At 41.8% G+C, this 118,969-nt stretch overlaps 2 protein-coding genes and 1 pseudogene across 2 annotated transcripts; 2 read left to right on the top strand and 1 right to left on the bottom strand.

Moving 5' to 3' along the window:
* The first annotated feature begins 10,955 nt into the window (after positions 1 to 10,955).
* On the top strand, positions 10,956 to 78,278 carry ZNF10 (zinc finger protein 10). Its single transcript, XM_047101047.1, has 11 exons — positions 10,956 to 12,392; positions 14,118 to 14,213; positions 27,184 to 28,341; positions 48,571 to 48,762; positions 49,810 to 50,160; positions 55,362 to 56,025; positions 59,668 to 59,743; positions 66,995 to 67,117; positions 68,866 to 68,992; positions 69,402 to 69,497; positions 73,824 to 78,278. The coding sequence occupies exons 1-11, from the start codon at positions 12,185 to 12,187 to the stop codon at positions 75,287 to 75,289; spliced, it is 4,557 nt and encodes a 1,518-aa protein (XP_046957003.1). The 5' UTR covers positions 10,956 to 12,184; the 3' UTR covers positions 75,290 to 78,278.
* Positions 16,413 to 16,522, bottom strand: LOC124527826 (uncharacterized; annotated as a pseudogene).
* Positions 78,279 to 83,632: 5,354 nt separating the features above from the next.
* ZNF268 (zinc finger protein 268) lies at positions 83,633 to 115,418 on the top strand. The gene is made up of 6 exons (XM_047101061.1): positions 83,633 to 83,825; positions 84,121 to 84,202; positions 104,071 to 104,244; positions 107,222 to 107,348; positions 107,636 to 107,731; positions 112,020 to 115,418. The coding sequence occupies exons 2-6, from the start codon at positions 84,170 to 84,172 to the stop codon at positions 114,455 to 114,457; spliced, it is 2,868 nt and encodes a 955-aa protein (XP_046957017.1). The 5' UTR covers positions 83,633 to 83,825; positions 84,121 to 84,169; the 3' UTR covers positions 114,458 to 115,418.
* The last annotated feature ends 3,551 nt before the right edge of the window (positions 115,419 to 118,969 follow it).

Here is a 118,969-nt window from a genome sequence, read left to right as displayed (position 1 = left end):
ACTTAACTGCCTGAGCCACCTAGGTGCTCCAGTGTTATATTTTTGTTTCAACTATCAAACTCATGAGAAGGACAGTCCATTACATTTATCCCTATTTTTACCCACGCCACTGTCTTTATAAGTTCTAACCCTTGTTATAATTTATTTTACAGTTGGAGAACTCCCTCTAGCCAGCCTCTAAGTTAAGGGCAGCTGGTAACAGATTATTAACTTTCCTTCACCTTCATCACATGGAGGTCTTTATTTCCCCTTCATCTGAAGAGTATTTTTGCTAGATACAGAATTAAGGGTTTACAATTATTATTTTTTCCCTAGCATGTGAAAAATATGCCACCTCCTTCTGGCCTCCACTTCTCAGATGAGAACTCCCCTGTCACTCACTTTTTCCTCTGTAGGTAGTGCTTTATTTATTTTATTTATTTAATACACTTATATTTTTAAATGTTTATTTATGAGAGAGACAGAGTGAGTGGTGGAGGGGCAGAGAGAGAGGGAGACACAGAATCTGAAGCAGGATCTAGGCTCTGAGTTGTCAGCACAGAGCCCAACACGGGGCTCAAACTCACAAACCACGAGATCGTGACCTGAGCTGAAGTTGGATGCTTAATCAACTAAGCCACCCAAGTGCCCCTACAATATATTTTAAAACTTAGAATGTACACATCCTTTCTAAACAAGAGAAATTCAATAGCCAAAAAGGAAATGAATAGATTTTACTGCATAAAAACTTCAAAGTACAGCATGCACGCAAACACACACATTACACACAAAGGGAAATGAGAAGTAATGGCTTGTAAGAATATGCTTTATCTGTAACATACATATAAAGGCATAAAATCGCAAAGGGCTCTTATAAATCAATGATAAAAGCAGAGATTCTAATAGGAAAATGGACAAAAGATATGAATAAGTATTTCACAGAAGGTAAATAAGAACTAGCCAATAAACAGAGTTGCTTATTCTCACAAAAAGCAAATTTACAATAAGATATCTTAAGTCACTATATGACAAAAATTAAATTTGGTTATAGCCACTTGTCATTCATTCAGTCAATAAATACACATTGGGCCCTCACTCTGTGCCAGCAATATGGTATAGAGATAATAATAAGCAAAATAGTCTCTAGATTCATACTAGTGAGGTTGACAATTATTAACAAAGTACACACATAAATACATATATTTATAAACAAGCAAATTAGGCAAATGCTAGAGAGAGTAAGTATAGAATTCAGTGAGTTTTCTGGGGACAAGCTGGCACCTGACCATTGCCCAGTGAGACCCTCCCTCAGAGGGTCAGAGCAGGTCCAAGTGGCAGGCCCTCAGAAGAGAGGGGTTTGGAAACAGAGCCCCATCTGAGATAAAACTCAGGAGGGCAGTGCTGCTGGTAGGCTGATGGCTTGGACATGGACAGTGTAGAAGTGGAGACTGGACAGAAACCAGAAACAAAGAAGGGGTGTCTGATGGCTGGTGGGTGAGTGCAGAGTTCCTGTGCCAGAGATTGGGAAGCTAGGTGACACCATTTTCACCTCTACCATGCATGTGCATAGACACCCACGTGCCCCACACAGTTCCACCCCAGTAAGCTAAGCAGCACCATGTAGTGGAGAACAGAGCCTTTTGCCAAGGCCCATCCAACTGTACCAACCAAGCCCTAGAGAATCACCACAAGTCTCTCTGCCTGCTTAATGTATGGACTATAGAGTGCATCATAGTTTGATTTCTAGGAAACTGGATGTAGTTACATTCGGATTTCATTTGGTTTGCTGCTCCATCTATTTGGGTTTTTAGGTGTTTTTTTTTTTTTTTTTCATTTTTTTTCTTTTCTTGGATTCAGAAAAAAAAATTTATTTTCCGTTTAAAAAAATATTTTTAACATTTATTTAAGAGACGGAGTCAGAGAACGAGCAGGAGAGGGCAGAGAGAGTGGGAGACACAGAATCTGAAGCAGGCTCCAGGCTCTGAGCTATCAGCACAGAGCCCAACAGGAAGCTTGAATTCATGAGCTGTGAGATCATGACCTGAGCTGAAATTGGTCACTTTAACCAACAGAGCCACCCAGGTGCCCCTATTTCCCGTTTTTATAAAAAATTTTAAAAAAATTAATTTTTACTGTATTTTTTATTTTTTGTAAATTTTTAAATTCTATTATACTTCATTTTATTCTATTTTATTGTATACTTTATTTTAATTTTTAAACATTTTCTTTTTACTTTCCCTTTTTTCCTTTATTCTATCAAGCTTCTTTTCAACAACCAGACCAAAACACACCTAGGACCTAGCTTCCTTTAATTGATTTTTTGTGTTGGTTTTTATTTTTTAATTTGTATTTTATTAATTCTTTTTCATCCTCCAAAATGACAAAACAAAGGTATTCACGCCAAAAGAACAGGAAGAAATGAAAGGCAGGGACTTAATCAACACATATATAAACAGGATGTCTGAACTAGACTTTAGAATCACGATAATAAGAATAGGGTTGAGGGGCGCCTGGGTGGCGCAGTCGGTTAAGCGTCCGACTTCAGCCAGGTCACGATCTCGCGGTCCGTGAGTTCGAGCCCCGCGTCAGGCTCGGGGCTGATGGCTCAGAGCCTGGAGCCTGTTTCCGATTCTGTCTCTCTCTCTCTCTCTGCTCCTCCCCTGTTCATGCTCTGTCTCTCTCTGTCCCCAAAATAAATAAACGTTGAAAAAAAAATTAAAAAAAAAAAGAATAGGGTTGAAAAAAGAATAGAATCCCTTCCTGTGGAGATAAAAGAAGTAAAATCTAGTCAGGACTAAATTAAAAATGCCATAACTGAGATGCAATCTCAAATGTATACCATGGCGGCAAGTATGGATGAAGCAGAGCAGTGGATTAGCGATACAGAAGACTAAATTATGCAGAATGTGAAGCAGAAAAGAGGGAAAATTAGGCAAAAGAGCACTATATAAGAATCAGACAACTCAGTGACTCATTAAAAATGAGTAACATCTGAATTATAGGAGTCCCAGAAGATGAAGAGAGAGAAAAAGGGGTAGAAGGTTTATGTGAGCAAATCATAGAAGAAAACATTCCCAACCTGGGGAAAGACACAGACATCAAAATCCAAGGAGCACAGAGAACTCCCTTTAGATTCAACAAAAACCAACCATCAACAAGGCATATCATAGTCAAATTCACAAAATACACAGACAAGGGAAGAATTATGAAAGCAGCAAGGGGGAAAAAGTCTGTAACCTACAAAGGAAGACAGTTCAAGTTTGCAGCAGACCTATCCACAGAAACTTGGCAGGCTGGAAAAGAGTGGCAGGATATATTCAATGTGCTGAATCAGAAAAATATGCAGTCAAGAATTCTTTATTCAGCAACTGTGTCACTGAAAATAGAAGGAGAGATAAAGAGTTTCTCAGACAGACAGAAACTAAAGGAGTTTGTGACCACTAAATCAGCCCTGCAAGAGTTTTTAAGGGGGACTCTCTAAGGGAAGAAAAGATGAAACAAAACAAAAAAGACCAAAAGCAACAAAGACTAGAAAGGACCAGGGAACAGCACCAGAAACTCCAACTCTACAGGGAACACAATGACAATAAATTCGTATCTTTCAGTACTCACTCTAAACATCAATGGACTAAATGCTCCAACCAAAAGACATAGGGTAACAGAACAGATAAGAAAACGAAATCCATCTATATACTGTTACAAGAGACCCATTTTAGACCTAAAGACACCTTCAGATTGAAAGTAAGGGGATGGAGAACCATCTATTATGCTAATGGTCACAGAAAGCCGGAGTAGACATACTTATGTCAGACAATCTAGCTTTTAAAATAAAAACTGTAACAAGAGATAAAGAAGGGCATTATATATAATCTTCTCGAGTGCACATGGAACATTCTCCAGAACAGATCACATACTGGTGCACAAATCAGCCCTCAACAAGTACAAAAAGATTGAGAGCATATGTGCGTATTTTCAGACCACAATGCTATGAAACTTCAAATCAGCCACAAAAAAAAAAAAAATTGGAAAGACAACGAATACCTGGAGACTAAAAAACATCCTATTAAAGAATGAATTGGTTAACCAAGAAGTTAAAGAGGGAATTAAAAGGCACATGGAGGCCAACGAAAATGATAACACCACAGCCCAAAACCTCTGGCATACAGCAAAGGTGGTCGTGAGGGAAGTATATAGCAATCCAGGCCTTTCTAAAGAAGAAAGAAAGGTCTCAGATACACAACCTAACCTTATACCTTAAAGAGCTGGAAAAAGAACATCAAACAAAACCCCAGACCCAGTAGAAAGGTGGGAAATAATAAAGATTAGAGCAGAAATCAATGATATTGAAATAAAACAAACAGAACAGATAGATGAACCCAGGAGCTGGTTCTTGGAAAGAATTAACAAAATTGGTAAACTCTTAGCCAGTTTGACAAAACAAAACAAAACAAAACAAAACACAAAAAAAAACCCCAAATAAATAAAATCAAGAATGAAAGAGGATAGATCACAAACAACACTGCAGAAATACAGACAATAATAAGAGAATATTATGAGCAATTATATGCCAAGAAATTAAGCAATATGGAAGAAATGGACAAATTCCTAGAAATATATAAACTACCAAAAGTGAAACAGGAAGAATTGAACAGACTCATAACCAGTAAAGAAACTGAATTCTTAATAAAAAATTTCCCCCAAAATAAGAGTCCAGTGCTGGATGGCTTTTCAGGGGAATACTACCAAAAATTTAAAGAATAGTTAATGTCTATTCTTTTGAAGCTGTTCCAAAAAGTAGAAACGGAAGGAAAACGTCTAAACTCATTTAATGAAGCCAGCATTACCTTGATTCCAAAACCAGACAAAGACCCCACTAAAAAGGAGAAGTATAGACCAATTTCCCTGATGAACATGGATGCATAAATTCTCAACAAGATACTAGCCAACTGGATCTAACAACACATTAAAATAATTCTTCACCATGATCAAGTGGGATTTATATTGGGGATGCAGGGCTGGTTCAATATCAGCAAATCAATCAATGTGATACATCACATTAAAAGAAAGGACAAGAACTACACGATCCTCTCAACAGATGCAGAGAAAGCATTTGACAAAATACAGCATCCTTTCTTGATAAAAACCCTCAAGAAAGTAGGGATAGAAGGATCATAAAATATCTCAGGATCATAAAAGCCCTATATGAAAGACCCACCGCTAATATCATCTTCAATGGGGAAAAACTGAGAGCTTTCCCCCTAAGATCAGGAGCACGTCAGGGATGTCCACTCTCACCACTGTTATTCAACAAAGTATTGGGAATCCTAGCCTCAGCAATCAGACAACATAAGGAAATAAAAAGGCATCCAAATCAGCAAAGAGGAAGCCAAACTTCCACTCTTTGCAGGTGACATAACTCTATATGGAAAACCCAAATGATTTGACCAAAAACTGCTAGAACTGATCCATGAATTCAGCAAAGTTGCAGGATATAAAATCAATGCCCAGAAATCGGTTGCATTTCTATACACCAATAACGAAGCAGCAGAAAGAGAAATAAAGTGACCAATCCCATTTACAGTTGCACCAAAACCCATAAAATACCTAGGAATAAACCTAACCAAAGAGGTAAAAAAAAATCTTTACACTGAAAACTATAGAAAGCTTATGAAAGAAATTGAAGAAGACACAAAAAATGGAAAAATATTCTACGCTTATGGACTGGAAGAACAAATATTGTTAAAATGTCGATACTACCCAAAGCAATCTACATATTCAATGTAATCCCTATCAAAATAACACCAGCAGTCTTCACAGAGCTAGAATAAATAACCCTAAAATTTTTATGGAACCAAAAAAGACCCTAAATTACCAAAGCAATCCCAAAAAAGAAAACCAAAGCTGGAGGTATCACAATTCCAGATTTCAAGATGTATTATAAAGCTGTAATCATTAAGACAGTATGGTACTGGCACAAAAACAGACACTCAGATCAGTGGAGCAGAATAGAGAATCCAGAAATGGACCCATAAATGTGTGGCCAACTAGTCTTTGACAAAGCAGGAAAGAATATCCAGTGGAATAAAGACAGCGTCTTCAGCAAATGGTGTTGGGAAAACTGGACAGCGACATGAAGAATGAACCTGGACCACTTTCTTACACCATACCCCAAAATAAACTCAAAATGGATGAAAGACCTAAACATAAGACAGGAAGCCATCAAAATCCTCAAGGAGAAATCAGGCAAAAACTTCTTTGACCTTGGGCACAACAACTTCTTAACACATCTCCAGAGGCAAGGGAAACAAAAGCAAAAATGAACTATTGGGACCTCATCAAGATAAAAAGCTTCTGCATGGCAAAGGAAACAATCAGGAAAACTAAAAGGCAACCAACGGAATGGGAGAAGATATTTGCATATATCAGATAAAGGGTTAGTAACCAAAATCTATAAAGAACTTATCAAACTCAACACCCCCCAAAAACTAAATAATCCAGCGAAGAAATGGGCAAAAGACATGAATAGACACTTTTCCAAAGAAGACATCCAGATGGCCGACACATGAAAAGACGTTCAACATCACTCATCACCAGGGAAATACAAATCAAAACCACAATGAGATACTACATCACCACTGTCAGAATGGCTAAAAGTAACAACTCAGGCAATGACAGACGTTGGCAAAGATGTGAAGAAAGAGGAGTTCTTTTGCATTCCTGGTGGTAATGCAAACTGGTGCAGCTACTCTGGAAAACAGTATGGAGGCTTTTCAAAAAATTAAAAATGGAACTACCATATGACCCAGCAATTGCACTACTAGGTATTTATCCAAACGATACAGGTGTGTTGTTTTGAATGGGCACATGCACCCCAATGTTTATAGTAGTGCTATCTACAATAGCCAAATTATGGAAAGAGCCCAAATGTCCATTGACAGATGAATGGATAAGGAAGATATGGTATAGATATACATAATGGAGTTATTACTCAGCAACCAAAAAGAATGAAATCTTGCCTTTTGCAACAACATGGATGGAACTAGAGTGTATTATGCTAAGTGAAACTAGTCGAAGACAAATATGACTTCACTCATGTGGAATTTAGAATACAAAATAGATGAATATAAGGGAAGGGATGAATACAAAACAGGGAGAGGGACAAAACACAAGACTCTTAAATATAGAGAACAAACTGAGGGTTGCTAGAGGGGTTGTGGATGGGGGCATGGGCTAAATGGGCAAGGGGCATAAAGGAGAATACTTGTTTGGATGAACACTGGGTGTTATACGTAGAGGCTGAATCGCTGGATTCTACTCCTGAAATCATTGTTATGATATGCTAACTAACTTGGATGTAAATTAAAAAAAGATTTCAGTGAGTTTAGAATCAAAGGGACATTGCTCAGAGATCACAATAGGATCACAGAACACTCCTTTGAGTAAGAGTTGCTTGAGTTGAATTATGAAGGATGAGTTGAAATGAACAAATGAAGTGGCACCTGGGTGGATCAGTCGGTTAAGTGTCTGACTCTTGATTTCAGCTCCGGTCATGATCTCATGGTTAATGTGTTTGAGCCCTGCATCAGGCTCCATTCTGACAATGCAGAGCCTGCTTGGGATTCTTTCTCCCTCCCTCTCTGCCACTCCCCCCCCCCCCCCCCGCCCCAAAATAAATCAACTTAAAAAAAAAGAAAAGAAATAGGAATGAACTAGTGAAGTGATGGTGTGAAAAGATAGGTAGCCTTTTCAGGTGGAGGGAATTAACATGCTCAAAGGTTGTGAGGTACATGGCATTTGGGGAAACAATGCACAGAGAGGAGGAAAGTAATATAAGAGCTTGAAAAGGCAGGGGTGAGATCGTGCACTCTTGTGGACCATGTTAAGGACTTTTGCTTTACCTCAGCGCAATCAAAAAGCATCAAATTATGTTAATCTGGAGAATATGTTTGGAACTGCCTTTTAAATATTAGGCTAACTTTTGTGTGAAGAAGAGATTTGGAGAAATGGATGTGGTTAAGTCAGAGCAAGATTCCAGGTGAAAATCGTTTGGACAAGGTTACTAGATGAGATTAAACAGACACATGTCAATCTCAACGTATCCCCAAGCAAATCCATTTCTTCTAAATTTGTTTCTTTTCCTATTTTCATCATTTTGTGTGAAATAAAATGATTAGCCAAAAGATCTGGGCAAGTCATATAAATGAAATTGAAATCTAAATCATGAGAGTGGGTAACATAGTGGTAGAGGAGGTTTTAATGAATGAACTTCCGGGAACATTTAACCCAAGCAAGAAAGCTATCTCTTCCTTTTCTCCTATCATATCCAATTAATTACCAGGTCCCTTAGATTCTTCCTTTAAATTGTTTCTTGAGGGTGCCTGGCTGGCTCAGTCCATAGAGCATGTGGCTCTCTCATTTCAGGGTTGTGAGTTCAAGCCCCACGTTTGGCGCAAAGCTTACGTAAAGTTTCTTGCATCAGTTTTCTCTAATTCCCATGCACTAGATCAGATCACTATCCCCAGAACACACAAAATTATTGCCTTCGTTGGCCATCCTGGCTCAAATTTTCCTTCCCTTCAATTCACCCTTAACACTAGGCACTAGAGTGCAAATGATGATCATACCATTCCTTAAACTTCTTCAGTGTCTTCTCATTGCAAAATACGCAAGTTCCCCCATAATGACTTGCTTACTTTTTCAGTCTCATTTCTTTTCTTACTACTTCTCTTTTGCCCTCTTTCACCAGGCCAGTGAACTAAAAAATATATATATGTATTTTTTTTTAAAGGAAGGCTTAACGCCCAGCGCGGGGCCCAGTGTGGGGCTTGAACTCACCACCCTGAGATCAAGAATCTCACACTTAACCGACTGGGCCACCCAGGTTTCCCCCATCCCCACAAAATAATTTTTTTTAATTAAAGTATAATTGACAATGTTAGTTTCAAGTGTAGAACACAGTGATTCAACAACTCTATATGTTCAAGTGTAGCTGTCACCATACAACCTTATTAAAGTACCATTGACTATATTTCCTATATTGTACCTTTTATTCCCATGACTTCCTCCATAACTGTAAATCTGTGACTCCCACTTCACCTATTTTGCCCATCCCCCCAACCTCTCCCTCTGTAACCATCAGCCAGTGGAGTTCTTCCTCCTTTTTTTTTTTTTTTAAATAATGGACTTCATTTTTTTCTTGCCTTTAAGTCTTACACAAACTATTCCCTCCACCTGGAACAATGCTCCCGGATTCAATGGGCCGACTCTTTTCAGTGTCTAGTTCCTCCTCCCGCCTCCCTCCCCCTGGGGCCCCGAGCCCTTTAAGGGCAGGGCGGTGTCTGGCTTGCGCCCCAAAACCTTCCCTACGCGGCCACGACAGCATCCTGCACGGCGTAGGGAGGAAAGGAGCCCCTAGGTCGTTCTGGCAGTTCAGCTACTCCAGCTCCTCTTTCCGAAGGGCGTCGGGGCAGGTCAGAACCTGGGAGGAGGAGCCGGGCCACCCCGGGGCTGCGTTCTCCTGTCACGTCCGAAGGATGCAGTGTCCGGGCTCGGCCGACGGGAGCCATCGCTGCCCTGGCGCGAGAGTCTCTTAGAATCTCAGCCCTTCACGCGGGAATTCCGTTTACTACAGCTGCCGACGCTGGTGGTTTGTCGCGGAAGTTCGGGGCCCGCAGTCCGTTTGGGTTTCGTAGCAGGTCTGAGGGTGGAGTCTTGGTGTCAGGCTCGGGACGTGGAGCATTATGGGAGTCGTAGTTGAGGCCACCGGGATTTTGGAATAGTCTCGGGGCATTCTGGGAGTTGTAGTGTGTGGGCCACAGTGTAGTCCTAGGAAGTGTCGTCGTCCCAGGCCCCCTGGCTCTGGCGCTGCGTACGCAGGTGCCTGGCATTCTGGCAGTAGTAGTGCGTGAGGGGAGCGCCTCAGCCCTCGCGGGGGAGGCCGCGGTAGGTCTTCGGCAGTGTAGCCTTCCGAGGCCCGCGGGCTCTGGCGCTGTGTGCGCAGGCGCGGGGCGTTCGGGCATTGGTGGTGGGTGATGGGAGCGCCTCTGCCCTGGCCCCGCGGCCGCGGTGGGTCCTGGGAAGTGTAGTCGTCCGCGGCCCGGCCTGGTCGCGGGGTCTGGTGAGAGAGGCTGTGGCGAGTAGAGTCCCTCCCGGGACGCGGATCCGAAAGTCTGGCTCGCTTGGGCCCAAGATACTTAAAGCAGCCCCCTCTGTCCGAGATCCCCTCCAGGTGGCCCGAGCCGAAGGCCACCTGCAGCTCGAGAACGCCTCGTCCCCCCCTCCCGGCTAAAGGCGCAGAGGAAACGCGCCGTCCTGTGACCCCGTTACAGGAGGCGGTGCCGGGGTGCGGGTCGGGTCTAGGCTCCCCGGATCCCACACCGTGGCTGGGAGTGACTCCCTTTGGCGGCCCCGGTCCTCTGGGTGACGAGGAAGGGTGGGTGGGTGGTTGTGCCGCGGTGGGAGTCCGCAGCCGGTGGGGCCCGGTCGCTCCGGGACGGCCCGCGCGCTCAGGGCTGCCTTTTCTCGCTGCCAGCTGTGCCGTTTCCCCCTGCGCTCCTCGGTCCCGCCGCGAGCCATGTCTCAGGTGAGCTGCTTCCTTTTTTCTTTCCCAGGGCATCTGTGTGCTTCAGGACTGGGGGACAGAGGCTTGCTTTCTCCGGAAGCGCCCTGCTCTGGTCCTCCCCTTCGGGCACCTGGACCTGAGGGGACGTGGGAAGGTTGACGGGAACCCGTTGTCCGGTTGTGGGCGGGTTTCGGAACTGGGGGAAGGTCGGGAGCCGGCGGGGGAGGGGGCGGGTGTGTTAGGTCACTTCTTCCTCCTTTTCCCGGCGTTAGAATGAGGAGTGCTTTACTCTGTCCCTCGCTCCAGCTACCCCTTTCTCAGTCGTACATATTAAAGTTTATTTTTGAGAGAGGGAGAGAGGAAATCCCAAGCAGGCTCCTCGTTGTCAGCGCAGAGTCAGAAGTGGGGCACCATCCCAGGAACCGTGAGATCATGACCTGAGCGCAAATCGGGAGTCAGATCCTTAACCGGCTGAGCCACCCGACTGCCCCAATCATATTCTAATTAAGCATGTACTTTCAGCACCTGTGTCAGTGGTCTCAAAGTGGAATTCCTGGACCAGCAGTATCAGCATCACGTGAGAACTTACTAGAAACGTATAGTCATGAGCTCCCTTCCCATACCTTCTGAACCAGAAACTCTGGGTGTGCAGTTCAACAGTCACTCCCAAGTGACTCTGATGCGTGACCCATCCTGGGTGTGGGGGGTTCAGCTGGGGCAAACAAAACCTCTGGCAGTTGTTTCACAGAGGTGGGGGTAAGAAGGCCAACTGTTTGATTTAGTTCCTGTTTTTAGTTCTACTTCTCTGCCCTACATACATTGTCTCATGCTTGTCTCCAAATCCAGATGCTCTCCCAAATTTGCTGGGGAGTCCAGTTTCCATCTGTGCTGCAGATTCCGTTGTTGAGAAAATAGCTTCCTTTGCTAGTCAGTAACCTTTATCGCTTAAAACTTTTTTTTTTTTTTTAACTGTAAGATACAACTGCCATGCATCTGGAGCTCTTACTAGTTTGACCCCTTTTAAAATTTCTGCTCATGCTTAATGGTTCTGTGGGTTACTGAAGCAGTGCAAAAGCAGGCCGTGAAGTGGGGGCACATTATTGCTGCTAACCCTGAGGGGAAAGCTTTTGGTTCCATTCTGGGACGGGGGACATGTCTTCCTTGGGTAGTCTTTCTTACTGCGTATCCTTGTTCTGTGACACTGCTTACATCCCGGGTAAGTTTCATAGCCCTTTTTTCAGGAATGGCGGTAACCGTGTTGCACTTGAGTGCATGCCCCTTTTTAAAGGTACTGCTGCTGTCTGCTGTAGCCGGTTGTTACCATGAAGATATTCTTGCCGGATCTCATTAAAATAGGCTGCTATCAAGGAAAATAAACACTGCCTACTGAATACAAAGGGACTGTCTTTGTTATTCATTAAGTGTTCTAAGATTCTAAGAACTTGAACAACGAAAGGCAGAAATCCATGTTGTTCATGTGTATAATCCTTTATCTTTCACAAAATGGTAAATTATGTCAGGACAAATTGTATTTATTTTTTTCCTTTTCTCCAATTATGCAATAAAACAAAACAGCTAGGCTCTTACTAGTTAGAATTCTGAAAACCCCCATTTGCTACTCTATGCATACACTGTCTACTCTCCATGGTGAGACTCATTTCACTCCTAATCAGGGCCTTTGGGAGCATGGGTGCTGGTTGTGCAGATATCTGTATATCATTTCAGGGGTCAGTGACATTCAGAGATGTGGCCATAGACTTCTCCCAGGAGGAGTGGGAATGGCTTCAGCCTACTCAAAGAGATTTGTACAGACATGTGATGTTGGAGAACTACAGCCACCTGGTTTCACTGGGTAAGCGTATTCCTTCTTATCTCCTCTAAGTCAGAATTTAAACTTGGGGACGGCTGTTGTAAATCTTGGTTTTCTGACTTAATATTCCCAAGGAAGGTATGTTAGTTTTCTTTTTGTTTGTTTTTTACATTCATTCATTCATTATTTTAGGGAGAGAGAGGGAGAGGGAGTGTGTGAGTGGGGAGGGGCAGAGGGAGAAGGAGGGAGAGAATCCTAAACAGGCTTCACGTTCAGCAAGGAGCCTAATGTGGAGCTTGATCCCACAAGGCTGGGATCTTGACCTGAGCTGAAATCAAGAGTTGGGCGCTCAACTGACTGAGCCACCAGATGGTCCTCTTTTTTAACTTTTTAAGATGGATTATAAGCACTGAATCCTAAGCGTTCATGTTTACATCTGGTAGATATTTCTTTTTCTTTTTTTTTTCTTAATGTTTTTGTTTATTTTTGAGACAGAGAGAGACAGAACATGAGCAGGGAAGGGGCAGAGAGAGAGACACAGAATCGGAAACAGGCTCCAGGCTCTGAGCCGTCAGCACAGAGCCCGTTGCGGGGCTCGAACTCACAGACTGTGAGATCATGACCTGAGCCGAAGTCGGACGCTCAACCGACTGAGCCACCAGGCGCCCCAAGATATTTCTTTTTCGAAAAATTTTATTTATTTATTTTTAACATTTATTTATTTTGAGAGAGAGTAAGTGAGCGGGGGAAGGGCAGAGAGAGAGGGAGAGAGAGAATCCCATGCAATCCATGCTGTTAGCGCAGAGCCTGACACAGACACTTAACTGACTGAGCCACCTAGGTGCCCCTAAAGATTTTATTTTATTTTTATTTTTTATTTTTAATTCTTTTTTAACGTTTGTTTATTTTATTTTATTTTTTTTTTTAATTTTTTTTTTCAACGTTTATTTATTTTTGGGACAGAGAGAGACAGAGCATGAACGGGGGAGGGGCAGAGAGAGAGGGAGACACAGAATCGGAAACAGGCTCCAGGCTCCGAGCCATCAGCCCAGAGCCTGACGCGGGGCTCGAACTCACGGACCGCGAGATCGTGACCTGGCTGAAGTCGGACGCTTAACCGACTGCGCCACCCAGGCGCCCCACGTTTGTTTATTTTTGAGACAGAGAGAGACAGAGCATGAATGGGGGAGGGTCAGAGAGAGGGAGACACAGAATCTGAAACAGGCTCCAGGCTCTGAGCTGTCAGCACAGAGCCCGACGCAGGGCTCAAACTCACGGACCATGAGATCATGACCTGAGCTGAAGTCAGCTGCTCAACCAACTGAACCACCCAGGCGCCCCTAAAGATTTTATTTTTAAGTAATTTCTACATGTAGTGTGGGGCTCAAACTCACAACCCTAAGATCAAGAGTTGCATGCCCTACTAACTGAGCCAGCCAGGTGCTCCTACATCTGGTATTTCTTTAAAAAATTTTTAAAAAAATATTTATTTATTTTTGAGAGAGAGAGTGCGTGTTAGCATGAACAGGCAAGGGGCAGAGAGAGAGAGAGACAAAGAGAGAGAATCCGAAACAGGTTCCAGGCTCCGAGCTGCCAGCACAGAGCCTGACGCTGGGCTCGAACCCATGAACTGTGAGATCATGACCTGAGCTGAAGTCGGATGCTTAACTGACTGAGCTACCCAGGCACCCTTGGCATTTCTTTTAATGGCTCCTCTTCTAGGGACTGAAGGACTGATTTTGAATTTATTTCCTTTTCTGCAAGCAGGTCTTAACATTTCTAAGCCATATGTGGTTTCCTTATTGGAGCAAGGGAAAGAGCCCTGGTTGGAGAAAAGAGGTGTGAGAAGAGATCTGTTTTCAGGTGAGTAAGTTAATAACAACCCAACTAATCAATGAGAATGCAATACTTTTTTGTATGTTGGTTGGAAAGTTTTCCCTTAAAGATAGCAGAGGTATGGAGACTATGAAGTCTTGCCCACACAGCTCCATAAGGAACCGCGTTCACACCCATTTACCAGTCTGCCTTTAGTTCTCATCTTATGCTTTCCCCGCTTTCTTACAAATAGATGTGTGCTTTCTTTCCATCGTTAGCTCTGTCTGGGCTCTGGATTTCAATTCTTTTTGAATTCTTCTCCCTGTCTTTCTTGAAATTGACCTCTGTTTCTGTTGCCTAAGTTAAAAGGTATATATTTTTTCTGTGTACTACTGTTCCAGTTAGCCACCTTGGAAAGACTGATTCGTTGCTTTTTGGTTACCTGATGGCTTTATTCGTTCACTCACACATTCCTTTAATGTTTATTTAAAAGACTTTCTCTCAGGTGCTACAGAGAGTAGAAAATATAAAAAAGTATAATAACCACCAAAGAAATTATAGTCTAGTGAGATATAATAGGTCTGTAAATAATTTCATTAGATGTCCTCAAATTGTCAGTTCAGCAGTGAGGAAAAACGAATTCCTATTTGTTTAGGCCTAGATGATTTGGATAGGGATAGTAGTAATAGAAGCAGAAAAGACAGGAAAGAGATCAGTTTTGGAGAGTAAGTGCTGAATTAGTAAAGAGATGTGCTTGGTGTGAGTAGATGATGGTATTTCCAAGTGAAGAGATGCATAGGCTGTTGGAATAGATCACGGAAAACAGTTCAAGTTGGAGATGTAGATGTGGGAATTTTAACACTCAGAAGCAAAAATTGAAGCCCTGAGATTGAGCAGTGCCTGAAAACCTTCACCTTCAGTTGACAGTAGAATGGCTGGTGAAGCTCTTTAAAAACAAATGGCCGTGCCCTGCCCTGGAAGAGTCTATGGAGAGTAGACTTGAAGATCTGTGGAGCCTAAATTCTTTTTTTTTTTTTTTTTTTTTTTCAACGTTTATTTATTTTTGGGACAGAGAGAGACAGAGCATGAACGGGGGAGGGGCAGAGAGAGAGAGGGAGACACAGAGGGAGACAGGCTCCAGGCTCTGAGCCATCAGCCCAGAGCCTGACGCGGGGCTCGAACTCCCGGACCGCGAGATCGTGACCTGGCTGAAGTCGGACGCTTAACCGACTGCGCCACCCAGGCGCCCCAACTAAATTCTTTATTTACGCAGGGTTCTGTAAGTTCTTTCGTTGATTCTGAAACGAACCTCTCCTGGAGGTACACTGACCTTCCACTGAGATAACCGGAGACAGCCTCCGTGTGCCGGAAGCAGCAGCTTGGAAGGACTGGTGAGGGAGCAGGAGCAGGTGTCAGGAACACTGAGCTCCATCTGTCGGGAGAGCGGTGGTTAATTGCATGTGCTGCAGACTTCCAGGAGGGTGTGGAAGGTACTGATGTGGGCTGAAGTCATGAGTGGAGCAAATGCAGGGAGAGTTCTTCATTTAAGTATGAGCTGAAGAACAGTGTCCTCTTGTACATGTAAAAATAATAAAACCAATAAAACTGTACAGGGGAAGGGAGGGAAAAATTGCCGCTAGTCCCACTACTTCCTCCCTCCCTCGCTTCCACCCATCTCTGTGCCCGGTGTGGGGCTTGAACTCATGATGTCAAGGATCGAGAGTCTAATGCTCTCCCGAGGGGTGAAGTGCCCCTCCGTTACCTTAATACAGCTTGTCCAGTTTTTGTGTGTTCATTCTAGTACCTCTGTCTCCCTTTTTTTTTTTTTTCAAACAGAGTAGGATTTATTGGTGGCACAAAGGTGGGGGGCAGTGGTGCTGAGGTTCTCATGAACACAGGGCTTGCCATGTGTCCAGGGGGCCACGATTAGGGATGTATTTGACCCCATAGTTATTTGGGATGAACTGTTTTTTCAGTCATCATATCTTCAAATTCATGCGCATTAGAGTTAGTGAAGCCCCACTTCTTGGAGATGTGGCTCTTCCGGCAGCAGGGAACTTGAACTTGGCCCTGTGTACGGTGCCAATCACATGCTCCTTATTCTGCAGCTTGGTATGGATGGACATGATTTGGCCTGTGCGGACCCTGGCCATGGTGCCCTAGGGCTTTCCAAAGGTCCCCCCACGTGCCTGTCTGGAGCCCAGATTGGGGATAGCATGAGGTCAGACATGAAGGTCCACTGGAAAGGACTGCCTCCTCTAAGGCAACTCACAGAAGCAACCGGCTGCATATACGACTGAGGAGGCTGCACACCAGGCCCCATGGGGAGACAGCACGGTTGGCTTAATTGGCTGCAGTCCAGTACATTTTTGAAAGGTGAAATATCACACAGAAATAATGCATAAAACATAAATTTGCAGCTTAACCAATTACTAAGACACCCATGTAACCACCAGTCAGGTCAGTAAATAGAACACTGCCAGGTCCCTAAGAACTTTCTGAGTGCTCACTCCTGCCCCCACTCAAAGGCAGCCTTCTCTTTAATGGGAGTAACTTAGTTTTCTTTATAGCTTTGTCATCTGTTTGTGTCTGTAATCACTATAGTTTAGGTTTGTATGTTTGTGAACTTTACATAGAGGGGTTCATAATGTATATGTTGTGATTTGCTTCTGAAAGTACTTTTAAGATTTATGCATTTTGCATATTACCCTAGAGGTCGTTTCATTGTACAGCTAAGCCTTCCCCCGTTTATTCTATTATTGAGGCCTTCTTGGGTTGTTTACGTTTTAGGGCTGTCGCAGGCAGTGTTACTATTGTCCCTGTATCCTGGCACGGGTTTCCTGGGGTGATATTTAGGGCTGGAATTGCTAGGTCAGAGGACAGTGACCCTCCTTCACATTATTAGATAATGCCAAAATGTTTTCCACAGTGCTTTTACTGACTTACGTTCTCACAAACACCGTACGTGGGGTCCTCTTGTTCCCCAAACTCACCAATGCCCAAAAGTTAGGCACCATAATATTCAACTCTCAGAATAGTGTGCAGTGGTAGCTTGTGGCTTAAGCTTGCATTTCTGTGTCCTCCTCGTTAGGATAGTGGTGAGTGTCCCCGCCTGTCATAAACTTGCATTTCTCTGATTACTAATGTGGTTGAGCACCATTCTGTGTGTTTATGGGATATTTAGATACCATCATTTGTGAAGTGCCTCTTGAAGGTTTTTGCTCATGTATTGGATGACTTACCTTTTTCTTACCGATTTGTAGAAGTTACATATCTCAGATTCAGATTCTTTGCTAATTATTGTCACTCACTGCAAATATCTTCTCTCACATGTGACCTACTTTCCCCCTTAATAACTTTTTTTGATGAATGGAAATTCTTTTTTTTTTTTTTTAATTTTTTTTTTTCAACGTTTATTTTTGGGACAGAGAGAGACAGAGCATGAACGGGGGACGGGCAGAGAGAGAGGGAGACACAGAATTGGAAACAGGCTCCAGGCTCTGAGCCATCAGCCCAGAGCTCGACGCCGGCTCGAACTCCCGGACCGCGAGATCGTGACCTGGCTGAAGTTGGACGCTTAACCGACTGCGCCACCCAGGCGCCCCGATGAATGGAAATTCTTAATTTTAGTGTGGTCAGATTTACCAATCTTCCCCTTTATGGTTGGACTGTTTAAGAAACTGTTTCTTACCATGAGGTCATAATGAAGACATCTTCCTGTATTTTCTCTTAAAAAGCCTGGTCTTTATGCCATTCTCATTTAGGTCCATAGCCTATTTTGAGCTTATTCTTGTGCGTCATGTGAGTTACTCGTCAGTTTTGATCCCTTCTGTGAGCAGATCCAGTTCTCATAGCACCATATACTGATGTGTCTGTCCTTTCCTTTTGTTGTCTTCAGTTTGTCATAACTTAAATACCATTTTTTGTGTATGTTTCTGGGTTCTCTGTTCTTTAGTGAATCTCTCTTTTTCTATCCTTGCATACATCTATTCAGTCTTAGTCATGGATTTAATAATGGATAACATTTTACTGTATTTGCCTTACGGCACCCTTTTTTTGCTGAATAATTTAAAAGTAAATTACAGGGGCACTTGGGTGGCTCAGTCAGTTAAGCGTCTGACTCTTGATTTCGGCTCAGGTCATAACCTCATGGTTTGTGGGTTTGAGCCCTGCGTCGGGCTGTGTGCTGTCAGCATGGAGCCTGCTTAGGATTCTCTCTCTGCCCCTTTCCTGCTTATGCTGTCTCTCTCTCTTTCAAAAGAAATTACATTAAAAAAAATTTTTTTTAATAATAAAAAAAGTAAATTATAGACATCTCAACATTTCACTCTACAGTACTTCACTATCGATGAATAAATGGGACATTTCCTACATGAGCAAAATGTCATTTTTCATACCAAAAGAACAGTTTTGCCTAGTATTTTTAAAATTATTTATTCATATAAGTTTTTAAATTTTTGGGGGGGAGAACGTGTGTGAGCGAGCACACACTGCGGGGCAGGGACAGAGAGAGGGAGAGCGGGTGAGTTGCCAGCAGGCTCCAGCCTCCACACTGAGCCCGATGCAGAGCTCGATCCCATGACTGTGAGATCATGACCTGAGCCAAAATCAAGAGGCAGTTGCTTAACTGACTGAGCCAATCCAGGTGCCCCTAGTATTTTTTTTAAGTGCACTGTCCATACATAAATGCGTCACAAGTGCGTGCTGGTTGTCCTGCCCTGCAGGATAATGAAACGTTTCTGTTTCTCTGTATGTCCTGTAACTTTCATTGTAATGTATTCATTTTGATATTTTAAGACTTTGGGTCTTGTTTAAGTCACATTGAGATGTTAATTTTATTTAAGCAAGTTTGAAGCCATCAGTTCTAACCTCTCTCCTATGTATGCGGCTCCGGGACAGCCCTGTCTTTAAAGGCTTTGTGGGTCTGTTGTACTTGTCTTGCATGTGCACCTCCTACTGGCCTTTCCGAACTTGCGTGGTTTGTTCCCCTTTGTTTCCGTTTTCACAGTTTCTAGTATGTGATGCAGGGTCAGATCCATGCACGTGCAACTCAGGGATGAGCCCAGGATTTCATACACAACTTTACGGGAGCACTTTCCTGAGCTACCTCTCCTACACGTTTTGGCTCCCAGGCCCCCCTCTTTCAAGTCTTCTGGGTAGAAAGGCAGACCTTTAGTTTCCCCTCTGCTCTGTATTTCCTGCAACTGTGTCTGCCTCTGCAGCTGAGTAACAAGGAGACAGGGAGAAAAAGAATAAAAATGGGTGGGATCCCTGTGCTCTTGGGAACACGGATTTTTCTGCTGAGAGAGAAAACTCCTTTCGTAGAGTTTTAAGAGCCTGTATGGCCACCACTGCTGCTAGATGCCTTGGGGTTAGGCAGGAATGGGAAATGAACAGACAAAAGATAAGATTTCTCTCTGACTAGTATAGACCCTCTTTCCCATTCCTCAGACCAGAAATAGAGGCTTCTCTGGGAGCTCTTTTTCCTCATACCTACTGCCCAGTTCCTGGTTTCATGCTGCCTTTGGCTTTAAGCCTGGAGAGTTTGGAGGGGGAAAAAAACCTAAGAAACTCACCACCAGTTCACTGTTACTTTAAGGTCTGATTTCCTTCTCTAATCACCTTGCTACCCTTTACTTTTTAGGGCTCTTAGATGTGCATTCTGTGCACAGCGTTTACCTACATGCAGTAGGAGAGACAGGTCAGAGTGCACGAACTCCATCTTTACACGACTGGAACCATTCATCTTGTGTTTTGTAAGTGGAAAAAAAAAGCAAAGCAAAGTTATAGCATGTAGAAAGAGGATACTAATAAAATGAGAATAGGAAGTTCAGTCTAGATTGAACAGGAGTATAAAGTAAAGTAAAAGGAGGAAAATGGTGGGGATTAAGGATGGTTAGGGAAAACATCGGTCAGATCCAGATCGTGCAGGCACTTTACAAGCCATGTTAATGAACCTAGAGCTCCTCCTATTAGGGAGTCATTAAAAGATTTTAGGCAGGCGAGCGTTTTATCTTAGCTAACGTTTGGAAAACAGGTTTGTTGGAAGCAAGACTAGGAAACAGCTCTCATTTAAGAGGTGTTGCCGTGACCTCGGCCAGATGTAATCATCACATGAAGTATGGAGGGGTCCAGGGAATGAGTGGAGGAACGCAGGTTGGTAACAAACTAAGGAAGTGGACTCAAAGGGACCTGGAGAAGCCTGAGGAAACGTAGTTGACAGCACTCTCCATGGCGTTGCTGGGGGGAAAAAAAAAGTGAAGGGGAAGGAAAGACTGTCAATTTGTGACTGAGTTTTGGGGCTTTGTGGGATACTTGAATATATCAGTTCAGTAGGTAACTGGGTATCATTCTGGAGCTTAAAGAGATCACAGTGCTTCTCAAATTTCAGTCATTTTGAGAGTTTTAAAGCACATATTTCAGACCCTACTCTGGAAAAATCTAAGTCATTACTTTTGGTTTAGAACCCAAGAATCTGCATTTTTAATTTTTTTAATTTATTTTGAGAGAGGGAACACGTGAGAGGGCGTGAGTGGGGGAGAGGCTGAGAGAATCCTAAGCAGGCTCCACGAGGACAGTGACACAGGGCTCAATCTCAACGAACCATGAGATCATGACCTGAGCTGAAATCAAGAGTCAGATGCTTAACTAACTGAGTCATGCAGGCGCCCCAAGAATTTGCATTTTTTTAAGTTTATTTATTTTGAGAGAGAGAGAGAGAGAGAGAGCGAGTAGGGGAGGGGTAGAGAGAGAGGGAGAGAGAGAATCCAAGCAGGCTCTGTGCTGCCAGTGCAGAGCCTGATGTGGGGCTCAAACTCACGAAACCGTGAGATCCTGACCTTAACCGAAACCAGGAGTCATACGCTTAACTGGCTTAACCGAGGTGCCCCCCAAATTTGTATTTTTAACAAGCTCCCAGATGCCGATACTGAGCTAAAGTACATATATGGGAGTTATTTTCACAGCTTCTTAAAATTTTGAATCTTCCCTGTAAACTCCCTGCATTCCCTGTGTGTTGTTGAACTTATTCTTAAGCAGCTTTACCTAGTTTCTTTTTTTACAAGTCATATTGCTTTTCTGCAGGAATGCTAGTGAATTTGTATATTTATATCCCTCAGTCTTTATTGTAGCAATAAAAATACCCTAAACCTTTCTTTGCTATAAATACTGTAATGCTTTTTTTTTAATTAATAAACTTCTTAAAAAGTAGTTTTAGGTTCACGTCAAAATTAAGTGGAAGGTACAAAGAGTTCCTATATACTCCACCCCCACCACAACTTCTGACACTGTGGACATCCCATACCACAAACTCATATCACAATAGTACATTTGTTACAACTGATGAACCTAGATTGACACATCATCACACAAAGTCCATAGTTCACATTAGAGTTCATTCGTGGTGGTGTGTGTATTCTGAGGGTTTTGACAAATATATAATGAATGACATGTGTCCACCATTTTAATAGCGTACAGAATACTTTTACTTTCCTAAAAATCCTTCACGATCTGCGTGTTCCTCTCCCCCCACCCTGCCCTGAAACCCCTGGCAAACACTGATCTTTTTATTATCTCCATGGTTTTGCCTTTTCCAGTGTGTCATATGGTTGGAATCATACAGTACTTAGCGTTTTCACATTGGCTTCTTTCACTCAACATTGTGCATGTAAAGTTCCTTTATACCTTTTCATGGTTCAACAGTTTGTGTCTTTTTAGTGCCGAATAACGTTCTATTGTCTGGATGAAGTACAGTTTACTTTTGCATTCTCCTGCTGAAGGATATCTTGGTGGCTTCCAAGTTTTGGCAATTTTAAAGAAAACTGGTATAAACATTCATATGCAGGCTTTTGTGTGAACATAACTTTTGAATTAATTTGGGAAGATACCAAAGAGTGCAATTGTTGAATCATGTGGTGAGAGTATGTTTGGTTAAGAAACTGCCAAACTATTTTCCAAAGTGGTTCTACCATTTTGCATCCCCACCAGCAATGAATGATAGTTCCTGTTGCTTCACATCTTTGCTAGCATTTGATGTTAGTGGATTTTGGCCATTCTAATAAGTGTGTACTGGTATCTCATTTTAACTTAGAATTCCCTCATAACATGATGTCGAATATCTTCCCATATTCTTACTTGCCACCTGTGTATCTTCTTTGGTGCAGTGTCTATTTGGGTCTTTTGTCCAATTTAAAATTGTATCGTTCATTTTCTCATTGAGTTTTAAGAGTTCTTTGTATATTTTGGATGCTAGGTCTAAACATAAAATATGTCTTTTGCACATATTTTATCCCAGTTTGCAGCTTGTCTTCCCATTCTCTTGACGCTGGTTTTTGCAGAGCATAAGTTTCTTATTTTAATGAAGTCCATCCAGCTTATCAATTACTTTCATAGATCATGCTTTTGGTTGTTGTATCTAAAAAGCCATTGCCATATCTAAGGTCATCTAGGTTTCCCCGTGTTATCTTCTAGGAGTTTTATAGTTTTGTGTATTGCATTTAGGTCTATGACCATTTTGAGTTAATTTTGGTCAAGAGTGTAAGGTCTGTGTCTTAATTCATTTTAATGCATATGGATGCATAGTTGTTCCAGGACCCATTGTTGAAAAGATGTCTTTGCTCCTTTGTCAAAGATCAGTTGACTATAATTATTCTGGTCTATTTCTGAGTTCTCTACTCTGTTCCATTGATCTACTTGTCTTTCTCTAGAACCAAACTGTCTTCATTACTATAAGTTTAGAGTAAGTCTTCAGGTTAGGTAGTATCAGTCCTCCGACTTTGTTCTTTCCCTTAAATATTCTAGGTCTTTTGCTTCTCAATATAAACTTTAGAATAAGTTTGTTGAGATCTGTAAAATTGCTTTCTGGGATTTCATTGAGTCTGTAGATCAGGTTGGTAAGTGTTGTAGACCCTAAGTCTAAAGTTCTCTCTTGTCTAGCAAAGGAGCGGGATACAGGATTAAGGCGAGAGATGGCTAATGTCTGGGAATAGACAAGAGCACTGAATAAGGGTCTTTGCCCCGTTTTTATTGGGATCAGAAGGCTAACATGGTGACAGATGTGCACAAAGTGACAATGAATCTGTGAACATTAACTCATGGACGTGGCGGAAAGGGGGTCTTGAAGATATTTGGGGTTAGGTGTTTGGGTTAATACAAAACAAAATCCTGGCGCCGGGCGGCGGGGAGGAAGGTTGTTTACAGTGGACATGGGGCACCACCTCTGTTTATCTCAGCCTAGGGGATGAGACAGGTAGGGCGAGTAACCTCAGGGTTGACAAGGCACCTTTTCTTTTGTTAACCATCTCCGCTCAGGGCGACTTTGCCTGCAGTGCAGAGTAGCGTCTATAGCCCAATTTACCTGTTTATCTAACTTGGTCCTTCCCTCCTTTCTGCTATAGTACTAAATTGGGGGGGGCACTTCTGCCCTGAATGCCTAATCTTGTTTATTTCACATACCTCTGTTCTATATTGGTACCTTTGCACTTCCCTATTCTGGGGCCTTTTCCCCTCCCTCTCTATTCTGGGGGCTCTGCACCCCCTCGCTGTTCTCGGGTGCCTTTGCCCCTCCCTCTCTATTCTGGGGTGCCTTTGCACCTCCCTGTTCTGGGGTTCTGATCTTATTACCCAAACTCGGGTGTGAGCATCTTATGGCTTTGTCCTTCTTTATGCCTTTGTAACCCATTGGTGTAAGCCCAGGGGATTGCTAAGCTTATTTCCCACAGGTAAGAATTGACATCTTGACAATATTGAGGCTTCTTATGAATGTGGAATATTTCTGTCTCTCCTGTTACTTTTTATTTCATATCTTTCATCAGAGTTTTGTAGTTTTCCTCATACAAATCTGGTACATGTTCTATTGGGTTTATACCTAAGTATTTCATTTTTTTTGGTATGCTAATACAAATAGTAATGTCTCAGTTTCATACTGCATTTGTTCATTGCTGGTATATGGGAAAGACTGACTTTTGTACATTGACTTTGTATCCTGCAACCTTGTTATAATTACTTACTCCAGGTTTTTGGTTTTTGGAATCTGCATAGGTAATACTGATATCTGCCAAAAAAAAGTTTTATTTCTTCCTTGCCAATCTGTATACCTTTTATTTACTTTTTATGTCTTTTTTTTTAATGTTTGTTTTTGACAGAGAGAGAGAGAGAGCACGAGTGGGGGAGGAGCAGAGAGAGAGGGAGACACAGAATCTGAAACAGGCTCCACGCTCTGAGCTGTCAGCACAGAGCTCGATGCGGGGCTCGAACTCACAAACCATGAGATCATGACCTGAGCCGAAGTCGGATGCTCAACCGACTGAGCCACCTAGGTTCCCCTTGTTGTTGTTGTTTTTTTTTTTTTTAGTGTTTATTTTAGAGAGAGAGAGAGAGAGAGAGAGAGACCAACAGAGCATGAGCCAGGGAGGGGCAGAGAGAGAGGGAGACACAGCATTGGAAGCAGGCTCCAGGCTCCGAGCTGTCAGCACAGGGCCTGACACGGGGCTTGAACTCATGAACCACGAGATTGTGACCTGAGCTGAAGTCAGACGCCTAACTGACTGATCCACCCAGGCACCCCCTTTTCATGTCTTTTTACATTAACTAAGAATTCCATCATGGCATTGAAAAGCAGTGCTGAGAAGGGACATCCTTCCTGTGTTCACATTTAGCAGGAAAGCTTCAGATTTTTCACCATTAAGTCTGACATTACCTGTAGATTTTTTGGTGTTCTTTATAGCTTGAGGAAATTCCACTCTATTCCTAATTTGTTGATTTTTTTTTTTTTTTTTTAACGAATGGGTGTTGGATCTTGCAAGGCATGTCTCCTGATGGTATGTTTCCTCAGTTTTTGTCTCAGAAAATCTTTATTTCTCCTTCACCTTTGAAGTATAATTTTGTAGGGTACACAATTCTAGGTTGGTGGATTTTTTTTCTGTCAGCATTGTAGTACGTGAAGTACTTCCTCAATGATCTTAAGTAACGTGATAGAGGATTTTTTTTTTTTCATGAGAAGAGAGTCAATGCATCTAAAATTTTTTGCTTTGAGCATATTAGGTTTTGATTTATCATAGGAACCCTTTGTTACATTAAGAATGAATCTTTGTATCTCTTTAGGCTTTTAATAAGTGTAAGTGCTTTGTTATAGCAGATCCATTTGGGAATTACCAAAAACCGTGTGGGCATAGTAGGCGATGGAAGAAGGGGAGGTGATGTTGAGTGAAGGAAGAGGGGGGTGAGGAATATATAATTAGCGTTCTATTTATGTCTTGTACCTAATTTTCTTGGTTGTGCTTTTGACTCTCAATGGTCTGGGAAACCATATGGCAGATAATATACTAACTCTGTGCAGTTAACATCAATGGCTTTTTCTAATATCATGAAATATCTAGGTTCACCTGACTTATATTTCAGTTCCCAACTAATTTCCTGAATGAAGCCTTTGTTTATCTGTTGCAGTGATTTTTATGTGTTGTTTCTGATCTTTTATACAATTTTTATTCTAAATATAATGAATTTACTCCTTTCTTACATTATTAATTGTTTTCTTCTGTGTCTTCTTTATCTCCCTATTTAATTTCTCAGCTCATGAAAAGAATTATTCAGTTTATATCCCCAGGGCTCTTACTGAGGTGCTCAGTAGATATGAGATTGGTTTATAGAGGAGTCAGGAAAGTAATGTGAGATTTTCCCTTTATTGGGGCGCCTGGGTGGCTTAGTTGATTAAGCATCCGACTTCAGCTCAGGACATGATCTCGCAGGTTCAAGCCCTGTGTCAGACTCTGTCTGACAGCTCGGAGCCTGGAGCCTGTTTCGGATTCTCTGTCCCCCTCTCTCTTTGTCCCACGCTGCTTGTGCTCTCTCTCTGTCTCTCAAAAATAAATAAGCATTAAAAAAATTTTTTTTGCTTTATTGAGATCATTTTCTTAACTGTTATTTCACTCTTTCCTGTATCCTAATCTTTCATTTTTACATGCCTACCCTATAAATATAGATCTTGATCCTTTGTTCAGATATGTATTAAAGCAATAGATCTATTTATATTTCCTAGAAGCTTATGGTCAGTGATAATAGAAGATAGCACCCCCTCAAACAAAATAAATGTCACAGTGTGTTTTAGAGGAAAATGAAGTTTTTAATGTGTTTTTGGATATAATTTTAAACTTCCAGAAAGCTTGCAAGAATAGTATAAAGAATAACCACAAGCTTGTTACTGAAATTTACCTACTGTGGACATTTTACCTTGTTTGTTCTATCCTTTGGTATATGCTTTTTTTCTTGAAACATCTGAGAATAAGTTGCATACATCATGGCCTTTTACTCCTACATATTTCCTAAGAATTAGGATATGAGTGAATATATTTTTTAAAAAGTCTTCATATTATTCATATTATAGTTTCTGTTTCCCCCCCAAAATGATAAAGTTAGCCTGGAGAAAATCGGGGCCTATGTTTGTCTATCAAAAGCATCTGATGGAAAGACACTGTTACACCAAAGTAGAGTGTCAGCTGTCAGTTTGGAAAGTAGAGTTAGAGTGAGGGTCATAGACCGTCATTGTCAGAGGTACCTTTTACTTATTTGGTCATTTAGAATAAGTTACTGTAAGGTGTTCCAAAGGCATTAAGTAAACAGAGTGTGATGTCTTTGTGGGACGTGAGGAACATTTGTGGTTTATTAGCAGCATTATGAAATTGTCTTTCTCAAGTCATTTTGGCCTCAGATAAAGTTTAAGTGGAGCTGAGGACTAAAACCCATCCTTCCCAATTATTTATCTTCGTGTTCTGTTTTATCCTCCCTCTTCAGTTACTTCTGCTTAGCTTTTCTTGTTATTTACCTACATCTCCCCTCTGATATGTTCTGAATTTCTGGGCTTACTGTTCTGATTTCAGTCTCCACGAGAACTACAAAAACTGTGAAAGCTATGCACTGCTGAGATGCCTTTTTAAAAAATCTCTCATTAAAAAAGTGAGGAGTGGCTTTATCTTACTCAACACAGAAAAAAAGAGAAACAACTGCTTTGTTTTTTCATTTTCAGAACCAAATCGTGAGGTCAAAGAGTTTTCTCAAAAAAATGTCATTTATGAAGATGACTTACCCCAGTGTTTGGTAGTGGAAAGAATTCTAAGCCACGGCCCTGAATATTCCAGTTTTAAAGGAGGCTGGAAATTCGAGGAAGATACTCAGATGCAAGGAAATCAGGGGTGTATCCGGCAAGGAACAGTGTCTCATCAGGGAGCCCTGTCTCAGCACACGAGTATCAATACCGTGGAGAGGCCCCATGGATGTCATGAATGTGGGAAGACTTTCAGTCGGCGCTTTTCCCTTGTGCTACATCAGAGAACTCATACTGGAGAGAAACCATACGTATGTAAGGAATGTGGAAAAACCTTTAGCCAGATCTCAAACCTTGTGAAACATCAGATGATACATACTGGAAAGAAACCCCATGAGTGTAAGGACTGTAATAAAACGTTCAGTTATCTCTCATTCCTCATTGAACACCAGAGAACACATACTGGGGAGAAACCCTATGAATGTACTGAATGTGGAAAGGCCTTTAGCCGTGCCTCAAACCTCACTCGACATCAGAGAATTCATATAGGAAAGAAACAGTATATATGTAGGAAATGTGGGAAAGCCTTTAGCAGTGGCTCAGAACTCATTCGCCATCAGATTACACATACCGGAGAGAAACCTTATGAATGCATTGAATGTGGGAAGGCATTTCGCCGTTCTTCACACCTTACTCGGCATCAGAGCATCCATACTACCAAAACCCCCTATGAATGTAATGAGTGTAGGAAAGCCTTCCGATGCCACTCATTCCTTATTAAACATCAGAGAATTCATGCTGGAGAAAAGCTCTATGAATGCGATGACTGTGGTAAAGTTTTCACGTGGCATGCATCCCTTATGCAACATATGAAAATTCATACTGGAGAAAAGCCCTATGCGTGTACTGAATGTGATAAAACCTTTAGCCGGAGCTTTTCCCTCATTCTACATCAGATAACTCACACTGGGGAGAAGCCCTATGTATGTAAGTTTTGCAATAAGTCCTTCAGCTGGAGCTCAAACCTTGCCAAACATCAGAGAACACACACTCTAGAGAACCCTTATGAATATGAGAATTCATTTAATTATCACTCGTTCCTTACTGAACACAAAGAAATTCACGCTATAGAGAAAACATAAGAATATGGATTAAGAAAAGCAAACAGTTAATGCCTTAACTTTGACTTCAAAGGATTCTTGGAAAGAAGCCTTATGTGAATATGTTCAATGTGAAGAAAAATGGGTCATACTTGATTGAACATCCTGGAGAAAAAATAACCTAGGAATATGTGGGAAAGCCATTAATAGCTTTGCATTCTTTTTGTAATATCAGAAAATGAAATCAGTCAATACTGAGAAGCCTTCATTTGGTGAGATTCCCTTACTCTACATTTGTAACTTCCTACCAGACAAGGATACGTGGCCAATAGATGTGAGAAAGCTTTTAATTAGAAATTGGCCCTAATTCTGCATCTGTCGGCTCAAACAGGGCAGAATGTGTGGGTAAGATTGCACTTTTTCTTGGACATCAGAAAATTCATAATGAAGCAAAGTCATGCAAACACAATGATTCAGGAGTGTTTTTTGTACCATGCAGTATTTATTAGGTTTTAAAATACTCTTCTAAAGAGAAAACACAACACTATAAATGAACTGAATATAGGGTGACTTTCTGCATTATATCAAACTACAGAATTATACTGGGGGAAAAACTACCATTGTAATGAGTGTGGCAAAATCTTAAGAGTTCTGAGAAGTCATACTGAAGGGAATCTGTGGGAGGTTTGTTTTTTTTTTTCTTCTTTTTTTGGGGGTGAGGTGATTTTTGCTTTAAAGCAAATTCAAAAAGCTATGAATAAATATTTTATTTTCTAGTTAATTAATCTAGTACTTGCAGAGTTTTTTCCACACATTTGTGATTGTGAAAATGCAACTACCACAATATCGATATCACTAACAAGAGTAATGCGCTTTTGTTGAAACATACATGATTACTGAAACCTTTTTAATATATTATGGCTTTAACTGTGAGACAATTTGGATTTAAGGTTATGCTAACTCATGTTTATCCTTGAATATGACTAGACCTGTTTTAGTCTGAAATAAATGTAAATAAGGTGTGTCACAGGAAAATGCCAAGGTACTTTTCCTCTTGTTCCATTTACAGTAGGAACATTTCTTTTGTAAGCACGTATTTGTCAAAATAAATCAGATGATGTTTTCACTCTCCATGTACACCTTGCCCATTTTTTAATGTCCCAGTTAAAGGTGTATCTTTCAAGCATCTGTCTGCCTCCTTTCAAGAACTTACCTTGCATTTAATATAGATAATATGCAACTTAGCACTTGAATAAGTGCCTTATTTAAGTCTGTTTTTTTCATGTATGGGTAAATCTTTCACAAAGTGAGAGGCTGGCATTTTTCTCTCCTACTCCTTGTGACATACATCGCTGCTGCCTGATAATTTTCTCCAAGCCTCAATCTCTACCAGAACAACTCCGTGGTACAAATCCTCCCTTTCCTTTGGTGTGCCTGGCATTATTTTCCTAGCACCATATGGGGGTCTTTGGTGAACAAAAATGTATTTATCATTTTAATTTTTTTTAATGTTTTATTTTATTTTTGAGACCAAGAGACAGAGCATTAGCGGGGAGGGTTAGAGAGAGAGGGAGACACAGAATCCGAAGCAGGCTCCAGGCTCTGAGCTGTCGGCACAGAGCCCGACGCAGGGCTCGAACTCACAGACGGTGAGATCGTGACCTGAGCTGAAGTCGGAAGCTCAACCAACTGAGCCACCCAGGCGCCCCAAATGTATTTATCATTTTAGAGGTTTGTAACATTGAGACGTGGCCATAGACTTGTCTCAGGAGGAAGGGGTTGATTGGACCCTGAGCAGAAGTTATATTGGAACATAATGACTGACAACTATGGGAACCTCATCCAAGGTTACTATTCCTGCAAATTTAGAACCTGAACTTAGGTATCTTTGCTTTCTCTTTAGGAAATAGGGAGTGGGCTTTAAATTGCCCACCTGGATTCCTTCTCCATATTCTTGAGAGAATGAATTAAAATTGGTACAAGTGGGAAGTGGCTTGCTTGTTTCCTTCTGCTTTTGCTTTTCTTGTAATAGCTTTTCTGCCTTTATATTAAGAGATTGGGTCTGGATCTACGAGGAACCATAATATTTTGAAGTATCTATTTTTTCCCTCTTGTAAGCAGGACTCTGTTTCTAAATCAAATGTGACCTCCTTACTGGAGCAAGGGAAAGAATCAAAGAATGATGGAGAAAAAATGATAAGAGGCCTCTGATCAGGTAAGGGTGGGGCAATCAGGCAGGGAGCACCTTTGCAGGTAGTGGCCCAGCTTACCAAATTGCCTGAATCATTCTTTCAAAAATAACAATTTGCCCATAAAATTCCCTTCATGCAACATCATCCTGAACTATGTAACTCATCCTAAAGGTATTCTCAATTTGTGGTTGAGATATTTCAGAAAATAAGAACTATGCCATTATTTTTAATTAAATTTAAATACGTAGTTTCTAGATTATACAATAAGAGATGTCAAGACACTACTAAGTAAGAAAGAAAGTGAATGGTTTGTGGGAATTCTGTTATACAGTATGTTTTGTCATAGCAAGAAGGTGCTGGCAAGGTTCATAGTTGCTTTCTTTCTCAATTTTAGCACACAAATCTGTTACATCTTTCCATATTTAACATAATCACTTTTTGTAAGCTGTAGTGCTTTCCAATGGTAGCGGAAGCCCAAAAAAGAAAGTTGCCTGTTTTTCAAGGAGAAATTCTGCAAAAATAGCCAGACACACTAAGATATAACAGCAAACAGTAGGAGAAAAACGTATGGATGATATTGCACTTTATTTTTTGTAATGTTTCTTTTTGAGAGAGACAGAGCATGAGCGGGGGAGAGGCAGAGAGAGAGGGAGACACAGCATCTGAAGCAGGCTCCAGGCTTTGAGCTGTCTGCACAGGACCCGACGCAGGGCTCGAACCCACAAACTGTAAGATCGTGACCTGAGCTGAAGTCGGACGCTTAACCGACTGAGCCACCCAGACACCCCGATACTGCATTTTAGGTCACTTGTAGAACATAATATTATTTCAGTTCCTATTTGTATGCTTGAGACAGAAACAATGGTGATCTATAGTATGACCATCTCAATACACATGAGGGGGTAAACATCCAGCTTGAACGCTTTTTTTTTTTTTTTTTTTGAGAGAGAGAGAGAGAGAGGGAGAGAGAATGAGCAAGGAAAGGGGAGAGGGAGAGAGAATCCTAAGCAGGCTCTGTGCCCAGTGCAGAGCTCAACACGGGGCTCAATGTGGGGCTCTATCCCATGATCCTGGGATCATGACCGGAGCCAAAATCAGGAGTTGGGTGCTTAACTGACTGAGTCAACCAGGTGATCCCCAGCTAAAGCATTTTGATCTATGTAGTAGTTTGTATTTCAGACACAATTTTCTTAGGATTGCATATTCGAGATGTGTAAAGTTTAGTGAAACATGCTCAGGAATGCAACCATTATTTGAACTGAGACAGACACAGTATTTTCATTATTCTGTTGTCCTTTGTTCAGTTATCCATATAGTATAAAAGCATCATACTCCAAATGAATAGGTCTATCCTTTATAGAAGAGCACATTGGGTAGTCATTCACATAACACATGGTATCTTCTGGAATATGACTCCTGTATAATTACTGTGGGAAATCTTCCTGAGTTGACTTTACCTTCGGAATAATTATATTGTATACTGTCAAGCTAGGTCTACAGCTGAATGACTGTCCACATCTGGCAACTCCTAGATGCAGCTGTCGTGCTGTTGTGAGTGTAGAATGTGTACCAGTTTTTACTGTTCTCTCTTCAAATGAATGTGATGTTACTATCAGGTTGGATTCCACTGCTACTTCTAATGTTTTCAACAAGTCTACTTTCAAATAGGATGAAGTATTGTGGCAACAACCAGATAAAGCAGATAAGATACAAATATATTTTTACTAGTTTTTTTTTTAATGTTTATTTTTGAGAGCGAAAATGCGAGCCGGGGAAGGGCAGAGAGAGAGGGAGAGAATTCCAAGCAGGGTCCACACTGTCAACACAGAGCCCAATGCAGGGCTTGAACCCACAAACCGTGAGATCATGACCTGAGCCAAAGTCGGATGTTTAACCAACTGAGCCCAGGCGCCCCTTTAGTAGTTTTTTGTTGTTTTTTAAATGTGTATTTATTTGAGAGTGTGAACGGAGTAGGGGCAGAAAGAGAGAGAGAATCCCAAGCAGGCTTTGTGCTCCCAACACGGAGCCCGATGTGGAGCTTGATCCCACCAAACATGAGATCATGACCTGTGCTGAAATTAAGAGTCAGGTGCTCAACCGACCGAGCCACCCAGGTGCCCCTCAAAAATCATATTTTTTAAAGGCATATTTGAACTGTGGAAGCAATGATGACTAAATGGACCAAAATTCCAGAGGGAAATCTCAAGTTTTTGTGGTCATTTGAAGGTGACGTGGCAGATTAGCAACTTGAGAAGCTTCAAGTGCACACAGCTGGTTCCCTCTCCTGGGACATTTGCTGAATTTTAGGGCTGTGCAGAACTCTGAGTGGCTAGAATAAAAGCTGAAAGAGTGAAGTATCTGCAGTGTCTGTGGTACTTAGGAATGAGAAGCCCACTAGAGACGGGCGACTGCCCAAAATAAGTAGCCAGTCTTCTCCTCAAGCCATCTGTGAAAATTTGAAGCTGCATGAGGTAGGAGGTTAAGGAGACGAGGACCTACCAAGCCCTCGGATTTAAAAGCTTTAGGAGAGTCCTGCCTAAAATACAAAGGCTAAACAAGGCTAACATGAGGCTTATTAAAAATGCAGTGTAGCTCTGAGCCAGCTCAAACTTATGGGACTGAGGTGATTAGCACCTCAAACAGAGGAAAGGAGAAACTCTCTGGTAGAAGGTAATGTAACCTAGAGCCCCTGTGGTTCTTTTAAACATGATGTCTGGTACACAATTAAAAAACAAATTACTAGGCATGTGAAGGACAGGAATATATATAGATATACTTCATTTTAGTGTGCTTTGCAGATACTTTTTTTTTTTTAAACAAATTGAAGGTTTGTGGCGACCCTGTGTTGAACAATTCTATCTGTGCCATTTTTCCAACAGTATTTGCCCACTGTATGTCTTTGTGTCACATTTTGGTGATTCTCATAATATTTATTTTTCGTTAATATTATATTGAATTGCTGCAATCTCATGATAAAATTTTAACAGATGAGGAGTTTCTTGTTATCAATGAGCAAAGAAGGTGGTTCCTTGAGATGGGATCTAGTCTTGGTGAAGATGCCGTGAAGATTGTTGAAATGACAAAGGATTTAAATTATTACATAAACTTAGTTGACAAAGCAGTGGCAGGATTTGAGAGCGCTGACTCTAATTTTGAAGGAAATTCTACTCTGGGTATAAAGCTATCAAACAGCATCATATGCTATAGAGAAATCATTCTTGAAAGGAAGAGTCAATTGATGGGTCAAACTTCTTTATCTTAAGAAATTGCCACAGCCACCCCAGCCTTCAGCAACAACCACCCTGATCAGTCAGCAGCCATCAACAGCAAGGCAAGATCCAATACCAGCAAAAAGGTTATGAGTCACTGAAGGCCCAAGTGGTGGTTGGCATTTTTTTTTTTTTTAGCAATAAAGTATTTTAAAAACTAAGGTGTGTGGGTTTTTTTTTTAATAGAAATTAACAATATAGCACACTTTATAGACTGAAGAGTAAACATAACATATGCACTGGGAAACAAAAAAAAATCATTTGACTTGCTTTTTTGCGATATTGTGCTTTACTGTAGTGGTCTGGAACTGAATCCACAGTATCTCTGAGGTATGCCTGTAATCAATAAGAGACAAAACAGACGAGAGAAGCAGACATACAGGTGCCTAGATATTGGGGGTTTTAGACAAGGATTTTGATGTATGGTTAATATGTTAAAATACAGGAAAGAATGGAAGAAAAAACAATTTCAACTAGTAAGAAGAATCTATAAAAAAGGCAAGTGGCTATTCTAGAATTGAAAACACCATATCTGAAATTAAGAATTGAATAGATGGACTAAACACAAATTGAATACATAACTAGAGATAGTAAACTGGAAGGTGAATCAATAACAAAAATACTGAAACAGAGACGGGGGAGGGGAGAGAAAGAGAGGAAAAATATGCCATGGTCTGAATGACGACTTTGACTCTTGTTGTTCTATTCAGAAAGCTCTCCTGTTCCCCCCACCCCGCCAAGGAGGACTACTACCTTTCCTTCAGATTCCGGCTGATGGTCACCTGGGGACCTTTCTTGACTGCCTTATCTAACACAGGTGCCCTTATTCTTATCCCACCATTTTACTTGTTTCCCTCTGCTTTGAATTTAGCCTCAAAGTCCACTTAGATGAAGTCTAAAAAGAGCCCACACTCTTAAGCAATACTTTAAAACATGCTTTTTCAAAAGGTTTGCTTTTAAAAAGTTGGGAGATAGTAAAGACAGTTTAAAAATGTAAAAAAAAAATTATCTGATACTTCAAAAATGGATAGAATCGATATCCAATAACAGTCTAAGCAAATCTATGTATGACTTTGAAGACATTATAATCATGCTTTTGGAAATTAGTTCATGATGGAATTGTTCACCTAAAAAGAACAGAAAACTTAGTTCTGTTTACTACATGGACTAGAGAACAGACAAGTAAAATAAAATTATGACTCAGAAATAACCACTAATAAGACAGATCAAGGAATACATGGATCAATGGAACAGTACAGAGAGCCAGAAATAAGCCCTCGCCTATATGGTCAATTAATCTATGACAAAGGAGGGAAGAATATATAATGGAGAAAAGACATCTCAATAAGTGCTGTTGGGAAAATGACCACTTTCTTGCATGATACACAAAAATAAACTCAAAGACTTAAAATGTGAGACCTGAAATCTTAAAACTCTTAAAAGGAAACATAGGCAATAATCTCTTGGCCATTTGCCTTGGCGACATTTGCTAGACATGTCTCCTTAGGAAAGGGAAACAAAAGCAGAAATAGACTATCGGTACTATACCAAAATAAAAAGGTTTTGAACAGCAAAGGAAATCAACAAAATGAAAAGGCGACCTAGTGAATGAAAGAAGATATTTACATTCAGTATGTCCAATAAGGGGTTAATAGCCAAGATATATAAAGAACTTGTTCAACTCAATGCTAAAGAAGTTGAATAATCTAATTTAAAAATGGGCAGAGAACCTGAGTAAACGTTTTTCCAAAGGTATACAGATGGCTAACAGACATATGAAAAGATACTCAACATCACTAATCATCAGGGAAATGCAAGTCAAAACCAAAATGAGATACCACCTTACACCTGTCAAAATAGTACTGAAAAGACAAGAAATAACTAGTGTTGGTGAGGATGTGGAGAAAAGAGAACTTTCATGCACCGATAGTGGTAATGTAAATTGGTGCAACCACTGTGGTAAATAGTGTGGAGGTTCCTCAAGAAAGTAAAAATAGAAATACCACATGATGCAGTAATTCTACTGGGGATCTACCCAAAGAAAAATGAAAACACGAGTTTGAAAAGATATATGCATCTACATGTATATTGCAGCATTTTTTACAATAGCCAAGATATGGAAACCACTCAAGTGTCCATGGACAGGTGAATGGATAAATATGTGCTATATACCTACAATGGAATATTACTCAGAAATGAGATCTTACCATTTGAAACAATATGGATGGACCAAGAGACTATTATGTTAAGTGAAAAAAGTCACAGGTAAATACCATGTTATTTCACTTATATGTGTAATCCAAAAAATATAAGAACTAGAATCATAAATACAGTAAATAAAGTGGTGGTTGCGAGAGAGCAGGGGGTTGAGGAAGTGGGCAAAATAGATGCAAACTTCCAGTTATAAAATAAAAAAGTCCTAGGGATAAGACGTACAGCATGAGAGGTGCTTGGATGGCTCAGTCAGTTGAGTGTGTGACTCTTGATTTTGGCTTGGGTCATGGTCCTGGGGTCATGGGGTCAAGCCCACATTTTCTCTCGCTTCCTCTCCCTCTGTCCCTCTCCCCTGCTCATGCTCTCTCTCTCCCTCTCTCTCTAAAAAAAGTACAGGATGAGGAATATAGTCAATAATACTATAATAATGTATGGTGACGGATGTAACTACATTTATGATGAGCACACAGCATAATATACAGAATGGTTGAATCACTGTGCTGTAGACCTGAAGCTAATATAGCATTGTATGTCAACTATACTTCAATTAAAAAAAAATTGTTACTCAGAAATAACTACTGATATCATTTCAGCGTATGTCTTTCCAGGATATTTTTAATGCACGCACATACATACATACATACTTATATATTTTAACATGATCATATTCTGATATCTGTAATTGTATTTTTGAAAGTCACAATATATTGAATACATCCCCACACCAATAAATATAAAACTACATTTTAATAAGTGCATTTTGTCCCATTTTATGGACATACATGGTGATGTAAAACCCAACTAGATGCTATTAGAAATTTAGGAATTTTGCAGTTTTTCACTAGAGCTTGAAACTGAGATGACAAATGTTACTTATACAAGCTTCAATGAAGAGCTCTTTCATAAAAGCTCAGAAAAAAATTGCTAGGTTAGGAGTTATGAATATTCTTGTTTTGGGCACATATTGCTTATCTGTCCTCCAGAAAAGTTGTATTAATTTATGCTGCCATCAACAACCTGAAGAATACTGCACCCTCAACAATGCTGGGGCATTTCATTCCTTTTAATACACAATGTAGCAGCATACGAACACTGACTGCAAAATAAATTACATGAGTGTGTGACAGAGGAGGCAGGCTGTGAGGTGAAGGAAGAGGGCTGAGGGGCTGGGAGAGGAGAGAATAGGAATACATATCCATTAAACTGAAGTTCTCTTGACATGCCTGTCATGGTGGGATATCTTGCTATGCTGAGTGGGACTCCAGTGCTTAGAAAACAGACATTTTGATACATGCAAATTTTGCCTTATACAATCCCTTAAAACCCAGCCCTTGTTTTAACCTAGGCCTCCACTGAAATACTAAGTAAACAAGAAAAGGCATACAATGCATTGAAAAGTTTTTTTAAAGTCTATTTGAGAGAGCATGAACGGGGGAGGGGCAGAAAGCGAGAATCTCAAGCAGGCTTTGTGCTGTCAGCACAGAGCCAGACATGGGGCTTGATCTCATGAACTGTGAGATAACGACTTGAGCTGATAATGCTTAACTGACTGAGCCATTCAGGTGCCCCTGCACTGAAAAGTTTTAAATGTTTAAATCAATACCTACTATGGGCCAAGTACTAGGAGTAAAACAGTGAAAAACTGAGACAAAGTTCTCCCCTTACCAAAGCTTACGGTTTAGAAGGCAAGATATGTATTTAAACAGGCAACACTGTGTCTGATCAGTGTGTTAAAGCAGACAGAGGGTTCAGAACCAAGGGTGAACAGGCCAGGTTAAGGTCCAGAGAGAGAGTGCAAAGATGGGTGTAGCAAGGAAGGCAGCCCAGAAAGACAGCTAAGAGTTTGAGTGTGGAAGGTCATGTAAAAGGAATTTATCTTAATGGAGGAAAAGCCAGTGGAAGACTTAAAAGTGAAATGTAATACAATGTGATTAGTACTTTGATGGGTCACCCTGGGAACAGTATGAAGAACAGATTAAGGGAAAGCAAGATACATAAACAATATTGTTCATGGCAGTGTTGTTTATTATAAAATATCTGGAGGGGAAATGACTGAATACAGTACATCCATATGGATGTACATATGGATGTACAGATGTATAGGTATATATAAATACTAAGCAGTTGTTAAGAATGAAAAATTACACATACTGGGGTGCCTGACTGTGAGGCCTTCAGCTTTGCTTTTGTTTTTCAAGATTGCTTTGGCTATGTGGGGTACCTGGGTGGCTCAATCAGTTAAGCAAGCATCGGACTTGATTTCGGCTCAGGTCATGATCTCATGGTTCTTGAGATAGAGCCCCGCATCGGGCTCTGTGCTAATGGCGAGGAGCCTGCTTGGGATTCTCTCTCCCTCGCTCGCTGCCTCTCCCCACTCACTCACTCACTCTGTCTCTCAAATAAACTTCAGGAAAAAAAAAAAGATTGCTTTGGCTATGCACGGTTTTTTTGCGGTTCCATACACATTTTAGGATTGTTTGTTCTAGCTCTGTGAAAACTGTTGGTATTTTGATAGGCATTGTGTTAAATATGTAGATTGCTTTGGGTAGTATTGACATTTTAACAATATTTGTTCTTCCTACCCATGAGCCTTTGTGTCATCTTCAATTTCTTTCATTAGTGTTTTATAGTTTTCATAATACATGTCTTTCACCTCTTTGGTTAGGTTTATTCCTATGTATCTTATTGGTTTTGGTGCAATTGTAAATGGGATTCCTTAATTTCTCTCTCTGCCACATCATTATTGGTATATAAATGCAATGGATTTCTGTACACTGATTTTATATCCTGTGACTTTACTGAGATCAGGTATCAGTTCTAGCAGGTTTTTGGTGGAGTCTTTCAGGTTTTCTCTATGGGTTTCAGGTCATCTGCAAAGAGTGAAAGTTTGACTTGTTTCTTGCCTATTTGGATGCCTTTTATTCCTTTTCATTGTCTGATTACTGAGGCTACAAATTCCAGTACTATGTTATGTTACTGTTATTTAACAGTAGTGAGAGTGGACATCCTTGTGTTGTTTCTGATCATAGTGGAAAAGCTCTGCCTTTCCCCATTGAGGATGGTATTGGCTGTGGGTTAATATATGGCCTTTATTATGTTGAGGTATGTTCTTCTAAACCTGCTTCGTTGTTTTTTTTTTTATCATGAATGGATGCTGTACTTTGTCAAATGCTTTTTCTGCATCTATTGAAATGATCATATGGCTCTCATCCTTTTTTTAAATTAATGTGTATCATGTTGATTGACTTGCGAATATTGAACCATGCTTGCAACCCAGGAGTAAATTCCTCTTGATTGTGGTGAGTGATTTTTTAAATATATTGTTGAATTTGACTTGCTAGTATTTTATTGAGAATTTTTGCATCCATATTCATTAAGGATATTGGCTGTAGTTCTTGTTTTTAGTGGAGTCTTTATCTGGTTTTGGGTTTGGGGTAATTCTGGCCTCATAGAATAAATCTGGAAGTTTTCCTTCATTCAGAAAGTAACTCTTAAAAAAACCAAAGAACACTTTACACTTCAGATGCTCTGAGGGCAGCTCCATTAACTTAGCTATAAGTAAATAAGCAGAAATTAAAACCAGCCCACCCACTCCTCCCTTCCTTTGATGGTGGAAGTATCTTCTTCGAGGTAACATTAATACATCTCTCTGTGCTCCAGACACCTGCAACCCCCTCTCAGGAACTTTGTGTGATTGACTATCTCTCTTCTTACATCTGCATATTTAATCTCTCCAAACTGGGTATATTACGTTAGGACTTAAACATGTTCTAGTTTCCCATTACTTTAAAAATCTTTTGCCATGGACGCATGGATGGTTCAGTAGATTAAGCGCCCATCTCTTGATTTTGGCTCATGACCTCCCAGTTTGTGGGTTCAAGCCTCGCGTCAGGCTCCGTAATGACAATGGGGAGCCTGCTTGGGATTCTCGCTCTCTCATCCTCTGCCTCTCCTCCAGTTGTGCACGTGCACTCTCTCAAAATAAATTAAAAAAAAATCTTTTGCCTTGGCCACATCTTTCTGTAATTACTACACTTTGTCCTATTCACACTTGTCTATATTCAGTCTTTACTTATTTGTCCTTTATTGATTACTAAACCTACCCAACCTACCATCCCTCCTTAATGTATTATTTCCAACTAAGGTTAACAGTATTCCTCATGTTGCTCTATGATATGTTCACTTTTTAAGACTTCATCATCTAATCTGACCTCTAAAGAGCATTTAGAAGAACTGACTTTACCTTCCTTCTTGAGACACTGGTTTGTCTTGGTTTGGCAAAACTCCAGTCTTTCTGGTTTTCCTCTTACCTACTAAGACTCCTTTATTCAGCCTACCTTTAAATAGAGCAGGTCTTCATGGTCAGTAGCAGACATTCTCTTCTCACACCATCCACTTTCTCTCTGCAATGTTAGTTGCCTCCACAAGACCTACTGTAGTCTATCTACTGATGTTGCTAAAATTGTATCTTCATCCTGGACACCTCCTCTGGTCCAGAAGTGCAGCCTGTTCATCTGGATGTCTCAAACTCTATAAAGTTAACATGACAAAAACTGCAGCTACTGCCTCTTTCTTCCATCATAGACTCCTCTATATTTTGTTTCTTAATATATTAGAGCCAAGCTAGTCAGTTTTTATAGGACCAACTAGCAAAATCTCATGGGCTTCATTCAGCAATTAAAATTGTAACGTCCCCTTTCTCTGAAAACTTGATTATTAATACTGAAATGTTTGGGATTCCCTGCTTCTCTGATCACTTGGTTCAGTGACCTTGGTTCCATCATCATTTCTAGCCTAAGCACAAGAGTTCTGTAAATATTCTTCTTCTATTCCTCCCTTCCCTATGTTCCTATCCAAACACATGCATCAAACATAAAATATTTAACTCTACATACCTCTGTGACCTTTTTCTTTTTTGTGTGTGGTCTTTTTTCTTTTTAAAAAACAAGGTTACTCTGTTGACTGTATGTGTGTATATATATATATATATATATATATATATATATATATATATATATTTTAATCAATAAGCTTACTTTTCTCATATAAAAATATCCAAATACAAGCAGTATACTGCTGGTACAGCTATTTAAATAGGTCTCTGAGGAACCAGGATCTCCATCTTTTATACCATCCTTAGGCCATGGCTATCATTCTCAAGGCCACAGATGGCTCTTTCAGCTCTAGGAATGGAAAACTCGAAGGGAAAACAATGGAGAAGGTATAAAAGGTGAAGTGCAAAAGGCAAAGAGAAAAAGCTACATAGGTCTGTTTCCAGTGATACTAGTTTTGATTCTCAAGATGAGGAAAATGGCTACACTTGGCTGCAAGGAGACTGCGAGGAGTTTTATAACTGGACATATTGCTAGTGTGAGCCAAAATAGGGTTATCAGTAGGAAAAGATGAGATGGATGTCTGACTGACTAGTAACAGTATCTGCCACAACAGGCCAGAAAGAAAATACCAATAAAGTAGTATCAGATACTCCAGCTACTCTAAATATAATGCAATTAACTTAGAAATCATTAAGAAGATAACTGCAAACTTCAAATCATATTTTAAAAAGCATAATTCTAAACCCATAAAGATTCAAAAAGTTGTGATACATTTATACATTTAGAATTAAACTAACACAGACCAAAATGTATTACATTGCTGAAGAGGTGTTTTAGAGGACTATATAGTTTTACATGCTTATTTTGGATAACAAACACTGTAACAATGAGTTGGAGTTCACTTTAAGACAATGAAAAAAGCAATTCTACATTCATAACATTTATAGAGTCTCTCTCCCAGTATGAATTCTCTTGTGCATAGTAAGTGAACAACTCCAGCTGAAGGCTTTTCCACATTGAATACATTCATAGGGTTTTTCACCAGTGTGAGTTCTCGTGTGTCTCCTAAGGCAAGAGGAAACACTGAAGGTCTTCCCACATTCGTTACATTGATAGGATTTCTCTCCAGTATGAGTTCTCACATGTATCCTAAGGGATAAGAAACCCTAAAAACGTTCCCACAGTCATTGGATTCATAGAGATTCTCTTGAGTGTGTATTTTCTTGTGAACTTTAAGGTGCGAGCTTGTTGTAAAGGCTTTTCCACAGCCACTGCATTCATAGTTTCTCCCTAGTGTGCATTCTCTTGTGCACTATATGATAACTTGTGTCAAAGGATTTTCCACAATGATTACATTCATAAGGTTTCTCTCTGGTGTGAGTTCTCACATGAACCTTAACATATGTTTTCTGACTGAATGCTTTTCCACATTGATTATACTCATACACCCATGTGACTTTTCTTGTGCAAAATAAGATTAGAATTTCTTTTGAATGCTTTCCCACATTGATTACATGATATTTCTTTTCATTAGGAGTTTGCTCTTGTTGCCTAAGGGATGGATAATGACAAAAAGCCTTGCTTTTATTACATTCATAGGGATTAAATTGTTATATATAGGAAGCATATTATTATGTTTGAAGTGTATGCCATACTTGAAACATGCATACTATTTTTGTGCTGTTTGAGTTTTTTCCAAGGTGTCACAGAGCTCTATCATATGTATGACTTTCACAGAGATTCCCAGTTTCTTGTAATTGTTTAAGATTGATTTTTTTAAAAAACATTTATTTATTTTGAGAGACAAAGCATGAGCAGGTGAGGGGCAGAGAGAGAGAGAGACATACAGAATCTGAAACAGGCTCCAGGCTCTGAGCACAGAGCCTGATGCAGGGCTCAAACCCATGAACCATGAAATTATGACCTGAGCCTAAGTCGGACGTTTACCTGACTGAGCCACCCAGGCACCCCAAGATTGAATTACGTTCTTTTTAAAAAATTTTTTTCACATTTATTTTTGAGAGATAGAGACAGAGCACAAGTGGGAGAGGGGCAGAGAGACAATGAGACACAAAATTCGAAGCAGGCTCCAGGCTCCGAGCTGTCAGCACAGAGTCCAATGCGGGGCTTGATCTCACAAACCATGAGATCATGATCTGAGCTGAAGTCAGATGCTTAACTGACTGAGCCACCCAGCCACCCCAGATTGAATTATACTTCAAACACTCAATACTAAGTAGCATTTATGGCAATGTTTAGTGGAGACTCTCTTGAAAAAAACAAGTTTTGATTTAAGTTCAGAGTTTTCCTCTAATTCATGATGGTCATAGAATCTCTCCTGAGATGCTGTTTTCTTTTGGATCACTTGCCTCATATTTCTCCCTGGGATCTTGCACTGTTTTCTGGTCTTATGGAATTCCTGGTCTTCAGTTAATGTGGAAGACCAATCATCCATTATGAATCTTATCATTTTCACTGCACTGGAGGATTTTTCCTTACAAAGTGGAGTCTTTGAGTGGAGTCTTTTAAGTTGAATTTACTAGACTGGATAGGTGCCTTGGAGAATTCGCTTTGTCATAGTTTATATATATATATATATTTTTCTTTTTTTTTTTTGAGACAGAGAGAGACAGAGCACGAGTGGAGGAGGGGTAGAGACAGAGGGAAACACAGAATCCCAAGCAGGCTCCAGGCTCTGAGCTGTCAGCACAGAGTCTGATACGGGGCTCGAACCCACGAGCTGCGAGATCATGACCTGAGCCAAAGTCAGATGCTCAACTGACTGAGCCACCCAGGCGCCCCTCTTTCTCATAGTTCTTATCTCTTCTTTACCCAACAGGGAGATCACAGTAGGCTTCTGTAATTGATATTCCACTGAGATAAGATTTATATAGCTTCCCCACATCACATCTCTGTAAATTCTTCTCTGAGCAGAATCAAGCATCATCCACCCCTGGGTGAACTCCCCAGCCACATCCTTAAAGGTCACTGGTCCCTGTAACCACGTTGTGGGAAATCAAGCCATCATCCTTTCTTCCTCAGTGTTTCTCACATAGAAATAGAGTCCTGTGTCGACAGAGCCCTTATGGAGGACAGGTTAATGGCTGCCATCTTGAGAGTCTAAAAGTGATATCTGCTTGCACAACAGAGCAGAGAGATCAGGATATTTCTTGTTTCTCTGATCCAACCACAGCATGGATACATTTCACTGGGTATCCTCCCTGCAGCCGAAGAGGCAGGTTCAGGTGAAAGAAGAAAGGTGGAAACAGAGCTCCATAGCTGGCAAGGTAAAAAGAAAAATTGTAGACCCCCCTCCACTACCCCAGCAGGGTTTGGCCAGCTTAAAATCTTTTTTTTTTTTAATGTTTTTATTTATTTTTGAGACACAGAGAGATGCTCAACTAACTGGGCCACCCAGGTGCCCTTAAAATCTTTACTAGGATTTGTAGTCACATGCAAAATAGTCATCGTGGTTTCTCTGGTTTCTCCTGGAGTCATCTGGTTTCTCCTGGAGACTATTTGTCAGTAATGGGTGGGAGAAGCATGCATTATTATTATTTTTTAAAGTTTTTCCATTTCTTTCAAGAGAGAGAGAGAAAGAACAGGGGAGGGGCAGAGAGAGGGAAAGAGAATCCCAGGCAGGCTCTGTGCTGTCAGCACAGAGTCTAATAAGGGGCTCGATCCCCCGAGCCACAAGATCATGACTTGAGCCAAAATCAAGAGTCAGACACTCAACTGACTGAGCTACTCAGGTGCCCCAGGAGCATGCATTATTAAAAGAAAAAAGATTAAAACTAAAGAGAACCAGCTAAAAGAAGCATGGTTGTTTAATTTTGTGTGTACTTTTTAGTTACCTTCTGAAATGGAAAAATAATTTTCCTGTTAAACACAACTATTTTAGGTAGGCTTACTTTTCTACATAGCACTTGATGTTTTTAACTGAATAACACACATGATCAACAACACTGATGATGTGGCTGCTACTCTACTCAGGAATTTTATTAAAGTTGTTAAAGGTAGATATGTGACTTTGAAACAAATGTTCATTTGTTTACCTCCAATTCAGTCTCTCTTCCCAAAGTCTGTATTTTCTCATGATAATTTATTCTATCTAGAAATTGAATGGGATCTACAAAGAAGCACAAACCATGATCCAAATGTTGGGAAGAAGGTCATAACAATGTTAATTAGATGGTATAACACTTTCCTAAATAATTTTTACAATAGCTTTAAAATAAATTAAAAAAAAACCAGTGTGTATACAAAAAATTAGTGCTTAGAGAGACTTTAAGGATCACAACAAATCATGCAATAATTTATTAGGTTAATATTTTTACAAGTCTCACTTTTTGAAGATTTGATGATAACCTCCAAGTGAGAGCCCCCATCTCAATACAATAGAGTTAAGTTTTAATGGGAAAAAATACAGAATTGGCATTTATTTTTATTTTTATTTTATTTTGTTTATTTTATTTTTTAAAATTTTCATCCAAAGTAGTTAGCATACAGTGCAACAATGATTTCAGGAGTAGATTCCTTAGTGCCCCTTACCCATTTAGCCCATTCCCCCTCCCACAACCCCTCCAGTAACCCTGTTTATTCTCCATATTTATGAGTCTCTTCTGTTTTGTTCCCCTCCCCGTTTTTATATTATTTTTGTTTCCCTTCCCTTATGTTCACCTGTTTTGTCTCTTCAAGTCCTCATATGAGTGAAGTCATATGATATTTGTCTTTCTCTGACTAATTTCACTTAGCATAATACCCTCCATTTCCATCCACGTAGTTGCAAATGGCAAGATTTTATTCTTTTTGATTGCCGAGTAATTCTCCATTGTGTGTGTGTGTATATATATATATATATATATATATATATATATATACATATATATACACCACATCTTCTTTATACATTCATCCATCGATGGACATTTGGACTCTTTCCATACTTTGGCTATTGTTGATAGTGCTGCTATAAACATTGGGGTACATGTGTCCCTTTGTAACAGCACACCTGTATCCCTTGGATAAATACCTAGTAGTGCAATTGTCATAGGGTAGTTCTATTTTTAGTTTTTTGAGGAACCTCCATACTGTTTTCCAGAGTGGCTGCACCAGATTGCATTTCAAAAGCAGTGCAAAAGAGATCCTCTTTCTTCGCATCCTCGCCAACATCTGTTGTTGCCTGAGTTGTTAACGTTAGCCATTCTGACAGGTGTAAGGTGGTATCTCTTTGTGGTTTTCATTTGTATTTCTCTGATGATGAGTGAAGTTGAGCATTTTTTCATGTGTTGGTTGGCCATCTGGATGTCTTCTCTGGAGAAATGTCTATTCATGTCTTTTGCCCATTTCTTCACTGGATTATTTGTTTTTTGGGTGTTGAGTTTGATAAGTTGGCATTTTTATTTAGACAAATATCTTTGACAGGTAGATTCTATGTCCTTAAAACCAGAAAGGTCTGTCTCTTTGGGGTAAACCATATAGAAATAGATTTCCATCTGATTTGTTGATTCCTGTATTCCGAGTACCTAGAACATTTTCCAGCATATGTCAGACACTCAACAAATATTTATCGAATAAGCTGAATGAGTCCACAGCAATTAAGGTTTTGTGAAGGAGGTCCTCCCACCCCCCCCCATCCCCCATCCATACCCTTCTTTCAGGAGCAAAACAAAATTAGAAAGTTATGTTTCCTGTTCAAAAAAGGAACTTACTTTGCCTTCTGGTTAAAGCTTTTTAAGTTAAGAATTGTACTCTGGACTTGCTCCTTAATTCCCCAAGTTTCATTTCTTTTCTAGTTACAGAACTAATAAGAAAAACTAAATGACTTTAGGGACAAACAGGAAAAAATATTTGAATAAATGGAGACATTCATCATGATCATGGATCCAATATTATATTGGTTTCAATTTTTCTCTGACCAGAATTGAATTGTATTTTCATTAATCTATATATTCAACAGGGACTTCTTGAAATGAACATCTGATTTTTTAAGGTTTTATAGGAAAACAAAGCTACATGAATAACAAGGCAATTATTAAAATAGTGCTTTGCCCCTACTATATTTCAAAATGTGTTATAAATCTCTAGTAACTTAAACATAATAATAAGGAGGCAATAATAAAAAGTAAAACAGTAACTTTAGAAACAGGTTGATGTGTAGCTGGCCGTTTCGTACATGATAAAGGCAGCAGTGTAAATCATGGGGGAAAAGGATGCACTAGTTATCAAAATGCTGTCAAGACAAATGACTATTTTTTGAGAAAAGCGTAAATTCTACTTCACATATTTCCAGAGAGAGGGGGAGAGAGAGGAGACACAGAATCCAAAGCAGGCTCCAGGCTCTGAGCTGTCAGCACAGAGCCCAATGCAGGGCTTGAACCCATGAACTGCAAGATGATGACCTAAGCCAAAGTTGGATGCTTAACCTACTGAGCCACCCAGGTGCCCCAATTGTTTTAACTTTTAAAGGAGTTCTTATTAGAGATAGATTCTGAAATATTTACAATATATCGTGTAAAAGGTCTGCTTCAAAATAGTGATGGATACCAGGGTGTTCATTATCTTTTTTTTTTAAATATTCATTTATTTTGAGAGAGAGACAGGCTGAGGGAGAGACAGAATCACAAGTAGGCTCCACACTGTCAGCATAGACCCAATGTGGGGTTCAATCTCATGAATCTTGAGATCGTGACCTAAGATGAAATCAAGAGTCAGATTCTCAACAGTCTGAGCCACCCAGGTGCCCCATCATTACACTTTTTTTATGTTCTGAAATTTTCATAATATAAATCTAAAAATCATCAGAGAGATTTTACTCATAAAACATTAACAGGATGTATGGGTTATTATTTACATATAAAATCACAAATTAAGAGATCTTAAGAAATTTAAAATTATAACAGAAACCAAAAACAGGTAAAAAGGTTTAAAGATAAAGCTGAGGAATTTTTCCAGCAAGCAGACCTCCCAAAAGAGATAAGCAGTGAGAAAGAAAATGTAAGAAAATGATATGATCAATTTCAAAGGTTCAACACCAGATTATTCAGAGTTCCAGAGAGAAAAAAACAGGAGGAAGAGAGAAACAAATACAGGAGAAATTCCTAAAAACAGTGAAATATCTAAGCACTGACCCATTGAAACGGGCAATTTCTTAAAGACTGGAACTAAACATATCATCATGAAAGCTTTGAATACCAAAAATAAGATGATCTAAAAGTTCCAAGAGATGATAAACAGGTTACATACAAATCAGTAACAGGCATGACTTTTCAATGGTAACACTGTTCATTTTTTTTTTTTAACATTTATTTATTTTTGAGACAGAGGGAGACAGAGCATGAAAGGGGGAGGGTCAGAGAGAGAGGGAGACACAGAATCTGAAACAGGCTCCAGGCTCTGAGCTGTCAGCACAGAGCCCGACGTGGGGCTCAAACTCATGGACTGTGAGATCATGACCTGAGCCGAAGCTGGATGCTCAACCGACTGAGCCACCCAGGCACCCCTGTTCTTTTTTTTTTTTTTTAAGTTTATTCATCCATCCTGAGAATGAGAGAACACAAACGCCCCGTGCAAGTGGGGAAGGAGCAGAGAGAGAGAGGGAGAGAGAGAATCCCAACCTGGCTCCCTACGGTTAGCTCGGAGCCCAATGCAAGGCCTGACCCCACGAACCGTGAGATCATGATGTGAACCAAAACCAGGAGTTGGACATCCAACCGACTGAGTCACCCTGGCACCTCTTTATTGTTCCATTTCTATCTAGCTTTGCCTGCTTTCAAAATCCCGAGGGAAGGCAGGTTCTTACATCGACCACCTAAGACACATGCTGTAAGAAGCAACAGCCCCTCCCTGTCCTCCCCACCACCTGCTCAGCGGCCACATGAATACATCTCCATCCATGTTGGCCAGGCCGGCATCCAGTTGTACTGCCTGGAACAGGGCATCCCGCCCATTGGTCAGAACAATGGGGGAGGGATGTGTCTTCAACACCTTCTTCACTGAGATGGGTGCTGACAAGCATATGCCCAGGGCAGTGTTTGTAGACCAGGGAGCACTGGCACCTACCGCCGGCTCTTCCACCCTGAGCAGCCCATCACAGACAGGGGAAGTGATCCCGATAACTATGCCTGAGGGCACTACACCATCAGCAAGGAGATCACTGACCTTGTCTTGGACTGAATTCAGAAACTGGCTGACTTGTGCACGAGTCTTTGGGGCCTCTTGGTTTTCCACAGCCATGGAGGGGGAACTGGTTCCAGGCTCACCTCCTGCTGACGCAACTCTGTCAAGTCTGACAAGAAGTCCAAGCGGGAATTCTCCATTTACCCAGCCCCCAGGTTTCCACAGCTGTAGTTGAGCCCAACTCCATCCTCACTACCCACACCACCTTGGAGCACTCTGATTGTGTCTTCATGGTAGACAATGAGGCCATCTAGGACATCTGGTGTAGCAACCTCGATATCGAACATCCAACCCACGCTAACCTAAATAGGCTGACGGGTCAAATTGTGTCTTCCATCACTGCTTCCTTCAGATTTGATGGAGCCCTGAATGTTGTTCTGACAGATTCCAGACCAACCTGGGTGCTTTACCCCTGCGTCCACTTCCCTCTGGCCACATACGCTCCTTTCATCTCTGCTGAGAAAGCCTACCACGAACAGCTTTAAAAAAAATTTTTTTTAATGTTTATTTTTGAGAGAGAGAGAGAGAGAGAGAGAGAGAGAGAGACAGAGCTCAAGAGGGGAAGGCCAGAGAGAGAGGGAGACACAGAATCTGAAGCAGGCTCCAGGCTCTGAGCCGTCAGCACAGAGCCCGATGCAGGGCTCGAACTCACAAACCGCAAGATCATGATCTGAGCCGAAGTTGGACACTTACCTGAGCCACCTAGGCGCCCCTACCATGAACAGTTTTGAGCCAGCCAAGCAGACAGTGAAATGTGACCCTTGCCATGGTAAATACATGGCTTGCTGCCTGTTGTACTGTGGCCACGTGGTTCCCAAAGAGGTCAATGCTGCCACTGCCACCAGCAAGACCAAGCATACCGTGCCATTTGTGGACTGGTGCCCTACTGGCTTCAAAGTTGGCATTAATTACCACCCTCCCACTGTGGTATCTGGTAGAGACCTGGCCAAAGTACAGCGAACTGTGTGCACGGTGAGCAACACCACAGCCATTGCTGAGGCCTGGACTCGCCTGGACCACAAGTTTGGCCTGATGTATGCCAAGCGTGCCTTTGTTCACTGGTATGTGGGTGAGGGCATGGAGGGAGGAGAGTGTTCTGAGGCCCACGAAGACATGGCTGTCCTTGAGAGGGATTATGAGGAGGTTGGTGTGGATTCTGTCGAAGGAGAGGGTGAAGAAGAATACTAAAGTTAAAAAAGCCACAAACGTGCTGCTTTTACAGGGAAGCTTATTCTGTTCTACACATTGAAAAGTTGTGCTCTGATCAGTTAATTTCATATACAATTACTGACCTATGCTTTAAAACACAACGAGACCCAAGCTGTCCATTTCTCTGATGGGTTTGAAAAAAGTATTCCCTGTTTTATTTTTTTTATTTTTTTTTTTAACCTTTATTTATTTTTGGGACAGAGAGAGACAGAGCATGAACGGGGGAGGGGCAGAGAGAGAGGGAGACACAGAATCGGAAACAGGCTCCAGGCTCTGAGCCATCAGCCCAGAGCCCGACGCGGGGCTCGAACTCACGGACCACGAGATCGTGACCTGGCTGAAGTCGGACACTTAACCGACTGCGCCACCCAGGCGCCCCAAGTATTCCCTGTTTTAAATGAAAAGAAAAATTCTTGGGGCGCCTGGGTGGCTCAGTCGGTTGGGCATCCGACTTCGGCTCAGGTCATGATCTCGCGGTCCGTGAGTTCGAGCCCCGCGTCGGGCTCCGTGCTGACAGCTCAGAGCCCGGAGCCTGTTTCGGATTCTGTGTCTCCCTCTCTCTCTGCCCCTCCCCCGTTCATGCTCTGTCTCTCCCTGTCTCAAAAATAAATAAACGTTAAAAAAAAAAATTTGAAAAGAAAAATTCTTAAGGAAAATAATTGCCTTTCCAGGACTTATACAGAAGGCCAAAATACCAAACAAATATGAGGACGAGATAAAGTATTTTGTAGTTATAAACAACTTAGCTCATATGGGCTCTTTTTCCAGAAGGTAATAAGATTATAATCTACCAAAAAGGAAAAAAAGCTTCCAGGAAATAAATCCAAAACAGAGATGAGCTGATGGAATACATAAGCGTAAAGGGACGTCTCACAATGCCAGGAGGGTTATATATGCCTGGAGAGTAACGGATCTGTCAGACTTCAGGAGGCTCGAAGGCTCCTCAGAAAAATGGTAAGGCTGTATGACAGGTTTGACCTTGAGGAAAACAGAACTGAGAGGCATTTTACATGGACTTAGTGAAAACAAAGAAAATGAATAAGAAAGGCAATTACTAAAAATAGGAAGAGCAGAATTTGCACAAGAAAGAAACTTATTATGGTTCAGCACTAAACCATATAAATAACTGTATTTATACAGTTATTACAATGAAAGTGCTGCACATGGATAGAACCAAAATTTGTGAGAAAACTACATTATAACACTTGCAATATAATTGCATTATGGTTTAAGAATGTAGGAAGGATGGACATAAGGTTCTCATTTAACGCAGTAAGAAATGGAAAAATGTCTCAAATTGATGAACTTAAAAAATACTGAAGACAGTTTAGGGGCGCCTGGGTGGCTCAGTCGGTTAAGCGTCTGACTCCGGCTCGGGTCATGATCTCGCGGTCCGTGAGTTTGAGCCCCGCATCGGGCTCTGTGCTGACAGCTCAGAGCCTAGAGCCTGTTTCAGATTCTGTGTCTCCCTCTCTCTCTGCCCCTCCCCTGCTTATACTGTGTCTCTGTCTCAAAAATAAATAAACGTTAAAATAAAAAAAAATTAAAAAAATACTGAAGACAGTTTAAATAAGTGCAAACAGCTTAAAAATTTGAAAGTGGTTGCCATTGAGAAGAAGCAGGGACCTCTGTTTTTATTATGAGCCTTTTTAACATATTAGATATCTATTTATTTGTTCATTGCTTTTGAGAGAGAGAGAGAGAGAGCACATGCACACATGATCAGGGAAAGGGGGAGAGGGAGAGGGAGAGAACGTTAAGCAGGCTCCACACTCAGTGGAGAACCCTATGCAGGGCTCCATCCCATGACCCTAGGATCATGACCTGAGCAGAAATCACGAGTGGGATGCTCAACCGACTGAGCCACTCAGGCACCCCAACAGAATAGATTTAAAAAAAAATGTATATATATATTTCTTAAAGTAAATAAATTTCAGAGAAAATACATGAATTAGTCAACCAAATCAAGAAGTAGAAAAACAGCAACAAAGTAAATTTAAAAATACAGAGTAAGTTACTGTACAGAAAACCAAAATACAAAGACATAAAACCAAACACAAAAACTATCAAAATCCACTTCTTTGAAAAGATTAACATAGATATATATAATGCAGGACTAATCCATAAAAAAAGGATGGCCCAGAAAAATATTAAACTCAAAAAGGAAGAAATGGCTACAATTATAGCAATGATTTTTAAGTATCACTAAAAAGCAGTGATTTTTAAAATCTCCAAAAAAATCACTGTAAAATATTAGTATAAACAACTTTATGCCAACAAACTTGAAAATTCAGATGAGATGAACAATTTTCTAGAAAACCTAAGTGTCCAAATTGACTAAGAACTAGAAAACTTAAATCCATCAACTACCATTTAAAAAAAAATTGGGAGTGCCTGGGTGGCTCAGTCAGTTAAGTGTCAGACTCTCGATTTCGGCTCGGGTCATGATCTCACAGTTCCTGAGACTGAGCCCCTTGTCGGGCTCTGTGCTGACAAGATGGAGCCTGTTTGGGATTCTCTTTCTCTCTCTCTGCCCCTCCTGCATATGTGCTCTCTCTCTTTCTCTCTCTAAAAAAAAAAAAAAGAATCAGATGTCAAATATCTACCCCTAAGGATTTTGAGACCAAAACTTACAATGGAAAAACTATCTCACAAAATAGAAAGAAAAAAATCTATACTTCCCAAATTATTCATGAGACTTGTGAAATCTTTCTGGTACAGTACAGGAGACAGTCTAGCAAGGAGACTGTAGAGGCCACATTGAGGCAATCTTGAGAGATGGGACGTAGAAAGGGCCACAGGGACCACCTGGCTGAATACAGACAGACATTTCAGGCCCTAACTGACCAAGGGGCTACTTACAACCAGGCAGTTACCAAAAAGGGAAACTTCCATGCATGGCCATACCTGCCACCTCATCTTCCCCCTTTAAAACAGCTCCCACCCACGGCCCTGTGCAGACGGCCTCCCCTCTGCTGTCCTGCCCTTGACAGGGAGCGCCGCTCCCTTGAGGTGCGCTCAGGCAGTCGATCTCCCTCATTCTGTTTCGGGTGAATTCTTTTCACCCACCGCCACCAGCTTCCGCTTCATGGTGGCCCCACATTTGGGGACCCATCTGGTAGGGTGAGACCCCCACATGTAAACACCACAGATAGAACAAGAAGATTAAAATGCAAGTAAAATATTAACAAATTGAATACAGCTGTTTACTAACGTGATAAAAGAACATTACATTTAATCACTGTTTGCACATTTGCAAGAATTACTGACAAGCAGAAAAACTACGGTTGTTACTATAACAGCTACTGAACACTCTTGTACCCACTGTATCTTGAAGCAGATCTGAGGACGTTATATTATTTTTAAGTATTTCAGAATTTATCGCTGTATATCTGTATAGGGGAGAGAGAGAGAGAGGGAGTGTGTGTGTGTGTGTGTGTGTGTGTGTGTGTGTGTATGTGTTTTAAGAAAGCTCTATGCCCAGGGGTGCCTGGGTAGCTCAGTCGGTTAAGTGTCCAACTCTGGGTTTTGGCTCAGGTCATAATCTCATGAGTTTGAGCTTTCGTGAGTTTGAGCCCCACATCCGGCTCTGCGCTAACAGCGCAGAGCCTATTTGGGATTCTCTTTCTCTCTCTCTTTCTCTCTCTGCTCCTCCCCTACTCACGCTGTCTCTGTCTCTCTCAAAATAGATAAATAAACTTAAAAAAAAAAAAGGGAGAAAGCTCTATGCCCCTCCTGGTGTTTGAATTCACCGCCACATCAAAAGTTGCATACTGGACTGAGCCAGCCAGGGACCCCCGGAATTTATCTCTGAATAAGATGACCAGGATACTGTCACACCCACAAAATTAGCAGTAATTGCTTATTATCAAATATGTAGGCAGTGTTCAAACTTTTCTGTTATCAGGATGTTTTTATTATTTTTTTAAATGTTTCTTCATTTTTTTTTTTTAATTTTTTTTTTTCAACGTTTATTTATTTTTGGGACAGAGAGAGACAGAGCATGAACGGGGGAGGGGCAGAGAGAGAGGGAGACACAGAATCGGAAGCAGGCTCCAGGCTCCGAGCCATCAGCCCAGAGCCCGACGCGGGGCTCGAACTCACGGACCGCGAGATCGTGACCTGGCTGAAGTCGGACGCTTAACCGACTGCGCCACCTAGGCGCCCCGATGTTTCTTCATTTTTGAGAAAGAGAGAGGTGAGCGGGGTAGGGGCAGAGAGGGAGGGAGACACGGAATCTAAAGCAGGTTCCAGGCTCTGAGCTGTCAGCACAATGGGGTTCGAACCCACAAACTGAGATCTGACCTGAGCCGAAGTCAGATGCTCAACCAACTGAGCCTCGCAGGCGTCCCTCTGTTATCAGTTTTTTTATTATTTTCTACTTTTTTCCTTTGTCCAATTATTTATTTATTTAGAATTTTATTTTTTTCATATAATTTATTATCAATTTGGCCAAAATACAGTGTGTAAAGTGTGCTCTTGGTTTTTGGGCTAGATTCCCGTGGTTCATGGCTTACATACAACACCCAGTGCCCATCACCCATTTCCCCCTCTCCCCTACTTGTTACCAGTTTTTAAAGTTATTTCTTTGACTCATGGACCAAATAAAGGTTCATACAATTTCAAATCCTTTTTAAAAAATTTTTTTTAACATTTATTTATTTTTGAGACAGAGAGAGACAGAGCATGAACGGGGGACGGGCAGAGAGAGAGGGAGACACAGAATCAGAAACAGGCTCCAGGCTCTGAGCCATCAGCCCAGAGCCTGACGCGGGGCTCGAACTCACGGACCGCGAGATCGTGACCTGGCTGAAGTTGGACGCTTAACCGACTGAGCCACCCAGGCGCCCCTCAAATCCTTTTTTAAAAAAGGTTATTTATTTTGAGAGAGAGCGCGCGCCCAAATGGAGAAGGGATAGAGAGGGAGGGAGAGAGAATCCCATGGGTGAGCCCGAGACCTGAGCAGAAATCAGGGGTCGCACGCCCAACCCACGGAGCCACCGGGGCGCCCCTCGAGTCCCTTTGAATTTAAGGGTTGCCGGGGAGAACGGAGACATCATTCCTGGGCCGCGACGCACGAGCAGACGAAGGTTAGGGCAGACCCAGGAAGAGCTCGCGGATGAGGTCACCGGTACATCCCAACGCCCACTCCCGAACCGGCAGCCCCCCGCTCCACCGCCGTCCTGGCACCGCGCGCGGCTCCGCGCCCTCCCACCCTCGTTTCCCCGCCCTCCGGCCGGGCGAGGCCTCGGCCGCTCACCGAGCCTGGAAGAGCGCGCGGCGCGGGAGCGGCCCCTCCCCACGTCGCCTCTCACAGGCCGCGCCTCCACACCTCCGCGCGCTCCCACGCGCTCCCCTGTCCTCGCGGTACCTGCTTCTCGGAGTCGGACCCGCCCGGCCGCCGCGAGAAGGGAGCGGAGAGCGCGCGCCGGGCGGACGGCGGCGTCTGGAGAGCAGCGAGCGGAGCTCCGGCGCCCGACCGCCCCAAGAAGCCGAGGGGCCGAGACTACATTTCCCAAGAGCCCCCGCGCCGCGCCGCCCCTCCCTGCCCCGTGGAGGGATTCTGGACTTCTGGTCAAGGCTGCCGCGCGTGCGTGCGTGGACGGGGGCGTGTGTGTGACGCCCGGGGCTGCGGAGTGTGCGTGAAGGGACGGGGGACCCAGGGCGCGGCGAGCCAGGGGCGTGAGCGCGAGCCCGCGGCCGGCAGCGAGGAGCCCCGCGCTGAGAGCCGGCCGCCGCCCGGGCGGCCCGTGCGCGCCTCGCCGCGGTCGCGTCGCCTGCTCGCGGAGGCCTGGCTCGTCATTGATTCGCCGTGGCTGCTGCCATTGTGACGGGATCGCCTCGCCCACCGCGCCTCCCGGTGCTCGCTGCAGGTACACGCGCAGGCGGCGGCGCGTGTGTGTTTGCTTCGCAGTCGGGCCCGTCGTGTTGTTGCTTGTTAACCTCAGCGCTCGGGGTGGCCGGTGATTTCATTGTAAGTTTTCTTCCCAACTGATTTTTACCCCTTGCGTGGATGACTGTTTTCCCCGTTGCGGGTGATTCTTGAATTCACGTCGTAGCATCAATAGCGCACATTGCTGCTTTGCAAGAATGATGACAATACCCCCTAGCGCTTGGTGTTTGTGTTGTGTGGTGCTGGTGGTAGGTTTGAACCACATATTCTCAGTGGTTCAGAATGCGGTGTCTTTTGGTCCTGCTTCTCTTTTTCCAGCTAGGGCTGCAGGTTTAAATTTTGCATTTGGCTTTTTCTAGCATTTGCTGAAAATGATCATGCTGTTTTTGTTAGAGGAGGAGATTTCTTAGCAGTAAGAGCCTCACGTTCCTGGGAGAAATCCAACGTGGTTGTACTGTTTTTAAAACATGTACACTATTGGATTCTATTTGTGGATATTATCAGAGTTATAGGCTACTTGCTTCTTGGAGAAGTAGGTCTGCTTTAATATCCAGTCTGTAGAAAGGGCTGGATAAGTTTCTGTTTCTTGATCTAGTCTAGAAATACTAAGTTAAAAACACGTTTTTACCTCTTACTGCCAGCATTGGCCTGATGCGGGGCTCGGACTCACAAACTGGGAGATCATGACCTGAGCCAAAACCGGGAGTGGGAGTCGGAGGCTTAACTGACTGAGCCACCCAGGCGTCCCTATTTTATTTTTAAGTAGGCTTCACACCCAGTGTGAGGCTTGAACTCAGACCCAGAGGTTAAGAGTTGCACACTCTACCAGCAGAGCCAGCCAGTCGCCCCTAACTTGTGTAGTTTTTTTTTAATCAAGCAGATTAACTGGAGGTGCCTATGTGTTTAACCTAGTTTTAATTATTATTTTATTTTCCCTTGACACTAGAGTTGTTAAGCCAATCAAAATGATGCATATCATCTAACATCTAGTATGATGTCAAAGGTAAGGTTAACATCAACGTTACTTAGATCCCACCCAAAGTCTATGGAGAAGGTGGAGCATTTCAATTCTGGTAATAGCAGAATATACCTTGCTTTTAAAAGTACAAGGGAAGACGAGATGGCATCCAGAATGCTAGCTACAAATGTGTCAGGTTGGCGATGTCGACTGTAGTTAACTGTCTTGACAGTTAAATAGCACAACTCGTCCTCACCCCTTTTAAACTAACTCAGCCCTACACTAACTTTTCTCTGTGACCTAATTTACTTCTCTTCTGTTGCATTAAGATCGTCTTGCAAAGCCTCCTGGAGGGTGAATTTCACACGTTCATGCGTATTCTTGAAAATTGTTCCCTTGTGCTGTCATTCCTTCTCTCAGTACACATTTCTTGAGCTCTGAGCATGTGCCAGTCATAGGGCAGGGATTTGAGATACAGATGAAGAAGGAAGTCTGTTCAGTATTTTATATTAACATTGTCTCAAAATTCTACTTAGGACAATATACAAGGTATATTTTTTGGAAAAGAGATTTCAAAATTATTCTTATTATTTGTCCCCTCCCCCCCCCAGCGTAGAAGAGATTCAGTTAACATCAATGAGTTTTTAGTAAAGTGACTGAAAAGGAAATAGGTAAGTGAATAGATTCTTTACTGTCTTCAGTAACAAGCTAACACATGCGTTTATGAAAGAAAGTCTACTCACAATAGGAATAAAGTATCTAATATTACTTTTAACTAGAAATATACCTCAGCTATGTGAAAAACTTTAACGCCTTACTAGTAGATAGAAAATAAGAATAAAGGATGAATAGAAATGAGAACAGTTCTGTTTTTTTATTAAATTCATTTTTCTAGGAAATAAAACTGGGATTTTTTTTTTCAAGAATCCCTATGCACTTTGTTCTTTATATCATCTTTTTCTTTCAATTTTTAACTAAAAATTTTTTTAAATATAATTTATTGTCAAGTTAGCTAACATACACAGTGTGCTCTTGGTTTCAGGGGTAGATACCCATGATTAATCGCTTACATACAACACCCAGTGCTCATCCCAACAAGTGCCCTCCTCAATGCCCATCACCCACTTTCCCCCTCCCCTGCCACCTGCATCAACCCTCAGTTTGTTCTCTGTATGTAAGAGTCTCTTATGGGTTTGCCTCCCTCTCTGTTTGAAAGTATTTTTTCCCCGGGGCGCCTGGGTGGCTCAGTTGGTTAAGCGTCCGACTTTGGCTCAGGTCATGATCTTGCGTTCGGTGGGTTTGAGCTCCGTGTCGGGCTCTGTGCTGACAGATCAGAGCCTGGAGCCTGCCTCGGATTCTGTGTCTCCCCTCTCTGTCTCTCCCCACTCCCTCTCTCAAAAATAAACAAACATTAAAAAAATTAAAAAAAAAAAAGAAATATTTTTTCCCCTTCGCATCCCCCAATTATGGGGGAATGTTATGGAAGTAGCTCATTTCTTTTCTTTAAAAAAAAAAAATTTTTTTTTTAGTGTTTATTTATTTTTGAGAGACAGAAAGAGCTTGAGCCAGGAGGTGGGGGAGCAGAGAGAGAGGGAGACACAGAGTCTAAAGCAGGCTCCAGGGTCTGGGCTGTCAGCCCAGAGCCCAACATGGGGCCTGAACCCACAAATTGTGAGATCATGACCTGAGCCGAAGTCAGACGCTTAACCGACTGAGCCACCCAGGTGCTCCTTTTTTTTTTAAAGCTCGTTCCTTTTCATAATTTGATGAGAAAATGTTTCTGTTAAAAAGAGATACTCCTAGAAATGGTGGGTTACCTTGGTTTTCATGACATAATTTAAACACTGAAGGCTTAGTAACATAGTTTAAAAAACTTACAGGTTTTAAGAATTTGTATTTTAAGGAAAAAGAAGTTTAATATCGTAGTATGTCTGTTTTGCTTACAATACACTTTGGTCTTCAGTCACCGTATAGGATGTCTCACATCAGACTGAAGTTTCCTATCACATCAGCATATTTTGTATCTTCTGGGAAGGAAGCAAGGTCAGGACTGGGTGTGGCATAGGCTGTATGTGTATCTGGCACAGAACCAACACCAAGAGCATTGTTTTTGCCTCTTTCCCCACAATATCTGTTGTCTCATTCTTACGTTTCTCACATTTCATTATGAAAACTTTTGAACATACAGCTGAATTAGAAGCAGTTTACAGTGAGTACTTGTAACCCCCCCCCGACTCTACCATTAACATTTTATTATTCTTATTTTAACATACATCTGTTTCTTCGTCAGTCCCCATCTTTTTTTTTAATGCATCTCAGTGTAGGTTGCCGACATCAGTATTCTTCCCCTAAATACTTAAGAATGCATGCACGTTATTAACTAGAATTCAGTATTTGTATAGCTTTTTCTTTTGATGTAAAATTTAGGTAAAATGCACAAAATGAAAGTGTACGTTTGCTGAGTTTTCACAGACGCATGGTCCTTGCCATCTTTTCTGGTCCCAGAGCTCTAACCGTGGCTGCTGGGTTCTTTTGCTAATCATTCCTTGCCCTTTGCACGTGCTAAGTCCTGATGTACTTACTCAGAATCTAAAGAGATTCTGTTTGCTTTTGTTCAGAAGCATATACTCCATATGCCCGATTGAAATGCTGTCCCTGTCAACGTCTTGCCTGTCTCTGGGCACTGGCCCTCAGGTACTGGGGCTTAAAATGGAGACTGGAGGGCAGACACCTTGGGAAACAGATGTGTTATCTTTTTTTTTTTTTTCAACATTTATTTATTTTTGGGACAGAGAGAGACAGAGCATGAACGGGGGAGGGGCAGAGAGAGAGGGAGACACAGAATCGGAAACAGGCTCCAGGCTCCGAGCCGTCAGCCCAGAGCCCGACGCGGGGCTCGAACTCACGGACTGCGAGATCGTGACCTGGCTGAAGTTGGACGCTTAACCGACTGCGCCACCCAGGCGCCCCCAGATGTGTTATTTTTGTGGGTGCTTGTTAAGAATTTGACAAACCCCAGTGGAACAAATACGAAGTTCAAGGCACTGTGCCAGTCTCTTTCTGAGATTGTGAATGAGATTATCCCAATTCTGAAGTGGTTCCTTGTCTCCGAAGGGATGTGGACAAGTGAGTAGTGGTAGCTTAAGGCAGAGTGAAGTGCTGGAGTGTTCCATGGTTACTGCTTAGGGAAGTTATTCTTTCTCAGACAACAGAAAGGCTTGTCAGAAAAGGGGGCATTTAAATGACGCTTAGAGAGCGTGGGATGAGTGCAGCAGGAGTTCAAGCCGCAACGTAGTCAGGGCCCGGAATGTAGATGGTTGTGAGTCCCGTATGCTCAGTTGCTTGATCAGAGATGTGCCGCAGAGCCTCTTGTGCCTGGATAGTAGCTTTCATAGCCTCTGGTTCATACTCGGAGCTCCTTGCAGCTGATCTCTGCCCCGGCGGTTGGCAGAAAAATCACTCCCCAAAGAACCAGAACCTTATGGTGGATGTGTTGCCTTATATGGCAGAAGGGAATTTGCAGATGTGACTCAGCTAAGGACCTTAAGATGGGGAGAGTACCCTGGATTGTTCAGGGGGGCCCAGTATAATCACAGAGGTCCGTTGGAATAAGGGGGCAGAAGGCGGGTGTCAGGGAGACGTGACCACAGAAGAAAGGCACAGAGAGAGACGGTGTCGCCAGCTTCCTGGCTGTCGGCCCTGATGCCTCCGTCAGAATTTCTGACTCTGCCCCTTGCCCTCCTCTCTGCTCTGGCTCCAGCCTGCTTCTTTGTCACTTCCTTGCTCTCCGGTCCCCAGCACCTCTTCCAGCTGTGCCTTTTATCTCCTTTCTTCACCTCCAAGCTGTTCATTCCTTTTGTGGAATGTGTCTCTGCCTCCAGCAGTATGTTGAGACCGCTCCCCCAAATCGTTGCTGAACCCTTATCTAACCAATCCAGCACGTTAGAATCCAGGCCTTAGCTTATCTGAACTCTTGTTTTAAGTCTGCCCTCCTTGAAATTCTTCTGGCTTTGGATATGCCTCTCTTCTGGATCTTCTCATTCATTAGTGGGTCTTTCTTTCTCTCCTGTTTGCTTCCTAAATGTTGACTTTTCCCCATAGTCTATCCTGGTTTTACACTTTATCGTACTTCTCGTGTTATCTTTGGTTGACTTTATGTATTGCCATGGTGTCATCTGATAATACCCTGAGCTAGCTTTATTAAGTCTTACTGTTTCTTACTGGGCTTTATAGGAATTATGTCATAGGGTAGTTGATAGGAATGTCTGATCTCTCTCAGACTCCTGTCCATTTGCCTACTTCATCTTTATCTCATAGCAGAAGAACACAGTCACTCTCAGATCTGTGACAAAAGGCCACCCCTCACTCCCCCGAGTCTTGAGAATAGAGCTGATTAGTTTGGATAGATACAGACAGAACAGAAATGTGGAAGGCAGATGATACAGCTGGATAACCCTCATATTTAAATGTATCTTGCTAAATGTTTCTCTGGCCCATTTTCTGTGTTTAAAACCAATGCCATGAGGATGTGAGGGTGATCTGGCTGTGACATTGGTCAGCCCATCGATCGCCAGTGTTGATTCGGCTGATCTGGTTTTCTAGGCGGGTGTCCCCCTCCTCCCCCACTCCATGTGCGTCCCTCCCGAAGCTGTGCACTTGGTCAGAGAGGACGACCTTCCCCAATACAGGAGGACTTTCAGTCAAGGGTATATGAATAGCTGCGCTCGCTGCTAGACCCTCCAAAGGAGCTCTCAGGGACCATTTGTAGGAGAACGTGGGGTAGTTAGCTTCCAGAACTCCAGACACGTCCAGATGAGGCGCTGCACACGGCAGTTTGCCTTTCTTTAAACAGACACACAAATACACACGGTCCCCTCCGTCCTGTAGTGCCTCCTCCTGATACGTTGTTGTTCTGTCAGTCACCCAGGAAACTGGGAGTCTCCTCTAACCCCTAACCTGTCTTCACATCTGTACCCATTTGATTTCCAGGATGTACCAGTCTTTCCAAAATCTGCCTGCTTTGCGTTTCTACCCTCAACAGCCCTAATTTGCGTTCCCATCCTCTGTACTATGATATTAGCCTCCTTCCTGTTTCCTTTGCTGCTGTTACATCTTCCTCCAGTCCGTCACAGAACTATCCCAAATGCAGACGAGGCATTTTTTTTTTTTTAATTTTTTTTTCAACGTTTATTTATTTTTGGGACAGAGAGAGACAGAGCATGAATGGGGGAAGGGCAGAGAGAGAGGGAGACACAGAATCGGAAACAGGCTCCAGGCTCTGAGCCATCAGCCCAGAGCCCGACGCGGGGCTCGAACTCCCGGACCGCGAGATCGTGACCTGGCTGAAGTCGGACACTTAACCGACTGCACCACCCAGGCGCCCCAGACAAGGCATTTTTAAGGTGCAAATCTAGTATCATTTCTGGGCTTAAAACACATAGGAGAGAGTCTGAAAATGGCATTTTTGTCCTTTTGTGACCTAGGTCTGGCCATATGTGTTTCTGGGCTCCTTTCTGGCTCCTCCCTGCCCTTACCAGTGTGCGTTGTCTCAGACTCTGCCTTTGTTCACACAATTCCCCACCCTCCTTTGTCTGCCTGTCTCTCTGACTCAGCCTTGAACCCACCAGGTGGTCCGTGACCCCTTGGCCATGCTGTTATCAGAGCAGTAATCATAGTGAACTCTGGGTGTCCGTTTCAGTTTCTTCTGCTAGACTCAGCTGCTTGATGTCAGGAAGAAATACTTAATTCGTGTTTTTATCCCCTGGGCCTTGTACGGAGCCAGGCACGGAGTAAGTGTTCACTAATGATATATTAAAACGACAGAAGAAGATCCAAATCTGTAACACCAAGATAGTCATCAACTTACCAGCAGTTCCGCTGAACATAAATAAAACTCATCCCAGTATCCCTTTTGGGGATCAGTTTTGGCCAGTTGCATAGAAAGATACTTTGTGTATCTGGTGACTGATTAAAGAATCTGGTTATCCCTAAGAAGTGGTAGGATTTAATTAATTAGCTCAAATAGGTTTGAATTAAGTAGATTAAATAATGGCTCAAATCAGTGGTTCTCAACCTTGGTTGCACATTAGAATCACCAAGGAAATTATTTAAAATAAACAAAACCCTGGCCCCTTTGCAGGCAATTAAGTCAGAATCTCTCAGAGAAGGACGGCATGGGATGCTGGTGTCATAATTTATAAATATACTTGGCAATCCCAGTATTCAGTTAGGGTCGAAAACCACTGGTTTAGACAAAGGTTAGAGTAAGTTATCAGAAGTGGAGGTTAAGGGAAATTAGGATGAAATGAGATTAACTATAAACTTTTTAAATTTTATATAATCATAAAATGGGAGAGTCACTGGAATGGATCTTAGATAGATCTATGTAGAGGCTGTACTGTAGTTGCTTTTTTTTTTTTTAATTAAGATCTGATTGAAAATTTGGTGGCCAGAAATTTCCTGTTTCCTTAGGCAATCTGATCTATTTCCAGGTGTCATATGATTAACAGTGTCTTATTATATTGACTTGTAACTGACTTTTTTGTGACTCTGCACATTATTCCTAATTCTGCCCTCTGGAGCAACTCAAATATCCCTGTTCCACAGAACCTCTAAATATGTGAAAACCATTCTCTTGCTTCCATAAAGTGATTTCTTATGTAGTTTAACATCCCTGGTTATTTCAGCCTTTATTCATCTGACATGAAAAGTAAGCTCCATGAGAGGTTAAGAAGCCACTTAGTAAGTTTTGGAGCACAGTTTGAAATATGCACTTGGGGTTGAGGAACAAGGTTGGGATAGAAGACAGAGTGATCTGTTCATTCTAGCTGAAACACTTAGGTCTGTTGTGTGCCATGCAGTGGGAGAGACAGGATAAAACAAGTAGATATTCTGTGTCCTGATAGTGCCTAGGGCGTCACTGAAAATGGACACCAAGAAAGGCTGAGGACGCAACAAAGGGAAACCTACATTAAAGTTCATCATAATTTTTGAAATCATTAGAGGAGACTAAGAACCAAGATATACAGAGGGAAGCGAGGTGGTGAAGGAGGCAAAGTAAATAAAGAGCTTCAAGAACATTCCAGAGGCCAACGGTGTCCTCTGTAACAGATGTTGTGGGTGAGAACCGTTTTAATGGTATGGCAGGGCAGAAACCATGTTGCTTTTATTCACATAAATTTGCATAGAACTGCGAGGAAATCCTTAAGATCTCCAGAAGACAAAGGGGGAAAACAATAGGAATGAAAAGTTCAAAAGAACTGTAAATACAAACATACGGAAAATAAGCCCAGTATTCAAAAGGTGGAAATTAAAAATACAGTCTAAATTTAAAACAACTTAAACACGCAATGTTTATAGACTTCTGTGTCTGGCCATGCTGGAGTGACGGGGGTGGGGGTGGGGGGTGGGAGTGAGGTAGATTTACGGTCTTGCCCGTACAACAGCAACAACAATAAAGAGACAGACAAAATACACGAAACAGTCGGTCTATCTGGATATCAGATGACAAAGGACACTCATCCCTGGGAGATGGAAAAGCAACGAGGTAAGCCTTCTGATTGCCCAGTTTATTGCCTTTGAGAGGGTTTCCAGTTTCCAGTAGAGGAAGGAGGAGCTGAGGTGGAGTCCAGCAGACTTCCTGAGCCAAGGACGGAGCTGAGAATCTGGGGAGAGCAAAGCAGCTGTAGTTCATAGGACAGACCAGCAGAGAGGAGAGGTCTGCAGAGGGCCTCCCACGAGGACTCAAGAGCACAGAGCAGCACATGTGTGAGGAAACTCCCCAAGGACAGGGAAGGAATCCTCTAAAGGGTTGGAGGGAATAGTCCTGATATTTGCATGGGGAATACTGTTCCTACGGGCTGGGCTGGAAAACTCCTGTAATTCCTGGAGCATTAGGAATGGAGCTATTTATGTAAAGCACTGAAAGGAAAAATAACTCTACTTAGAATTCTGTATTCAGCAAAAATACATTTCAACCACAAAGACAAGACCACCAACAGAATGGGAGAAACTATTTGGAAATTATACATCTGATAAGGGTTTAATATACACAGAATATGTAAACATATTTGTGTATGTATACATGCTCATATGTAGAATGTACAAAGAACTACAACTCACAAACTTAACTAATTTAAAAATGGGCAAAGGACTTGAAAAGACACTTGTCCGATGGCCACTAAGTACGTGAAAATAATGCATATCAAAACTACAATGAAATATCACTTCAACTAGGATTGCTGTAATAATCTAAAAAATGGAATAACAAGTTTTGGCAAGCATGTGGGGAAACTGGAACCTTGGATGTTGCTGGTGTGACTAAAAGGACGCTACTACTGTGGAAAAGTTTTGTGGGTCCTCAGGGAGCTCAGCACACAATTACCATATGACCCAACAATTCTGCTCCTAGGTACAGACCCGAAGGGATTGAAAGCAGGGACTCAAGCAGGTACTTGTACACCAGTGTTCACAGCAGCACCATTCACAAGACCCACTAGATGGAAACAACCCAAGGGTCCATCAACAGACGATGGGGTAAACAACATGGTCTGTCCATACACTGGAATATTACCTGGCCATTATAAGGAGTGAAGGTCTGATTCATGCCACAGCATGGATGAACCTTGAAGACATTATGCTGAGTCAAGTAAGCTAGACACAAAAGGACAGATATTGTATGAATCTATTTATATGATTATCTAGAATTGGTAAATTCAGAGAGACAGTAGGTTATCAGAGTCTGAGGAATAGGGAGTTTGCTTAATGTTTCAGAGTTTCCATTGGGTGATTAGAAAGTTTAGAATTCTTAGTGAGAGTTGTACAATATTGTGAATGTAATTAATGCCACTGAATTGTACACTTAGCAATAATAAGCAAATTTTGTTAATTTTTTTACTAGAATTTTAAAGATGAATAATGTAATTACCAAAAACCATTGTGATTGTGTACTTTGAGTGGATGAATTGTATGGTATGTGAATTATGTCTCAGTAAAGCTGTTTTGAAAAAAAAAAAAAAAAGCAAAATGAAGACATTCTCAGATTTAAAAAGCTGAAAGAATTTATTACCAGCAGACCCACATTGCAGGAAATGTTAAAAGATGTCCTTCAGGGAGAAAGGAAATGAAACCAAATGGAAATCTGGATCTACTGGAAAGAATGAAAAGCACTGGCAATGGTAACTACGTAGGTAAATATATAATATTTTTTCCTTATTGTTCAAGTGACTTTAAAAGATAATTGACCGTGTATTAGATTTCTAGTGCTGTGTAACAGATTATCTCAGACTTGGTAGCTTCAAACAGCACCCATGTACTAGCTCACAGTTCTGTAGGTGGAAGTCTGACACACTCTGGCTGGGTTTTCTGCTCCGGTATCCCAACAGCTGCTGTCAAGGTGTTGGCTGGCCTGGGTTCTCATTTGGAGGCTCTGATTGTCGGCAGAACGCGGTTACTTGTGACTGTACGCTGTCCTAGGACTGGCTGTCAGCTGGGTGCTGCTCGTAGCTCCCCGAGGCCGCCCACACTCCTTGCTGTGTGGCACCCTCCACCTGCAGGCCAGTAGTGGCCCATCCCAGGGTTCTTGTGCTTCCAATCTCTGACTTCCCTCCTGTGATCAGCTGGAGAAAACACTTGTTTTCTTATCTGTAAAGTAAGGATATTAGATCGAGGCGGGTTTTGTTTTTTGGTTTGTTTTTCTCAAAAAAGAGAATTTGTAGCAGTAGAACCATATAAATTGCAAATGAAATTTTGCGTGGAACTCTAGAGACTAAGGGGAAAAACTGCAATCGACATAGCTCTTTTCTTCCTGCTCCTGGGAATTTCAGCACTGTAGATGTGTTTTTGGACTATCTCTGATGTTCCTCTTTGTGTGGTGGGTGTTTGCATTATACTCAGCCAAGTATGAGGGAGTCTAGGTTGATGGTTTATGAAACCTCCCCATGATAGCAAACCTTCCTCATGTTTCTTTCTTTTTTCTACCTTCTCCTCCTCAGGATCTTCATTACTGAAAAAAGCATCATCAAGAACAAGGAGGGCATGGAGACCAAGTTGTTAACGGCCCGGTCCCATGTAAGTTGGGCTGCCTTCTTTGTTTTCCAACTGAGAACCCCTTTCTGCTTGAGTTTTGGAGTCCTTTGACTAGGAACTTGAGAAATTATATCTTGGACACTCTTCTCTGGGAGACTGGCACTATTTTGTTTGCTTGTTTGTAGATGTAGTTTTATTTCCTTCCATGTAAAAGAAATAGAGGCTTAGCAGTGATGTGGGCAGGAGCCAACTGGGTGATATTGAGGATTCTGACAACATGCTTTCATCCACACTGGGGATGAAGGCCACAGCATGCTTCCTCCCCACAAAATGATGTGGGAACTGGGAGTGTTCGTGCCTGGTGGGTCTCTCTGGCCCTGGTTGTCCTAGATGTGGAGCTGGCTACGTGATGCCTCCCTGGGGAGCTCCTGTCGGAAGGAGCTCAGGCACAAGTTACGTACTTATCCAGGGGTGACCACAGCCAGGGCATGAGGAGCTTGGGGGATGGAACCTCTGGGAGCTTCCAGGGTGGGAGACGGGGCCCCTGGTGCCTCATTCAGCTTCCTCCCCTGGAGCGTCCTACACATACTATCTCTGCGTATGTGGAAAATCCCACTGAGGAGTGCTGTGGGTTTTGCTTTCACTGTGCTACATATCTTGAAGGAGTTAGGAAAACTAGTAATATTTACCCAGATGTTTACCGTTTTTGTTCTTCATCCTTCATTCCTGGGATTTAAAGTTTCTCTCTGTCAATATTTCCCTTTTGCTTAAAGAACTACTTTTAGCGTGTCTTTTAGAGCAGCAGGTTTGCTGGGGACAAATTCTTTTACTTCACTTGAGAGTATATTTTGCGTCATTCCCGAAAGGTATTTTCACTGGATATTCTGGCTTGACAGTTCTTGCAGCTTTTAAAAAGCTATTATTCCACGGTCTTCTGACCTTCATGGTTCTTGGGGAGATATCCTCCTTCAAGTAGGTGTTGTTTCTCTGTGTAGTCAGCATTTCTTTTTAATGTAGCTAATAAAGGCCTTGCTTCTGTGTCTATTGTTTCTTTGTCAAATCTTCATTTAAAAAAAATGCCTACCATGGAGGCGCCGGGTGGCTCAGTCGGTTGAGCATCCGACTTCAGCTCAGGTCATGATCTTGCAGTTCGTGAGTTCGAGCCCCACGTTGGGCTCTGTGCTAACAGCATAGAGCCTGGAGCCTGCTTCGAATTCTGTGTCTCCCTCTCTGTCTGCTCCTCCCCAGCTCATGCTCTGTCTCTCTCTCTCTCCTTCAAAAATAAAATAAAAATAAATAAAAAATTAAAAAAAATGCCTACCTCCCAATGTTTAGGAAAAATGTTTTGGATAATTATTTTAGATCAGAAAACATGGTGAGTTTGGTCTCTGAAGCATGAAGTTATACTTGAACTGAAGACTGCTGTGTCCCTCTTTTTTCTGCCCTGAATTGGGTTCTTTATTTCACGTAATATAAATGTAGATTAACTTTTGGTGTCTGATGCTCCTTGCTGTAGGTGTCATAACAGAGTTGATTTAAATACAAGTTCTGACAATTTCTAAACCTAGAGCATAACATGGAACTGGATTTTAGACAGTAGGTATCTAATAGCCATTCCTGTTAGGACTTGATCAGAATCCGAAATAAATACTACTCACTTCTGGAATGAATTCTGGCCCGTTCTCTTTCCCTACCCCAGTGCTGTCTGCCTAAGTCTCTTTCTGTCTGTACTCAGGAAGGAAGGGCGGAAATATACATCTGGCTTGATACAGATTTGTTCCATGTTGTAGGCACTGGTGACCTTCAAGGATGTACTTGTGAACTTCACCAGGGAGGAGTGGAAGCTGCTGGATACTGCCCAGCAGATCATGTACAAAGATGTGATGCTGGAGAACTATAAGAACCTGGTTTCCTTGGGTAAGACTAAGTTGTATTCTCGGAGCTATCCCCCTGTGAGGATTTTGGTTCTTCATTGATCAAAAGGTATGGAGATCGTCAAGCACATATATCAGAGTATGAGCTTGGGGCCAGGGATGTGATTTCCTTGGGGCAGAGAAGAGGGCTTTTGTACTCACTTCTACTTTTGTGTTTGTGTGTGGGATATATATATATATATATATATATATGTATATGTATACGTGTGTGTGTGTGTGTATATATATATATATATATATATATATATATATATATATGTAGCCTCCCCTTGTCTACTTTTGAGAGTCCCCCCGGGACTAAGAAGGGATTGGGGCTGAATCTGGGATGCTCTTTGTGTCCAGGACAGAGCTTCCCAACCCTTGCCCAATTCTTTATCTTTCACCATGCACAGGGCATCAGCTTCCCAAACCAGATGTGATCCTCCAGTTGGAGAAAGGGGAAGAGCCATGGCTGGTGGAGAGAGGGACTCACCGGGAGACCCACCCAGGTGAGGACCAGTCAAGAGGTGTTGCCGGTCATGGCCCGGAGGAGCATGAGGGGCTGGACTCCCTGGGCATAGTGGTCACTGGTTCTCATTTCCGAGGCGAAGACTGAGTTTATTTACCTTCTGTTTCCCCATGACCAGTCTTTCTGTAGTCTTGCCACACGTCATTTGCATCAGAGACAAACGTGTACTCTTCATGAAAATTATCTTTCTGTTCACGTACTTGGTTTCAGCCCTGTTGGTCTTGCTTTCCTGGTTCTTACGCCAATTCTAGTGTCGCCATGCTCTCATTTGTCACACAGTCTCCTCTTTCATCCTCACCTGTCTTTTCCCTTTCCTGTGGCCCCTTCCCATGGCCTCGTGCTGTGGGGCTTGGTCACTGGCCACTCTTCTGAGTGTGCTGAGGGGCTTGCCAGTTCTGCTGGCTGAACTCCTTTTTCTCCAGAACTGCTGCTCCCAAAACACATCTTTCTTACTGTACTCCAGCTCTTTATTTTGTATTTTCTCAATTCTTACTTTTAATTCTTTTAATTAATTTTTTACTTTAAAGATTTTTTTTTTAATTTTTTTTTCAACGTTTATTTATTTTTGGGACAGAGAGAGACAGAGCATGAACGGGGGAGGGGCAGAGAGAGAGGGAGACACAGAATCGAAGCAGGCTCCAGGCTCCGAGCCGTCAGCCCAGAGCCCGACGCGGGGCTCGAACTCACGGACCGCGAGATCGTGACCTGGCTGAAGTCGGACGCTTAACCGACTGCACCACCCAGGCGCCCCTTAAAGATTTTTTTAATGTTTATTCATTTTTGAGAGAGAGACAGAGCGCGCGCACGTGAGCGGGGAGGGTCAGAGAGAGAGGGAGACACAGAATGCGAAGCAGGCTCCAGCCTCTGAGCTGTCAGCACAGAACCTGACGTGGGGCTCGAACCCATAGACTGTGAGATCGTGACCTGAGCTGAAGTTGGACGCTTAACCGACTGAGCCACCTGGCTACCCCTAAGTGTACTTTTAAATACCATAAACTGTTTTTTAGTTTTCTTACATTTGGTCTTGTAGGTGACTGTCTCAAATTTCTGCCTCAAAGGCAAGTCCTTTAATACAGTGTTAGAACTTGATCATGCAGTTGCTTTGGGGCCGTGGGAAGAAAGATTGTCCTCTGTTTTCTTTTCATTTCTCTATTATTTCCTTTATTTTTTTCATCCACGTCTTCATTCATTTATAAGCTTTTCCAGGTGTCTCTTGACTGCTATCTAAAACTAACTGACTAGATCAGCAGTTTAGATTTTTATTGAGAATTTGCTGTCAAAAGAAATACTGAAACTCCATGTGCTTAAACACATGGAATTTAAGGGAATCTACCAGGCTATGTGAGCTTCATAATCAAAGTGGAAAGAAAGTATAATGAGTGGTGGCTTTAAAAATATAAATGATGAGATGATGAATGGATGCTACATATTTTAAATATAACTCACTAGAGTATTGTGTTACGTAATATATGACAAGTTTTAGGATTTTAATGAAGGGAAGAATCACATGTATGTGTTCAAACATGCCACTCACAGCTGTTCCCCATTGGTACCCAGCCCCCAGTCTGCATCACACATGTTCATTTTAGAATTTTCCAGTTGGCATTTGTGGTTTGAAAAACTTCTCTGTGGGATTTTGATGCCCTGGAAGGAGGGGAGGGGAGAATAAGGGTGGTGTGTTTCTTATCAGAAATCATGGCCGCACGCATGCACGTGTGCACACGCGCACACACACACGTGCACACACACACGCACACACACACGTACATAATGGGCTATTTATTCAGCCTTAAAAAGGAAGGAAATTCTGCGAACTACATCATGGATCAGCTTTGAGGATGTTATGTTAAGTGAAGCCAGACACAAAAAGATAAATAATATGATTAGTTTACATGAGGTTACTTAAAGTAGTCGAAATCATAAAGACAGAAAGTGTGATGGTGCCTGCCAGGTGCTGGTGGGATGGGAGAAGGGGCTTCCTGTTTAAGAGGCACTGAGTTTTGATTCCACAGAGGAGATGACACAAGGGGATGTCTGTACAACCATGCAAATGTATGTCATACTTGAGCTGTACCCTTAAAAATGGTTAAGATGGTAAATTTTATGTCATGTGTATTTTACCACAAGAAAAGAAAAGTCAGGGTGAGGGAGAAGCTAGTAACTAACAAAGTAGTGACTGAAAACGGAGACTGGTGGGGGTTCCACAAAGAAGGCGGTTAGGGGCCTGGCACAGGGATTATCAGCAGGCCTGTTAGTTCCTGGCGCTGCGAAGATAAAGTTCCACAAACTGGTAGTTTACACAAGCATGCTTTCTCAGAGCTCAAGGTCAGAAGTCTGAAATCAAGGTGTCAGCAGGGCCACACGCCCTCTGGCGCCTGGAGGACAGGATCCTTCCTTGCCTCGTGAGGCTCTGGTAGTCTCAGGTGTTCCTTGGCTTGTAGACACATCATTCCAATCAGCCTCTGCCTTCATGTCTGTCTTCTCTGTATGTCTGTCTCTGTATCTCCTCTCCTTTTTTTTTTTTTTAAGTGTATTTATTTTGAGAGAGAGGGAGAGCGAGAGAATCTCAAGCAGGCTCTGTGCTATCAGCACAGATCCCAACTGAGCCACCCAGGCCCCCTCTTCTCTCCTTGTAAGGACACCAGTCTCTGGATTAGGGGCACACCCTGCTCCAGTACTACTTCATTTTAACTGCACGTGCAGTGATCCTGTTTCCAAGTCAAGTTGCGTTCTGAGATACGGGCACATATCTTATTTGGGGCACACAGTTCAACCCGTACACCAGATAAGAGTAGAATATTACCTCACTTGTGTAGGGAGAGATGGTACTTTGTAAACAGTGTTTTTGGGTGGGGGGAGCCTCGCTGGCTCAGTCGGTAGAGCATGTGACTGTTGATCTAGAGGTTGTGAGTCTGAGCCCCGTGTTAGGCATAGAGATTACTTAAGGGGCGCCTGGGTGGTTTAGTCAGTTGAGCGTCCAACTTGATTTCGGCTCAGGTCATGATCCCAGGGTCATGGGATCAAGCCCTGTGTTGGGCTCTGTGTCAAATGTGAAGCCTGCTTAATGTTCTCTCTCTCCACCATTTCTTTAATGGTGTTTCTTTTCTAGGTTAAGAACCAACATTTTACCTAAAAGGCATTGAGAAACAGGCTTTTAACTAGGGTAAATAACGTGCAGTAATACAAGTACAAACAAAAGGGCAGAAAAACCCAGGAGAATATGAGTTAGGGGCTAGGTTGTGAGTTAGTGTCCTGTGGTGTGAGTCCTATCAGTTGTTAAGTCTTGATGTCTCCAAACAAAGGAATCAGGATGTAAGACCAGAATAATGTTGTTGTTGTTGTTGTTGTTGTTGTTTTAGTGTTTTTTTTTTATTTTTGACAGAGGGAGAGAGAGAGCATGAGCGGGGAGGGGCAGAGAGAGAGGGAGACACACAGTCTGAAGCAGGCTCCAGGCTCTGAGCTGTCAGCACAGAGCCCGACTCGGGGCTCGAACTCACGAGCCGTGAGATCATGACCTGAGCCGAAGTCGGACGCTCAACCGACTGAGCCACCCAGGCGCCCCCCTTTTTTTTAAGACCAGAATAGTGTAAATAATGATTACTATGGTATTGCTTTGACCACACGTGTGTCAGGGTCTGTGATGAACTCATACTGTACAGTACTTAATGACAATCTTACGCCACAGTTCACTGTTGCTCCTTGGATTACAGATAAGCAAAGTGATGTTTGAAAAGTTTAACAACTTGTCTGAATTCACCACTAGTAGTGTTACAGCTTAGAATCAGAGCCTGTGGCTGGATAATGTGTGTACAGTTGCTTTTCCAGCCTGTTGCTTGGCCTTTCTGAGGTTCTTGGTGCCAGACGTCTGGACATTATCGTGTTGCACTGTGCTGGTGTCAGGAACAGGCACTCCCTGGCATAAGGCTGAACTCGTGGTTTAGGAATGTGAAATTGCAGTGTGAAGAAGGCATGTCAGGGGAAGGGCCTGGCAACAAGTAGACATGTTAGGTTCTTACATCATTAATAGTTTAGATCATGGGAGTGCCATAAGGGATTTCCCTTATTGCCACCCAGCACTGAATATCCTGATCCCGTGTGTCCTGCCCAGTCCTGTGGCTTCCCCTTGGCCTCACTGCTTCTCTTCTGTGCTGCACAGTCCAGCACCCTTCCTGTTTGCTGCTCTCCTCTTTGCTTTCTTACTAGGAAGGCAGCTGTATAAGCAGCTCGTGCAGCCTCCATACTTCACATCCCACTGTTTGGACCTTAATGGTTTTTTAGTTACACGAAGGTTCCTCATTTCTTTCAGATTTGGACACTGCGGTTGAAATTAAATCATCAGTGTCCAGTAAGAGCATTTCTAAAGATAAACAATCCTATGGCATTAAAATGGAAGGAATCCCAAAGAACGATCTCTGGTATTTGTCATTAGAAGAAGTCTGGAAGTGTGAAGACCAGTTGGACAAGTATCAGGAAAATCAGGAGAGACATTTGAGGCAAGTGGCATTCACCCAAAAGAAAGCACTTAATCAGGAGAGAGTCTGTGAAAACAGTAAATATGGGGGAAATTGTCTTCTTCCTGCTCAACTAGTGCTGAGGGAGTATTTCCACAAACATGACTCACATACTAAAAGTTTAAAACATAATTTAGTTTTTAGTGGTCATCAGGAAAGCTATGCAAGTAATAGTAGTGAATGTGGTCAAACCTTCTGTCAAAATATTCATCTTATTCAGTTTGCAAGAACTCAACCAGGAGATAAGTCTTACAAATGCCCCGATACTGTCAACTCTCTTACCGGTGGTACATCCCTTGGTGTATCGAAGGGCATACATAGGGAGAAACCATATGAATGTAAGGAGTGTGGAAAATTCTTTAGCTGGCGTTCTAATCTTACCAGGCACCGGCTTATTCATACTGGAGAAAAACCCTATGAATGTAAAGAGTGTGGAAAGTCTTTCAGCCGGAGTTCTCACCTCATTGGACATCAGAAGACTCACACTGGTGAGGAACCCTATGAATGTAAAGAGTGTGGAAAGTCCTTCAGCTGGTTCTCTCACCTTGTGACCCACCAGAGAACTCACACAGGAGACAAGCTGTACACGTGCAGCCAGTGTGGGAAGTCATTTGTTCACAGCTCCAGGCTCATTAGGCACCAGAGAACTCATACTGGAGAGAAACCTTATGAATGTCCTGAGTGTGGGAAGTCTTTCAGACAGAGCACACATCTCATTCTGCATCAGAGAACTCATGTCAGAGTGAGGCCCTACGAATGTAACGAGTGTGGGAAGTCATATAGCCAGAGGTCTCACCTTGTGGTGCACCACAGGACTCACACAGGACTGAAGCCCTTTGAGTGTAAAGACTGTGGAAAATGCTTCAGTAGAAGCTCTCACCTTTTCTCCCATCAGAGGACGCACACTGGAGAGAAACCATATGAATGCCACGACTGTGGGAAGTCCTTCAGCCAGAGTTCTGCCCTCATCGTGCATCAGAGAATTCATACTGGAGAGAAGCCATATGAATGCTGCCAGTGTGGGAAAGCCTTCATTCGGAAGAACGACCTTATTAAGCATCAGAGGGTTCATGTTGGGGAAGAGACCTATAAATGTAATCAGTGTGGGATTATCTTCAGCCAGAACTCTCCGTTGATAGTACATCAAATAGCCCACACTGGAGAGCAGTTCTTAACTTGTAACCAATGTGGGACAGCGCTTGTTAATAGCCCTAACCTTATTCGATATCAGACAAATCATATTAGAGAGAATACTTATTAATATTACGAATGTGGAAAGTTCTTTACAAAGAGCAATAACTTGGTTTTACATTAGAAACTCCTTCTGGAGGGAAGCAGTGTAGATGTAATCTGTGCAGAAATGCTTTCAATCTTGTCACTACCCTTTTGTGCACTAGAGAATTGGTCCTAGAAGGAGAAATAACCTACAGATTTCATTGTAGTACAAAAACACATCAGCTTTTCTTTCCACAAGTTCCTATAAAAGCAGTTGTCCTTGGAGCATTCTTGACCGAGCCTTAAAATGCTAGAATCTGAGAAGGAACCATTAAGTAGGTGGGAGATTATCCAGCTTCATTGCCTTCTTCAAAAAGATGTCAGTCAGAATGCTACTTCAGAAAGATAAGTCAATGAGAGTTCCTATTGCAAAGAATAAAAAATTGATAGTTATTGTAAAAAAGTGGAAAATAATATTCCAGTGAAATAACCTGCCATATTTTTACTTGATTGTCCTTCTGGGACAGTTAGTAGTGTCTACTCTTTTATGTGTCTGATATAAACCACATTTTGGTTAGCAGGGAAAATGCTTATAATGTAAAGCTGAAAAAGAACACATTTACTAGTAATGGTACTTATTTTAAGTATATTTGCATGTGAGCAAGAATCGAAAAACTCTGGATAATGAACAGAATCGATTTGTTAGGTGATGGGATTGAGTGAGTTTTATAGTTTATTCCATGTTACTCCAATAATTATTTGAAGATATTTTTAAACATTAAAAAGGATATCCAGTTTCTCTATTCTATCATCAAGGATGCTTAAGGACCACCTGCTGGCAAGTTTCCTATTCTACGTTGTTTGGGTCATGGAGTTGTGCTCTTTGAGACCGTGTGCTGAAGGCTCCTGGGAATTTAAACACAGGGTTTCTTTGGACTTTGAGACCTAGAAGATTAGGTGTTTGAGCACATGAGGGAGGGTCCCCTTTGAGTGGGAGCAGGTACCTGGGCCATTCTTAGAGCAGCTATGCTCATGAAATAAACAGCACTGCTCAAAGCCACCCTCCTTCCAAGGTAGTCTTTTATCTTTATAAAGGAAACTTAGTGGCTAAGTGCACAAGCTTGAGCTACACTACCCAAGTTGAAATTCCACCTCTGTCCTTAACTTGCTGGGTGAACTTGGGCATGCTGCCTAACATCGGTGCCTCTTCTGTAAATTAGGGACATTACTTACCTTGTAGGACTGTGGTGAGTATTAACTGAGTAAACATATAAACAACTTAGAATTGTGCCTGATGTATATTAAGTGCTTTATTGTTGTTAGCTGTGGTAGCTGGTGTCACTGTTGTTGCCCCACCTCTGGTGTGCGTCATTGAATTAAACCTGCTTGCCAGCGAGCAAGAGCTCCTGGAGCTCTCACTTCCTTCCCAGCCACGTTTCCTTCTTACCTACATCAGCACTTCTCAACCTGAGGAAATCACTACCCGTAGTGGGTGTAACGGCTCACTTCTGAGGATCAGTAAACAACTTTTAATATTGTATGCAAAATCATCTCGTTTGTACAGAAGTTTTCTCTTCTAGGGAGAGAAGCCTGATCTTCAGATTCTGTGGTAAGTTCATGACCCAAAAAAGATTCAGAAAGAGAACCTGTTTTAACTCTCTGTTTCATTCTATAAATGGATCTCTGTGAAGGACTAGCCATTATTTGCCATTTTCTAGCAAACAAAATATATTTTAGATGCTTAATGATTGATTGTTGAGTGATAAGTATTTTTGAGACCAGGAGGACAAAGATCTTGATGTCTCTCTCCCAGGAAAAATCTAGAAATGACTGTCAAGAGTCACGAGACTTCACAAGGAGCAGGAGACCATCTAACATGTAATCTTCGTTCCAATTTTAGTATATGTGCTGCTGAAGCGAGCACCTAATGTGTAATCTTCATTGTACAGTTGAGATCAAGTGAGTTGGCACTGGTCTCACATTTTGAGTGAAGTCAGACCAAGAACTAGATCCTGGGTTCCTCAATTAGTGCTGCGTTCTTCAGTGCATATATATATCATTCGCATGTATAATGTACTCCTATCAGAAATCGTTTTCATGGTAAGCAGTGGTTCTTAATGGGAGTCGAAGAGTAGTCCCTTAACCGGGCCTCTTAGAGTTTCTGATAACCTATGGCTCAATTTTCCTCAACTGTATAATGGAGTTATTTCTAGTATCTACCTCAGAGGGTTGTTGTGTGGATTAAGTGAGATAATGTGTATAAAGTATTTAAAACAGTGCCTGGCCCACAAGTACTAAATGTGTTAGCTACTACTACTGTTATTAACACACCAAGGAATGTAGGAAGAGAGAAATGTCTATGGATGGTCACTAAAACGTTACTTACGATAGTGCAAATTTTGCAATATAGAAATGTATAATAGCAGAATGGTTATAGTGTATCCGTGTCATGGAGTATTACACAGACATTAAAATTAATGCAAACTGTTGACAAGAAAAATGTTGATGTTGTCATGTGTTTTGAAAAAAGCATGATGAATAGTTGTTAATATGGAGTAAACTGAAATGTATAAAAATAAATCAATTGTAAATAACTGAAATGAATCTTGCTTAAAACTCTTAAGGAAATTTGTCAAAAGATTAAGAGCAGTTAACTTTCTTTTTTTTCTTTATTCTTGTTTTGTTTTGTAGTTTTCTATTTTTTCCCAAAGTCTCTTCAACAAATACAAATTACTTTTATATTACAGTTTCTTCAGTAAAGGAATTTTTTCTCTTCCAAAGTTTTTGTCTACAAATAAGCTGCTAGAACCTTAACCATGGAACTTGGCAGCAGATAAACCAGTGGTTGGCTGGGGATGGGAGGGTGACTGACAGCAGACGGGACCCCAAGGGAACCATTAGGGATGATCTGTATCTTGACTGGTGGTGGTTCCATGACTGTACTTGTCTGTTAAACTCATCAGAGTATACATTTTAAGTGGGTCCAGTTTGTTGTATGCAAATTTTATCTCAATAAAATTGATTTTTTCAAAATACTCAGCAAACCAGGAATTTCTGGGAAATCAGAGAAAATCTGCAGCTCCAAGTGACACATAGTAACAGTAGTAGTAGTTGCTGATTTTTGTAGCTCATCTTCATTTATAGACAGCTTGATACAAGATAGCCAAGCTAAGCCCTTTCATACAATAGATTACTTCTGTCTATAACCCTGTGATTGACATACTATTGCCCCTATGGTTAAGGGAACTAGAGGTTGGCAATTTAGGTAGTCTGTCCCCATTTACATAGCTAGTAAATGGTGAAGTTTCATATGAAAAATAACTGGTAAGTGTGTGGCAGATCTCAAACAAGACAATGTCTGGCACTTTGTAGAGGATCTTAACAAAATTAGCCAGTTCAATATAAAAAATACACAGTACCATTGTTATTTATCTCCTTCAGAGACAAATTCACTCAGACCTCACTCAGTGTCCTCTGTCTCCCCCTATGTTATCATTGTGTCATATCTTAAAATGATGCAGGGACTGAGTGGAAATTAGGATGTAAAGGGAAGAAAGTAAATTACTGTTAAATGCCACAAGTGGTGGCATATAAGTTACATGCCCCATCTCGCTTAATCCTCACATGAATTCTGTTCGTGTGTGCAACCTACTTCTGTTTTGAGTTCACAGCGACTTGCCCCAAGTTGCAGAGTAAGTGGAGGAAGACCCAGGGTTCAAGCGCAGATCACTTTGGCTCCGGCACGTGGTGTTTCCACTACTACCTGCCGACTCCACATCTGGTTAAGGATCCTGGCACTATCCTAAGGGTAAGGGGAAACCACAGGAATTTTAAGAGAGGTCCCGATATAATCAGTCACCATTGTTACAGGCACATAATGATTTGGAAAGTATTGTCTTTTTTTTTTTTAATTTTACGTTTATTTTGAGAGAAAGAGGAAGAGAGAGAAACCAAAAGAGAGAATCCCAAGCTGATAGCACAGCTCAAACCCACGAACCGTGGGATCATGACCTGAGCCGAAATTAAGAGTGGGAGCTTAACCGACGGAGCCACCCAGGTGCCCCGAGAAAGTATTAACATTCATCCATGAATTAAGCACACACTGATTAATCTGTGCATTACCATTCCTGAAAGGCAAGATGGTGAAAATGTTTGGTTTAGTTAACTTAGCCCTTAAATAACTGGGAAGCTGATCATGTGCCCAGTGTCTCAGCAGCTAGTGAACAGGAATTAGAATTGGTTGAAAGAAATGGTGTGTAAACAGCTGTTGGTTGAGGTTCGCAAGTTACTCCAACAATGAGATCGATTTAGGAGACAGATGGCAAGGCAACAGAGGTGCCATAGATTTGTGGCATCAGGTTGGAAAGGCCAGCTGCTTTTCACTGCACACAGTAGAAATTCATCTTTCACTTATTTTTAGTGACAAAGTTCTATCACAGACCTGTGGGAAATGATTAGATGTAGGGTGTATTACCTTACAAATGAGCTCTACCCTGACTACCTTTTATGGATTGAATTTTGTGCTCCCAAAATTCGTGTGTTGAGGTCATCCCCCATTACCAGAACGTGACCTTACTTGAAGAAAGGGTCTTCACAGAGGTAATCAAGTTCAATAAGTCATTCGTGCAGGCTCTAATCCAGTATCAGTGGTATATAATAGGCAGAGGCCTGTAACAGATGCTTCCCTCACACCCCTCGGAAGGAACCAGCCCTACCAACAGCCTGAGTTTGGACCTCTAGCCTCCAGAACTGTGAGATACATTTCTGTTGCTGAAGCCCACACTCTGGTAGTTTGTTACAGCTGACCTAGGAAACTAAGACACTGCTTTACTTAAAGTTGCAGCCACCCCTCTGGCACTGCTAGTCCCCTTTATCCTCTTCTTTTCATTTTTCAGTAGTATTTCTTATCTGTCAATCATCTGTCTTCCCTTGCCAAAATGAATGCTTCCCAAAGGATCTGTCTTAATTACTGATATAGCCTCTGGCCTAATACAGTGGCTAGCTCATTGTAGTCATTCAATAAATGTTTGTTGAATGACTTGAAGAAATAAACATGCATCCACTGAATCTAGAAAGGGGAATGCCATAAACTTACGGCCAACCAGCACCTAAACGTACAGAGCTTTTGTAGCAAAGAGGAACGGGAGAGGACAGTTACTGGACGGTGAAGCAACAGTGCCTGCCACGTAGAAATAACATCCTAATAGATACCACAATTTATTACAGAGGGTTTTACTTGGAACTTGGTCACTGAAGCCTAAAAGGTGCACGCAAGACCAAAGGAATAAAAATAACAGACCGTTTTAAAGAACAACAGCAAAAGGTTTCGACCTACCTACTACTGAACAAGTGGTATATACTTACTATAATGACGGGGTAACAACACGGGGTGCCCCGGCATAGTGTTGGCCAGGAGTCAGCAAACAATGGACATAGACCAAATCTGGCCTTCTGTCTACTTCTGTCATTTCAGTTTTACCAGAGCACAACCGTGCTCATTCACGTACGTGTTGGCCGTGGCTGCTCTTGTGCTACAAGGGCAAGCGTCAGTAGTTGTGACAGACTGTGGCACACAAAACCTAAAACATTTACTAACTGATTGTTACGGGATGAGTTGTCTCCCCCCCCAAATTCCTATGCTGAAGTCCTAATCCCCAATAACTCAGAATGTGACTGGGGTCTTTCAAGTTTAAACATTTTAAATTAAAATAATGATATTAGGGTGGGTCCTCATCCAATGTGACTGGTGTCCTTAGGAGAGGAGAGGAGGACACAGATACAGAGGGACAACCATGGGAGGACACGGGGAAATGACCTGCTACAAGCCAAGGAGAGAGGCATTAGGAGAAACCAACTTGGTCAACACCTTGATCTCTGACTTTCAGCCTCCAGAACTGTGAGAAAATAAATTTGTTGTTGAAACCACTCTGTGGTACTTTATCAGGGCAGCACTAGCACACTTATTCGCTGGACTTTGACCGAAAAAGTTTGCAGGCCCCCACTTGCAGGGCAATACCGGTGGAACGAAGTTTTGGCTGGAGACAGTCATGGATACGTGATAGGCAAAATAACGGCCCCTGGAAGATGTCCACATCCTATCCTCGAATCTCTGAATATGTTATGTTTATGGCAAAAGGGAATGAAGTTTGCTAATCCTGCGTTCCCCAAACGTGCCCAGTGTAACCCATACGTCCTTAAGAGTGAAAGGGGGAGGGGCGCCTGGGTGGCTCAGTCGGTTGAGCCACGGACTCGGCTCAGGTCATGATCTCACAGCTCGTGAGTTCGAGCCCCACATGGGGCTCTGTGCTGACAGCTCAGAGCCTGGAGCCTGCTTCCGATTCTGCGTCTCCCGCTTTCTCTGCCCCTAACCCACTCGCATTCTCAGTCTGTCTCAAAAAAAATTAAACAAAAAAGTGAAAGAGGGAGACAGGAGGAGGCCAGAGGGAACAGGATTCAACTGTTGCTGGTTTTGAATATGGAGGGAACGGGCCACGATCCAAGAAATGCAGGTGGCCTGTCAAATCTGGAAAAGACAAAGGAAAGGATCCTTTCCCAAGAGCCTCCAGAAATGGATGGATCCCTGCCAACACTTTTAGCCTCGTAAGATCCGTGCTAAACTTCTGACCTACAGAACTGTAAGATACATTTGTAGCTTAAGCCACCAAGTCTGTGGTAACTTACTGATCTCGTTTTGGGTCCTCTGTCCTCCTCTCTCTCTGCCCCTCCCCCGCTTGCACCCATGCACACGTGCGCTCTTTCTCTCAAAAATAAAAAACATTAAGAAATTTATATAAAAAAGAAAATGAACAGAATATGAGAAACTAGTATATAACAGATTGTTTAACAGACCAGTGGGCAAAGGATGGTAACTACATTTCAGTGTAAAGCTTTTCAGTCTTTCTGTCTCCATCTAGTATTTAATGTATCTAGGATTTATTTCACTTTAGGATGTCCTTGGTAGAGCAGTAAAAAGTAATTTTATTAAAGCAACTCTTGAGCACATATCTTCTTAGTCTCTGTGCAACAAATATTCTGTGCTGCGTACTGAAGTTCCACAGTTGTCTAGAAAAAGCACTTGTGTGATTATTTGATCTGACAGCTTAACTTGACGAAAAGGAGAGACAAGGCACACTTAGGGATGTGGCATTTTCTCAAAAATCAACCAAGTGAGCTTGTCACTTCAAGGAAAATAAATGACAGTATTTTTTTTTTCCCCAACATAAAGTTTGAGTTTTCAAGTGAATAGAACAGTTTTGGAAAACTTGTACTGCCACTGTGAATTTCACAGCTTCCCAATACTTAAGATCAATTATAATACTATGGAATAAGATTTTTCAAATTGTAAAATGAAACGTGGCAACATTGTGAAGATCTGCATAAATCAGTGGATATTTTCCAAGTGACTAATTTATGATGCTACAAAAGCATGAATGAAACTATCCATTCAAAGTGCAAGACAGACAAATAGATTTTAACGTAATAGCGTGAAGTCACCAACGTGGTTTCAGACTGCACACCGCAACTAAGGTTTCCCTTGTTCAGCTTGTGCTATCCAAGGGTATCCACAGTTATCTGATAAGCGCATTAAAATATCCTGTCCTTTTCCGGGCGTCTGGGTGGCTCAGTCTGAGCATCGGACTCGACCCTGCGTCAGGTCATGATCCCACGGTTGCTGAGTTCGAGCCCCACATCGGGCTCTGCACTGACTGTGTGGAGCCTGTTTAGGATTCTCCCCGACCCCCCCCCCCCTTCAAAATAAACATAAAAAAAAAAAAAAAACCCAACCCTGTCCTTTTCCAACTGCACACCTGTGTGAGGCTGGATTTTCTTTAAATACTTCACAAAAACAAAAACAAAAACAACACATGCAACAGATTGTGCAAGCAAACACGAGAATCCAGCTGTTCTCTATTTAGCTGGACATTTAAAAGATTTCTCGCAGGAGAAAAATGTAGAACAATGCCACAGCTCACTACTTTTTTTTAAAGGAATATTCATGAAAATGTCACGTTAACGTGTTACCATGAATTTTTGAGTTATTAAAGAAACTTGGACTTTATAAGCATTTCGGAAACGCAGAGAACTGTGAACATTTTTACCTCAACTTACGCCACTCCCGCCTCTGTGCTGGTGCCGTGAGTTACTGTAAATCTCGGGGGGTACTTAAGGCTGCCAGCGCGCCCCGACTCCCCACCCGAGAACCCGAGGTTCTCGGCAGCAGCGCCCCCATCCGGCGGCCCTCGCGCGGAGCCCTCCCCGCGCCGCGGGACCTCCTGCAGAGGCTGCTGGGAATTGTAGTTCGCTCTGCCCCGGGGTCGCGCTGACGCATTTCCGGTGCGTCCCTTACGGTCGCGGTTGGCTGGGCCCCGGCCCCAAGAACCTTGTTTCGGGGTCTGTGTCAGTTTCCCTTCTCGGTGGTTACCGGAGCCCAAGTGGGCTGGCCTCGTCTTCCCCGGGGGCCGTGGCCGAAGCACTCGGGCGGCCGCCGCAGAATCAGAAGGGAGGACAGAGCCAATCTGACTGCAGCTCCAGGAGGCGGAGGCAGCCAGTCTTCCCCGAGTCCCACGGCTGCTCGCGGAGGGGTTAGTGGAGCCGGACGCGCCCAGTCCCTTACGTTTCCGGGCAGCGGGACTGTGCAGACTAGTGTGACCCGGCTCTCTCCTGCCCGGACTCGGAACAGCCGTCCGATCGCGGCTGTGTTGGCAAGGGGCGCGTGGGAGGCGGGGAACCGCGTGGCTCCGCGGGCAAGCAGTCTCGCCGGCGGGAAGGGCGGGTGCCGGGGCCTCGGACCCTCCCTCTTTGGGTGCAGGAGGGTCTCCCCTGCTTGAGGGTGGGAGGGGCGGGGAGACCCTTCACGATTCTTTTTCCTCCGGGCAGCCCTTGGGTCCTGCCACCACCCGCGGGACGCACAGAACTGACCGTGGGGATGGCCACCAGGGTCCGGACAGCTGCCATCTGGGTGAGTAGGGGTGTTTCTCTCCTTTCTGAAAAGCGCTCCCTGAACTCCGTCTTTAGCAGGGTGAGAGTTGGTCATGAGCTCCCTCTCCCCTCTCCTCTTCCAGGACGCTGGGCCTCCTTGAGAGGGTGTTAGACTGTCCAGGAATACTTGGCCATTAGACTTTTTACAACTTTCAGTTTCCTTTCTGCCCATTTTGTATCCTGCGATTTGAGTTAAACAAAGGGTTATCATCTCTCGTCTCTTATATCCAAAGTATTTGAGCCTCATTTGAGAAATTCGGCACTCGTTTATTCTCTTATTCAACAGTTTTTATTGTCTTGTGTTTGTTGGACCCGGAGTCAGGTGCTAAGAGTGCAGAGATAAGTTGTTGTCCTGCTTTGTGAGAGCAGAGGTCTGGTGGGGCTGGTGGACAAGAGAACCTGGAGGCATAGTGACAAGTTAATAGGTACTCAAACAGGCTGCACAAGTGCATGGGGACACAGCAGAAGGTCAGTTTTGGAGGTGAGGGTACTCCAAGAAATGCTTCAGTGATTAATAAGAGATTCTTAACTGAGGTTTAAAAGGTGAATGTGAATAAGGGACTGAAGGTCAGCCTAGGAAAAGGAGGCAACATGCAACTTTGAGAGGCTTGAAATGACTTAGTATGTTGGTGAACTTTGATCACTTTAGGGTTGCTGAGGGTTTGCAGGTAGTGGTGAAATATAAAGAAATGAGGTCGGGGCACCTGGGTGGCTCAGTGGTTAAGTGTCTAACTCTTGATTTCGGTTCAGGTCATGATCTCATGGTTGTGAGATCAGGCCCCGTGCTGGGCATGAAACCTGCCTAAGATTTTCACTCTCTCCCTCTGTCCCTCTCCTGCTCTCACGCATGTGTGCATGCTCTCTCTCTCTCTCTTTCTCTTTCCGTCTTTCAAAAAAAAAAAAAAAAAAAAAAGAGGCCAGAGCCATAGGCAGGGACCAGATCATAGAGGGGTTTGAAGATCACCTTAAAAACTTGGACTTTATTCTCTTGGGGAGAGAGATTTATTGGAGTGATTTCTCAAAGGACTTTGGGTTGGAGTAGTCTGTAGTGGGCAAGAGAAGACAAGGGTTTAAGTAAACTAGTAGTGTTGAGAAGAAAGATGGTAAAGAGGCAGAAGTGAGTCATGGGGATAGAAGGTATATCTCTATGCTAGCATGTAGGGAATGTTCTCAGTTGTATTACAATAATGTGTGCTGACAGTGGCTATGCTTGTGGTGAGCACAGCATCACACAGACCTGTCGAATAACTGTTGTACACCTGAAACTAATGCAGCGTTGTGTATCAACTCTCCCTCAATAAGATAAATAAGCAAGTTAGGAAAATATGTAGAAGAGACTAGTTTAAAAAGTGGGGGGCAGAAGCATCTGGATTTGGTAACTAGTTGGGTGCTGGTTGTGAGGGAGACAGGAGAGCCAGGGATGGCTGCTGGAATTCTGCTCTGGGGGCCTGGGTTGGGAGTGGTAGCGTTCCCTGAGTCAGCGAGGACTGTTGGAGTTGTTTTGGGGGCTGGGGGGTGGACTTTTCTGTTTTATATGGATTGGACTCTCCCCTTGTTGAGGGCAGGTGAGTAAGCGTGTGTCTCAGGAGAAAGATCCGGACAGGTTGCACTGGTTAGGTATGGCCACATTAGCTCAAAGAGAGAGGTCAGGATGAGGAGCAGACGAGGACAACGCCCAGGGGGGTTGACGTGGGAAGGTAGCAGCGGAGGGGCTGGAGACTGGGAGGGAGCCCAGAAGAGATGAGAGAAAACAAGAGACCTGTGTTTTAGAGTTAAAAAAAAACCCTCAACACTGGGTGTCATGTGAGAGACGTCCCAGGGGGGGTCAAGTGAGCTTAGGTCATAAAAGTTTAAATTGGATTGAATGTGATGGTAGTGGTGTGTGTTGCTGGTAATATTTCCAGAACAGAGTGTGAGTGTGTCTGCACGTTCAGCAGGGAAAGAAGGTAAGGGAACAGCAGGTGGCTGCAGAGACGGGAATGGGGACGGTGATGTAGAATTGAGGCAGTTGTGCCGCTGCAGTGGGAAGAGAGTGGGAAGAGAGTGGGAGCTTGGGGACAATCCAGTGAGATACCTTGGTACAAAATCAGTCTGAACATAAATAGGTTTCCTACTTATAAATACTTGCCAATTTAGGGAATACAGTGAAAGAAAATATCCTATTTACAATGGCAAAAGATAAAACTGCTACAAATCTAAAACATGTAGAGGACTTGTGTCTGAAAGCTTTCCAACATTGCTATTTAACATTTACACGGTGTTTACTATGTCCTAGGCGTGGGTCTAAGCACTTGACACACGCAAATCAGGCTCCCAGCTCTGAGTTCTTAACGTGACAGTATTCACCCTTTCAAGATAAAGAGCATCCTAATAGATAGAAACCATACACTTCGGTTTTTGAAATGTTTGCTCATTTTTTCATTCTCTGGGTATTTGCTGAGCACCCACTATGTTCCAGGCTCCCTGCAAGGTCCCAGCCATGTGCTGTTGAACGAGACTGACAGAATCCATGCTCTTGGGGAGTTTGCATTCTGGTGGAGGGAGGCAGATGACAACGTAAACGGTGAAGAAACTACTCTAGTAAAGACAAGATGTCAGAGTTGAGTTACACGTAGAATTAAAACTGGTAATGTCAAAGATTGGGTGACTGGAGAAGGCCCCGCTAAGGAGGTGACATTAAGTCAAGGTCTGAGTTCCAGGAGCAGGTCAGCCGTGGCAGGAGGATGGTCATGAGGTCGGAGAAGTCTTGTGCTTTTGTAACATGGAAGGAAGGCCTGTGTGACTGGGGATGTGGGGGAAGGGAAGGGAGCAGACACAGAGCTGGGCAGAGTCCAGATCAGGCTGGTAAACTATTGTGTTACGAAAGGGGTCCACGTGACATAGGTAGGTTTTTCAAAGACCCTTCTTGCTGCTGAGTAAAGAACGGTTGCAGATGGGCAGGAGTAGACACAGTGGTAGGAAAGGGGTGGCCAGTTAGGTCACGGCAGACCAGAGGTGGCGGAGGTTTTTTCTAGGAGGGTAGAGATGGAGAAACGGGACAGACTAGAGGCCGTTTGAAAGTAGAGCTCTCTTTTCTGAGAACCACCTGACGCTTTCATTTAGCCCATTGACGTTTTTTTCAGAATGACTCATTTTCTTTAAGCAGTCCTGTCTTTTTTGCCATTCCGACCGAATTTGGTAATCAGTGTTTACTATGTGTGAGACGTGGTGCTAGGTCTTGTGTAGCTACGATTTAATGCCTTTAGTCAGGAGCCAAGTTATACCCTTGGTTAGTGTCGACTCACGATTTGAGCTCAGGTTGTGTGGCTTTATCCCTGTTTCCTTGGCCAGTGTCCTCTACTGCTTCAGGATGTAGGCTGGGAATTTCTCAGGACACAGATTCCAGCATTCTGAGCCCTAACGGGAGTTACTATTTACCTATGAAGCGTTACTTCTCAGTTCCTCGGACCCCGAAGATGGCAAAAGTGGGACCAGTGAAGTATGTGGCTGTGCCCTGGGCAGAGTGGGTGGGTGTGGCCCAGTCTCTGGGGAATGATTGAGAGAAACTGGGTTTCTTTCTTTCCTTTTTTTTTTTTTTTTTTTTTGAGAAGAACACTTCTTTTAATTATTTTACTTATTTTGAGTACATAATTGTGCGTGTCCAAATTAGACAATTTTTGGTACTTCCTTTACAGTAGAGCCACATTGCGGACCCTGTACTGTTTTCTGCCAGTAAACATAGCATGCCGGGTGCCTGTGACTGTGTTTCCCTGCACCCCCACTGCCTGGCACCTGCCTAGAGATAGTGCCTGCATATGAAACACGGTGCAGATGAACTGGTATCATTGAGACAGCTGATTTCTTACAGGATTGAAGCAGAAGTTACTGTGTCTCATTTTTCATTCCTTTACTACAGCTACACCTGTTTTTCCTATTAAAGGATGTCCTCAGGAAGTACCTTAAAATCATCTTCTAGTTGAAAAAAAAATTAAAAAAAAAAAAAAAAAGGGGCGCCTGGGTGGCACAGTCGGTTAAGCGTCCGACTTCAGCCAGGTCACGATCTTGCGGTCCGTGAGTTCGAGCCCTGCGTCAGGCTCTGGGCTGATGGCTCGGAGCCTGGAGCCTGTTTCCGATTCTGTGTCTCCCTCTCTCTCTGCCCCTCCCCCGTTCATGCTCTGTCTCTCTCTGTCCCAAAAAAATAAATAAACGTTGAAAAAAAAAATTAAAAAAAAAATCATCTTCTACCTCGATTCATATATCTTTTCAAAATAAAAGTGTGTCAGACTGCATATCATATAGATAAAATATATATAGAATTTTAAATGGGCTAGTTTTCAAAGTAATAGACTCAATTTAATGTAAGATTGCTCTGCTCAGAACTCTAGAAAGTATACCTTCAAAAGATCTATCTTTTGATCTTACTACAGTCTGGATCTTAGAGGCATTTTGTTTGTTCTGGTTTAGTATTTTACTTAAAATATTTATCACAGGGGTGCCTGGGTGGCTCAGTTGGTCAAGCTTCTGACTTCAGCTCAGGTCATGACCTCATGGCTTGTGAGGATCAGGTAATGATCTCAAGGCTCATGAGTTCGAGTCCTGCATCAGGCTCTGTGCTGATAGCTAGGATCCTGGAACCTGCTTCAGATTCTGTGTCTCCCTCCCTCTCTCTCTCTCTTTTTTTTTTTTAATTTAAATATATTAAATTTATTGTCAAATTGGTTTCCATACAACACCCAAACTGGGTTTCTTTCTAAACATAGATGACCTCACTCAGGGATGGGCTAAAAGCTGAAAGTGTGTAATATGCAAGAGACCCTTCCCCTGACATATATCCTGGGCCCATATTCTGGGCGTCTTATGGGTATCAAGGTGATACTTAGTAACTAGGAGACTATTTGATGAGTATGAATTCAGAGCAAAAGGAGGTGAGCATCGGAAGTAACATTTCACTGAGGCCTTGTGAGCCTCTAGATCCCTGTTTCTTTCCTCTGAGGTTGCTGAGCACTTACCGGCAGGTTTTGTTTTTTCACTCACTTTTGTTTGGCTCCTTTCTTCCACTGACTCTCCCCCGCCCTCCGCCCCTTTAAATATGTTATTACAAATTCGAATCCAGTGAGTCTCCATTCCTAGGGGCTTGGAAGGGTTTTCTATTTCTTTATCTCCAATAGGAGTTGACTTATTTATACCAGTGAACTTTGTCTCCGCGGTTCTCCAGGACCTCTGCTCCCGCGGACCCCTGTCGGCCACCATCACCGGCAAGACAGGCTAATATTCGTAGTTTGTAGTGCAGCGAGTTGGGGATTCCAAACTAATGTGAGCTGGAGCATGGGGGAGGGAAGGGAATTCTGCCAGAAAGGCCTTTCTGAGAAAGGTTGGCTGGTGCCCCTGTGTATACTGAACCGTATGTCTTTAGCTTTCCCCAAACTGATCCTTTTGGGGAATTAAAGGTTAAAGCATGGCAATGTTCGTTCACTAACTACCCTTACTGACAACCCTTACTAAACACCTGTTTATATTCCAGGTACTGATTTGGCATGAGGATATACAGGTCAGAGACAGCCCTGGCCCCAGAGATCGCACGTCTTCCAGGAAGTTCAGAGAGGGAATAGAGTGCAGTGCGGGCAGCCATGGGATTGGAGCTGAGGCAGAAGGAGGCCCAGGGAGTGATGTTTGACAGCGTGTGCTCTCAAAGGATCTGTAGAATTGGCTGTGTGAAAGGAGGGGACGGTACGGTTTCAGAGAAGGCTGCCTGTGCATGCAGGTGTTGGCAGCAGTAGGGAAAAGGGGAGTGGCAGGGACAGTCCTGGAGCTCAGGCGGAGGAAGACCCCAGTTGCTGTGTCCTTAGCTGTTAGGAGCTTGGAGGGGAGAAATGATTTAAGTTGGTGGCTGGTTTGAATTCAACCACCCCTCCTTAGCTGGCCGTGAGCAGGCTCCTCGTCCCCTCCAGACAGCTCCAAAGTACATTTTCCTGATGCGTTGAGCCTGTAACGATTGTGGAATCACCTTTATTTCCGGGAATTCTTTTTTGCCTTAAAGTCTGTTTTATGTCCATATAGCTGTCCGAGCACCTTTTGGTTGCTTGCTTTATCTTTTGTATCTTTATATTTTAGATGCGCCTTTTTAAAATTCACTGCTTGTTTTTAATCTGTCGATCTTTTTATTTTAACTGGAACACTTTATGATTAATGTAATTACTGATATGGTTGGGTTTAAATCTACCATTTTACTTGCTTTCTATTTGCTGTACTTGATCTGGGTTTTCTAACTTTTTGTTTTTTCTTCTTCTGTCTTGCCTTTATTCTTTTCCCTTTCCATAGAGGTTTGGGAGTTATACATACAATTTATTGCTTTAAAATTAAAGAAAACACTTAATGGCTACTTTCTGGATAATTTCTTCTAATTTGTCTTTCACTTGACTAATTCATTCTAACCTGCTATTAAACATATTTTGGTCAGAGCTCCTGGGTGGCTCAGTCGGTTCAGCGTCCGACTTTGGCTCAGGTCATGATCTTGCAGTTCGTGGGTTTGAGCCCCATGTCGGGCTCTGTGCTGACAACCTGAAGCCTGCTTCAGATTCTGTGTCTCCCTCTCTCTCTGCCCCTCCCTCGACTCTCACTCTGTCTCACTCTCCGTCTCTCAAAAATAAATAAACAAAAAAAATTTAAACACACTTTGGTTAATATATTTTTTCCATTTCTAGTAACTCTTTTTCTTTTTCAGATATGCTTGCTAAATCATCATCTGATTCCTGGCCAAATTGGAAAGTTTGCCTTTGTCTTCTTGAATATAATACGATGTTTGCTTTACAGTCAGTGTCCATTGATTCCAGTGTCCATTGGCTTTGATTGTTTCTTTCTGTTGTTTGTTGACTTTTGTTAGTTTTGTTTCTGTCATCTTGTTTTCTGAAAGTTTCATTATTTTGTGTGCTGGTCACTGTGCTTGAAAAATTCTTTTAAGGAAAAGGTTAAGGTACAGGATGAAGGTACCTTACTCTAGATGTGCATATAGTTTTGCTTTTTTCCCCCATCTGCTTTTTTTTTTTTTTAAGTTTATTTTGAGAGAGAAAGAGAGAGTGCATACGAGCAGGGAAGGGGAAGAGAGAGCGGGACGGAGAGAATTCCGGGCAGCCTCCAGGCTCAGCATGGGAGCCTGATGCAGGGCTTGATCCCACAACCTCACACTATGAAGTCATGACCTGAGCCGATATCAAGATTTGGATGATTAACTGACTGAGCCATCAGAGTACCCGGCCCCCCCCCCCCGCCCCCCCCATCTGCTTTTGAGCACTGTCAAGGACAGCTGCTTCACTCTTGTCCTGAATTTGTAAGGAATGGCCAGGTACATGCTTAATTCTTTCCCAGGGTTCCCTCAGGAGTTGTATCATGGTTACCTGCATTGCTGACTACAAGGAGTTTTTTGTTTGGTTTTCTTATTGTTAATTTGAGTATGATTAAGAAATTCATAAATCTTAATATATTCAGTTAGTTTCAGTCAGTTGCAGTCCTTATTCTTTTAGAGGGTTACATTGCCCCAGCTTTGGCCAGAGGAAGCCTCTTCAGCTGGGTCCTGAGCTCTTTTGAAATGACTCTGTTAGTCTGTTAGTCTGGCTTCCTCACTTTTGGGCCCAACAAGACATTCTAGGCTCATCTGATTATTTCCTGTCCCAGATCTGGAATCAACCTTTCCTCCTGGGAACCTAATACCTTTTGGTAGGTTAATATGCTCCGAGACCACAACTGATCCTGGGTGTCATTGCTTCTAGGCTGTTTCACTAGGCAGACTTAGGAATCTTTGGAAAGGAAAAAAACCATGGTTCATATTGGTATTTCCAATTTAAATTAGAGTTTTCCCTTTTTAAAAATTGCTAATTACTCTCTCTTTGGTGGAAGTAACTCAAGTGTTCACTGAAAGAGAAATGGATAAACCAAATTGTGTGTGTGTGTACGCATGGGCTGATACAGATGCACATGGAACATGATTCAGCCTTAAAAAGAAAGGAAATTCTGACACCTGCTGCAACATGGATGAGCCTTGAGGGTACTGTGTTTAGTGCAATAAGCCAGTCATGGAGGGACAAATACTACATGATTCTAGTTAATGTGAGGTTCCCAGAGTTGTCAAAATCGAACAGAATGTAGAGTGATGGTCGTCAGGGGCTGGGGGAGGGGAGAGGGGGGAGTTATGTTCAGAGGATACAGTTTCAGTTTTACAGATGAGAAGGGTTCTGGAGAGGAAGGTGGTAATGATTATGTAACACTGTGAATGTACTTACTTCCACGAAACTGTACATTAGAAATGGTTAAGATAAGCTTTATGTTATGTGTATTTTACCACAATTAAAATTTTTTTTAAAAAGGTGAACTTTGACTCTTAACCTTACACAGTACCAAAAAATGAATTCAAAATGGAAAATAGACTTACCTGTAAGAGCTAATGCTGTACCACTTCTGGAAGAAAACACATAGGAAAATATTTATGACCTTGGGTTAGGCCATAGGTCTTAGCTATACCTCCATTACCACAGTCTACAAAAAAAGAGAAAACTATTATATAGATTGTGCTTTGAAGTTATAAATTGGACTGCTACATCAAAATAAAAAGCTTTTGCACTTCAAAGTCCCTTCTTTCAGCAAATGAAAAGACAAGTCACAGACTCTGAGATAATATCTGCAAATCATATGTCCAGTACAGGAATGTATTCAGAATATGTAAACTCAGAATATATAAACTCAGTATGAAGACAATCCAATTTAAAAATGGGCAAAGGATTTGAGCAGACATTTCACCACAGAAGATGCATAGATGGCAAATAAGGACATGAAAAGATGCTTACCATCATTAGTCATTAGGGAAATAGAAATTTCATCGTGATGAGGGATCACTCTATACCCACTAGAATGGCTGTAGGCAGAAAGGCAGACAATGAAAGTTAGAGAAATTAGAACCTTTACAGACTGCTGGTGGGAATATAAAGTGGTACAGTCACTTTGAAAGGATTTTGGCAATTTCTTTAAAAAAGTTAAATATAGGGGCTCCTAGCTGCCTCGGTCAGTAGAGCATCTGACTCTTGATCTCTGGGTCATGAGTTCAAGCCCCACGTTGGGTGTAGATCCTACTTGAAATAAAAAGTTAAAAATAAACTTACCGTATAACGCATCAGTTCATCTTCTAGGAATTTATCCAAGATAAAGGAAAAATTGTTTACGCAAAGACTCGTATGTGAATGTTCATGGCAGGATTATTCTTAGTAGCCCAAACTGTAATCTAAATGTTAACCGATGGATATATCGACAAAGTGGAATACTGTTCAGCAATAAAGGGGACAAACTATTGGTACATGCCATAACGAATAAACCTCAAAGGCATGATACTAAGTGAAACACGCCATGCACAATATATAGCATGACCCCATTTATATGAATTGCCCAGAGAAAGCAGGGCAGCGGTTGCCTGGGGGTTGGTGAGAGTGCCCTGGCTTCAGTGCAGCACAATGAGTGTCTGAAACAACGTGAATTTAAACCTGGATGAGAGGATTTTTGCAAAGCCATCAATTTAATAAAAACTATTGAAGTTAAATACTCTTCTTTTTATACACGTTTTATTGTGGCATGATTTATAGACCATAAAATTCACTCAAAGTGTCCCATGCAGTCATTGTTAGTATTCGTAGTTGTACAAATATCACCAGTATCTAATTCCAGAACATTATCATCACTCTAAAAAGAAACTCTGTCCCCCCATCTGCAGCCACTCTCCATTCCCTCTTTTCCCCCTTTCCCTGGCAACCATGAATCTACTTTGTATTTTTATGAATTTACCAATTCTGGACATTTCATATAGTTCTACCATATGTGGCCTTTTATATCTGGCTTCTTTCTTTCAGCACGTTTTCAAGGTTACTTTGTGTTGGTTCCAGCCCATCGGTAGTGATGTAGTGATTAGCAGTGCCTGTGGCCCTCACCGGGGCCCCTGTGGTGAGCCTTCAGACATTTCCTGACTGGAATCAGAGTTGTGGATAGACCAGCATTTGAAGTTCTATGATTGCAAGATGCATCTCAGCAACAGCCAGCAGGGAACTTTGAAAAAACAAGGTTTATAACTCACAAGTCCTGGAGTGTACGTGGTATGCCACACAGCAAGGGCATGGGAAGGGAAAGCTTGAGCTCAGGCCTGGGGTTCTGCTTTTTGGGGGCTGAAGGTGGAGTGCCCGTGTTTTGCAGGTTCACTCTTTATTGGTGAATTTAAAATACAAGGGCGAAGGGGCACCTGGGTGGCTCAGTTGGTTGACTGTCCAACTTCAGTTCAGGTCATGATCTCACGGTTCGTGGGTCTGGGCCCCGTGTCGGGCTCTGTGCTGACAGCTCGGAGCCTGGAGCCTGCTTCGGATTCTGTGTCTCCCTCTTTCTCTGTCCCTTCCCTGTTTGTGCTCTCTTTCTCTGAAAAATAAATGTATTTTAAAAAATGAAATATAAAGGTGGGAATTAAAGCACAGAAAGGGTGCATGTACTCCTTCAAATCAGTATTTTGTATCCTTTGTGCAAATAACCTAGTAGTGCAATTGCTGGGTTGTAGGGTGGTTCTATTTTTAAGTTTTTGAGGAACCTCCACACTGTTTTCCAGAGTGGCTGCACCAGTTTGCATTCCCACCAACAGTGCAAGAGGGCTCCCCTTTTTCTACACCCTTACCAAAGTCTGTTGTTTCCTGTGTGTGTTTTTAATGTTTACTTACTTATTTTGAGAGAGAGCAAGCACAAGCGGGGAGGGGCAGAGAGAGAGGGAGAGAGAATCACAAGCAGGCTTTGTGCTGTCAGTGCAGAGCCCGACTCAGGGCTTGAACTCATGAACTCTGAGATCATGACCTGAGTTGAGATTAAGAGTTGGATGCTTAACCGACTGAGCAACCCAGGCCCCCTCCGAATTACTCATTTTAGCCATTCTGACAGTTGTGAGGTGGTATCTCATTGTGGTTTGGATTTGTATTTCCCCGATGATGAGTGATGTGGAGCACTTTTTCCTGTGTCCGTTGGCCATATGGATGTCTTCTTTGGAAAAGTGTCTGTTCATGTCTTCTGCCCATTTCTTTAAAAAAATTTTGTTAATGTTTATTTTTGAAAGAGAGAGAGCCAGTGAGCGTGAGCGTGAGTGGGGGAGGGCAGAGAGAAAGGGAGGCACAGAATTCAAAGCAGACTCCAGGCTCTGAGCTGTCAACACAATGTAGGGCCCAAACTCACGAACTGTGAGATCATGACCTGAGCTGAAGTCAGGCACTTAACTGACTGAGCCACCGAGGCACCCATTTCTTACCTGGATTATTTATTTTTTAGGTGTCAAGTTTGATAAATTCTTTATAGATTTTGGATATTAACCCTTTATCAGACGTCATTTGCAAATATCTTCTCCCATTCCCTGGGTTGCCTTTTAGTTTTGCCGACTGTTTCCTTCATTGTGCAGAAGTTATTTATCTTGATGATGTCCCAATAGTTCATTTTTGCTTTTGTTTTCCTTGCCTCCGGAGACAGATCTAGTAAGAAGTTGCCATGGATGATATCAAAGAGTTTGCTGCCTATGTTCTCATCTAGATGTTTGATGGTTTCCTGTCACATTTAGGTCTCTCATGCATTTTGAAGTTATTTTTGTGTCTGATGTAAGAAAGTGGTCCAGGTTCATTCTTCTGCATGTTGCTGTCCGGTTTTCCCAATGCCATTTGCTGAAGAGACTGTCTTTTTCCCATTGGATATTCTTTCTTTCTTTGCTTGCTTTTTGTTGCTTTGTTGGCCATACATTTGTGGTTCCATTTCTGGGTTTTCTATTCTGTTCAGTTGATTTGAGTGTCTGCTCTTGTGCCAGTACCATAGTGTCTTGATGATCACAGCTTTGTAATGCAGCTTGAAGTCTGGAATTGTGATGCCTATAGCTTTGTTTTTCTTTTTCAGGATTGCTTTGGAAATTTGGGGTCTTTTCTGGTTCCATACAAATTTTGGGATTGTTTGTTCTAGCTCTGTGAAAAATCCTGGTGGCATTTTGATAGGGATTGTGTTAAATGTGTAGATTGCTTTGGGTAATAGATATTTTACAATATTTGTTCTAATCCACAAGCATGGAATGTTTTTCCATTTCTTTGTGTCATCTTCAATTTCTTTCATAAGCATTCTATAGTTTTCAGAGGACAGAATATATATGTACACACACACACACAATGGAATATTACTTAACAATCAAAAGGAATGAAATCTTGCCATTTGCAATGATGTGGATGGAGCTAGAGTGTATTATGCTAAGAGAAATAGTCAGAGAAAAACAAATACCGTATGATTTCACTCATATGTGGAATTTATGAAACATTATAGATGGGGGTGCCTGGGTGGCTCAGTCAGTTGAGCGTTTGACTCTTTATTTGGGCTCAGGTCATGATCCCAGGGTCATGGGATCGAGCACTGCATGGGGCTCTATGGGTGGAGCCTGCTTAAGATCTCTCTCTCTCTCTCTCTCTCTCTCCCTCCCTCCCTCCCTCCCTCCCTCCCTCCCCTGCCCTCTCTCTCTCTCCCTTACTCACATGCTCGCCCTCTCTCTTTCTCTCTCGCTAAAAAAAGAAAAAGAAAAACATTACAGATGAACATAGGGGAAGGGAAAAAAAGAGGGAGGCAAACCATAGGAGACTCAACTATAGAGAACAAACTAAGGGTTGCTGGGGCTGGGGGTGGGGGTGGGCGGGGGATGGGTTAAATGCGTGATGAGTATTGAGGGCACTTCTTGTGACAAACACTGGGTGTTGTATGTTAGTGACGAATCACTAAATTCTACTTCTGAAACCCATATTACACTATATGTTAACCAACTAGAATGTCATTGAAAAATTGAAACAAAACAAAGCAGGGGCGCCTGGGTGGCGCAGTCGGTTAAGCGTCCGACTTCAGCCAGGTCACGATCTCGCGGTCCGTGAGTTCGAGCCCCGCGTCAGGCTCTGGGCAGATGGCTCGGAGCCTGGAGCCTGCTTCCGATTCTGTGTCTCCTTCTCTCTGCCCCTCCCCCGTTCATGCTCTGTCTCTCTCTGTCCCAAAAATAAATAAACGTTGAAAAAAAAAAAATTTGAAATGCAGACTCTTGGGGTGCCTAGGTGGCTCAGTTGGTTAAGTGACATACTCTGCATTTCCTTTAAAAAAAAAAAAAAAACAAAAAAAAAAACAAAGCAAAAAAAGCACAGAAAGGGAAAAGCAGGGTTATTCAAGCAAGTAGTTATGTAGGTCACTCAGGACTTTTGGAAATGGGAACTTCATTGAGAGGGCCTGTTTCTTTGCCTGTTTATATAGCCCACAATGTGTTTGTCCAAGGTGAATGTCTTTGAAATGGATGCCTTGACAACGAAAAACTTACTGTCAGGCACTTCCATTATAGTCAAGAAAGCCAATTGTCAGACACTTCTACAAAAATTCATCCATGTGGTGGCATTTATCAGTACTTAGTTCCTTTTTATGGCAGAATAACTTTTGTATAGATACGCCACATTTTGTTTATCCATGCATCCATTGATGGACATTCGGGTTGTTTCCACTTTTTGACTATTATGACAAACACTTGCGTACAAGTGTTTTCATGGTCATATGTTTTTAACTTTGGAATTGCTGGGTAATACGGTAATTCTGTGTTTAACATTTTGAGGAACAAAGTGGTTGCTCCATTTTACATTCTCAACAGCAATGTATGAGGGCTTTTAAAAAACTTACTGTTGCATAGCCAAATTATGGAGCGAGCCTAAATGTCCATCAACTGATGAATGGATAAAGAAACTGTGGTTTATATACACAATGGAGTACTACGTGGCAATGAGAAAGAACGAAATCTGGCCCTTTGTAGCAACGTGGATGGAACTGTGGATGGAGAGTGTGATGCTAAGTGAAATAAGCCATACAGAGAAAGACAGATACCGTATGTTTTCACTCTTATGTGGATCCTGAGAAACTTAACAGAAACCCATGGGGGAGGGGAAGGAAAAAAAAAAAAGAGGTTAGAGTGGGAGAGAGCCAAAGCATAAGAGACTCTTAAAAACTGAGAACTGAGGGTTGATGGGGGGTGGGAGGGAGGGGAGGGTGGGTGATGGGTATTGAGGAGGGCACCTTTTGGGATGAGCACTGGGTGTTGTATGGAAACCAATTTGACAATAAATTTCATATATTGAAAAAAAAGCTTACTGTTGCATTTTTTGTCTTGTGCTAGATATCTTGTTTTTTTTTTTTAATTTCATTAAGTTTTTAATTTTAATTCTGTAGTTAACATACAGTGTTATTAGTTTTGGGTGTACAATGTAGTGATTGAACAATTCTGTACATTACTCAGTGCTCATCACAAGTGTACTCTTAATCCCCATCACCTAGTTCACTCATTCTCCACCCTCCACCCCCTCTGGTAACCATCAGTTTTCTATAGTTAAGAGTCTGTTTCTTGGTTTCTCTCTCTTTTTTTTCTTTGTTCTATTTCTTGAATCCTATGAGTGAAATCATACGGTATTTGTCCCTCTCTGTCTGACTTATTTTACTTAGCATAATACACTGTAGCTCCATCCATGTCATTGCAAATGGCAAGATCTTATTCTTTTTAATGGCTGAATAATATTCCAGTGTATGTGTGTAGGTACCACAACTTCTTTAACCATTCATTATCAGTCAGTGGACACTTGGGCTGCTTCCATAATTTGGCTATTGTAGATAATGCTGCATAAGGGTGCATATATCCTTTCAAATTAGTTTTTTTGTATTCTTTGGGTAAATACTCATTAGTGCAATTACTGGATCATAGGGCAATTCTATTTTTCACTTTTTGAGGAAACTCCATACTGTTTTCCATTGTAGCTGAACAAGTTTGCATTCCCACTAACAGTCACAAAGGTTCCTTTTTGTCCACATCTTTGCGAACGCTTGTTGTTTCTTGTGTTGTTGATTTTAGCCATTCTGACAGATGTGAGGTGATATCTCATTGTAGTTTTGATGTGTATTTCATGGATAATGAGTGATGTGGAGCATCTTTTCCTGTGTCTGTGGCCATCTGTATTCTTCTTGGGAGAAATGTCTGTTCATGTCTTCTGCCCATTTTGTAATTAGGTTATTTGTTTTTTGGGTGTTGAGTTGTATCAGTTCTTTATGTATTTTGGATACTAATTCTTTATCAGGTGTGTCATTTTCAAGTATCTTCTCCCATTCCATAGGCTGTCTTTTAGTTTTGTTGTTTACTTCACTATGTAGGGGCTTTTTATTTTGATTTAGTCTTAATAGTTTATTTTTGTTTATATTTCCCTTGCTGCAGGAGGCATATTGAGAAAAATGTTGCGATGGCTGACATCAGAGGAATTACTGTGTGTTCTCTTCTAGGATTTTTACGGTTTCAGGTCTCACATTTAGGTCTTTAATCCATTTTGAGTTTATTTTTGTATATGGTGTAAGAAAATGGTCCAGTTTCATTCTTTTGCATGTTGCTGTCCAATTTTCCCAATGCCATTTGTTGAAGAGACTGTCTTTTTCCTACTGGATATTCTTTCCTGCTTTGTTGAAGATTAATTGATCATATAATTGTGAGTTTGTCTCTGGGCTTTCTGTCTTCTTCTGTTGATCTATGTGTTTATTTTTGTGCCAGTACCATACTGTTTTGATTAATACAGCTTTGTCGTATAACTTGAAATCTCGAATTATGATACCTCCAGATGTGTTTTTCTTTTCATGATTATTTTGGCTATTTGGAATATTTTGTGGTTTCATACAAATTTTAGGGTTGTTTGTTCTAGTTCTGTGAAACATGGTGTTGGTATTTTGATAAGGACTGCATTAAATCTGTAGATTACTTTGGGTAATATGGACATTTTAATAGTATTTATTCTTCTAGTCTCTGAGCATGGGATATCTTTTCATTTGTTTGTATCATCTTCAATTTCTTTCTTTTCTTTTCTTTTCTTTTCTTTCTTTCTTTCTTTCTTTCTTTCTTTCTTTCTTTCTTTCTTTCTTTTGAGAGACAGTGAGCATGAGCAGGGGAGAGGCACAGAGGGAGAGGGAGAAAGAGAGAGAAAGAGAGAGAGATGGGGGGGCTTGATCCCCCTACCCTGGGATCATGACCTAAGCCAAAATCAAGAGTTGGATGTTCAACTGACTGGGCCACCCAAGTACCCCTTCAATTTCTTTCCTCAGTGTTTTATAGTTTACAGGGTACAGGTCTTTTACCTCCTTCATTAAGTTTATTCCCAGGTATTTTATTATTTTGGGTGCATTTGTAAATGGGTTTGTTCTCTTAATTTCTCTTTCTCCTACTTCATTATTAGTGTATAAAGATGCAATGGATTTCTGTGCATTGATTTTGTAGCCTGCAGCCTTATTGAATTCATTTATCAGTTCTAGTAGTTTTTTTGTGGAGTCATTGGGGTTTCCTCTATATAGTATCATGTCATCTGCAAATAGTGAGTTTTACTTCTTCCTTACCAATTTGTATGCCTTTTGTTCCTTTTTCTTGTCTGATTGCTGTGGCTAGGACTTGGAGTACTATGTTGAATTAAAGTGGTGAGAGTGGACATCCTTGTCTTGTTCCTGATCTTAGGGGGAAAGTTTTCAATTTTTCACCATTGAGTATGATGTTTCTGTGGGGTTTTTGTATATAGCCTTTTTTATGTTGCGGTATATTACCTCTAATCCTACTTTGTTAAGGGTTTTTATCATGAATGAGTTGTACTTTGTGAAATGCTTTTTCTGCATCTATGAAATGATCATATGGTTTTTATTCTTTCTCTTGTTGTGATCTGTCATGTTGATTGATTTGTGAATATTGAACCACCCTTGGCAACTCAGGAATTAATCTCCCTTGATTGTGGTGAATGATTTTTTTAATGTATTGTTGGACTCAGTTTGCTGTTATTTTGTTGACGATTTTTGCATCTATGTTCATCAAAGATAGTGGCCTGTAGTCTCCTTTTTTTGTAGTGTACTTATCTGGTTTTGGGATCAGGGTAATGCAGGCCTCATAGGATAAATTTGGAGGTTTTCCTTCCTCTTCTGTTTTTTGGAATAGTTTGAGAAGAATAGCTACTAACTCTCCTTTAAATGTTCAGTAGAACTTAACCTGTGAAGCCATCTGGTCCCAGACTTTTGTCTGTTGGGAGTTTTTTGATTGGTGATTCAGTTTCATTACTGGTGATCAGTCTTGTTCAAATTTTCTATTTGTTTCTTTTTCAGTTTGGGGAGGTTATTATGTCTCTAGGGATTTATCTGTTTCTTCCAGGTTGTCCAATTTGTTGGCATATACCTTTTCATAATATTCTCATAGTCCTTTGTATTTCTGTGGTGTTAGTTGTTATTTGTCTTCTGTTCTGGATTTGTTTATTTGAGTCTCTGTCTGTCCCCCAACCCCTTTCTGAAGAGTGTAGCTAAAGGTTTATCGATTTTGTTGATCTTTTCAGAGAACCAGTTCCTGGTTTCATTGATCTGTTCTTTTGTGTTCTTAGTTTTATTTCATTTATTTCTGATCTAATAATTCTTTCCTTCTACTGGTTTTGGGTTTTGTTTGTTCTTTTTCTAGTTCTTTGGGTACAAGGTCAGTTGTTTGAGACTTTTCTTGCTTCTTGTGGTAGACCTGTATTTCTATCAACTTCTGTCTTAGAACAGCTTTTGCTGTATCCCAAAGATTTTGGACCATTGTGTTTTCATTTTCATTTTTCTCTGTGTATTTTTTAGTTTTCTCTTTGGTTTCTTGGATGACCCATTCATTATTTTAATAGTATGTGATTTAACTTGTGTATATTTGTTTTTTCCAGGTTTTTCTTGTGGTTGATTTCTAGTTTCATAGTGTTGTCATCAGAAAACATGCATGGTATGACTTTGATGTTTTTGACTTTGTTGAAATTTGTTTTGTGGCTTAATATGTGATCTATTCTGGATAATGTTCTGTGTGTATTTGAAAATAATGTGTATTGTTTTATGATGGAATGTTATGAAAATGTCTGTTCAATCCAGATACCTTGGTTCTTAATAATAGCAATATAACTGTCATATCTTACAGTGTGCATAAAATGGTTTTAAAATTACAATTTGTGGGGCGCCTGGGTGGCGCAGTCGGTTAAGCGTCCGACTTCAGCCAGGTCACGATCTCGCAGTCTGTGAGTTCGAGCCCTGCGTCGGGCTCTGGGCTGATGGCTCAGAGCCTGGAGCCTGTTTCCGATTCTGTGTCTCCCTCTCTCTCTGCCCCTCCCCCGTTCATGCTCTGTCTCTCTCTGTCCCAAAAATAAATAAACGTTGAAAAAAAAAATTTAAAATTACAATTTGTTATTATTAACAAGGATACTGAATGAAGTTCAGTATGTCCTCGTAGCTCATTTTATCCAAAGAATACACAGCCAAATACTACATGTTAAGATCAGCTAGAAAAATTATGTTCTTGTAGTTTTGTTTCCAAAAGCGATAAACATATGCGCGTGTTGACACTTACTTGCAATTTGGGGATTGCCCTCCCTCTTTTTGATTCTCTAAAATATTTACCTAATTCAAAAGTAGACACTGACTTGCTTCATCCCTTCTGGCCTGTTCTTTGCTTCCTCCTGGGTCACCAGTTTTACAGTTCCTGCTTCATCTTTTCAGTGATTCTTTTGGAAGTATAGCAAACACATACTTATGTGCTAAGGCTTATCAGGAAGCCCTTTTTTCTGCCTCTAGCCCTGTGCTTTCTCGAGTTCAGCATGCCCTGTCTTTTCACGCATTTCTGTCAGATGTACATCTTGTGTTTTGTGGTTAATTTCTGAAACAAGATCTGAACCCTTTTCTTTTACTATCTAATAGCCTTTCTCCCTTTTCTCTCCTTTCCTTCTAGTCTGGATCTCTCCTCTCTTCTCCTCTCTTCCCTCCACCCCCGACTCCCTTCCCCATGTTCCCCCCTCCCATGTCTCCCCTTCCCCTTTCCCTCTCCCCTCCCCTTCTTTGCCTGTTTCTTTCTGTCTCTCTCTTGTTCCTTTCACTGCCTGAATATTTTTCTGTGTGGGTTGATCTGGGCACTATTTTTATTGTTTTTCCCTCGAGCAAAAATATGTGTGCCTGGAAGAGACTATCTGCCAATTATTTCTCAAATCCCCACTTTCTTAGGTGGTCACAGTGCTGTCAGGCCACTTAGTGACTTTGGGATTACTCTCCCATTGGGGGACACATTGGTGACTTTGGGGATGTGCAGTGTGTAGCCTATCAGAATCTTCCTTCATTGCTCACTCTTACTGCACTAGGATCTACGCCTCTGCTCTTGGGTCACATCTGTGTATATACCTTAACGTTTGTGAGGAGACCCTTGTTTGGTGTAGACGTCTTTGGGCTTTTTCTTGCACTATGATGGTAGTCTCTTCTGTGTTCATTGGGAGTTGGGGGAAGGTTAAAACCTGCATTGATACCCTGATGTTATCGTACCCCAATGTTTTTATAACAACAAAATGTGAAACCTGGTGAGAGAGTTTAACTAAATTGTCCATCAGCATCCAAATAGTGAGGGAAGAAATTCTGACTGAAACAGACTGGCTCATTCCAAATCTATTGCTTGTATACACCCGGCCTACAACAGAGTTGTTAGTCTTTAGCGTCCAGCATTGTGTTCTCATTGAAGTGGCTGCCTGACATTTTTCAACTCTTAGGTGCTTGCTGCGTCTTCAGGGTTCCTGGGTGCCTGTGCAGAGTGAGGGGAGGGGACTTTTGTCAGTGTGCTGGGCTCGCCATGTGCATTTGTCTCGTGTCTGCCCCACGGCAACACTGAATACAGAGCACAGAACACCCAGCCTAGCCTCACGTGAGTGCGTTCACCAGCCAAAAAGACCGAGGTTGGGGCCTAGGGGAATTCTGGCCATTAAAGCGAGTTTGCTGTTACATCCGCAGGTTCCGCCTCTCCAGGAGCAAGAGAGTTCGTGCAACAGAATCAGAGAGTTCCGAGATCAGGAATCCATCCTTGGCCCTGGTGCACCTCGGCAAAGACATAGGAATCACAGGACAGAGCAGGTTCTAGAGTGGCTGTTTATTTCCCACGAGCAGCCAAAACCCACCCAGTCTCGGGTGAGTTGTGTGTTTATTTATTCCCGCTTCTCTTCTATAGTACTTGTCTCCTTTTTTTTTTTTTTTTTTTTTTTTTTTTTTGGTTGGGAGAGGGATGGGGATCCTTGGGTCAAAGAGTTAAGTTAGTCACTTCTCAGTTCATGCCCTGTTTAGCATCACTGGTTTGTGTAAGGTCCCTATACCTTTATTTACATACTGTCTGATTTCCCCAAACTCCATTTCTGTCTCCTTCCCCACCTCTAAAAATTACTTTGTTTTTTGTGGATTTCTTTTGCTTATATGTATTCACAAAATATGTATTGTTATTGCTGTGTATGTGTTTTTAATTTTTGTTAATGGTGTGTGCACATGTGTCTTGCTGTATTGGTTATATTTTGCAGTAAGCACTTTGATTATATTTACCAGCTCTTGCTACGGAGAGCAGTGCGTGAACATCCGTTTGCCTCACTTTCTCAGCCAACAATTTCTATTGTTACTCTTTTGATTTTGGTCATTCTGGTGATTGTATGATGGCATCTATCGGTTTAATTTGCATTTCCTCCTGGCTAAAGAGGATGAGTACCTTCTGTCATGCATATTTGATAGTTTGTTGCCTTTTGGATTTTCTTTTTTCTTAGTTTAAATGAATTTTTAATATCCTGGAAGCTTGTTAGAAATGCAGAATGTGACACCCCACAACCCTCTTCATTTTAACGAGATCCAGTGATCCGCGTACATGAAAGTTTAAAACTAACTTGATACCAAATCCATATTCAAATTTTACCCGGGGTGCTTCCTTTACCTCCAGTATTTTGTTGCAGAAATTTTCAGGCAGAGGGCAAAGTTGAAAGATGTTAGTGAACTTCTGTGTTCCCGTCACCTAAAAGTTACCATTAACATTTTACCATACTTGCTTTGTCGCATTATCCGTGTTTTTATCTCTCTATGCATCCATGAAACCATGTTGTTTGGGGTACATTTCTTAATATAGTTCAGAAACCATCATGCCTCCTTTAAATACTTCAGTATGAATAGCATGAACTGTTGTTCAATTTTTTTTTTTTTTTTGCTTGCCTTTCATTCTGTTAATGCTATCTTGATGAACAGGTATTTCTAATTTTAATTTATTCTGATTCATAATTTTTTATTGCTTGTGCTTTTTGTGTCCAATTTAAATACTTTTTTTGCTATCTGAAGCTCATGAAGACATTTTCTTCATTATTTTACCTTTCACGTTTAGGTTTGTAATACATCTCGAATGAATTTTTGTTTGGTGTGGGTGGGAGGCAAGATTTATTTTTTCATAGAGTTATCCATTGTCCCAGGCCCATGACGTGATTGACTTTTTCCTATGCCTGCCTCCCTTGTCATCTGTCAGGTGTCCGTGTGTGTGGTTTGCTTTCATAACTCTTGATTCTGTTTCACGGGTGTCACGAGCACACTCTGAAGAGGCACACGTGAGTTGTGTCAGCTTTATGCAATCATAGAGCAAGGTGTTTTGTTTTGTTTTACTTTTTTTTTTAACATTTATTTATTTTTGAAAGACAGAGACAGAGGGTGAGCAGGAGAGGTGGAGAGAGAGAGAGACAGAGAGAGAGAGAGAGAGAGAGAGAGAGAGAGGAAGACACAGAATCTGAAGCAGGCTCCAGGCTCTGAGTTGTCAGCACAGAGCTGATTTGAAATTACACCAGCTTAACTTTGTTACTGTGCAAGGACTCTGCTCCTTTACAGCTCTGTCGTCACTCCTTTTGGTTATTGATGTCACAGAATTACATCTTTATGCACTGCATGACCCCATGCACAGACTAATAATTATTTTAAATGCATTAGTTTCTTATAATATGTAGGAAACAAACTGTGGAGTTACAAACTGAAGTTAAAATAACACTGCCTCTTGCAATTACTCATTTATCAACCTTTATTAAGATCTTTATTTCTTCATACAGTTTCGAGTTATTTTCTACTTTTATTTCACTTGCTCTCTGGAGCATTTCTGTCAGGAAAGTCTAACAAATGAACTCCCATTTGTTTTCTGGGAATGCCTTAATTTCCCCCTCTACTTTTGAAGGTCAGTTTTGACAGATACAGGGTTTTTGGTTGACAATTTGGTTTGTTTTAGCGCTTTGAATATATCAGGTCATTGCCTTCACGTCTTCAAAGGTGCTGATGAGAAATCTGCTTATAATCTTACTGAGGATCCTCATGTGGGACCAATTGTTTCTTGATGCTTTCAAGATTCTTTGTAGAAAATTGGATTATAATAGGTCTCGACGTCGGTTTCTTTGAGCTCATATTTGTTGGTGTCTGTCAAGCTTCTTGGGTGTTTATATTCACATCTTTCATGAAATTTGGTGTTGTTATGACTAGTTTTTTTAATATTAGCCATTCTAATTGTGTGTAATGGCGTCTTATTGTTAATTTGTAATTCTTTAATGATGTATGATGTTGAACATCTTATCATATGCTTAATTGCCATCTGTGTATCTTCTTGTTCAGATCATGTGCCTCACAAACTGGCCACTCCTTAGAGCTGTTCCCCTTTTATTCCACCTAAGTTGTGACATGCCTTCTCTCACAGTGGCTACCCCAGCATTACCCTTTTATAGATTCAGCCTGACACTTTCAAATGGCTTTGCCAGCTTCCTCCTTTGTGCCCCTGTTGTGCTCTGTATGTTCGTTCATCTTAGTTTCTTTGACTCCCAGATATGTTCACAGATGTTTAACTTTGCTTTCCTATGTAGTGGTGAATACTTCTTGTGCACAGAGTTGTGTTTCATTCAAGTTTATATCACCTGCACCTCACTGGTTATCTGGCACCAGGTATTCTCATATGTTGAGTGAAAGGCTGAGTGATTTAATACACATCGAAGGGATGCTTTCAATAAATTCTAGCTTTTCTCACAAAGTAGAATATGAACAATGGACATTCTAGGCAGCTTGTTGTTTCCCACAAGCTCAGTTAAATGATTTGAGATTCAATAGGAATGTGCTCTTTCAGGGACCATTGTCATTTGTGGATGTGTTTGTGGACTTTACCTGGGAAGAGTGGCGGCTGCTGGACCCAGCTCAGAAGCACCTGTACAGGAGTGTGATGTTGGAGAACTACAGCCACCTGGTGTCCCTGGGTAGGCGCTCCCTCCCTGTAAGGACTGTGTGTGATCTCCAAGCTTCCCCTTCTTGGGTGCTGAAACTTGGGTGGCTTTTGCAAAGAAATTACTTGTGATTTTAGACTTATATTTAAAGGCCAGATTTTCTTAGTCTCCCTTTGGCATCAGAATATGGTAGTGGAACGGTCTCCACTTTGCTGTGGGCATAGGGCAGCTTTGACATGCTGCCTCCACGCTAAATCTTCCCTATTCTTCAGGGTCTGTGGTAGTTTTGGCCCAGGTTGTCTGTGATTTTCCATTCACAGGTTATCAAGACACCAAACCGGATATCATCTTCAAATTGGAGCAAGGAGAAGAACTGTGGATGTTGCAGGCCCAAATCCCAAGTCAAGGCCATCCAGGTGAGTGATCAAGATACTTGGATCTTTTCCTCCTTACTCAGAGTTGATGTGAATTCTGATTGACGTACAACTCACGTTTGTGCCTTTTGTCTCATTTGTTACCGTTTTTTCTCCATTTCCTTCCCGTCCTCTTCTGTTCTTTTTTCTACTTTCCCAAGTTAGACTCATTTTGTTATCCATTTAAACAAGCTTCCTCTTTATCTTACTCAGTGTGGCTATCACACACCCTTCTACTTTCTTTTTTTTTTTTAATTATATTTTTATATCTCTTTTTTATATTTTTTTTATTATATTTTTAAATCAACAACCACAGTCCCAACCTTCTTCCTTGTCCTTGAAATCTATTAGGATAAGTTGTCACTGTCATTTCTAAGTGCATTCCTACAGTCCTGGATATTAGTTACTCCACCTGGAGCCCCTTTCCCCCCTTACCCAGGTGACACCCCACTGAACCCACTCACACACTACATGGGGAAGCACTTATTCTTTTCATGCTTTACTGGCTTCGCTTGTTTTTCCTTCTGAGTCCAAGGGGTCTTTTTATAGTCACTACTTTTCTTCTTTATTATAACCTTTAAAAGATACCCATTCTGAAGATTTAAGCTGTTTTTCTTTTTGGTAATTGACAGCCCGTCTGTCTTTCATCTGCTTTTTGGTACTGAGATTGGTCCATAGGGCATCTTCCCTGCATGTGTCCCCCCCAGTCTCATTTTCAGGAACTGGAATTGTCCATTGGTTTGCTCCGTAGCTACATCATACTTTCTTCTCACCTTCTGATTGTTTAGTCATTCTGCTGCGCTTCCAGCTCTTTCTCTGGCCACTGGGGAGTCAGCTTAAATCTCTTTTATGTGCCATTTTCTTCACTAGTGTTGCTGAAATCTGTTAATATTTTGGTTCTCTATAGAGAAGTCTTTTAAATTTCCCATATTCCCATTTCCCACCAACACCAAGGCCAATATCTCATTTTTGGTCATTGTATTTATTAATCAAATGGATTCATCTTGGTCCTTTTGTGTTAGTTCATCTTCGTGTTACTATCAGGTATGTTTCCCTACGCGAGTTTAATCTGTCACAGGCAGGGCCATATGAATCACGTTGGTGTTTGTATCATTAGGATTGTTTCAGCTGTAATTTCTCATCAATCCGAAATCAACCTATTAAGCAGAAGCTATTTATTAGTACACATCACAAGAAGTCCTGAAGTAGGGCAGCTGTAGGGTTGGCTAAGTGATTGACTCAGTAAATCACCGAAAGTCTGGATGTTCCCTGCCATTCTCAGTATGTCGGCATTTTCCCAGGGTATCTTCCCCATGGTCACCAGATGGCTATTACAGTTCCAGCCAACGCCTGCAGATATGCTAGCCCCAGTAGAAGAAAAACTGCTTTTTCCACAGGGCTGTTTTTATGAGGTGGTAAAGCCTATTCCAAGAAATCTCCTCAAACTTGCCATACTCCGTGGGTTAGGTTTTTATCACAGCCCCTGTCTGAAGAAGGCTCTGGCAAGGGAAGTGGGCGTACCAGTGTTGACTCATTTAAATGATGCTTCACCTTCTGGGGAGAGGGGTAGAGGTAGCAGTGGAGACAGGTCCCCATTTCCCTGACTGAAGCACGTGGCCTTAAGGATGGGTTTGGGGAAAAAATCAGGTTTCTGCCAGGCAGGAAAAGGGAGGAAAGATTGTTGGGTAGGCAGCACTGTCTACCTTCGTCCACCTCTTTGGAGAGGTAGCTTCTAGTCACATCCATCTTCAAAAATATTCCGCCACCCCTGTTTTCCTTCTAATACTGTATTAACCCAAGTCCTGGATCCTTGTTCCCAGTCAGACCTGGTGGTAGTTCTTCATGGTCTGGTGGCTTGCAGTTGAAGATAAGTTATTCATATTCAACCAGCCAGAGAATTGCAGAGTAGGTAAAACAGAGCCACTGCAGTGAGTGCCACACACAAGTCCCTGGTTTGCAGTGCGTTGAAACCCTGGTCGGGGCCAGGACTCCCTGGTGTGGCAGTGGCCTCACGAGTCCTTGGTTCTGCTCTCTGAGCATAATTCTCTTGCTGTTGTCTTCTGTGGCTACACTCAAGATGGTCGTTCAGGAGAATGTTTTTCTGTAGCTTCAGTGTCTGAATTCTGTTGGTGCAAGTTGAGTTTCCAGGGACTACCTTCCAGGGACAGCCAGGAATCATCTTCAGTTACGTTTAAGTAATATTTAAGCTCAGGAATTTCTGTCTTCCATTCATCGGCTCTGGTATTGTTTCCTGTTTCTTGAATTCTTTGAACTTTCCCTGTGACAACCAACCATAATATCATTTTCTGCCATTATTGTTGCGAAGAGAATGCCCCACCAAAAATGCATTAGATTTCTCGGGAAGTCAAAGGAAGGAAGTCAGAGCTGTGCTAACCAAGAGCGGTAAGGACGGGTATGGCGCCAGTCAGAGAAGGGTTGCAAGGGTAGTGTATTAGGTTAGGTTCGGTGTCCACGAACTCTGAAAGTCTGCACGGATAAGACTGTTAGCCAAACACATGACCAGATCTGATTCTCATTTTGGCATCTAGATCAGGTCTACCCATTCTCTTCTGTTCAGCCTCCAGATATTTGTCATTGTGCCTGAGGACTTAGTCCCGTGTTTCGTTCCCTGTCTGCATTCTGTCGTTGGCTTTTGTTTTGTTGTAAACAGCATTCTGTTCAGCCTGCCCCCTCTCAGTTTTCTGTTCCCCCAGATTCAGCCACTTTCATCCCTTTTGGCTCCACTTGCTTGCATATTTGTAAATAACCAGCCTATGTAGTGCATCTTGATTTTCCCCCTTAATAATGATTTTTCAGTATAAAAGCGTAATGATTTAATTCTCTTTCACCCTCCTTCCTTCATACTCCCCATGATACACACACTGTCTTCTTATACCCCAGTCGTCTTAATAAAGTTACTTCATTTGGGTTAGATCGGTCTTCAGTTCTTACATCTTTATGACTATGTAAGTTCTGTTCACAGGTAAATCATGCAAATACGCAATGGTGTTAATTTTTGTTCATAGATCATTTATTTTCTTTTGAGTTGTTTTATTTGTCTGCCAAGTCTTCCCTGTTCTCATCATTAATGTATTTATCATTAACCCCAGACTTTTCTTCACATGTCTAAATATTCCTGTGGTACAGTCAACCAATTTAGTAATTCTGTCAGTCTCTTCCTGATGACATCACTTCTTTTTGACTTTCTCCATTATAACCTAGTTTTTCTCATATCCTGGGTGTACCATTTTTTATCCTGGAGTCTCAGGTTTTATTTTCTGTATCTATTTTGTGTCATCTGTTTTCTTGGTTGGTTTTATTAGAGCAGTCTTCAAGTACCTTCCTGTGAAAGAGTGCATGTGATACAAATTTTGAGACCTGTGCCTCCAAAAATGTTTATATTTTACTCCTGAATGCTCTGCTTTTTGTCCTCTAGTGATGCTAATGAGAAGTCAGATGCCATTCTAAATTTTGATCCAATTATTTATTGAAAGAATATAATGCTGAGATCCCTTCCAACTGCTTTATATTTTCCTTATTTTTCCTTGTACCTATTTTGTTTTCTTTACTCACTATGCAAAATTTCAAGACTTAAAACCATCTGTATGCATTGTCAGTTTTCTATGCCTATCTTCGTTTTTAGTTTTTTTTTTTTAAATTTTTATTTATTTTTGAGAGAGACAGAGTGCGAGTGGGGGAGGGGCAGAGAGAGAGAGAGAGAGGGAGACACAGAATCCGAAGCAGGCTCCAGGCTCTGAGCAGTTAGCACCGAGCCCAAGGCGAGGCTCAAACTCAGGAGCCGTGAGATCATGACCTGAGCTGAAGTTGGACATTTAACTGACTGAGCCACCCAGGTGCCCCTTCATTTTTAGTTTTGATTGTTCTCCCCAATGGCCAGGAGTTTCATTACGTTTATACTTGAGGTTTTATTTATATTCAGATCCGATATATGAAACTAAAAGTATAATCTCATGACATGGCTTTTTTTTTTTTTTTTTTTTTTTTCAACGTTTATTTATTTTTGGGACAGAGAGAGACAGAGCATGAACGGGGGAGGGGCAGAGAGAGAGGGAGACACAGAATCAGAAACAGGCTCCAGGCTCTGAGCCATCAGCCCAGAGCCCGACGCGGGGCTCGAACTCACGGACCGCGAGATCGTGACCTGGCTGAAGTCGGACGCTCAACCGACTGCGCCACCCAGGCGCCCCAGACATGGCATTTTTAAGATGATTTTATGTTCTGCCAGGATCGTGTTATTATTTTTAACATGTAACTATTTTCTCATTTCTAGAAAAAGTCCTGGAAATTGATGATCATATGGACTGGCATCAGGAAAATCAAGGCAAGCTGGAAAGTATGGCAAAAAACTATGAATGTACTGCATTTGGAAAACTATGTCTTCTTAGTACAAATTATGATTCTTCAGGACAAAAGCTTCATAAATACATCACTCATGGAATGAGTTTTAAATATAATATAGATTTCAATAGTGGTTTTGCTGGAAAGAATCCTAATGAGTTTCATGCATACAGGGAACCATTCCATCATTCTAAACACGAGCAAACTGTTACTGGAATAAAATACTGTGAAAGTAATGAATCTGGTAAAACTGTCAACAAGAAGTCACCACTCATATGCCAACAGGTGTATGTGGGTGGAAAACCCTTTGAATGTGGTTTTTGTGGGAAGGCCTTCAGCAGCAAGTCATACCTTGCAGTGCATCAGCGAACTCACGCAGAAGAGAAACCCTACAAATGTAAGGGATGTGGGAAGGACTTTAGCAGCAAATCCTACCTCACTGTCCATCAGAGAACTCACACAGGAGAGAAACTCCATGAATGCAGTGAATGTGGGAAAGCCTTCAGTTTCAATTCACAACTCGTTATACATCAAAGAATTCACACAGGTGAGAATCCCTATGAATGCTGTGAATGTGGAAAAGTATTCAGTAGAAAAGACCAGCTCGTTTCACACCAGAGAACTCATTCGGGGCAGAAACCCTATGGTTGTAATGAATGTGGTAAGGCTTTTGGTTTGAAGTCACAGCTCATTATACATCAAAGAATTCATACAGGAGAGAAACCCTTTGAATGCAGTGAATGTCAGAAAGCCTTTAATACAAAGTCAAACCTTATGGTACATCAGAGAACACATACAGGGGAGAAACCGTATGGTTGTACTGAGTGTGGAAAAGCCTTTACTTTCAAGTCGCAGCTCATTGTACATCAGGGGGTTCACACAGGAGTAAAGCCCTATGGGTGCATTCAGTGTGGGAAAGCCTTCAGTTTGAAGTCACAGCTCATTGTGCATCAGAGAAGTCACACAGGAATGAAACCTTTTGTATGTAGCGAATGTGGCAAAGCCTTCAGGAGCAAGTCCTACCTCATTATACACATGAGGACTCACACAGGAGAGAAACTCCACGAATGCGGTGACTGTGGGAAAGCCTTCAGTTTTAATTCACAACTCGTTATACATCAGCGGATTCACACAGGAGAGAGTCCATATGAATGCCATGAATGTGGGAAAGCCTTCAGTCGGAAATACCAGCTCATTTCACACCAGAGAACCCATGCTGGGGAGAAGCCCTATGAATGCAGTGACTGTGGGAAAACTTTTGGCTTAAAGTCACAGCTCATTATACATCAGAGAACTCATACAGGCGAGAAACCCTTTGAATGCAGCGAATGTAGCAAAGCCTTTAACACAAAGTCGAACCTTATTGTGCATCAGAGGACCCATACAGGGGAGAAACCCTACAGTTGTAGTGAATGCGGAAAAGCCTTTACTTTCAAGTCACAGCTCATTGTACATCAGGGGGTTCACACTGGGGTAAAACCCTATGGATGTAATCAGTGTGGAAAAGCCTTTAGTTTGAAGTCCCAGCTCATTGTGCATCAGAGAAGTCACACAGGAGTGAAACCCTACGGATGCAGCGAATGTGGAAAAGCCTTCAGGAGCAAGTCCTACCTCATTATACACATGAGGACTCACACAGGAGAGAAACCACATGAATGCAGTGAATGTGGAAAATCCTTCAGTTTCAATTCACAGCTCATTGTACATCAGAGAATTCACACAGGAGAAAATCCCTATGAATGCAGTGAATGTGGAAAAGCTTTTAATAGGAAAGATCAGCTCATTTCTCATCAGAGAACTCATGCAGGGGAAAAACCTTATGGATGCAGTGACTGTGGGAAAGCCTTTAGTAGCAAGTCCTACCTCATTATACACATGAGAACTCATTCAGGAGAGAAACCACATGAATGTAACCAATGTGGGAAGGCCTTCATTTGGAAGTCACTACTCATTGTACATGAGCGAACTCACGCAGGGGAAAGCCCTTATAAATGTAGTCAGTGTGAGAAATCCTTCAGTGGAAAATTACGGCTCATTGTACATCAGAGAATGCACACAAGAGAGAAACCCTATGAGTGCAGTGAATGTGAGAAAGCCTTCATTAGGAAATCTCAGCTCATTGTACATCAGAGAACTCATTCAGGGGAGAAACCCTATGGATGCAACGAATGTGGAAAAACCTTCTCTCAGAAGTCAATTCTCAGTGCACACCAGAGGACTCATACAGGAGAGAAACCCTGTAAATGCACTGAATGTGGGAAAGCCTTTTGTTGGAAGTCTCAGCTCATTATGCATCAGAGAACTCATGCGGATGAAAAACATATTGATGAATTAAATGTAAGAAACTTTCTTCCAAAAGTCAACTCATAGGAAACTCCAGCAAATTCATACAGAAGAGAAACTCTGTAACTGAAGTAATCTCATTGTACACCAGAAAACTAATACTGAATAGAAACCTTATGAACGCACAGCATGTGGCAGGGCACCCACAGAAAGCTGCTTTTTGCATATAAAATAAAAACAGTAAATGCACACGGAATGTCATGAATTCAGTGAGCCTGGTAGGTCATCCTTTGTTAAAGTTTGTACAGGTGAGGAGCCATATCAATGAAGTGAATTTTGGAAAGTTATTTTTTTACTGTGATAAAATTTGCAAAGGAAGTTTCATAAAGCAAGTAAATATGGAGCACACTCCTTTGAAATTAATTTTAAACCGTAGGATTTTAATGAGAGAATGTGTAAAGGCAATCAATGGCAGAATTATCAAAATTGCACACTCTTTAGGTATCAGAAAATCATACCTTGGAGAAATCGTGCTATAAATTAGGGAAATTCTTCATCTAGGAAAGACAAACTTCTATTTAAAAAAATATATTATGAATGAAGATCTATGAATGTGTCAGAAGGGGTAAAGCCTCAGTAGAAAGGTTCCCTTCACTGTTATTTTAATTTGGAAGATAATTTAAGAATTATTGTAAGGGAAATTATGTTCCAGATGTTCCAGATTGTTAGGAAAATATTGGAGAAAATATTCAACTATAAATGATAGGCATGTTCATAATGGAATATAAAGTGGTTTTGTTTTTTTTTTTTTTTACAACGTAAATAAATATAATCAGGATAACCAGAAATACATCATAAGACCTACAGGGATATTTAGATGTTATCTTCCTTTTACTATAGGAGTTATGTGTAGTTTGGCATTCCACTTGTGAATGTCACATATGAGAGATAAGTTAGATACATGCCATTGCCCAGGGACTTATTCTTTGTAAGAGATACAACTTGTTTCTAGAATAATATGATTTATTAAAAATACATTTCAATACTACAAACCTTTTCTACTATTTTGTACCTTTTGTAAGTGGGCCTGGTGGCTACTTCTTTAGTTATGTACATTATTATAGTGCATAATTGATGTGTTTGTGTAGCTGGAATCTATTCTGCCCTCACTAGTTAGAACATCTTGATTTTCACTAAGATAATCTCTCACAGTGTGTGAGGTCCTGATGGGGCCATCATTCAAGGTGCCCTACCAAGGACTTGACATGATCGTCAAAGTAGGCTGAGATATTCCAGACTTTGAATTTCTCATGGACTCCTTAAGTACCAAAAAGCAAACTGAGCTTTTGTTTTCTGGTAACATTTTCCTGCAATTATTAATTAGTTCTTTCTGTATAGATTACCCAGGATAGCTTTAGTTATTGTCATTTTAAAATTCTAATTCACTTATCTTTGTATGAGTTATCTGGTGTGCTTTTAACGTATTTAAATGACACATTTAGTGGCACTGCTGAAATGTGTTCAGGCACACCTCATTTTATTGTCCTTCGCAGGCAATGCTGTTTCCCAAATTGAAGGCATGTGGTGACCCTGCACTGAGCAAACGTATTGGCTTCATTTTTCCAATAGCATTTGCTTACTTCATGTCTCTGTCACATTTCACTAATTCTTGCAATATTCCAAACTTGCCATTATTTGTTATGGTGATCTGTGGTCAGTGATTATGATTTGCTGAAAACTCAGCATGGTTTAGCAATGTATTTAAATTAAAGTATGTACATTGCTTTTTTTAGACATAATGCTATTGTACATTTAATAGACTACAGTGTAGTGTAAATATAGCTTTTATATGCGTTAAGAAACAAAACTTCATTTGACTCGGTTTATTGCCACATTTGCTTCACTATGGTAGTCTGGAACCAAGCCTGCAGTTGTCTGAGGTACGTGTGTACGTGTAGCTGTAGAGTGAGGATGGGGAAAAGTCACTGTGCCAGCTTCCTTCTTACAAGGTCAGTTTTCCTCTCCAGTTTCTTTATGTGAATGAACATTAACCTGAAGAGGGTTGGGACCCTGGCAATCACGGCTACACTTCAGGAGTAGCGTATTGCAAACCACAGATGTTTCTCTTTTTAAATTTTTAAAAAATGTTTACTTATTTTGAGAGAGAGACAGAGTGTGCACAGGAAAGGAGCAGAGAGAGGTGGAGCCACAGAATCTGAAGCAGGTTCTAACCTGCTTGGAGGCTCTGAGCTGTCAGCACAGAGCCTGACGTGCAGCTTGAACCCATGAACCCTGAGATCACGTCGGACGTTCCACCGACTGAGCTGCCCAGGCGCCCCTCAAGCCACAGATACTCCTGAATCCCCTCCCACTTTGTCCTCTGTACTTGAGGAGGGAATCCCACCATTTACCCTCCTTTGAAGGAGGTGTTTAATGATTTCTGAATGCCTGGTCCTTCCTGTGTTCAGCTCATTACACAGGATGCAATCTAAAGATACCTGGAGTAAAGAAGGATGATTCACAGAAGAGAAGAGAAAGTTTGCATGAGGGAAGAATGTCAGATACTTGATCAAGTGTATTCCCTAAATCTGGAAAATATAATGAGTATGTGTTCTGTCATAGATGTTCCAAGGAAGATTCACACATAATAATGAATTGTGTGAATGTATCGTGTGATGCAAATCCACATGCAACCTTGCCCAGTAGAAATGTTGATATAATGTTGACAACATTATAATGTTTCAACAACGTTGAAATCAAATACTGTAGGAAAGGCTAATGCTAACATTAAGTTCTTAATCTTAAAAAGAAAATTTGGGGCAACTGGTCAGTGTAGAGTGTGCAACTCTTGATCACAGGGTTGTGAGTTTGAACCCCATGTTGCACGTAGAGATTGCTTAAAAATAAAATAGGGGTGCCTGGGTGGCTCAGTTGGTTAAGTGTCTGACTTTGGCTCAGGTCGTGATCTCACGATTCATGGGTTCGAGCCCTGCATTGGGCTTTGTGCTGACAGCTCAGAGCCTGGAGTCTGTTTCGGATTCTATGTCTTCCTCTCTCTGCCTCTCCCCCACTCACGGTCTTTCTCTCTCAAACATTAAAAAAATAAAATAATAAAATCTTTAAAAAAAGAAAATCTACCAGATAAATGAAATTTAACAGAATGAATAGATTTACAACCAACAAACAATAAGAAAAAGTAAAAAATTGAGTCTCTGGCTTGAAATCTGTCTAGCCCTTCTAACCCTGCCCCAGCCCCAGACTTTTAGTAATAGCTGATTATTCTCAGGAAAATTCAAGGAAAGATAATCCAGCATTTTATGGTTTTTCCAAAAAATCGACATGGGGGGGGGGATAATTCATGATTCGTATTTATGAACATAGGTTAAGATGTACTAAATCTAATAGCAAAATTAATTCAACAATGTGGAGGTTTTTTTTTTTTTTTAAAGCCATGACAATACGTGTAGCAGACTACTAGTCATGAACCCAATGTCCCTTCATTACCAACAGAGTCACTGTGCCTTTTTATTTTAAAGTTGATTTATTTATATTGAGGCAGGGGAGGGGCAGAGAGAGAGGGAGAGAGAGAATCCCAAGCAGGCTCTGCACTGCCGACACGGGGCCTGAACCCATGAACCAGTGAGATCATGACCTGAGCTGAAATCAAGAGCCGGACCCACTCAACTGACTGAGCGACCCAGGTGCCCAGTCACTGTAGTTTTCATACTGACAATGAGCTCAGCCAAAAAGTTACATTTCTCCATTGTTCTTGTAGTGAAGTATCTTGCTACTAAATTCTGAGTAATGAAGTAGAGGTTGCTGACAGTGTCTAATGGAAAGGCTGTAAAGAAAACAATGGGGAAAGCCCCCTAGTGTTCTGGAATCATTTCCCACTTTAATACACAGCACACATGATGGTTGGAGATTGAGCATCCATTGTGGAACCTGGATTCATCTCAAGGACAGAAGCCACCTGCGTCCGTGCTTTCTGGTAATGACGGGGCTGCTATACCAGCTCTACACTACTAACATCTGAATATCTTACACAAGGGTGCATGAACTGCCTTGTTTAAGCCACCTTTTCTTTTTTAGGTAGGAAGAGTGTTGGATCTGTTATATGCAGCTGAATGTCACCCTATAAAAATACATTATGATGTTTGGGAGATTTAATATTTAGAAAATCTTCATAAAATTAATCACACTACCAGATAAAAGAAAGGCCATGTGATTATCTCAGTATGTGTAGATAACACATTTGATGGAATGTAATACCCTAGATGATTTTTAAATATTATTAAATTAGGAATGGAAATTAAATCCTTTAACTTTGGAAACAGAATGTTCCAAAACTGGACATATGTACTTATTGGTAGATATATGCCATTATATTAAGAAAATTACAAGAATGGCCATCACTTTTATTGAACAGTGTGATAATTCTAGCCAATGTGTGGAAACAAGGAATTGGGGGTGAGGGCAGGGAAAAAAAAAACTTCCATTGTTTGGAGGTGTGGTTGTCTATTTAGGAAAACCAAAATAAACCTCAGGCAAATACAGAGAGTTGCAAATAGAGTAGGATCTCTACTGGATGCGTATCAG

Source organism: Lynx rufus, unplaced genomic scaffold (assembly GCF_022079265.1).
Source record: "Lynx rufus isolate CCGP_SWC_20201006 ecotype Redwood Valley unplaced genomic scaffold, mLynRuf1.p SCAF_55, whole genome shotgun sequence".
Classification (NCBI taxonomy): domain Eukaryota; kingdom Metazoa; phylum Chordata; class Mammalia; order Carnivora; family Felidae; genus Lynx; species Lynx rufus.
This window is presented reverse-complemented; position numbering and strand designations above follow the sequence as displayed.

Coding starts and splice junctions, on each gene's coding strand:
- ZNF10 (XM_047101047.1), top strand. CDS start 12,185: ATGGTGAGACTCATTTCACTCCTAATCAGGGCCTTTGGGAGCATGGGT. Junction 12,393..14,117: donor CAGCCACCTGGTTTCACTGG/GTAAGCGTATTC, acceptor TTCTGCAAGCAG/GTCTTAACATTTCTAAGCCA. Junction 69,498..73,823: donor TCACCGGGAGACCCACCCAG/GTGAGGACCAGT, acceptor CATTTCTTTCAG/ATTTGGACACTGCGGTTGAA.
- ZNF268 (XM_047101061.1), top strand. CDS start 84,170: ATGGCCACCAGGGTCCGGACAGCTGCCATCTGG. Junction 107,349..107,635: donor CAGCCACCTGGTGTCCCTGG/GTAGGCGCTCCC, acceptor TTCCATTCACAG/GTTATCAAGACACCAAACCG. Junction 107,732..112,019: donor CCCAAGTCAAGGCCATCCAG/GTGAGTGATCAA, acceptor TCTCATTTCTAG/AAAAAGTCCTGGAAATTGAT.